The sequence below is a fragment of the Cottoperca gobio genome, chromosome 3 (genome assembly GCF_900634415.1).
Source record: "Cottoperca gobio chromosome 3, fCotGob3.1, whole genome shotgun sequence".
NCBI lineage: Eukaryota > Metazoa > Chordata > Actinopteri > Perciformes > Bovichtidae > Cottoperca > Cottoperca gobio.
Genome location: NC_041357.1, coordinates 17,012,181 through 17,140,311, shown reverse-complemented (window position 1 = coordinate 17,140,311; position 128,131 = coordinate 17,012,181). Strand labels below are relative to the sequence as shown.

Sequence of the window (128,131 nt, the reverse complement as noted above, 5' to 3'; positions counted from 1 at the left end):
GGATAAGTAAAAAGAGACACAGGCCAATACAGTCAGTCAAGTATGAGATAGCTGTAGATCTGCAGCCTCTGCTGTAGTTGGTATCGTCCTCTGCCCTGACTTTTAGTTATTAGGCGGCTTTTGTAAGCAAAACACTTTTCATCGAGGTTCTCCTAGATTCCAGCACTAAGAGCCAGGCACAGGGAGGGAGGCTAAGGACGCCGACTCGGCTTGTTGTCTACAGCTGCTGGAACAATCCACAAGCCCAAGTGTATCTGCTTCTATCAACAGATGTACATACGTGTTTCTTTGTTGGAGTGAAAGATCTGATAGTGATAGTACTGGCTTACAATCGTTAGAGCTGAAAAGATGCAAGCAAAAGTCTACTGTAGAGGTGTTTATTATAATGAATTATTTTAGGGTACAATTAAATATTTTGATTAGAAATATTATTTCAAATGGCTTTATTTTGTCTAGACAAACAAGCAAAAAATTCACAAGCATCCAATTTATAATTGTATGAAAAGAGAAAAACGACAAATCCTCCTAAGAAGCTTTCTGGTTAATTATTTTACTAAAAAATGGTGGTTGAGTAAGCAAAGCAAAATAAAAAATACAGACCAGTGTGAATGATTGAGAACGGAGTATTAAAGCATAATATAAGCCACAGAGTAAAGAAAAAAAACTCCCCAAATTACACATATTTTTACAAAACCACTGTAGGATAGCTACACAACATTAGGGAAACGGTCAAAGCAAAGCTGATTACAGGCCATATTTGTGAATGTAAAGCTGATACATCAATATATTCAAATGCTTACTAATTGCCCAATGTAAATCTTGTCCTAATAGAAAATAGCAGAGCAGGACTGTCTTGGCAGGTAATCCAAGAAAGGACTAGGACTGTATCTCCAGCTATAAATTAAATATAGGCCTGAGGCTAATAAGATTATAAATAAATAAAATTCCAATGGCTTGGTATAATATTATGGCTGCCATTAAAACACACCTGGAAGTAGGACGTTAGGAACAAACTGAATTTCTTAATACAAATGGGGCAAGCATGTATGGTAACATGGAGTCCAATCACCTACAACAGGTGTACATTTAAAGGTTCTTCAGCACAAAAACAGACAATTGCCTTTGTATTGTTTCCCTCCACCGCAGGAATTAGACATCTTTGATGCACTCTTTTTGAAATGCAAATAAGTTTGACCAAAGAACGGCTGTAAACTGTAATCTACTACAATTAGAAAGCATAGTGTGTAATAAAAAAATGTGTGCCCTTTATTATACAATAGTTGTTATATGCAGTCTGGTCTGTATCAGACTGAGACAAATGCATCCCCGTATATTATGTCGATCGTGGAAATATTTCAGGTAAGACTGCTTGTTAAAATACAGTTAAAACAATCTGTAGTAAATTGCACAGGAAATAAACATTACAGGATTTAAGCACTCAGTTTTTTTTATCAGTATGCTTCATCTCAAGGGTTCGGGGTATCAAATGTAGATGCAGGAGCATGTCAGATGTAATATACATTAATTTCTCTGTCCGACATTCTCCCCTACTCAGCTCTCTCTTATTCAGGGCAGGTTTTCCATTATGTGTAGACTCTTGAACTACTCCCCCCGGCCCTGCCCCATCATAAGACTTATGTCATGGTACCAGTAGAACCAAACAGTGTCAGCTACAGTTAGCTGATCTCGCGTCTCTCGCTCTCTCTCTCTTCCTCTCGCTGTCTTCGCTCAGCGACACAAAGGGCTTTAACAAGAGAACACACATTCACGCAGAAAGAGGAAGCAGATGCTCCACATCTGGGCATGTGCAAAAAGCTACAGTGAATATTTAGTGGGAAGACAAGATGCAAGGAATGATTTGCTTTAGAGAAGAACCAAAAACATGCATTAAATGCAGAGATGAATATGCTTGGTTGTAAAATGGTCAAATGCCCTAAGCTTATCTCAGGAGTCAGACCAGGTTGTTTTTTGCTGTATTAAATTGAAAGAAAGCCTCGACAACTTGACTTTCTAAGATCTGTCTTCATAAGGACACCCTGTTTGATGGTCTCCCTAGCAATGCCTGCTCTTGTCTCACTCCGTTCCACCCCCCACCCCTTGTGTGCTTCATCCCTCCTTCCCCTCCTCATGCCAGGTCTGATGATCAATCCTTGCAGAGGGCTGTAAATCATGCCTGCATAAACTGTACCTCTCCTCTCTCCGCCTCTCGGTGCTGCTCGTTAGTGAACAGTTGGCACACACCATGACATCATCAAGCTGCGCCCAACCAATTATTCCACGCAAACAACATGACTATACCTGTGTCAAGCTCAGGGGGACGCAAACTCAAAGACTGCATTTCAAGATGCACATACGTCTAAACAGCCAAAAGGCGTCCAATTCCAAGGTTTGCCTCTAATCTGATGAGAAAAATTTAAGATGGTTTTGCCTGAATCTCAAAGCGGACACAAACCCTGAATTCTTTGTGGCCATCAGTTTCCAAAATCTATTATGCAAGAGATTCCATTATGTAATTGTGCATAAGGTGTTCCTGGTAAAGTTGGGAAATAGTTAACGGCGTAACCACACGACTTGGCAAATAAGATTCAAAAGGAAGTGTGAAATTAGTCAGGTCTACCAGATTTTTTAAGTTAGGAATGTGTGGTGACCTTTTAAAATAGAGGCAAAGTTTACTCAACTGGTAGGCTTTCTGATTTTAACCTTGTTACTAATAGTGGACAACAGAAACAATTGCCACCAAGAGGCGGATCCAAGCTAAGTACAAAACTTCATATCATGTACATAGCGACATCACAGACAATGGGAAACTTTCCATTTAATGCACCGAAAGGTCAGGAGAGCTGAATTAACAGAGAGCATGTCACTTTTTTGAAAAACTGGTATACATTCAGAACAGATACTTTATGTTTGGGTAAGGTATGTTCCCAAGGCCTTATGGTTGAAAAGCAATTTCTTATTTATGTTAAGCCAACATTTCCCTGGTGTTCTGTGTGAGGCCTCCAGGCTCTAATTGTTGTCAGATGTGGCGGTTTTTAGGGGTCCACGTTTCAAAGACAAACAAACAGGTTAAGGACCTGGGATACATGCTGTACACAAACATTTGGTTGTTGGGCACAGTGTGGTTTGTAGGTTTTCCCGTCTTACCTTCTTCCCACCCTGCTTTTCCACCATGTCGGTGTTGAGTGGGACAGTGGCAAGCGGGGGGTTTTAGACCCACCTTTGGGCATCGTTCAGCTATCCCACCACGCCAAAGCTCATTCACGCTGCCAGTGCATCGTCATCAACCGTATGAACAAAGAGAAAGAAAAAGGTGGGGGGGTGGGTTAGCAACTGGCCACTACGTTTCATTTGAAAAACATTTACACACATGCCGAAGATGCAGCACATTACGACACATCAAGCACTCTATTTTCAACCATTACACACTGATCTGGAGGAGAGCAGTTGAGGGGAGGGGAAGGAAAGCACAGGCTGTATTTTCCAGCTGAACCCAACCCAAGAGCATAAGGTCTGATCAAAACCTTTAAAAATGGTAATACCAGCTAATTTTAAAGCTAGATAAAAAACAATCTTTCAAAACAACAGAGGCACACAATTATATGAACAGACTATAACTAAGCTGCCGGGTACTAGAATTTAGAATGACAAAAGGACAGAAAAGCCAAATATTGCATAACCCCAATGTGTGAGAAATACTGACCGCTAGGAACAGCTTGAGGAATTTATTCAGGAACATGACTGGCACGTCTCACAAAAACCCAAAACCAGCTACTTACCGACATTAGCTAGCCACCCCTTGTAATGTGGGCTCCTCTACCCGTCCTGATTCATGGATCCCTAATATAGTGAGTTTAATAAGATAATCATAGCCGAGTCACAAACAACAACTAAGAAATCTACCTGTAATGATGATTGGTTTTAATTATGAATTTACCGAACTGAGATCTGTACAGTTAATGTGTGTACTGTGTAAACTTTGTCCTTTATGCAAGTATACAACAAATCCAGGCCTTCTTTATCAAGAGAGGCCGTTTGCTCCACAGGGCAATGGATAATCATACCATTCCATCCCTCAATCTCTCCTCCATAATGGCCACTTTTTCTTCCAAGTGCGTCCAAGTATGATCATCCTTGTGACTGGGACTCTGACTGACGTGAACATGATGAGACCATGGCTGCATCATTTTTTCTCTACTTTGAGACATTGGCACTCTATATCCCTGGCGCCACTTCCATCTCCCCTCCCCCCATCCTCATTCCTTCACTATGCAGTTATCTATTCAAAGACTGCTATTTATATCCTTAGTCAAGTCAGTCAAGATCAAGACAGCCAGCCAAGCCAGGCCAACCAGCGAGGCAAAGGGCTACAGAGGATGTACTGTCTCTCTTTAACGGTGTATATGGAAAGAGAAGAACATAGCAAACACAGCAACACTACAGCCCCTTCCTCTCTCCCCTGGCTCTTAGTTTACTCCCTCCTTGCTGCTACTGCTCCACTCCCCTACCTCTGACCTATCACCACACCAAACAATAGTGACAGGAAGGTTGACTACTCTCAGAAATAAACAAACCTTGCAGACAACACATACGCACATACACAAACACACACTGGGTCAGATGGGCCTTCTAGCAAAATAATCTCTGCACTATTTTGGGAACTACTATGATGGGAGTTATAGTACAGGAGATTTTTGCTTGACATGCGGAATACAGGGAAAATTATGTTGAGCTAGCAGTCGCAAAAAAGGCACACACAAGAAGAGGAAACCCTGTCAAAACAACGTATGTCGTTTACTTTGTATTTCATCCCACATCAAAAGATGCATAACATTCTGCTAACCGTGCAAGTGTGTTTCATCAATGAAGGTTGTTGTCTATAAACAGTTGATTCTTATAATGTGTATTGTGTGTGCATGACTATGTTACAACAATTACAACCAGTATATGAAAACAAGTTTCTCTATATCAGAAGAATATCATTATTGGTCTGGATGGAAGAAGCCAAGCAGCACGCATCGATCATAAAGTTCTTAGAGGGGGCTCTTGACTGTAAACCAGCTTGTGCAGTTGTAGTAGAATAAACCAGCAGTGTGACCAAAGACAATCTGGGCTGAAAGCCGCAGGGAGCAGAGTGCACACTATGAACAAATATTAAAGAATGTTTAGCATTTCTTACATTCAGGTACACTCTTGTTACCAAGCTGCTACTAATAATACAAAATAAATTATAAAAGTTGAATGAAACATTGTTTACTGATTTTACTTTGTGCTTACAGATACTGTGCAATGAAACATGCAACTTGACAACCACTATAAAGCTATCCAGACAGACATTTATACATACATATTCAGTAATCTATGTAAAGATAAGAGGTTAGACATAGAAAATGGTGCGGAGTACAAGTGGGGCCTGATCATTATAGGCCAGCATCCTGTTCTTAAACAGCCATCATATAAAAAAACCCAAAAGACCTTAGATCTATTTTGAGGTTTTAGTGCGGACATTTTTAAACAAATACAAAATTACAGTAATAGGTAACTACAAGATATGATGTGTAGAATAAAATATCAATAACAAAACATATATTTAAATCAGAAGAACTAAATCAACTTTAGTCCCCATATTCAAACAGGGTAGTTTAGTTTAAGCTATGAGAACGTATTGACTATTTATGCCTGACATTGATCTCCTTACAACACTCATGCCCCGGCAACAGAAGAAAAACAGAGGGGCAGCACTGTTGAGTTTTAATATTTTATACATGACGTCGCCAAGTCAGACTTGGCCATATGGAGGGTGAGACTGCAGGAAAGAAGGGCTGTGAGCGTGTGAGCCAGAGAAGCAATTCTCTTCCAAATGAGGACAGACCTGGACACTACTACTATCCATCCCTTTCCTCTCGCTTGTATAAAAAACACCACCACACACAAACCACACACACACACACAACACACACACACACACACACACACACACCACACACACACACACACACACACACACACACACACACACACACACACACACACACACACACACACACACACACACACACAACAAACACAACACACAACTTTATTTTATGTCCCCGTTCATTTCTCTCCTATCCTCCTGTAGCATCCTCTCCTATCCTTGAGCCACTCCCCTCTGCCGGTCAGATGAGGCCAACACTTCGCTCTTTGCTGCATACAGTGTGCAAATCTCAAAGATGCCAGGACACACACCAAAGCACCTTACACGGGATGTTGTAGTACCAGCTTACATGATTTTTTAGAAAGCTTAACATTACGGCCCCCGACTTCAAGACGTAAATTAAAACCGTATGGTAAATCTAAATCTCCATGGCTATGTCTAACAATTTCAGAATGGTGATATGTCCACATGTTCACCCATTTCTGAGCTAGTTGCTAGATAACTAACGGTAGCCTCCAGAGTGCCTTCAATGATACCATTTAAGCCTTATCAAACTCTATTAATAGGTTGTAAATAAATGCAGGCAATTGATATGTGCATGCCGCTGTGGATGTATTATTTTTAAAGCATGGGAAGCTATATTTTGTACACTGTACCATAGTTTAAAAATCAATATTATAGTCAAAAATATTGTTTATACATATATACCAAAGAAGTCGTCTTCAAATCTTTAAAAACTGCATTAAAAACGATGTCCCAAGCTGGAGGCATGGACAAATTTCTACCATCAGATCTTGGCATTGCAAGAAATTCTGCATATAACTGCGTCTGGATTTACACTGGGAAACAAATTCAGGCAATGGGAAGACACAAGATACACACACACACACACACAGCTTTGAAAGAGGTGACGGTGCCACATGTAGAGATAACACGTAGTTGTTTGCTACAACTTCATGGCACTCTAACTCTCATTGTACCACACAGAGCACACCTAAAGTTCCACACTGAACAACACAGCAGCTGCACTGCATAACAGGATGGCGGTCTGTGCTGTGTATGTGTGTGGTGTGTGCACAAATCCCATTGACTAGACATCAGATACAAATCAGCAGCCACCCGTTGACAGTCAGTCAAGGATCTCGTGTTGGTTAACAAAGATAGGCCCAGTAACATGAAATGGTGAAGCAAATGTTAAAAGGCGGTCAAAGTGTGTCCTAACCAGAGATGTTTATGAGGACAAAATGCAAGGAAGTTTATACTTTAATCACCTGTCTGCCAACACAGTCAAAACAAATAAGGAGCCTTGCAACTGATATGAGTATCATAGCCACCACTTTCATTTTTTATTTTTTATGTGGATCTTAAAAATATATTTTCTTAAAAGCTTTACATGACTGCGATTGTTTTTTGACAAATAATGCAAGGACGCACCTGTCTCTCTTTAAGCAACTATGTGACTGTCAGAGGAAAAAACCAATTAACCGTTATCAGTGTACTACAAAGAGACTTGGAATAGAAAATCCAAATGGCACTGAACGCAGCTTTGAACTGAGTTAAGGAGCATCCAACACGTCTGAGGTGCAGCAAGATTTTCAGGGGCCAGTTTATAGCTTATGCTTAAAGCTAAAAAACACACACTGGGCTAATGCTGTTTTCAGGGGCTTTAAACGCAAATGTTGTTGAGAGTACTTGTCCACATTCTGCACACAATAACATTCTGTTTAGACTAAGTCTTGCATGTCTCTTAAAGCAAAGGTACAAACATATAGTACTAATTATGTGGAAGCCACAGATACTGGACAAGCCGTGTTGTTGTTTTGTTAATCAGCTAACTCACAGTTGCATGATATTATAGGTTTAGGGAAGCTAGTAAACATATTGTTTAGCTGCCATTATTTAACAAAATCCGGGTCATGTCTGAAGTTAAGTAAAGGCCCTGTTCAAACTGCCATTAACGTGCCTCTTTTGATCCGATCACAAGGGACAGTGTACGTCAGTTTACACTAGTCATGTGCCTCCACTAAGTCCGAGTCCGAATTGGGGTGTCTGCGCTATAGGATCTCACATGTGTCCTAAATATGTATTGCGTCTGGGTGTACAAGACTGAACAGGGCCTTTTCATGAGCTGCAAGTAAAGTCTGAAAATGTTTAAATTTATTGTAGGTGCATCAAATGTAGGGGTGCAAAATGACTAAAGCCCAACCTCTCTCACTCACAGATTTCTCACCATCACGCAATCCACATCCATATCCATCACCTTCCTAAAGGCTTACAGGTTTGTAATTAAGGGCGGAGACAAACTATATGAAATTCATATGGCATTTATCATTCATGATCACTTATTTGAAACCGTATGGAAGACTTATTTTTTTTATCGATCATGATTGTGATGCAGTATTTTTCTATTATTAAATACCGAGAATGAATTGCGCAATGGTCCCATTTGTCCCCAAGACTATGCAGTGTTCTTAGTACATTTATATATATATATATATAATATATATATAATCTATATATATTATATATATAATATATATATATATAGAGATATAGATATTTATATCAGGATATTAATTAGTATATATAATCCAGCTCTAGCTTGCCGCTTGTGTGTACCAACGCGCCTGTGGCATTCTGTGACATGCATGCAGGGAAATGGTATATAGAAGGACAGCAGCGCAGCTGCCTGTTTGGGTGCAAATAAGCCAAACGGGCTCGACTGACTGGCTCCTGGCAACCAGAGCCCAGCTTGGCTGCTCAGTCCCTGACGGCGGCCCATTCACTTCATTATAAAACCTGTGTAGAGAAAGACGAGAACGGACCGAACAGAACGCACACGCACCACACACACAACACACACAAACAAACATGGCTAACGCATACACAAGTGTGTGAGAGGAAAGATGCATTATGCTGGAACAGAACTGTGTGCTTAAAAAAGGAGCTGAGAAAAGGAGCAGATATCAGAATTACTGTGTTGAAAGAGCGTTTTATAAAGAACAGTGATTATCTTACTTCTTGGAGGGTTGGATATCCAACACTCTTGATTAGCTTTTTCAAGTTGTTTTGGAAAATATATGGGTTAAGTTTTGTATGTCTACATACTCATGTTCCTAGAAACCAGTTTTGTATTTTCAGTAACACGTTTTTTGGGTTAAATAAATAAAACTGTGTTAGATCTCAATCTGCCATTTATTTTCCTACTGAATAATTAACATAACAAATATGATTTGTGATATGACAGCAAGGGTATACACAAGGGCATCTGGAAAATTACAGAATACATTTGAAATGCTGACTCAGTGGGAGTGGTTCCTATTATCCACCAAGGCTCTAGGAGCAGAGAGAGCCAGCATGCCAAGAGAGGAGTGAGGTGTGGGGAGGACTCCATCACTTGGTTCTATCTTCTATTATGAGCACGTTCACCTCCCTACACCTCTCGGTTCCATCCAATAACAGCTCAGTGACTGCTGCCTGCCTGCCTGCCTGCAGTCTGGTAAATCATGATGTCTTTGCCAGGACCTCGCTAGTAGTGGCAGGCTTGTATATGTATGCAGCTAGGCTGCAGGAAGGGCCAAGAGGACAATCTCGTTGCTTTTTGGTTCTCTCTTCAATCCCTCAGCTCCATCAGCGCTATGACTCTTCTATTTTTCCCCCTATTCTCTCCGAGTACTTCTCTCTCATCTGCCTTTCTCTCTATCTCCACATCTTCCTCCCTCTATCATAGGCCCTGACAATGCCACAAGCAAAGTGCAAAGTGCATGCACACGCACACACATTGCATTGAAAGCCTGTTGCCTAGCAACGCAGGTGATGAGGACAGGTGCAGGGCTACAGAGAAGTAGTAAAAGAGTGTGAACGGAGAGAGGAGGGAAACCTATATTGATAGAGCAAGAGTGCTTGGCATATCAACCCCCAGAAAGAGTATTCAATCACTTTCGACCCTTTGGATCATTTCTGACCAAACGGAGATGTTTTACAATTCACAGGTCCATTGTGCTGACAGACGCCAACACAGTTACCACATAGGGGCACAGAGTTATGTTGTCACTTTGCATGAATGTTTTGTACACTGCAAAAAATTATCCGGACAATGACAGGAGACTTTTTGTTTGCAAGTAAAACTGTACTATTCCTGAAAACATTTTAAACGGTCTGTAGCGATCACAATATTAATAATAATAACAACAACAACATCAACAACCACACCAGCACTTCAAACAGCAGCTGAAGAGCTGAAGCCCACATATCTGCTCCAGTTCTCGGATAGCTTGGCTTAAGTGTACCACATGCACAACCCCCCTGACAGAATCAGCATGGTTGTTAAGAAGGGCTGATGGAAACAACAACAGTGGTTATGTGACCCATCTTCCCAGCAGGGAATGTTACCAAGGCTGTTAGGGCCACAATCACACAGAACCGAGCACAAAATGCAACAAAAATAACAAGAATTTGTCTTGAAACGAAAAAACTGTCCTACTAACCAGACTATATTCTTAAATGGGATGATTGGAGGGATGTAGTTTTGTTATTTCACTTCAAAACCATGTTTCCAGTTAGAAATTGTTGGCACAGGTATGAAACAGCTAGCTGGTAGTCATTCAGCCTGCCCTTAAGCTACACCCAAAATGAAGCAGCAACACTGAATTTAGATTCAAGGACAGAAGAAACCAGCTCTGAAACAGATACAAACTTTTTAAAAAGAAAGCTGCTACTCAAATATTGTCCGATCTCTGGAAGGTTTCTATAAACTGGCAGGCTTGCAGAGATTTTTTGGACTCCAGGCTTACCAGTTCTAAACCAGCTATTAAACAGTGGTAACACATCTACCCCAATGAGATGCAAACATCCCACGAGCTCAGGTGAAGACAAAGTACACATTTTCAAAATAGAATATCATTATCTCAAACGCTTTTTTTTTTAAAGGAAATACATTACTGACAAATAGATTTTTAAATTTAGCCATAAATGTAAAATAGATGTACGCTGAGAGGCAAGAGCCAGTTACCCCCCAAAAACAGGAACAAACAACTTCCTTGTAGCCCTCTGTGCTGGCACAGTAGTACAGTAAGTAGTGCTTACGGGCATTGCTGCCACAGAAACCACTTAGGCTAAATGTTTCAAAACAGTTCAGTGGATGGGGTGTTTGGGCCGACCGCCCCCGAAGTAGCAACGCAACCTAAGAAGTAAAAAGTAAACTAACATTGTGTTCTAACAAGCTGGACTGTTAAAACAATGAACGCATTTATTGCGTTGCCGTCATCTGGATGAGTACATAAGAAAAGTGGTAGTGGTCGCACTTCAAATTGTACTTGCCAACAGACAGAAGGACAACCTTGCATCTCGGTTTATGTAAATACAATTAATAATGAGTACAATCCAGAGGGACACCAGCAGGGGATTTGTGACAGGTTCATTTCATTGTAGCGCATCAAAATAAATGTGGCCAATTACAGATCCCACAATTAAAAACTAAACTGTTTGGCATGTCTAACGATATACAACACAATCAGTTAATGGTGAGGTGAAAACAAGGATCAAATGCCTGAATAAAGGAATACATCTATGGCAAAGGTAAGTCTTGACCTTCCTACATAAAAATAATTGAACTAACTGCGTGAAGAAATCCAATTCCAGAGAGGCGAAAACTATTTCCAATAAAGGAATGTTGGAAACGTTTCTCAGATTTCCACAGAAAGATTCCAGGAGGCAAGCAGGGGAGGTAACCATAGAAACAAAGCTATCTTGCTGCCTTCACTGCAAGACTCTGCGCCCTACCTCACTCATTTCCTATCAAGTGAAGGCAGCTTTATAAGCTCTTGTAATGTTTGTAAACACTAAGCAGGCAACTTGTATGTGCATGATAATTAGAGGCCGAGTTGATTGCAATTTATACAACAACTGCAATGGCTTCGCCCACCGTTATAGAAATGGGCAATGCAGTGAAAAACATTTAAAACAGCACAAGCTCAGGCAAGAGATGATCTTTCTGATTTATAGACACACCTCCAAATAACGAAGCTGAGAAATGTTATAAAGGGAACCAAAGAAAGCCTATGTGATGGAAACTGATGGGTTGGATTTAGGAGCTGCACGTTAGACAATCTGTCTGTGCAGTCTTCAAATAATGCATGGCAGCTCTTAAACCAAGACAATCATTTGAGACAATATCTGTTCCCCTTTTTTCTGTTATTGTGAAGCATTTTGCAAACAAAAACATTACCAATCAATTTCATACAACACTCAAGCATTCTTAAGTCTAAATTGACACAAACTTTTCAGCAGACTTAAGCATTTGAAATTATTTTCCCAGTATGTTAACTTTCAATTATCCTGATGAGTTGAGTTTTACTTAGTTGGAGTCAAGGACAAGGCTGCAGAATATTTTTGCTATTGATCGTGTGCATGTGACGTCACGCTTATTTCCCAACCCGGAAGTCAACCATGTTGGATGGTATATACAACCAAGACGGCGGCCGTTCACGTGTGAGTTGCTGCAACGCTTCGTAATTTTCTTTGTATTTAAACGTCTAAGATTGAAAGAAAATGCCAATCTTGTGCGCAGTGTATAATTGTGGTAATAACGCTACTCGTGACCCAGAGAAACGGTTCTTTAGATTTCCTACAATCATCAAAAACAACGATCCACAAAAGAGGGATGAATTGCTGTCTACCGAACGCCGTAAACTGTGGTTTAGCAACATAACTGGTAAGGATTTAACAGAAGAAAAAGCACAATTCACCCGTGTGTGTGGCGACCACTTTATATCTGGTAGGAGCTCATGCTAAAGCTATGTTTTCAATGTTTACGTTAGCGAGGATAACATCGCCGCTCTTCTCACTCACAAACCACGGTTTGAGCGGTGTATCTAGAGATCTTTGAGAGTGATTTACACGGGCATAGATGAGCACCGTTATCTTTCACTGGTTTGGTAAGAAGACTACCAACCCAGCCAGAAACAAAAGCCAGAAACAGAAACCTTCATTTGTGCGTTGGTTGCCCACGACGTTTGTAGCACAAGGTAGTTCACAATATCCGGATATTCAATCGGCGGTAATGAATCTAAATCCTCAATATAATCCGACGGCTTTAGCGTGTACGGGTCAAGGCCGCAAATTTGGACTTTTTCTCTGAATCTTGCCTTTGCAGAGGACTCCAGAGAGCCACAATACTTTGAAGAAGTCGGAGTTGTATTGTTGTTTGTTGTTCGCTTTAGACAACATTTTTGATTGGTTTCCCAACCAACATGGTGTCGCACGCATACGTCACACAGTTTTGTCACGTGTTTGCACATGAAGAATAAAAGACCATACCCCTCTTTCATCTCCATGAGCTCAAGCCACAGAGGAACGGAGAGTTGGTAGCGTGGTACGGTTAAATGGGGGGTGGGGGGTGTGAAGTGTCAGAGGTGTAAAATGTTGCAACAGGACTAGACACTGACCCAGTCGGGTCAGAACTTGAAAGGCCAAGCCACAACGTCAGACTATAAAACGTGGACACGCATTTAACAACTCGATATACAATAGAAAAGGGTATGCAGACAAAAAGGTCCTGCATAATAACACACTTCTCAAACCCTGCACTACTAGGCTAGCCATCGCTAAGATAAAACAACTTTGCCGATGTGATGCAATACATCCTCAAAGTACTGAGATGACAGACCGATGCTATGCTAGCACCTTGATTGTGTAATGACATGACCACTGGGAACTTCCAGGCTTATAGAGTTGATAAACATAGAATAATTGTTATGTTGGAGAGAGGTAGAGTTGAGAGTCAAGGGCTGAAAAACCATGTAGCCCAACCCAATAAAAGTTCAAGCTCTTAGCATGTGAATAGACTATTGTTCCTCAGGTGAGAGTTCACACCTCCCCTTACGAAGGGGGGTTGGGGTAGACCTGTTTCTAGGAGAAGCTACAAGAAACAGCAGGTAAATAATATGAAAGCCGCTAATGAGATTGAAAAAAATATATATACAACAAGCGTATATTATTCTTCAAGAAACAGTATACTAAATAGTCTTGCAACATAAATGCAATCATGAAAAATGCAAAGACACACAAGCATGATAGGAACTTAAGAGTGCCAATCAAAGCAGCAGTGAGGAACAGTTACAGCTTCTCAAAAAAAAACATTATTTGTGTATCTAGAAAAGTGCTATATAAATAAAATGTATTATTATTATTCTACTTATTCATAATTTCCTCAAGCTACACAGTAATTACACAAAACCCTGCGTGTCTATGAAATATATGTACAATCTTACTCTTTGTCATCTGTTGCAACATGCACACTTGTAGCTCTCCACTGCTTTTTCAAGTGTAATCACAGAACATAAACCAATTTAGCGACTCAGCCAGCGCTGATGATGAAGGCTGTTACCAAAGCCTCTGAGTTGGACCATTATCAACAAACTAAATCCTGAACCCTTAAAGCCCAAAGTCAAACAAGCATGAGCAGTAGTCCTTCTCTCCCTAATTAAAGAAAATACAAAGCCGGAGCCTTACCAAAAGCCAGTCCTGGTCAGGCCTGTACAATATACAAATTCCCTCTTAATTGGATCATGATTTTGTGTGGTCTTCCTCTCCTTTGAGACTGTGAATGTAGGAACAATTTCCTCGGTTCTGCCACAAACACAGCCGACTTGAAGCTCGAGCTGGGAGCCCATTCACTTCATAAAGCCCAACCCCCTGTTTACAGAGCCCGCCCAACTATTTCCTGCAAGCTTGAGAAGCTGTGATGTAATAACTCCCATTCCCTTTTGATTACCACTTCAAAGTCACATGGGGCGGAAGCAAACATAAGTAAATGCTCCGATACGCCCTTACCTGAGTCAGAATCTTTATGGTCTCCATTAGCTCCAGCAGTGAAAGGCAGCTTCCTTTTAGGGGCTTTTTCTTTTCATCTCTTTGACCCCATCACTTCGATCCAATTGGGTGTCTTGTTAGACAACACTTATCCTGTGAAAGAGACACATCAGAACATGAAGAACCCTTTAAGTGACATGGTTAGAGGTAAGGCTTAGTCAGAATAAATACATAGCACTGTTATTTAAACATCTACTTTTTTATGAACAGAACAATGGATAAGTTAAAAGAGACACAGGCCAATACAGTCAGTCAAGTATGAGCTAGCTGTAGATCCTGCAGCCTCCTGCTGTAGTTGGTATCGTCCTCTGCCCTGACTTTTAGTTATTATGGGCTTTTGTAAAGCAAACACTTTTCCATCGAGGTTCCTCCTAGATTCCAGCACTAAGAGCCAGGCACAGGGAGAGGAGGCTAAGCTGACGCCGACTCGGCTCTGTTGTCTACAGCTGCTGGAAACAATCACAAGCCCAAGTGTATCTGCTATCAACAGATGTACATACTTGTTTCTTTGTTGGATTGAGATCTGATAGTGATAGTTACTTGCTTTACAATAGTTAGAGCTGAAAAGATGCAGCAAAAGTCTAGAGGTGTTTATAATGAATTATTTTAGGGTAACAATTAAATATTTGATTAGAAATATTATTCAAATGGCTTATTTTGTCTAGACAACAATGCAAAAAATTCAAAGCATCCAATTTATAATTGTATTGAAAAGAGAAAAACGACAAATACTCACTAAGAAGCTTTCTGTTAATTATTTTTACTAAATAAATGTGTGGTTGAGTAGGCAAAGCAAAATAAAAATACAGCCAGTGAATGATAGAACGGAGTATTACAGCATAATAAGCCACAGAGTAAAGAAAAAAACTCCCCAAATACACATATTGTTTTACAAAACACTGTAGGATACTACACAACATTAGGGGAAACGGTCAAAGCAAAGCTGTATTACAGGCCATATTTGTGAATGTAAAGCTGATACATCAATATAATTCAAATGCTTTACTAATTGCAATGTAAATCTTTGTCCTACTAGAAAATAGCAGAGGCAGACTGTCTTGGCAGGTACTCCAAGAAAGGACTAGGACTGTATCTCCAGCTATAAATTAAATATAGGCCTAGGCTAATAAGATTATAAATAAATAAAATTCCATGCTTGGTATATATTATGGCTGCATTAAAAACACCTGGAAGTAGGACGTTAGGAACAACTGAATTTCTAATACAAATGGGCAAGCATGTATGGTACACATGGAGTCCAATCACCTTACAACAGGTGTACATTTAAAGGTTCTTCAGCACAAAAACAGACAATTGCTTTGTATTTTCTTCCCTCCACCTCAGGAATTAGACATATTTGATGCACTCTTTTGAAATGCAAATTAAGTTGACCAAAGAACTGCTGTAAACCTTTAATCTACTACAATTAGAAAGCTATAGTTGTGTAAAAAATATTGTTGTGCCCTTTATTACTACAATATTTGTTATATGCAGTTCTGGTCTGTATCAGACTGCAGACTAAATGCATCCCCCGTATATTATGTCGATCGTGGAATATTTCAGGTAATGACTGCTTGTAAAATACAGTTAAAACAATCTGTAGTAAATTGCACAGGAAATAAACATTACAGGATAAGCACTCAGTTTTTTTTTTTATCAGTATGCTTCATCTTCAAGGGTTTCGGGTCTCATAATGTAGATGCAGGAGCATGTCAGATGTAATATACATTTAATTTCTCTGTCCTACATTCTGTCCCCTACTCATCTCTCTCTATTTTCAGGGCAGGTTTTCCATTATGTGTAGACTCTTTGAACTCCTCCCCCTGCCCTGCCCCAGTCATAAGACTATGATGTCATGGTACAGTAGAAACAAACAGTGTCAGCTACAGTTAGCTGATCTCGCTCTCTCGCTCTCTCTCTTCCTCTCGCTGTCTCTCGCCTCAGCGACACAAAGGCTTTTAACAAGAGAACACACAATTCACGCAGAAGCAGGATGCTCACATCTGGGCATGTGCAAAAGCTACAGTGAATATTAGTGGGAAGACCAAGATGCAAGGAAGTGATTGCTTTAAGAGAAGAACAAAACATGCATTAAATGCAGAGATGAATATTGTTGGTTGTAAATGGTCAAATGCCCTAAGCTTATCTCCAGGAGTTCAGACCAGGTTGTTTTTTGCTGTATTAAATTGAAAGAAAGCCTCGACAACTCTTGACTTTCCTAAGATCTGTCTTCATAAGACACCCTGTTTGATGGTCTCCTAGCAATGCCTGCTCTTTTCGTCTCACTCCGTTTTCCACCACCCACCCCTGTGTGCTTCATCCCTCCTTCCCCTCCTCCATGCCAGAGTCTGATGCAATCCTTTGCAGAGGGCTGTAAATCCATGCCTGCATAAACTGTACCTCTCCCTCTCTCCGCCTCTCGGTGCTGCTCCTGTTAGCTGAACAGTTGGCACACACCATGACATCATCAAGCTGCGCCCAACACTTTATTCCACAGCAAACAACATGACTATACCTGTGTCAAACTCAGGGGGACGCAACCTTCAAAGCCTGCATTTCAAGACTGCATACGTCTCAACAGGCCAACAAGGCTGTCCAATTCCAAAGGTGCCTCTAAATCTGGCTGAGAAATTTAGCCTGGTTTTGCCTGAATCTCAAGGACACAAACACTGCATTCTTTGTGGCCATCAGTTTCCAAGAATCTATTATGCAAGAGTCCATTATGTAATTGTGCATTAAGGTGTTCCTGGTAAAGTTGGGAAATAGTAACGGCAGTAACCACACAGACTTTGGCAAATATAGATCAAAAGGAGTGTGAAATATATGTCAGGTCTCACACAGATTTAAGTTAGAATTTTGGTTACATTTTAAAATAGAGGCAAGTTTACTCAACTGGTAGGCTTCTCTGATTTTCCACCTTGTTACTAATAGCTGGACAACAGAAACATATTGCACCAAGAGGCGGATCCAAGCCTAAGTACAAAACTTCATATCATTTACATAGACGACATCACAGACACTGGGAAACTTTCATAATGCACCGAAAGGTCAGAGAGCTGAATTAACCAGAGAGCAATGTCACTGAAACTGGTATACATTCAGAACAGATACTTTCTGTGGTAAGGTATGTTCCCAGGCCTTCTGGTTGAAAAGCAATTTTTCTTATTTATGTTAGCCAACATTCCCTTGGTGTCTGTGAGGCCTTCCAAGCTCTAATTGTTGATCAGATGTGGCGGTTTAGGGTCACGTTTCAAAGACAAACAACAGTTAAGACTGGGATTACATGCTGTACACAAACATTTGGTTTGTTGGGCACAGTGTGTGTTTGTAGGTTTTCCAGTCTTACCTTCTTCCCACCCTGCTTTTCCACCATGTCGGTGTTGAGTGGGAAGTGGTCCAGCTGGGGGGTTTTAGAACCCCCACCTTTGGGCATCGTTCAGCTCTCCCCACGCCAAGCTTCATTCACGCTGCCATTGCATCGTCATCAACCGTCTGGAACAAAGAGAAAGAAAAATGGTGGGGGGGGTTAGCAACTGGCCACTACGTTTCTTTGAAAACACATTTACACACTGCCAGACGATGCAGCCATTAGCGGCACATCAAGCACTCTATTTTCAACCATTACACCCCTGATCTGGAGGAAGAGCAGTTGAGGGGGAGGAAAGCAGGCTGTAATTTCCAGGCTGAACCCAAAGAGCATAAGGTCTGCCCAAATACCTTTAAACATGTTAATACCAGCTAATTTTAAAGCTAGATAAACTACAATCTTTCAAAAACAACAGAGGCACACAATTTATATGAAACATACTATAACTAAAGCTGCCGGATACTAGAATTTAGGAATGACAAAAGGACAGAACATGCAAGATATTGCATAACCCCAATGTTGTGAGAATACTGACAGCTAGGAACAGCTGAGGAATGTATTCAGGAACATGACTGGCACGTCTCAACAAAAACCCAAACAGCTACTTACCGACATAGCTAGCCACCCCTTGTAATTGTGGGCTCTACCCTGTCCTGATTCATGGCATCCCTACTATAGTGAGTTAATAAGATAATCATAGCCTAGTCACAACAACAACTAGAAATCTACCTGTAATGAATGATTGGTTTTAATTATGAATTTACCGAACTGAGATCTGTACAGTTTAATGTGTGCTACTGTGTAAACTTTGTCCTTTATGCAAGTATACAACAATCCAGTGCCTTCTTTTATAAAGAGAGGCCGTTCTGCTCCACAGGGCCATGGATTAATCATACATTCCATCCCTCAATTCTCTCCTCCATAATGCACTTTTTCTTCCAAGTGCGTCCAAGTATGATCATCCTTGTGACTGACTGACTGAGTGAACAGATGAGACCATGGCTGCATCATTTTTTCTCTACTTTGAGACATTGGCACTCCTATCTTCCCTGGCGCCACTTCCATCTCCCCTCCCCCCATCCTCATTCCCTTCCCTCTGCAGTTATCCTATTCAAAGACTGCTATTTATATCCCTCTAGTCAAGTCAGTCAAGTCAAGACAGCCAGCCAGCCAGCCAACCAGCGAGGCACAGGGCTACAGAGGATGTACTGCTCTCTCTTTAACGGGTGTATGGAAAGAGAGACATGAGCAAACACAGCAAACTACAGCCCCTTCCTCTCTCCCCTGGCTCATTGTTACTCCCTCCTTGCTACTGCTCCAACCTCCCCTACCTCTGACCTCTCACCACACCAAACAAAGTGACAGGAAGGTTGACTACTCTCAGAAATAAACAAACCTTGCAGCAACACATACGCACATACACAAACACACACTGGGTCAGCTGGGCTTCTAGCAAAATAATCTCTGCACTATTTTGGGACTACTATGATGGGCAGTTATAGCTACAGAGCATTTTGCTGACATGCGGAATACAGGAAAATTATGTTTGCAAGCTAGCAGTCGCATAAAAAGGCACACACAAGAAGAGGAAACCCTGATCAAAACCACGTATGTCGTTTCCTTTGTATTTCTATCCCAATCAAAAGATGCATAACATCTGCTAACCGTGCAAGTGTGTTTCACTCAATGAAGTGTTGTTGTCTATAAACAGTTGATTCTTATATATGTGTATTTGTGTGTGCATGACTATGTACAACAATTACAACCAGTATATGAAAACAAAGTTTCTCTATATCAGAAGAATATCATATATTGTCTGGGATGAAGCCAAGCAGCACTGCATCGATCATAAGTTCTTAGAGGGGGCTTGACTGTAAACCAGCTTGTGCAGTGTAGTTAGAATAAAACAGCAGTGGTGACCAAAGACAATCTTGGGCTGAAAGCCGCAGGAGCAGAGTGCACACTATGAAAAATATCAAGAATGTTTAGCATTTCTTACATTCAGGTACACTCTTTTTACCAAGCTGTACTAATAATACAAAATAAAATTCATAAAGTTTGATTAACATTAGTCTACTGATTTTACTTTGTGCCTTTACAAGATACTGTGCAATGAAACATTGCTAACTTGACAACCACTATACAAGCTATTGCCAGACATACATTTATACATACATATTCAGTAATCTATGTAATAGATTAAGAGGTTAGACATAGTGGTGGTGAGTACAAGTGGGGGCTGATCATTATAGGCCAGCATCCTGTTTCTTAACAGCCATCATATAAAAAAACCCAAAAGACCTTAGACTCTATTTTGAGGTTTTAGTGAGGACATTTTTAACAAATACAAAATTACAGTAATATTAACTACAAGATATGATGTGTAGATATAAAATATCAATACAACATATTAAATCAGAGAACTTAAATCAACTTTAGTCCCATATTCAAACAGGGTAGTTTAGTTTAAGCTATGAGCAACGTATTGACTATTGTCTGCTGACCATTGCATCTCCTTACAACACTCATGCCCCGACAACAGAAGAAAAACAGAGGGGCAGCACTGTTGAGTTTTAATATTTTATACATGACGTCAGCCAAGTCAGACTTGGCCATGGAGGTGATGACTGCAGAAAGAAGGGGTGAGCGGTGAGCCAGAGAAGCAATCTCTTCCAAATGAAGGACAGGACCTGACACTACTACTATCCATCCCTTTCCTCTCGCTTGTATAAACACACACACACACACACACACACACACACACACACACACACACACACACACACACACACACACACACACACACACACACACACACACACACACACACACACACACACACACACACACACACACACACACACACACACACACACACACACACACCTTTCTTTTTATGTCCCCCGTTCATTTCTCTCCCTATCCTCCTGTAGCATCCTCTCTATCCTCTGAGCCACTCCCTCTGCGGTCAGATAGAGGCCAACACTTCAGCTCTTTGCTGCATACAGTGTGCAAACTCACAGATGCACGGACACACACCACAAGCACACTTACATCGGGATGTTGTAGTACCAGCTTACATGATTTAGAAAGCTTAACATTAAGGCCCGACTTCAAGACGTAAATTAAAAACCAGTATGGTAAATCTAAATCTCCCCATGGCTATGTCTAACAATTTCAGAACTGGTGAATATGTCACATGTTCACCCATTTCTGCAGCTAGTTGCTAAGATAACTAACGGTAGCCTCCAGAGTGCTTCAATGATACCATTTAAGTCCTTATAAAACTCTATTAATAGGTGTAAATGCATGCCATATTGCAATATGTGCATGCCGCTGTGGATTTATTATTTTTAAAGCATGGGAAGCTATATTTTTGTACACTGTACACATAGTTAAACATCAATATTATATTCAAAAATATTGTTATACATTATACCAAAGGAAGTCTTCTTCAAATCTTTAAAAACTGCATTAAAAACGATGTCCTCACAGCTGGAGGGCTCATGGACAAATTTCTACCATTCAGATCTTTGGCATTGCAAGAAATTCTGCTATAACATGCAGTCTGGATTATACACTGGGAAACAAAATTCAGCAATGGGAAGACACAAAGATGTAACACACACACACACACACACAGCTTTGAAAGAGGTGACGGTGCACATGTAGAGATAACACGTAGTTGTTTGCTCCAACTTCATGGCACTCCTAACTCTCATTGTACACACAGAAGCACACCTCAAATGTTCCACACTGAACAACACAGCAGCTGCATACAGGGATGGGCATGTCTGTGCTGGTGTATGTGTGTGGTGTGTGCACAAATCCCATTGACTATTGCATCAGATACAAATCAGCAGCACCCTGCTTGGCAGTCAGTCAACGGATCTCTGTGTTGGTTAACAGATAAGGCCCAGTAACATGAATGGTGAAGCAAATGTTAAAAGGGGTCAAAGTGTCCTAACCCAGAGATGTTTATGAGGCACAAAATGCAAGTTAAGTTTATACTTTAATCACCTGTCCTGCAACACAGTCAAAACAAATAAGGAGCCTGCAACTGATCTGAGATATCATAGACCACCACTTTCATTTTTATTTTTTATGTGTGATCTTAAAATATATTTTCTAAAAAGCTTTACAATGACTGCGATTGTTTTTTGACAAATAATGCAAGCGCACCTGTCTCTCTATTAAGCAACTATGTGACTGTCAGAGGAAAAACAATTAACAGTTATCAGTGTTACTACAAAGAGACTTGGAATAGAAAAATCAAAACTGGCACTGAAACGCAGCTTGAACTGAGTTAATGAGCATCCAACACGTCTGAGGTTGCAGCAAGATTTTCAGTGGCACTAGTTTATAGCTTATGCTTACAGCTAAAAACACACACTTGGCTAAATGCGTTTTCAGGGGCTTTAAAAAGCAAATGTTGTTGAGAGTCCTTTTTCCACATTCTGCACACAATAACATTCTGTTTAGACTAAGGTCTTGCATGTCTCTTAAAGCAAAGGCTACAAACATATAGTACTAATTATGTGGAAGCCACAGATACTGACACAGCTTGTTGTTGTTTTGTTAATTCAGCATCACTCACAGTTGCATGATATTATAGGTTTTAGGGAAGCTAGTAAACATATTGTTTAGCTGCCATTATTTACAAATCCGGGTCATGTCTGAAGTTAAGTAAGGCCCTGTTCAAACCTGCCATTAACGTGCATCTTTTGTGATCCGATCACAAGTGGACAGTGTACGTCAGTTTACACTAGTCATGTGCCTCCACATAAGTCTCGAGTCCGAATGGGGTCTGCGCTATAGGATCTCAATGTGTCCTCAATATGTATTGCGTCTTGGGTGTACCAAGACTGAACAGGGCCTTTTCATGAGCTGCAAGTAAAGTCTGAAAATTGTTTAAATTATTGTAGGTGCATCAAATGTAGGGGTGCAAAATGACTAAAGCCCAACCTCTCTCACTCCAAACAGATTTCTCACCATCACGCAAATCCACATCCATATCCACACCTTCCTAACAGGCTTACAGGTTTGTAATAAGGCTGGACAAAATATATATGAAATTCATATGGCATTTATCATTCATGATCAATTATTTTGAAACCGTATGGAAGGACTTATTTTTTTTTATCGATCATGATTGTGATGCAGTATTTTCTATTATTAAATACCAGAGAATGCATGCTGCAAATGTCCCATTTGTCCCCATATGACTATGCAGTGTCTTATGTAATTTTATATATATATATATATATATATATATATATATATATATATATATATATATATATATATATATATATATATATATATATATATATTTAATATCAGGATATTAATTAGTATCATATAATCCAGCTCTAGCTTGCGCATGTGTGTACCCTACAGCGCCTGTGGCAGTCTGTTGACATGCCATGCAGGAAAATGGTCTATAGAAGGACAGCAGCAGCAGCTAGCCTGTTTGGTGTGCAAATAAAGCCAACCGGGCTCGACTGCTGTATCCTGGCAACCAGAGCCCAGCTTGGCTGCTCAGTCCCTGACCTGGGCCCATTCACTTCATTATAAACCTGTGTAGAGAAAGAAGAGACCGACACATGAACGCACACGCACACACACACACACACACACACACAAACAAACATGTGCTAACGCATACACAAGTGGTGAGAGGAAAGATGCATTATGCTGGAACAGAACTGTGTGCTTAAAAAAGGAGCTGAGAAAGGAGCAGAATTACTGTGTGAAGAGCGTTTTATCAAAGAACAGTGATTATCTGTACTTCTTGAGGGTGGATATCACACTTCTTGATTAGCTTTTCAAGTTTGTTTTTGGAAAATATATGGGTTAAGTTTGTATGTCTACATACTCATGTTCCTAGAACCAGTTTTGTATTTTCAGGTAACACGTTTTTTGGGTTAAATAAAACTGTGTTAGATCTCAATCTGCCATTTATTTTCCTACTTAATAATTAACATAACAAATATGATGTGATATGAACAGCAGGTTATACACAAGGGCATCTGGAAATTACAGAATACATTTGAAATGTGACTCAGTGGGAGTGGTCCTATTATCCACAAGGCTCTAGGAGCAGAGAGAGCCAGCATGCAAGAGAGGAGTGAGATGTGGGGAGGAATCCAATCACTTGGTCTGATTTTCTATTCTGAGCACGTTCACTCTCCCTTACACCTCTCTGTTCCATCCAATAACAGCTCAGTGCTTGCTGCCTGCCTGCCTGCCTGCCAGTCTGGTAAATCATGCTGTCTTTGCCAGTGACCTCGCTAAGATAGTGGCAGGCTTGTATATGTATGCAGCTAGGCTGCAGGAAGGGCCAGAGACAATCTCGTGCTTTTTGGTTCTCTCCTCTCAATCCCTCAGCTCCATCAGCGCTCTGACTCATTCTCATTTCTTCCCCCTCTTCTCTCCGAGTACTTCTCTCTCATCTGCCTTTCTCTCTATTCTCAACATCTTTCTCCTCTCTCATAGGCCTGACATTGCCACAGCAACGTGCAAGTGCATGCACACGCACACACATTGAAAGCCTGTTGCCTAGCAACGCAGGGATGAGACAGATGCAGGCCTATCAGAGAAGCTAGTAAAAGAGCTGTGAACGGAGAGAGGGAACCTATTGATAGAAGAGTGCTTCTGCATATCAACCCCCAGCAAAGAGTATTCAATCACTTTCTGACCTTTGGATCATTTTCTGACCAAACGGAGCTGTTTTACACATTCACAGAGTCCATTGTGCTGACAGACGCCAACACAGCTACCACATAGGGGCACAGAGTTATTTGTCTAGTCACTTTGCATGAATGTTTGTACACTGCAAAAATACTCCGGACAATGACAGGAGACGTTTGCAGTAAAACTGTACTATTCCTGAAAACATTAAACCGGTCTGTAGCGATCACAATAATAATAATAATAACAACAACAACATCAACAACCACACCAGCACTTCAAACATCAGCTGAAGCCACATTATCTGCTCCAGTTCTCCGGATAGCTTGGCCTTATTTTCACATGCCCAACCCCCCTGACAGAATGGTTGTTAAGCAGGGCTGATGGAAACAACAACAGTGTTATGTAGACCCATCTTCCCATGCAGGGAATGTACCAAGGCTGATTAGGGCCACAATCACACAGAACCGAGCACAAAATGCAACAAAATAACAAGAATTTGTCTTGAAAGTGTCCTACTAACCAGACTATATTCTTAAATGGGATGATTTGAAGGGATGTTTTGTTATTTTCAATTCAAAACCAATGTTTCCAGTTAGAAATTGTTGGCACAGGCTATGAAACAGCTAGCTGGCTAGTCATTTTCAGCCTTGCCCTTAAGCTACACCCACACTGAGCAGCACACTGAATTTAGATCTCAAGACAGAAACAGCTCTGAACAGATACAAACTTTTAAAAAGAAAGCATGAGTACTAAATATTGTCCGATCTCTTAGGAAGTGTTTCTAAACTGGCAGGCTTGCAGAGCATTTGGACTCCAGGCTTACAGTTCTAAACAGCTCTTAACAGTGGTAACACATCTACCCCACTGAGATGCAAACCTCCCACTGGCTCAGTGTGAAGACAAAGTACACATCTTTCAAAATAGAATTATCATTATCTCAAACGATTTAAAGGAAATACATTACTGACAAATATGATTTTTTAAATTTAGCCATAAATGTTAAAATTATATTGTAAGCTGAGAGGCAAGAGCCAGTTTACACAGGAACCACAACTTCATTGTAGCCCTATGTGCTGGCACAGTAGTACAGTACTGTATGTGCTTACTGGCATTGCTTGCACAGAAACCATTAGGCTAAATGTTTCAAACAGTTCAGTGTGACGTTTGGGCCGAATTAGTCAAACGCAACACTAGAAGTAAAAAGTAACTAAACATTTTTGTTCTAACAAGGCTGGAATGTAAAACAATAAAGCATTTATTGCGTTGCCGTCATCTGGAGGTACATAAGAAAGTGGTAGTGGTCGCACTTCAAATGTACTTGCAACATACAGAAAGAGACAACCTTTGCATTCTCGGTTATTTAAATACAATTAATAATGATACAATCCAGAGGCACCAGCAGGTGATTTGTGACAGGTTCATTTCATTGTTAGCGCATCAAATATAAATGTGGCAATTACAGAATCCCACATTAAACAACTAAACTGTTTGGCATGTCTAACGATACATAAAACACACTCAGTTAATGGTGAGAAAACAAGGATCTAAATGCCTGAATAAAGAATACATCTATGGCAAAGAGTAAGTCTTGACCCTTCCTACATCAAAAATAATTGAACTAACTGGTGAATAAATCCCATTCCAAGAGAGGAAAACTATTTTCCAATAAAGAATGTTGGAAACGTTTCTCAGATTTCCACAGTAAGATTTCAGAAATAGATAGTTATTATGGGAACATGAAACAGTGTGTAGATACTACTTATGCCTAGAATAAAGATCAAATCAGCCTCTAGTCCTGAACATGAATAGTCAGATAAGGCTTCAGTTAAAAACAACGGAAGACAACGTAAGGGCGAAGATCAAAGTAGAATTGAAAAGTTATTAATAAACGTATGTGGCATGGAGTAAGTGTGCATGCGTTACCATTTACACTATTCACGCGGTTTTCTGATTGCGTCAAGTGAGGCGCGTATAATTACTCTCCTTTAGTTACACAATACACACACCAATAACAACCCCATAAGCATTGTATGCATTAACCTGATACGCAGAATCTGAAAAGCAGATTTGAGTCACCTGGAGGTGAGTGTTCAGGACAGATCAAACTGCTGTGTAACATACTCCAAACACATAGAAACACAATGTGCTTCACAGAGCTAAAACAACATGGATATACACTGAGAGAGACAACATAAGATACACAGATTCAAATTAAACCGGAAAAGACGAACATGCGACTCCCAATATTCATATAGAGATAACCAACATGAGTTTACCAAGTTATTCCTAAAAGTATCAGAGCCAGCAGCAGGGGTTAACTCCACAGCCTGTGAACTGCAGACCCATTTCTCACACAGCATTTGCAGCTTCTTGCATTCCGGCTCTTAACAGTCTTTAATTGACGTCACATGATCAGTTTAAGTGTTTAGTACTTATGGCGGATATGCAAGAGAAGCTCAGGTTTGAAAACATCCAGATGCCTCATGTTGGGGATGCTTTGCTTGTGCATGCTTTTGTGACGTGCAGAGGTTGGCCTATACAGTAGCATTTGACGCAGGCCAACAAAACGCTACTGGTGTGGGCCAACCACTGAAGTGCAAACGTGTCAGCACTGTTTTCATGACTCTACTGACAGCTACCACAACCTTTCCAAAACTCACTTGATATAGCTGATCTAATCTGTGATCAATGCAGAGTAAAGGTTCATTAATCCCTGTGACTCAAGGTTGGTGTATTACTGAATGACAGAGGTTAGGAAATCATACAATCTGAACTGTGAGGAACAAACTGCATCGAATGAAGCCTTAATAAAAAATAAATAAAAAACAACAACGGTGCAGTTAACATATCGGGGCAAAAACATTTAACCTACCAGAATCTAATCTTTAATGAGACAGTCTTAGTAAATATGACACCTATCTAGTACTTCCACACATTCTGAAATGTAGAAGACTTTTTCTAAATCAGTATGAATACCTTAAAAAGGCATATTTATTCAGCTTTCCTTTCAAAGTCTTTAAAATAAAAAAAAGGTCACAACCAAACAAATAGAAAAGTCTGTTTATTTATTATGGACCATTGTAACGGCTGGGAAATGAGAGATAGGACATGCGTCAGGGATCTCAGTCCAGATTTGAAGCCAGGACATGATGGTTATGTGGTATGTGCTTTAGCTCACTGAGCAACGAGGCCGCCCCATCTGCCTATTATTGTAAAGTGTGCAACGCGTTAGGATGCGTGTGTGATCTACATCATTATGCTCCTGCAAGGGACTGACAGAAGAAGATAAATGATTGAATGTGTGTGTGTGCTGTGTGCCTGCTTGAGAGAACATGAATGAGTGAGTGTGTATGTGTACAAGTAAGTGTGTATGGTAGTAGAATGTGAGGCACGGTGACTGGATCTGCATTAATTAAGGATTACGTGAGGTGGTAAAAATAAATGCAGAGCAGAGGGAGAAAGCCTGGATGGATAATGAACAGAGCGAGAGCAATGCATGGGAGGAGAGGCAGAGGGTGGATATGACCTTTCCACAGATAAGCATCATAATGTCTCACAAACACACACCAATCTAAAAACTGACATCATCTAATAAGCGTCCCATGTTTGAAGCTGTGTGCCGTGATACAATTCTGATAAAAGTTTGGGTTAAAAACCGCACCAGTTTACTACAAAGGGCCAGATATTTGGATATGTCAGTTATTTGATCTCATTACTCATTCTCTATCTCTTGCACCACGCATTGTTTGTTCTTGTACATTACGGTTAAAGAAGATCTGTTTAACGGATAGTTATATTAGGCTCTCAGCAGGTGACAGCCATTCTGTTTTGCAAGAGGACTTTTATGTTTGTTTTTTGGTCTAATAAGGACATATTCACCAAGCCTCTGCCTCTCTTGGACACATTCCTACCCAAGCCTGCTTCACTACAACCCGTGTTATTCCACTTTGTTGCGCTACTTGGTTTACTTTGGTGTCTTCTGCTTTCTAGTAATTTCAGCATTTGGCTCATTTTCTTGACACAAAGTATGGGTAAATAATCACTATATAACCATCGTATTACAGTACATTAATTTGGCAGATGTATTTGTCCAAAGTGATTTACGAACACATCTAACCTCCAAAAAGGAACCAGAGCTAGATAACAAGAGAGACAACCTAACAGTTTCAAGATTAACCACAATAAAAGTCACATGGGAAGGTGCCTTTGCTCTTATCACTAACTCTGAATACATTGCCACACCTCATTTTAATAGGCACAATCAATGATCCACATGTAAATAAAGGCAAAGTCTTACCAATAAACATCCAAAATCATGACAACGGTGATTTAAAATAGTGATGTGTGTAATGCTACTGTTCTTAAAATGATATTGTTTCAGCAAAAGCATCAGCTGAATGCAACATTATTCAGACAGACTAGCTTACATGTTAGCTTGTTCAATGTGCTTGCTTAATAGTAAACATTAGCCATTTTCCTTTACAGCCAAAGCCCCTTTCTGTCCCCGTCTGTCCTTGTGTGAAAACAAAACCAGCAGACATAAACTTGTTCACACTGGTAGAGAAAAGTGAAATGACCCAGGAAAAGGAAAAATGGTACATGACAGCTACCACCAAAAACCTTTCAGAATAATCTTCTGAAAGACATGGAGGTCTTGTATACAAAGACGAGTATTTGACACATATGATGCACGCTTACAGTATGTATTAAACTCAAGTATTTGTAATCATTTGTAGATTTGAGTGTATGGAAATGCCAAATAGCTAGACAATAATACAATGATGTTTCTTTTTGTAGAATTGGATGTTTAAAAGCGTATGAGTTTATTTCAATTTCAGAGCAGTATAAGACATTTAACTCAGTAAATGTATCCACACAATAATCTCTGTACTGATAATAAGGAATAGATATAGAAAACAATACAAGACACAAACTAAGAGTACAAATAAATACATGAAGTCTTAGTTTCTGTTGTATGTTTAGCTTCGATTGATACACAAGTAAGAGGAAAAACATGTATGTATGTATGTATGTATGTATGTATGTATGTATGTATGTATGTATGTATGTATGTATGTATGTATGTATGTATGTATGTATGAATGTATGATAGTGGTAATAGGAGTCACATGTTATGGAGAAATATGAAGTGATGTGACCCCTCTTTTCTGAACAGGTAACTGTTCACTTAAACATACTGCCGCACTGCTTTCTGTTATTATACAGGGACCAGCAGGTGGGACAGGCAGCTGAATTGCCACATATGGGGACAGAGAAGAAGGAGAACCAACAGCAGAGACCAGCAGCAGACAGACAGTCAGACAAGCAACCTGATCCCTACAATGACAGAGGAATGTGGGCAGAGCCAGCACAGACCGAACACATACAGCTACAATAACAGCCTTTCCAAATGGAGCCTCACTGGCTAGGAATCATTCCTGAGACACGCTCAACATACACACGTGGGTGCAGCGTAGCAGGGGACCAAACAGAATGTTAATGCTGTCCTGGTGCAGAGGGTGGAGAGAGGCAGGATCCCAGATGAATTATAAATCACTGGGCAGGGCCGGATGGAGGGATGGAAGGATGAAAGGCCTGCTACTGCAGAGCACATCCAGCTGAGGGCTGGGGCGGTGCCTGCTTAAAGAGGAGGCAGGGAACTGATACCAGACTGAGGCAGTAGCGAGGGCATGTGCATATCCGTAATAAGAACACACACAAAGATTTTTCTCGGTGCGTTTGTGTGTGTAGACATTTGCATGCCAGTACAGGAACTGTAAAGTGTGCGGATGCTCGGGATGCCACGATGAGGAAAATTTCCCACTGGTTAATAAACAATGATGACAATGATGGTGTTACCAATTAGACGGGACATTGTGCAAGAACAAATATTTGTCGATCAGAGTGTCTTTCCTTCCAGTCAAGCTCCGTCCTATCCACGGCTTTATACCAAACGTTTACAGATTGCCTCATTAACTTTATCAGGTTCTCTGTTAGCATTGGATAAAAATCCAAAATATTTTGACACCAAATCCTCCGCCATCGTCTTGTCAATCAACTCTCCTTACTTTCGTCCCGTGCGGAGAGAAATCTGACTGCTGCCACACTACACTTGTGATTTTAGATAGCATACCGCCATTCCGGAATCAAAAGAGGCGTGACGTTTAACACAACAGCTTTGGGGACTAGTGTGCGTGTGAGTGTAGTCCCGCCATGTCGACTATCCCTTTTCTTTTACACACACGTCGATTTGGCTCTGTGACTATCTCCGGTGTCCAGTTCCAGCTAAGTTTCTGATGCCCAGCAGAACATTTTTTTTAAAATAAGAGAATGAATCTTTCTTGTACACCACAGTGTCATCATCCAGAGCAGGAAATCACAAATTTGTGTGTGTGTGTGTGTGTGTGTGTGTGTGTGTGTGTGTGTGTGTGTGTGTGTATATATATATATATATATATATATATATATATATATATATATATATATATATATATATATATATATATATATATATATATATATATATATATATATATATATATATATATATATATATATATATATATATATATATATATATATATGTGTGTGTGTGTGTGTGTGTATATATATATATATACACACACACACATATATATACACACACACATATATATACATATACACATACATATATATGTTTTTGCTGGCAATAGGATGTTAAATCCTAAATTGCATTGCATGATTTGACATATCCGTTTTATATATATATATATATATATATATATATATATATCACGGGTAGAATTGTAGTTACTTTTCACAACAAGTCAGTATCCCTCCGCGTCTGAGAAAAAGCTACAACCGTTACAGCTGTTAAATTACGTCCGTTAAGAAACAAACTTACAAAGCTTTACTATGGAGGAGTGGATCGATCAGTGCCTATCTTCAGAGAAAAAAGCCCCTAAAAGACGACATGCAGAGCTACGTGAAGAGCAGGTAGACCAAATGGAAAAAAAACGAAACGAACAGAACACCGTGAAGCAAACACAATGGGCAGTTAAGTGCTTTGAAGACTGGTGTCAGGATAAAGCTGTGGTCATAGACTTTCAGACATCGACAAAACAGCAGCTCAGTAACATGTTGAGAGATTTTTATGCAACTGTCAGAAACGGTAAAGGCGAACTATACGGCCTGAGCAGTTATATCGGTCTACGTGCTGGACTCAACCGGCACATAAATGACCCACCACTCAGTCTGTCCTGGTCCCTCCTCAAAGACACCGAGTTCACAACTTGCAACAATGTATTCACCGGCGTTGTGAAAATGTTGAGAAAGAAGGGACTCAACACTTCAGTCCATCACTCTTCCATAACAGAAGGTGACTTCAACGCTATCAAGCAAGTACTGGATCCAAAAACTCCAGAGGGGCTAGTAAACAAAGTGTGGTTTTGTTTTGTAATATTGGTGACTGCAACGATACATTATTACAAAATATTGTGATTTCTGTAATTAGGACAGACCAGCAGAAACCGAAGGAATAATATTAGGCTACAAACTGCTCAAGTTTACGACCCCAACACACTCCTGACCAGAGATAAGGATCAGAAACACAGAGACATACCTAACTTGAAACAAAGAAACTGATGTTGAATGCAAAATAAAATGTACTGTTATTGATACGTTATGCTGAGCCAACATGTTCTATTAATGGGAAGTTTTGCTTTGACATCATGAGTTTAAATGAGAGTGGTCAGCTCTTCACACCAGTGAGACTGGACCACTGGACAGAAGTCTATAGGATTACAAGCAAGCCACAGATTACACTCTTTGTCTGCCGCATCTTCTTTTACTGCTCTTCCACGGATTCCTTTTCTTGCTTCTTGAACTGCAAATGCTGCATTCCTACGTCGCCAAATACTGAGATGCTGAATTCCCTCTACACAAAAAAGGTGCTGAAGGCCGGCATCAACATCAGAACCGGCAGGTGAAACCATACACTTTCATGTGTTTTCATGAGTTGATGTTAGTTTAATGAGTTGATGTTAGTTTAAAGATTATATGCTGGTTTCTATAACTAATGAGGAACATAGGAATTAAACAAGCATTGATTAGGTTAAGACCAAAGCAAATCTAGAAATGTATATTTAAATTGCTTCACATTCTTGCCTTGTGCTTCTTAAACCCTCAACTGGTGAACAGTGGTAATCTATTAAAATGATGTTTAATGCGTAAACCTCTAACAGTTATCAGTCACTGATTGTATCTGGTCACACGTGGTAGATTGTTCATCGTTGCATTCATTGTAATAATTTATTCAGCTCTAAACATATATTTTAGTATTAATGATCAAATCTGCTACAAGAAATTCACGCTACACCCATCACCCAGAGACGAGTTCAGGCTAGTGGATTGGATCATCGTATTCCAGCACTAACAAACAAGATCAGCTGAACAACTCACACTGCAGCTCTTCACGAAATTTCCTGCCAACTCTGGCTGGGTGAATAAAATGTCTTGTTCCACGATCTGTTTCAGTTTAATAACAACACAGCGGAGAAACATAGTTGTTGTTAAACACACAACCATTGTTGCTTTGTGCATTCATTCTATGCATATCCAAATACACTGTTGCCATGAAACAGTCTTCAGTATTTTAGCTAGCCTAAGCCAAACAAACATTAACCATTGGATTGTTCCACAGAGGGTCTGTGGCAGGCCATAGTCACTCATTATGAAACAATCCATAAACTCATCAGATTAGACAGAAAGTCTCCAATTAGTGGTTTGAGCAAGTTCTAGTCAGGAAACTCGCCGAGACTAATAAACCCTCTGCAATCTCCATAATACCAATATATGTCTTGTAAGATATTAAATATTTTTTTCTGGTAACACACAAAAAACATTTAAGCTACATTTGTGTGTGGCATACGTAAAGTTACGACACAGTTGGCTTGGAGCATCCATGGCATCATCCCAAAGCAAACTCTCCAGTCATTTCACCAGTTATGCTTTCCAGTAAAAGAGCAACATATCTTGCTTGCTGTGACCACACATCGCCTGTAAGTTTGGCCATATAAAAAGGGGTGTCTTAAACCAGTTATGGGTGTAGTGGAAGTAGAGAACTAACATGATATCTCTCGACCTGGAATATATAATGACTGGTTCTTCTGACCCCAAACCATCAAATTTATCAAGAGACTACTAGGCAACTATGGCTCCTATCTAATAGGCAACTTGACCTAATGCTTAAGCCAAGCAACACAACCAAATTGCATGCAGTTTTGAATTAGCATCCGTTTATCTCTTAGTATAAGGGTGTAGTGTATCCAAGTGTGCATGTGTGTACTGGCTCTCCAATCTTCATCCAAAATGGAAACGCCAATAACCGAAAGAGGCACTACACTGAGGGAATTGTTCTTCCGGTGTTCACAAGGCATCACTTCTTGCACACAGATGTGCAAACACACACACACACACACACACACACACACACACACGTATGCAATTTAGCCAATTAAAGCTTCAACCCATAACCCAGTGCAGCCCTACCGCATAGGTAACGCAAACTGTTTTCATATGAGAAGACAAGGGATAAAAAAGGGTTTATAATGATAAGAAAAAAGCATATAATATATTGATAGAAAACAGCAGTGGTTTTCATTGCTTGGGCCGTTTCCCTTTTCAATTCCCCATTTCACAAGGCCACTATCCACTACAAAACTTTGATAGGAATTTAAGCACCAATGCAGTATTTTAATGATAATGTCATACACGGTCAGCATCGCTTCGCAGAAAACTCGGTCGTGTCCTTTAACAAAACATATACGATGTTCCAGCTTTTAAATCAAATGTATACTATGCAATTTAGGGAACATGAACAGATTGTAACACTCTGTATCTGGGAAATGAGTTGCCATTTATGATGAGAACAATGGTCAAATTTCCATGAGGAGTGCTCAAACCAAATTATATATCACTATCGATAAAGGATGTACATGATTGATCAATAATATATTATTCAACAATGTAGGAGATGATGTGTCCAGAGTAACAATAACCAAACATTGCATGCTTTAGTTGTAGTACTAGGCAATGCAAGTAGGGGGGTGAGATGGAGCTATTCTTCAAGTGCATGTGACGTCACACTTATTTCCCAACCCGTAAGTCAGCCATGTTGGATGATATACACAACCAAGACGGCGCCCGTTCGCGTGTGAGTTGCTGCAACGCTTCGTAATTTTCTTTGTATTTAATCGTCTAAGATTGAAAGAAAATGCCAACCTTGTGCGCAGTGTATAATTGTGGTAATAACGCTACTCGTGACCCAGAGAAACGGTTCTTCAGATTTCCTAAAATCATCACAAACAACGATCCACAAAAGAGGGATGAATTGCTGTCTACCGAACGCCGTAAACTGTGGTTTAGCAACATAACTCGTGAGGATTTAACAGAAGAAAAAGCACAATTCACCAGGTGTTTTGCCATCGCTCACCTCACAACCAAGTGTTTTTTGTCTTCTTTTGGCCGAGGTAAAATCCATATCGCCGACTGGTAAATAAGGCATTTTCTTTACATGTGAATGGCAGCCATTTGCTCCTTTTCTTCTGTGCACGTTTTTGTTTTGCTTATTCTTGAGCCTACTTCGCTTGCAAAAAGCAAAGCACCAATGTGAGAACATGCTTCACTTAATCCCGCCATACAATCACAGTGTGCGAGGATAACATCGCCGCTCTTCTCACTCACAAACCACGGCTTGAGCGGTGTATCTCGAGCTCTTTGAGAGTGATTTACACGGGCATGGACGAGCACCCTGTCATCTTTCACTGGTTTGGTAAGAAGACTACCAACCCAGCCAGAATCTAAATCATCAATATAAATCAGATGGCTTTAGCGTGTACGGGTCAAGGCCGTAAATTTGGACTTTTTCCTCTGAATCTTGCCTTTGCAGAGGACTCCAGAGAGTCAAAATAGTTCGAAGAAGTCGGAGTTGTATTGTTGTTGTTGTTCGCTTTAGACGCCATTTTTGATTTGTATATCATCCAACATGGCGTTGCACGCATACGTCACACAGTTTTATCACGTGATTGCACACGAAGAATAGGTGTTTCCTGCCTTGCTCTGTACGATAACTTTAGGTTACCACTCGTTTATGAATATATTATGCAGTGCACTTGAGGCCTGGCACAGCATTGTTGAGGAGTGCTGCACAACAAAGTAATAGTAAGTAAATCCCAGCTGAGTTGCATTCTGTCCGCTCTCAAAGTTAGCTAGCTGTCCTACGCCTCATGCTAATGCCGTACTACCAGCTCTAATGTCTCACAGCAGCTCCTGGAGTGGCAAAGAAAGCAGCGCGACAGACATAACAGGCGTCGTAGCTGTACTGCTACAGCGTTAGTCTTTGGGGACAAGCAGTGTTTCAAACGGGCTATAGTCACAGTTTAAACACAAGCTAAATACATTTTAAGAGCATCCTATCTACTGGTAGAATGGAAATGTCATAGATTCCCATGGCTGGCAAAGTAACCACACCATCTGTGCATCCTGGAGCCATTGGTTCGTCCTGAGCAGCTGGTTTTACCAACTTGAGGACAAATAAATCCAGTTAAACTAAAGTGTGTTGTCAAGAGATCACTTGATCCCATTGTATGTTTCCTTTTGATAACAGGCACTTGCTCTTGGCTACAGACCTTTTCACTGATATAACACAAATATGTTTTGTTTCAAGTGTCTACCCTGCATGGTAAATCTCTTCTAATTCATGACCACTAATGAAGCCTCTAACATCCACAGAATTATTAGCTATGTTTAATCTGGCGATTTGTTGAGGCAAACCCGGGCACTAATTTTGAATGACTGCGTTGTTTTGTGTTTATTAGTTTATAAATCAAGATTAAACTATGACTGTTGTGGGTCATGCTGCAAAATCACTCATGTAAATATTTTACGTTTTTCATTGATGAAAAACGTGTATTTCGTATTATTAATGATTAACAAGCTTTGATCATTAACATGGCTCGCTATCGATTCAGTAAACTGCTTAAAATCTGCATCCCTAATAAGGAGAACAACTTTGGTTAATGAGAATGTCCGTGAACATAATATCTGGATTTTCCAAGAACTTAGAAACCTAAGAGCAGTGATGGGCAAAGCAGCCTAGTCATCTCAAGCTGAACAAAGAATGTGAGCAGAAATAACACAAGCATGTTCCGTGGAAAATGAATGGAGGCAAATACATTAAAGTATAATGGAGGGGTTATTATAGCCAAAAAAACAACCCTCGCAACCAAAGTTAAGAGGAGAGCAGAAGTTAAAATAGACAACAACACGCAAAATAAGGTTTAGGAGAGAGCTGATGCAACAGTATTGAAGATTTTTTGTTTCCCATTCAAATGTCCAGGGGGAGATCTCGTGCAGACCAAACCAGTCTGAGACCTTTGGGTGCTCTGGAAAAGCTGCCAAACAAACTCCTGATCTTCCTCACTTCTCTCTCAGCCGTCCCCTACCCCCACACTCCAAGGCTGGAATTTCCTGTTGATGGCCGAGTGCAGACGCCCACTCTCTCACTGAAAACGTACTTTGAAGATGAGCACGAGAGACTGAAGAAGGAGAAAACTACTGAATAGAAATGCATGTCATGATAGAGCCTTCTGGCAAAATCAGGAAAGTTTACACTGCTGGCACACTTTTCTATTTAGCCATGCCAGGGAGACAGACTACCACTAAACTTACACACAAACACCAGAGGAAAATACACAAATGTAACAGAAGGGAATATAAATTGTTGACTGGGCTACAACTGGGAGTTGATGGTAAAGACAGAATATTGGACAGGGAGGCAAAGTTGCGCTGCACTGGATAGGATTACGCAGAATTGAAAACTAGAAAGTGTCTTAGTCTTGGTACATTTCATGGACAGAGGTTTCTGGTCGCACAAGTAGAAGAGTGGCTGCAAGAGGGTCCAATGTGGTTAGGCAGCTCTGAGGACAAGGGGTGCATTGAGACTAGGGAAATGATGATACAGGCGTGTGAATGTACAGCCCCAAAACCCAGTCTACTCGGGTTTCCCCCACAAAGCTTCCATTTTACCATGGCACACCCAACCCCCCCCTCCTCATCTTGCACACAGATGCACATCCCTCCTCAGCTTTTCATCCTATTGTGCTTTCCTTAAATCTGCTCTCAGCATGTCCTTTTTTGTTATGGCATAATTTTGCATGTAACAGCTGACCATTATTAGGACTACTGGATACACTCTTAACTGTCGGCCCTGTGTGTGTGCGTGTGTGATGTAATATCAGAGTGATTTCAGGAAGCACTGGAGGGGGGGCAGGGTTGTAGGGCATTGTGCTTTTTCCTCCACCCCTCCTTCTGTTTTTGTTCGGTTGAGTGACTCATCAAAAAAGCCTCTGTGCACTCTTTTCTCCCCATGCAAGGTCTGGCCAATATGAAAGCAGCCCTGGAGTGAGGAGGACAAAAGGACACACATGTGACACACCAAGGCCATTTGGGATCTGGGTCAGGATGGTGAGCTGGTCCTCAAATTCTGGCATTTACTAGTAACGCCTGCGATAGACCGCAACCCTTGTCAGCTCGCCAGACCCTTTAAACTCTCTCTCTCTCTCTCACACACAATTTTGATACAGGAAACTCACTTTAATCTGCTAACTTCAAATTCAAAAAGTCAAAATAAATGTTTTGAAGTTCCAGAAAAAATTGACTTTGACAATAAGAGGCCACGGTTTTCAATGGGGGTGGGAGGGGAGTCTTCAGTGTCATAGCTGAGAAGCAGAAGGCAGCATTCATATGCAGATACTCTGCCATGTGTCGAAGGAGCATAGAAGAAAGGATTTCCCTCCACACTAGAACATGGCTAAACAATCCCTCACAATGATGAGACACATTATCTGACACAAATTGTGAGCTAAGCAGTCAACAGGTAGAAGGGTTGAGGACTATTAAAAGCAGGCACCACTAACAGATGTGCACTGGCCTGGATTTGACCCCAGCAGATTGTTAACATGGTCATGCAATGGACCTGGGCTTAAAAACAGTGAGCAAATGTAATATTAATCTAAAATAGTACATCTTGAAGGTGTAGAGATGAAGAAAGAATCTAAATTCAAAATGAAAAGATGAAAACCTGCCAATAACATATATCAGGAAAAGGAAAGTCAAGACAATGCCAAACTGACACTAACAGCTAACTTAAATCTTAGGCAATAATCTGGAAATGAGCCAAAGCACTTTTACTTCTGGCGCAATAATAAATCTGCTTGCCGCATCTGATGGATTCAGCATCTAGGTCAGAGTGAATGCAGTGTACAGAAAAGAAGAGAAGCAAGAAGAACTGGTTATCATCATACAAATGTGTAGTTTTTCCTCTAAACGCGGTATACTGCAGGGGGGAGCTATATGTCCATTACCAGAGAGACAAACAAAACATAAGAATAACCACTCAGAGCATTCATGAGAACAATTTAAGCAGAAAACCAATTTCAAACATAAAATGGTCGTCTGTAGCGCCCTTGCCTGCACACTCAAACAGTCAAACACACTTCTCTTACACAACGCTGAACGTGAGCGGGCTCAAGATAGAGCAACTGAGCAGGGATCCGGCTTTTGAAGCATAAAGGAGTGAGTCATGATGACCTACATAGGCTGTGAGGAGAGTGAGAGAGAAAGCGAAGGGGGTGGGAGAGATTCCTTCCGCATATCAAAGTGTTTACTTGGCTCTGCATGTGCCTTCTCTCTGGGAGGGAGGGAAGGGAAAAAAGGAAAGCAAGAGGGGGGTAGATAACGGTAGGATGGAAAAGAAAATGAGAGGACAGGAAAGAGGGAGTTAAATGATACAATGGCTGTTACTGTTGTTGCCTGAGCCTCCCTTGATCTCTGCACAGGACATACAAAAAGCCCAGCCAACAAATTTCCCAAAATCTACACTTAAAGCAAAATGCACAGACAAGGTTAATGCTGCGTGAGGATAACAACACCTCTATGGTCTGAACAGGAACACTGCAAACAGCAATATTCAACCAGCATCCATCTCCTGCACACTGTGATTTAAATGTATTTGGAGACAGTGCAGTGTCTCCATGATATATCAGCTAGAATTCACCCCAATACCAAGGAGACCAGCAATATTCCTGGCTGATCAATAAGCACTGCAGAGAGATCCAGTTCCCTTTGAAGCCGAGCCCTGGATCTGGTTTCCTAATCACCTCCACCACTGCACCCTGTTTCTCCTCCTCTTTTGTCCCTCCCACAGATTTTCCAATACATTGGAGCAGTTTTCACACTACATGTGGGCCTGAGCTGGGTCGGCCTGTTTGGGAGAAGAGAGGGGGAGTGGTAGCTTTAGAGAGGCACAGAGGAAAAGGAAAAGGAGAACAAGGAGAAGTGGTAACAGAGAGGGGAAGCTATAATTTCTGGAAAAGGGACAACAGAAGAGATTAGCATTCGCGCTATGTGCTACATCATTTGTAGTTGAATCAGTTTTCAGATCAAGGTGTATGGGTTAACAGTGTTCCGTGTTGAGGCCCCTCACTTTACGCTGGAATAAACCATTAGATACTTTACCTTGGTATCAGAACTGTGCAGTGTAAAGAGAAACTATATTTTGAGAAATCTTCACAGTTCCAACCTAGTTGGCTGACACTTAACCAAGGTTAGTTAAGTAGTTGACATTTGCAGATATACAAATGTAATACAATATTGCCTAAGTATCACACTATATGCGATATATCTATTCAATTCCAAAATTTCAATAATAATTTAAAAAGAGAGAAAGTGAATTAATATCGCAAATAATATTTTATAATATATGTTTGGTTGTAAAAATGTGCTTCAATGTATTGTTTGGGAAATAAATAACAGTGCAAGTTATTCATACAACTGAATGAAAAAGAGTACGAGAACAAAATGACTGAAAAACACAATATTGTAATGACGAGAGAGGCAGATACACCCCCCTCCTCCCCCCAGCACCTCCTCCTTTCTTTATCTTTCTATTTTGTGCTGCATCACCATTATATATGGCCATGGGAGCTCTGCCAAAGAGCTGTAAACTGCCAACCACAAGAGGACGGCTGCAACCAAAACAACCAACTACGTCATCTATCTGAATACATTTCAGTCCACTAGCGCACACACACACACACACACACACACACACACACACACACACACACACACACACACACACACACACACACACACACACAAAATGAGATTATCTTGGGATATGTCTCCATCATGAATAAAGTATCCATCTATCTATCCATCTATCTATATATCTATGAATCCTGAACAAAAAACCTGATAATGAAAACGACATACATTTGGAAGTGATTGTATGCGTTTCTAGACATATGCTCTGAAGCCACCAATTGTCTGTAAAGAGAGAGGGAAAGGCATGGAGATGGACGTTGGCCTGTACTGGCTGGGGTGGAGAATGGGGTAACAAGAGTATAGTGAGGGGTGAAGAGTGTGGTGTGTGTGTGTTTTCAGGTGGTGTTTTTGACACTTGCAAAGGATGAGATGAGGTTAGGGGAAAGATGGAAAGAGGCGGCGGCTGGGGGAGGGGATGTAAGGAGGAGGGCAGACGCACTAAAAGGACTGGTGAATTATTGATGAGAGCCAGCAGGCTGGCCCTCAGTACTAATGCACATACACGCATGCACATTAAAGGTGCACTGCACACATGCATTTACACAGAGTGTGGATATTGTTACACATTACATCATCCATGCCTCCTCCCCTCTCGTCCTTCTCCTCAGCCACCACCCACAACCTCAGTTTCAATTTAGTCTGTCTGTCTTTTTGTCTCTTCACCTCAACGTGTCTCCTGTCCTGTGTCCCGCAATCCCCATTACATCAGTCACCCTCCCTAGCACACAGTCTGCTACTGAATCCTGCTGGATGATAACACACTTATATTATCTCGGTCTCACTTCTGTCATGGAAACTTCCCATCACTCACCAAGCAGAAGGCTTGTAATAATTAATAAACCAAAAAAATAAACTTGTGTTGAGAGCTAAAGGTATGATATTTGGAGCAAACCGACCACAAAATCGGAGTTCATGCAGAGGCTAGGGAGCCTCTAATAACACTGTGTGCTGGCCAACCATGGCACATGGTGGTGGACACATCTATTCCACACAAACACAAAGGGGGGACTGAACCAATCCGACTGCCACCCCCACTCTGAGCTCTGTGTTTCTGTGTGAGAACAGAGAGAGAGGGAGAGCGTGTGTGTGTGTGTCGTGGGGCCTGCAGGAAATGTTGTGTTTGAGACTGGAGAGCAAGAGAAAGCACAAAGCTGAAGCCAGATGAAAAGGTAAGGAGATCTTGGGGAAGAAATAATGAGTAAGACAAATAATTGGGAAATAGTGTTTTGTCTGCTTTGTTTTAGTGTATTAAATCATAAAATGAAGGCAGCGGCTTATTTTTTGATAGCAGGATGTTGTTGGAATACTAAACTATATCCCATAAGAGCCTTAGCAATCTGCTCAGTCGTCCAAGAGACCCGTCCGCCCCAGCCAGTGAGAAATAAGACAAACACATTTATGCGTGCAATTTCCTGTTTTACTACCTTTCCCTAGACATGAACTGTTTTTCTTTTACAGCATCTCTTTGCCAAGTAAGAACAAGAGTGCGAGAGGAAGAAAAAAAGCCAATAACAAGAACATGCTTTGGAAATATCTCTTATAGATCTGTGTGTGAAAAAACATTACAACCCAAAAAACAGACATCTCTAAAACTCAAATTCTCACAATCAGAAAATCACTAGTATTTCTAGAGATCAAAACAAAATAAGCAAATTTGATATTATTCAGGTGAAGGAACATTTATTATCATTATGTTCCATAAATTGATGATTGCATATCTGAATATCACGATAAGCCACTGGAATCAAAACGTCTGGTTTCTGTGAGGGTCCAGCAAAGACAGATAGTCTTTATTATCTGTAAAGATTCACAGATGATGTTGGTGCACAGGCATATATTTTGGGTTTCCGTTTGTGCGTATGCAAGCTGAGCACTAAATGCTGAACTGAGCAGAGCGAAGCTGACCTGCATACAGAGCTGCCTAGCTCAGTCTCAACATTGTCGTTGCCTGTAGAGCTCTGGTCTGCCCTTCCCCCATTTTTCTCTCTCTCTCTCTCTCTCTCTTCTCTCTCTCTCTCCCCTCCCCCTGACTGCGGCAGGAAGGCAAGCAGGGCAGATGGTATCCTAGCAAGCAGAATGACCCTGGTGTTCCTGCCCCTTGTTTTGATCCTGCAGTCCCGATTGTCCAAGCCTAATCCTACACTAGCCAGAGCTGCTGGACCGCTGCCAGCACTCTTATTAAGCACACAAAGGCTTTTCATTACAGCTAGGTTGCTAGCTAGCTCATCAGCCTACAGAGACTACCTCTGTGTCATCACTCTGCTGCTCTCAAGCTTGCCTCTTCTATTGCTCACCAACTTTCTCTTTACACAGAATATTCAGTATCAACAACCACCTCTTCTATCCCTCTACTTTCTGCCCGACCTGCTTCAAAACAGTTCCATAGCTCCATATCTCTCTCTGCTTCTCGAGTTTGTTTTCTACTAGTTTAAGCCTGTGAGAACACCATCGAAGTGTAGACATAAGAGATTGTGGTACTGTTAGTATAGTAGTAAAATAAAAACTATGATAGAAAAAGTATTTAACCAATGGGAAAGTGGATTTGGATAGCACTAAGTATCGAATGTGGTCTGTAATGCAGAGCGTCAAGATACAAATAAAACCGGAGTAAACAATTCAGGATAATAACACGATAAGGACTGAGTGTAAACGGCATTTCTCAGCAAATTAAAACGTGTTACTGGGACCAACTCAATATGTGAGGGAGGAAGGGATTGCTACAACAGGATACTAGGGGAGGGCGATGTATGAAATCCAAGAAGTAGGCCATGTTTACGTGCAGGAGACTCGCTTTACTTTACCTCACACTTACACACCCCCCCCCAAACTGACCAACCATGCCAACCAGTTTGATCATTGTCCAGAGTTCAGTTCCCGGAGCAGGTCGATCATCGGCAGGGGGTTCAGATTCAGGAGGGCAGATGTGGAACACACTACTATCCTGGGCTAAATGTTCCACAACACGCTAAAGGTAGCAGTACCATGAATCTGTAACATGGCCTAAAACACCCCCCAGTGCACAACACTGCAGTCAAGCCAGCCTCCACTTCAAAAAAGACGGTCAAACTATCCCCCATATTGTATATACTTTGCATTACGGTACAGTAAAATAATTTACCCCTTGGTAAACGTGATAGACAATTTCACATTTATTTAATAAGTCAGTCTGTCAATAATAAATAAATAAAAATAAATATTAAATAAATAAAATGGATAATTTTTAATTTTTTTTAGCATTTTACTTCTTTTTAACAAATAATCCTACTCTTGGTCCCACACAATTAAATCAAACATTCTGCGTGATACTGAAATGTAACATAGTGTGACTCCAACATGACAGGCTGCGATACTGTTGTTTTAATAGCACGGAAATAAAAGTCAAGAAAATTATAAAAGCAATCACAGTTAGAAGACGGACGCCTATTAAGACACTGCATGTGTTTTTCTGAGGGCTTAGCCATGCACTCTGAAACATTTCCTCCACCTCCACTCGCTCCTCTCAGTCTCCGAGCTAAAAATCAAAGATTATGACATTTATGAATTTTACAGCATGTTGCCTAGCAACCTATACAAGAAAGCCACACTACATCAGCTCACATGAGGGACATGTGCATGCCCATGCATACCCACACAAAATAATATTGGGTTTGTGCTTCCCTAAGGCAAAATCCAGAATGGCTGAAAAATAGAAACACTTCATTCATAAGAGTAAAGAGTAACATAAGTATTAATTCATGTAACCTAGGTCAAGAGCATGAACAACATATTAATTCTGAACAAGTCACAACTAATTATTTCCAAACTGTATTCTTGCTATTATGAGTGACAACTGCAGTTACAAGTCTTTACAAAACTACAATGCACAACTGTTAAAGCATGTTGTTAGGTGAAGAGCAACAACTTATATAATGTTCTGGGAAAAGAAGAGAGAGAGAGAGAGAGAGAGAGAGAGAGAGAGAGAGAGAGGAGAGAGGAGAGAGAGAGAAGAGAAGAGAGCGAGAGAGAGAGGATAGAGAAAAGAAGAGGATGAGAGAGAGAGAGAGAGAGAGAAATGAGCAGAGATCAGCGCTCGAGCGAGATGATTGCGCGTGAGCTCCTCTCTCTCAGAGAGAGCTTCAATCTCTCTTCTCTCCCCGCACTTGTGAAGCAGATACTCCTCAGTTTGAAGATGGGTCATAAAAAGGGTCCAGCTTACAGCCGTCATGTTTAACTACACGAAAGGTTTGTGCATAGTCCAGTTTAACATTGCTCAGCTCAACCAGAAGTAATTTCCCCTGAGTTCCTTTCAAACTCACATGTATGGCTCGTTTAAAAATGAATCTTTTAGTTGCCAGGACTTTTTTTGGTCACATGCTGCCGGTGGACTTACTATGGGGATTCTCTGACAGCAGGCAGCTTAGCAGTGTGAGCAGGTTGAGTCAACGCAGATGATGTAAGACAGCTCCAACCAGACTAGCCAACCTTCTGTACTTAAGAATCCATCAGGCTTAGCGATCAATAGGAATAGGCCCTGGCATTGTGCTGCAGCTGCCGCATTGCAATAAAAGCCTCGTTGGGCCTGACCCGGCAAAAGCTAACAATGATAAAAAGGCTGTGCTGGATTACTGGCAAACTCTACCCTCTACTCCTTCCCCTATAACACACACCTTAAAAGTACATTTTAGTCACATGCTGGACTACGTTCGCTACTCTTCTATGTGGTAGCCGTCAGTACTGTACTGTGTTATGCTACATTACTGCTAGCAGAGAAAAAGATGTGGAGTAGAGGTTTGTATGCGTGTGCATGCACATAGATCTTGCTGCAGTGCAAAGAGCTGTCCTTCACATTTCCTCTTAGTGCAACCCATCAAAGATGCATTCGCATATCCACAGTTATCTCTTGCTAGAGACCTGAGGGTATTACACATTAGTACACAACAAAAAGGTAGCCTCCCTGATATGCAGGGTACGGTGGGTGGGTGTGTGAAACTATGTGAAATGCCATATCTTATGTCTTTGCAAGTCAACAAACTAGGACTGTACAATATGCACATCATTTCACAATTTCTGTTTCTATAAAGATAAATCGGCACTTAAACGATGAGTCAGTATTACATCTAGGATGCCTACTGTGAGTGAAAAGTCAACATGATTATATTGTACACAGAATTATTTTTCCGTAGACATCAAGGAAAACACAAGGTACCCATTATCACTAAACATTTTACACTTAATAAGGATTATTGGTATCACCAGTTTAGTCCTAACTATTGCAGTTCTACAACATAACAGATCACGCAACTACTCAAACCTAAATGCAATTAGAAAGCTAATGAAAGCATTTGAAAAAGGAAATGTTTTAAATTCTTGGTCATGCATAAGCTGCATAATAAGGCAAACTGCTACATTTTCTGTTGTTTCAGTAATAACTAAAACACAGCACTTTGTGAATGGCTTAAGGTGAAAAAGTGAGAGAGCCAGGACATGACTAACTACTGACCAGTAAAAGTGACTACTGTCTCTGATCCTTGCATTTTTTCTTTTTGCACTGTTTTCCTCTCTTTTCCTTCTCTGGCCTGTGACATCATCAGCGCTCCAAAGAGACACTCTATATTTAGCTGCTCACACCCCTGCTGGGTCTCACTACTCTATCAATGCCTCGGCCGAGCTCAATCTTCCTCCCTCCCTACCTTAGATGGCTCATTTCTCCCTGTTAGCTGGGGAGGTTGGATGCATTATAAAAAAGGGAATGAGGGGAAATGAACAGCGCTGAAGAGAAAAGACTAGAAAGGGACTGAAAGGAGATAAAGAGGAAGATACTCATTGAGAAAGACAGAGGGGAGGGTTCAGAGGAACAAGCAGGATGTTGTGAATAGCTGTGCTGTAAATCAGCCTCTCCGTAAAGTCTCCCTGTGAGAACAGCTCACATGTTACGCCACACTGTTACAGTGTGTGCCGGCATGCTCACACACTTCAAAAAAACACAAAAAGAATAAGCCCTGCAGAGCTCTGCAATACTACACTGCACTCTTCCACTGCTGCTCAATGGTACATTATAAAAGACTGTGTGTGTGTGTGTGGGAGAGCGAGAGGATGGGGGAGGGTGCAGTGTGTCTGTGACTGGCATTTCAAACATCCTCCCTGCACAAAATAACATCCTGGGAAGATAATCTATGAGCGTGTGACAATTTATTCAGGCTCACGTTTCTGCAGAGTGTGAAAGCCACCGAGCGGTAGAGGGGAAGTGCAGGAGACCAAAGATTGTGGGCTGGTTACTTCTGCCTAGAGACACCCAGCTAACAGCTTCAGCAGGAAAGAAAAGGACACACTGCTTCATCTCATTTGCTCCTTGCCATTCACCACATCACTCAATAGTGAGCGCTTCTTATTTTTTCTACCCAATGCTTTTTTTGTTATCCACATCACTGCCCACTCTTCAATCTACCCATCCCCCTTGCTGCTGTTGGGGCTGCTCAGTAAAGCTCAAGGGAGGCTGATACTGTCGTAGAATTAGCTACAGTGTGATGCAGAAGAGGAGGATGTATGGCGTTTTGGACGAGTGAGCAGGAATGTACCATTTGAGGGCCCTATTTCTACAGGTTTTATCTGCCTTCTATAGTTTGTCTGCGGGTGACTGGATGGTGGAGACGAGTCATCGGGGTCAGCATCAACCCTGCTCACCTGGCCTGACTAGCTGCTAAGCTATAAGCTGGTGTTAGCGAGTCTCTCATTCAGTTTCACAATACAGCGTCCACGCATCAGACAGCACTGATTCAGAGCAGCCTATAATCCTAAACTGTTTTGGTCTAGGTCGGGTTTGCCAACAAAAAAACAACATTTTAAATTTCAACTCATTTACAGTATCCTCTTCTATGCCCTTACTATGACAACCAGCTCAGGTACATAACAGTTCTCCTCAACATAACAAAAACATGGAGGGAAAGCAGCTGGTCAGCAACCATAGTCCACATTTAACAGCTGCCGGCCATCCTCACCAGCTACCATGATGATTCATTTATACAACTCAGCTGCTTGTGTTTAAAACCATACCACTAGGATAAAGATCTAGACCTGCTTGTTATTGATCAGTGTTGTTCATAAGTGTCGGCCGGATAATAAAACATTCCTAGCCGACTACTACCGTTTTCTTTTTGCATAACGCCCTGCTGAGGTTAAGTACCTTGCATCCAGTTGAGCGAAGTAGCTGTATTGGAAGTACTGTATAGCCAAGAGGTTTGGGTGGTCTAGCTATCGGCGTACACAGCGCTATAGCAAAGCCCATGAAGGCTCTTAGGCCTGGGGTTGAGTTATGAACAAGGAGCTCCTGTGTTCCTAACATAGACCTGGACGTTAGCTTATGGCAAAAGCAATAAATGTATGGCACATGCTTGAGAACACAACCTAAAATCTGCAAATCTATAAGGTTTAATCAGCAAGGCACACACGCACACACAAGTCAACAGTTTCAACAGTCTCAACAGTGAACTAGCTTTACAGTCCTAGAGCCACTCATCCACATACTATTACCCCCCCTCAGTAATGTGGTAGTGATTGAAGTGGGAACTAGAGGCTGTACTAACAGGTGGGCACACATGCTGCTAGGGAGATTCATCAGATTATCCCGCCAGCACTCAGAGCAAGCTTGCCTTGATACACTGTGTGTGTGTGTGTGTGTGGTGTGTGTGTGTGTGTGTGTGTGTGTGTGTGTGTGTGTGTGTGTGTGTGTGTGTGTGTGTGTGGTGTGTGTGTGTGTGTGTGTGTGTGTGTTACCCCTCTCTACAGGACAGGTGAGGAGCAGATCTGCCTCATCTCATTCCTGATCACGTACAGATCCAGCTCCATTAGAACACGCCACCCCCAGCTCCCCGAACCACCCACTCACTTACGCACACACACACACGCGCACACGCACCCCTCCCCTTCTCAAACTATGAAAGTGGGCTGAACAAAAGCAGTTGCTATCCACCTTATGTTTCCCAGCAACAAGGAAGCGCTCCACTGCGATGTTTTAATTTTTAACTTCCTGTCTACGCTAGAAGTGGGAACATATCTTGCTGACTTGCTGGCTGTGACCACATTACACCTGCATTTTGAGAAACATCTTACGTTCGTTTACAATGTAACATTACATTGTAGCCACTGTTATATTGTTCTAGATAAAAGGTTATGTAACATATAAAACAATATACAAAATCATACAGGTACGAGCATCCAAGATAACGTGTTCACGGTATTTCTTCATCTTTAAAAAACACAAAAAGTGCACAATAGTAGGTTACAACAACCTGAGACAGATGGTAAGGAGTACTATACTTAAAATGTTAGCAGTTCCTGATAAGAAAGAACCAAATTACAGATGAGCTTCGGGTAGGTCAAAGCTGCCATCGTTATTTAAATGTTATCCAGGCCTTGAACGGGATTGTCCGATCGTCTTGTTGCAGCCAAATGTAATGAAGCAACTCTGTTTTTAAATGTATGCTGTGCACTTTCTAATCCTTCCTTGAATCTGATCTGTTACGTCTTTGAAGCAACTACAATTGTGCATGTATTGAGTATTGATTATTAATATAGGATAGCAGCTAATTCTGTATTTAGGATCTGATGTTTTGGTGGTCAGTTTGAAACAATGCAAGTACAGGTCCAACAAAGCACAGGAGCAGGATGGAGCAGGATGGAGCAGGATGGAGCAGGAGCATCTGGCTTTATAAATCTCATCTGTTCGGATTCTGAAACCCTAATTATTTGTGGATTATGGCAATTTATACCAAAATAATGATAAAAACCTGATAAACTGTGCAGTCCTACTGGCCAAGTAAAGGTATATATATATATATATATATATATATATATATATATATATATATATATATATATAGATATATATATATATATATATATATATATATATATACACACACACATATCATACATACATACACACACACACACACACACACATATACATTATATATACATATATATAAATAGAGAGAGAGCATTGCTGGTATAGCTCTGACCACTGTGACAGGTGCTGTGCTTTTTTCCACAGCTATGCAGGGCCTCAATTCTCTGCACCTCACCCCAGTTGGCTATGTGAGGCATAGCACTGGGAAGTTGGAGAGTACATTGCCAACTGGGGCACAGGTGAAGTGAGCATGAAGTCACCATCAACATTTCTTCAGGGAAAAACATGTGCAACTCAATGATGAAACTGGATCTTAATTGGTCTGAAAGAAAAACAATGAGCGGGTGTAAATGTCTGATACCTACACTTTGACTGAACTCAATAACCTGTTTGTGTGGGAGGAAACACAAACACACATACAGGTTTTAAGAAACTGACGAGCAGCTTTGCCATTTGAAACTATCATCGTGGGGTGGCAACCATTTGCTGATGCCAAAGTGTCCACTCTGCTCTGGGCTAAACATGGGACTATGAAACTCTGGGGAGAGTGACAGAAGATATTAGACCTACTATTGTTTATTTCATCTTATTCAGAGTCTACTGCTCTACATCACAACAATGCTAGAGGGAAAGCCAGAACAAGCAAAGCCAAGGGTGAAAAAAACCCAGCCGGAGCCAATGTGAGACAATTTCTTTCCATTATAAGAACAAGGTGCAAATGTAGTGCTTCAAATAAATTCTACCTTTATCATACTTGGATGGAGTACAGATTTATCCATTTCCATGTGTGTCACGTCACTTGTTCATTTATGTGAGAGCATAAATTTGTTTCCGTGCTTTTTACTGTGTGCGGCAGGCTTAAGGAGGATTATTTACTGGTCTAATTCTGGCATTCAACCACATCAGTGCCAGTTTTAGCTGCATCCACAGAAACATCTACAGGATTCTGTTTTCACAGAAAAGTAGATTTCAGAATGCAATTTCCATATCACAGTAGAAATGCATGAAATTACAACTTGGAATTGTAGGTCACATTACAATAGCATATGAAAAACGGGAAAATCTTAGATCACATTTCTCATGATAACAACCCTGATGATTTGACTGAATATCAGCAGAGAAAATCTCTTAAGACTCCTTCTCCTCCTTTTTATTTGCTGAATTTGCACCCACATTTAGGCAGGCCTGCATTTTATTTTTGAGTTTACAATGAGTTAAAAAATTTAACGCATGCAATAATGTGTGCAAGCTGTGTATGTATTAAAGACAAGTTATCCCCAAGTCTATATATATATATATATATATATATATATTATATATATATATATATATATATATATATATATATCTATATATATATATATATATATTATATATATATATATATATATATATATATATAATATATATATATATATATATATATATAATATATATATATATAATATATATATATATATATATATATAAAGAAGACTATACTTTGTTTTGTCCAAGGAAGAGTCGGAAACCCAAAAGCATTAAGATATTTAATGATATAAAACCGACACACAGACAATTCCGACATGCAAGGACAAGGAAGTAGCAAATCTTGCTTGATAGAACACTTGTACAATTCTTTTACAATCGAATAATATATTTACCACTATAGGTAGTGTGCAAACACGTGACAAAACTGTGTGGCGTATGCATGCGACGCCATGTTGGATGATATACAAATCAACAATGGCGTCTAAAGCGAACAACAACAACAAACAATACAACTCCGACTTCTTCAAAGTATTGTGACTCTCTGGAGTCCTCTGCAAAGGCAAGATTCAGAGGAAAAAGTCCAAATTTGCGGCCTTGAACCGTACACGCTAAAGCCGTCGGATTATATTGAGGATTTGGATTCATTACCGCCGATTGAATATCCGGATATTGTGAACTACCTTGTGCTACAAACGTCGTGGGCAACCAACGCACAAATGAAGGCATACAAGAGCTTAGATGCTTATAATTTCTTTGTTTCTGGCTGGGTTGGTAGTCTTCTTACCAAACCACTGAAAGATGACAGGGTGCTCGTCCATGCCCGTGTAAATCACTCGCAAAGAGCTCGAGATACACCGCTCAAGCCGTGGTTTGTGAGTGAGAAGAGCGGCGATGTTATCCTCGCACACTGTGATTGTATGGCTGGATTAAGCGAAGCATGTTCTCACATTGGTGCTTTGCTTTTCGCAAGTGAAGTAGTCTCAAGAATAAGCCAAATACAAAATTACGAAGCGTTGCAGAAACTCCCACGCGAACGTGCGCCGTCTTGGTTGTGTATATCATCCAACATGGCTGATTTACGGGTTGGGACGTAAGCGTGACGTCACATGCACACGATCTATAGGCATAAAAAGGGAATGTCCATTCACCAACAAGAGTGTTGCTGCCATTTCACAACATTGCCTGGCTGATGCATTTGGTAACTTCAGTATCCGTGCAAATACCAATCCAGTGTATAGAATGAGTGCATCACTACATTTTCACAAGAGTTTACTGTAAACACAAAAACTCCTTCTGGCAGCTTTTACAAAAATATTCTATATTGTTTACTAAATGCCCTGAGTCTTGAGAGGAAAATGACTAAGGAGTGAGAAGGGTACACTATAGGTGAGCTGGTGGGGGGTAGTTCTAGCAAGCACAGGGTATTCACCTCACTAGAGCATATGGCAGACACTCAGGACAGTGAGGTGAAATGTCACAAGCTTTGCCTAGACAGATAGCCACAAACAGCTTAGTCAGCACTTGTAACCAGCAAACTACAGTGATATAAATGATTGAAGAACTGTTAAAGCAGGTAAACATTGCTACCCTGCTGCTAGGAAAACTAATTGACCTATTTAAATTACTTGCCAATGTGAAATTATTCAAATGAGTTGGAAAGAACTAAAACCAAACAAAACAAAAGACTTCTGATTTGAAGTGATTTGAATGCAATACAAAAAGGTAGCTATGAGAGAAAAACTAAATGAACAAATTGACTAAATGAACAAATGCCGAATCAGTTTAGTTCGTAAGCATTAAATGTGGTCTTCCAATTGAGATTTGAATGTTTTCTTTGTTTAATATCAATTCCATCAGATGCAAATGTGTCAACATTTCAAAAAGCAACAAAGGGCAGCTTCAAATGTACCATATATCTGAATCAACACATCTGAGACTCAGTCTAAACAAAAACTTTGCAATGCTGACACATTTGTATGGCATATGGCAGTGTACGACTGCCATATGACATGGTTGAACTATATTTGAGTCAAAAAATTGAGGACTACTTTTGTTCAATAAATTCAGCTATATAAATTATGCCATTTTCAATGTGTTGTTCTAGTTTACTTATCTGAGTGTTCTTGTGTAATTTAGGTTACTTTGTTGTCTTTTCTGACAAAAAGAAAAGATACGACACAACCTAACGTGTTTAGTGGGTGAGTTTCAAGCTTTGTGGTCTGTCCAGGAGCAGCAGATAAGATGCAGGACAGAAAACAGACAGACACCACACCTCTGATGTCTTATCTGAACACATCGCTGTCGCACAAACAAGCCTCTCGTTCCTCACAAGCACACACACTCTCTGAATGTGAAGGCGGATGAGAGTGAGTCACTCTCCCTTCTGGCCATGAAAAAGAAAAACTGCAATCTGTGGCAGAGAGCCTCAACAACTTTGATTTAAATACGTAGTAACTGAATTTATTTCAAATTTTTGTTCACCCATTGATTAATTGATTGATAAGGAGTGATTCAAATGTATTAAAATAATGTTTGGTTATGAGGGTCAAACAAAGCAGGTAAAACACCAACACATTTCAAACTTACTGTAATAATAATACTGATAATAGTGAGCCGTAGTAGTTCTCATTACATCTATCCAGGCAAGTACTGCGATCAATGACAATCAGGACGTCCTGCTGGACATAAAAACTATCATTCATACAGCTCAGTCTAAACCCAACTCCTCCATGTTATCAACGAGTAAGGGCAGAGGGACACGACCAAAAAACAGATTCAGAAAAAGACACGCAGAGCGCGAGACCAGCTCTAAATCTGGCTAATGCAATCTAATGGAACATCACACTATGAGGGGCTGAGGCCTAGGACTGCCAGTTCAGGCCATGTCCACACTAAGCATGCTAAATTAGAAATCTTTTCATCCAAGTTCTGGCCTTCCATCTGCACTAAGACAAGGGTTTTACACCCATCACAGTACTTTTGGAAAGTAATATCCAGAGTGGATGGATCTCAAAATTCCAGTCTTGCATGGTATATAGATATAGTATATATATAATATATATTATATATATATATATATAGATATATATATCATATATATAAATATATATTTATATTACTGACTAATATATATATATATAATTATATTATACGATATCATATATATATATACTAGATCTATATATATATATATATATCATATATATATATATATATATATCTCTCTCTACTATCTCTCCTCTCTCTATCTCTCTCTCTCCCTACTAGATCTCATCTATAACACCACCTCTCTATACCCCCCTAATCTACACCACACCTCTATAGATAGAGAGATATATATAGACACACATATAGATACACCACACATTAATACACAATCAGAGATATGGTATATAGAATAGGAGAGATATACATATCGATCTATATATATCACATATATATATACTGATATATATCTATATCTCTATCTCCCATCTATATCCCGATCCTCTCTCTCTATCTATCTAAGTCGCTTGTTGGTGTTTGTCCCTGTCTCCTTCTATCTCTCTATCTCTATATCTCTCTCTCTCTCTCTGTGTGTGTGTGTGTGTTCGTCCTGTCTCCTCTCTCTCTCTCTCGTGTGATGTGGTCCTTTCTCTCTCTCTCGTGTGTGTGTTGTGTTCTCTCTCTCTACTCTCTGTTGTGTGTGTCTGTCGCTCTCTCTGTGTCTTCTCTCTCTCTGGTTGGTCTCTCTCTCTCTCTCTCTACTCTCTTCTCTCGCTCTCTCGCTCCTGCTCTCCCCTCTCTCTCTCTCGCCTCCCCCCCCCCCCCTCTCCATCCTCTTCTCTCCATCTCCGTCTCGTCTCTCTCCTCTCTCTCCCCCCTCTCTCTCTCTGCTCTCTCTCTCCTCTACTCTCTCTCTAGATATCGTAGCTCTCCTCTCTCTCTCTCCCCCTCTCTCTCTATCTATTATCCAATACTACATCTCTACATAGATATACTCTATATTACATATATATATATCGATATATACTATATATCAATATATATTAATATATATATATAATATATATATTAGATATATATATAATAATACAATACAATACATAGCATACATACATACGATAACATATATATTACATATAATATACCAGATATATAATAGAGATATATATATAGAGCATATCGATAGATCGATATAGATATATAATATATATAGATATATATATATAACATACATATACATATACATATACACACACAGTAAGAGTGTGGCTGAAACCTTGAGAATGGACTTAGACTTGGGATGTCACTCTGCATCCATGTTGTAATAACCGCAAAACACAACGCCCCAACGAGGCAAAGATAGAAAGATGGTAATACACTGGAAGTAGGGAATGAGAAAGACAGTTCTGCTTTCAGTGTTAGCATGGCGAGAATCAGGTGCACAACCGCAAATAAATACTGCAATAGGTAGTGTGCAAACACGTGACAAAACTGTGTGACTATGCGTGCGACGCCCTTTTGGATGAAAAACAAATCAACAATAAAGCGAACAACAATCCTCTGCAAAGGCAAAATTCAGAGAAAAAGTCCAAATTTGCGGCCTTGACCCGTACACGCTAAAGCCGTCGGATTATATTGAGGATTTAGATTCATTACCGCCGATTGAATATCCGGATATTGTGAACTACCTTGTGCTACAAACGTCGTGGGCAACCAACGCACAAATGAAGGCATACAAGAGCTTAGATGCTTATAATTTCTTTGTTTCTGGCTGGGTTGGTAGTCTTCTTACCAAATCAGTGAAAGATGACAGGGTGCTCGTCCATGCCCGTGTAAATCACTCTCAAAGAGCTCGAGATACACCGCTCAAGCCGTGGTTTGTGAGTGAGAAGAGCGCCAATGTTATCCTCGCACACTGTGATTGTATGGCTGGATTAAGCGAAGCATGTTCTCACATTGGTGCTTTGCTTTTCGCAAGTGAAGTAGTCTCAAGAATAAGCAAAACAAAAACATGCACAGAAGAAAAGAGCAATGGCTGCCATCACATGTAAAGAAAGTGCCTTATTTACCAGTCAGCGATATGGATTTTACCTCGGCCAAAAAAAGATCGCTTCTCCTGGTGACGAAAAGTAAGGTCTGACAGTGTTCTGGTATATCATAAGCACAAATGTTTAACGTAAACATTGAAAATATAGCTTTAGCATGAGCTCTTACCAGATATAAAGTGGGCGCCACACACACACGGGTGAATTGTGCTTTTCTTCTGTTAAATCCTCACGAGTTATGTTGCTAAACCACAGTTTACGGCGTTCGGTAGACAGCAATTCATCCCTCTTTTGTGGATCGTTGTTTTTGATGATTGTAGGAAATCTAAAGAACCGTTTCTCTGGGTCACGAGTAGCGTTATTACCACAATTATACACTGCGCACACGATTGGCATTTTCTTTCAATCTTAGACGTTTAAATACAAAGAAAATTACGAAGCGTTACAGCAACTCACACGTGAATGGGCGCCGTCTTGGTTGTGTATATCATCCAACATGGTTGACTTACGGGTTGGGAAATAAGCGTGACGTCACATGTACACGATCTATAAGTGAAACATTTGACATGTAAAACACTGAAGCTGCGCTGAACTTGTCACTTCAAGGAAGTGAATAGTCTCCTATTTTAATAGACAAATAAATTGGTTGTTTTAATAAACACTGAAGGTGTAGGTGGAGATGGCAGTCAGACCAAGAGAGTGAAGAAGAGAGAAAAATAGACAACAAGGAGATATTTAAGGATGAGGAGGATGACAGTGAAAGTGACATTAACAGTGATTAAGACTGAGGCTTATTGTTTTTTGTGTCTTGAGATAATCTGCAATACATTCAAAATCAGAGGAATAGGACACTGAAACGCTTTGGTATACATTGTGTGTTGGTTTCCCCAACAACACTTCTAAATATAACCCCTTTACAACTGGAGCAAATGTTGAATAATGAAGCGCGGGAGGTTCTGGAGAAATAAAACAGGCTGATTTAGCCAACAAATTTAAACAATCCACATTTCTTTCTACAACGTTCACGGCCAGAAACATGGGAGAATTAAATGTGCAATGATACCTCACAATTTTCATGTGTACCCCTTGTTAATTCATCTTTACATTTTTAAAATGGTTCTCTAAACGACATTCAGAACAATAATATAGCAGCAAACTACGAATGGAGTAACACTCCCACTGTGTGTGTTGCAATCAGAGCTTCTCTGTTCTTTGTTTTGGAAGCCGGGCCACCTGTGCGTGCATGCGAGTCAATGTGTGTGTGTGTGTGTGTGTGTGTGTGTGTGTGTGTGTGTGTGTGTGTGTGTGTGTGTGTGTGTGTGTGTGTGTCCCACTGGCTAGCTGATTGCCGCCACTCTGCACTGCACCGCTGATAGCGTCGTTGTCTCGTAAGCATAGCGCTTAACAGTGCTAGCTCTGTCAGCACTGTTGCCGTTGTTAGCGTTGTTAGCACTGTTTGCGCTGTTAGTCGCCGGCTCAGCCATCTCTGTGCCATGCGCAGGCAATCTGGCCCGAGATATTATAGATATGCTCTGAATGTTGTAGCCAAAATATTTGATAAAAGTCTTTCCATCAAATATCAGATGGAAGAGAACAAGTCTATAATATCCAGAATTTAATAAAATAGCAACAAGCATGTCAGAGATAAAATGTTTGACATTTATGATCAAGATCAATATGACTGGGTCCTCTGGGTCTCTAGAAATACTGGTACAAAAACATACACCACTCAGTTACACCAACCGAGCAAATGGGCACAGAGGGTTTCTTAAAAAGAAAATGCAATTTTTGCATTCTGCCTTTTCTGAGACAAGTCAAACAGGAGAGGTGGTGTCAGAGCTGTCAAATACTGTACAACACAAACGCTGTGGGAGCCTGGCAGGCATCAGTGTAGCGGAAACAAACTAACTTAATCTCAAAATCCTGCCACACCACCACACAAGCAAACCCCTGATTCTTCACAAGGCTACTGAAAGGTTATCTACTGGCCTCTGATGTGCAATGTGGATAAACCCGTGTTTGCTCAGCAACCACACAACTGCAATAGCTAAACTGCCTGATGTTTGACAAATCATCTGTTTTGATTAAAATTCCCTTATTCAGAAGAAACACAAAAACATTTGTGAAAAAGAGAAAATATTTAATGAAGAGCACAGTTTCTTAAGGGGGTTCCAATGCCAGTTGAAATTATGTATTATTGAACATGAGGCAAATATGCCAAAAAGTTGAAACTGCATAGATTTTTCTCATCTCCCCGTTGCACAGAGTCTAATTTTTTCGGCAGCATCTTCGTACGATATTAATCACACCTACGTATCGCTGCAGTGGTCTTGATGTCCCGCGAGCAATTTTGTCTCAAACCTACAAATCTAGAGTTATGCCTAATTTAATATTGTTGTGCCATTGATGATTTTTTTTTGGTCCTTTCCCTCACAAGGGAGAAGGAGAAGTAAGTTATCAATTAAAACTTTTTGATACCAATGGAAAGTTTTGGTACCTCATAAAATGACAACACTTTTTGTTAGCTTACGTTTAACTACCTTTTCCTCTTTAAAAACTAAGAAAATGGCCAATTTGGTCAGTACTTCAATGGGATTGTGGTTCAATACTCAGCTCAAGTGAAATGATGGAAAGGGTGTGACGCTTGTGAGGGTGTCAAAGCAGGGCCATTAAGTTTTGGCCAAAGGTTACAAAATAGGCCAACTCTGTCCTGAAAGCAAAGAGGGGTGAAATAGGAAGCGTGAGCAGAACACAGTTCTGATGATCACTATGTAAGAACAGAAGAACCCTGCCCTTCCTGGGGTGTCAGTTGGTGTCCGTATAAGAAGATGATCAGAGGTGGAAACCAGAGGACAGTAAATTTAACCAGCTGACTTACAAAAATCCAACAACATTATGTCTTTTAAATCAGAGTTCAGCTCCATAAAAACCTTGTCTTCCCATCCCATCCCCCACCCAATACCTCATAAAACACCCACACTAAAGACCTGACACTTTTTTTTTTTTATACAAAGGCTGCCCGTCAATGCTCCTCCTCTTTGCCCCTTTCTCTAGTTGACTGTGGTTCTCCTGCTCTCCTTCTGTTATGGTTATCTACATCTCTGAGAACAATAAGGCCGAGGCAGTGGAGCCCAGAGAGGGGTGGAGAGGGCCACAGATGTTTGTCCCACCACCCATCCCCCCTGCCACATTCAGCTCTCACTTCTGTTGGTGGACAGCAAAGGGGAGGCAGAGTGCAGTGGGTGGGTATTGGTCGTGGTGGTGGTGGTAATGGAGGTGTGTCAGGAAGGATTGGAAAGGAAAGAAAAGGGGAACTAAAGCTATTGTTACCATATAGAAATAGATGACATCATTTCACCGGCCTCAGCTGCTTTCTCTTGCAAAGTGAAGAAGAGGAGAACAGCTAGAAATATACTGACCTCTCCATAAGATACTGCCAGTCTCAAAAAGTTTAAGGATAGCTTAGTAGACAAAAAGACAAAAGTAGAACAACTTGCCCAGCCACTCTAATGTGGGAAATAAGATGGGGAAATTTCTGGATACCATACAAGGACATCTACACTATAAAACATGCTGTGCATCTCTACTACATTCATTTACACAATGAGCTTCCCTCTTCATCCACAGGCAGAGTTGGTATTGATCTTTCCTCAGGGTTTTCTATTTACAGTCTGCTGGTTAGCAGGGAGAGCAGGGAGGGTGTCTTCCAGAAACTTTACTCGGCAACCATTGATATGCAATTAACCGGGACCCTGCATTCTCCCACAAACTCTGTGACTCGCAAATGCCCCAAAGAGCATACATATCCTATGTTCATGTGATATTATGGCCTAAACATCACTGAGTGGCAAAACCAAATTTAAGTAAGGATGGACAATGAACCATAGTCCAATAATCTAAATAGCTAGATAGAAAACCCAATTTCCGGCAACATTTAGTCCACAAATCACTGAATGACACACATAGGCATATATTAAACACTCATAAAGTCATGTAACACTGAACAAAGCATACAGATGTCTTGTACTAAGAAAGATTGTCAGGCTAATTCAAATGATGATTACATTTTAAAAACTGTGGGCAAGCTTAGGTATAGTTCATATCAACCACTCTTAGAAATATCGCTTTGTTTGTGAATTTCAATGGACACCATTTTGGTAAATGTTACATGTTTGTAACTCAGGGGAGAGCGACTGTAGCGAAATCTGTAAAGGGTAACATCCCTTTCAAACCATTTATGAAGCACACTTGTCACAAATTGACCAGGCCATGCAATTGTCTGAGCAACATGGTCACAGTCAAACCACCTCTGAGTGCATGAGTACTACTGCATACTAATGTTTAAAAAAAGTTATTTAAGTGTACTGTATATAGTGATGGGAATCTGTCTGTGACAAAAAGGTTTCACCACGGAACCAAAATGACCATGTACGCAGGTGAATCCGCAAACACGGAAAATAAGACAGAGCAAGGAAGCAGACGGATGAGTCGGCAGACAGCCAGTGTATCTCACAGGGTGTGGTGACTCTGTATACCAGAAAAGGGCAAAACTTTCCCTGGACAAACATTCAAAGTTCTGGTTTGGTCGAGAGAGCAGACAGCAGCGTGTACAAGAGAGAGAAAGAGAGCTAAAGAGAGACAGCAGAGGAACAGAGCAGACCAGAAGTTCCAACATTGAGACAGTAGCCACATGTCAGCACAGTTCAACACACAAGGGCTCTGTGGAGGAAAAGTCTGCAAAGGCAAAGTTTATCTTGCTCTCTCTGGTTTCTGTCCGTATTCCTGCTTTCTCTGCGTGGTACTAGTAGCAATACATCTACAGCCCATCCCCCCCACAAAACACACACTCCCTCTCTGCTCCCCTGTTTTTACTCAGCAGAGAGATGTGCAAGTCGGAAGAGGAGGGCCAGGAGGATGAAGTGGCGTGGGAAGGGTTAAGTCCAAACAGATCCATCTGCTTCCTCGTCTGTCCTGCTGGCTGGCTGCTGGCTCCAGACCAGCTTTTACACAGCCTGCAGCCTGACGCAAAGCATAAACACATACACACAACTGAACCGCACACATCAAAAAACACAATGCTGACAGGTTTGAGTATTTTCGCAAAGCTCTTTTTATATAAATAAAGAGGAAAAGTATTTCCAGATGGCCTTCAACAAGATACTTATGCCCTAGGCCAAAGACCTGGCCAATAAATTTAAGTGAACATGAGAATGTCTTAAGCATTTCAGCATTCAGACTGAACAAACTATCAGCAAAAGCACCTATTTTCCTCCATTGAAATACTTTTTGGCAATTTCAAGAGGATATGTATCAAAACATAAATCATATAATTTAAGTTTACATGCACAATTAGGGCTGTCAAGCGATTACATTTTTTTTTTATCTAATTAAGATTAAGATTTGGAGGGAAGAAACCCTCTTTTTAATGGTCACACATGCAGAGCACACATCACACACAGTGAAATTTATTCTGTGCTTTTAACCCATCCTAGTACCAGGAGTCTAGTACTAGGAGCAGTGGGTAGCTCATAGGACAGCGCCCGGGGAGCAATGGGAGTGAGAGGGGAAGGGGGATGTCCGGTGCCTTGTTCAAGGGCACTGGGACCTCTCCAAGTAGCAGTCACACTCCATTTTTTAGGTATGGTCGGTGACTTGAACCAGCAACCCTACGGCTCACAGTCCAAGCCCCTACTGACATTAATTAATTAAATACAAGCTTTGTGATTAATTAATCGCATATATCAATATTTGCTGTGAGCGCTCCGTGCGATGGGGGGGGGGATGCTGTCGGAGCAAATCAGGGGCATCTAGGAGCGCGATTAATCTGCGTTAATATTTTTAACGCTTTATTTTTTCTGTGGTTAATTAATCGAAATTAGCGCGTTAATTCGACAGCCCTATGCACAATATCTTTTTTTGCAAGAGTTTACACAAGTGAATGCTTGTATAAACCTCCACAAAGAAGTATGGTAGCCTATAGGACAGGACATATTCTTTATGACATTATACATAAGTGTATGTACTTGTTCAAGCATAAGTATCTAGAAGGGAGAAAGTTATAATTTGAAGTATTTGGTCTATTGAATGTGCATTGGTATGAGGAACACTGACCACATACTGTAAACTACAGCACACATTTTCGTCTCCTTATCGACGAGCATGAACACATATCTTGCGTTTCACCTTGGCTTTCTGAACCAGCTAGAAGGCAAAACGCCCTCCAGTTAGAGCACATCCTCATATCATCTTGCATTTTGTACAGCTTACCTGCAAATGTTCATCTAAGATGTGAAATTTGTTTTAGTCCTCTTTTGATATCTGTCCTTGGCTGGTAAGCTACAGTTATCAAGTTTGTTTATATTGCGTCTCTGTGCCGCTGCAGGCTCAGCTGAACCACCTACTCAGAAGGAGTATTTATGATATATTTCCAATAGCAGTTTTCCTTCCTTTCAATGATTAAAAAGAGTACATTAAGGCCTTTACGGAGGTGGGTGTTGATGTGTCGGTTTTGGTACAAGTATGGGAAAATTCAAATGCTGAGCATCACAGCCCCCTTATTCAGATATGCTTACATGGATAATGACCTAACATAATATACAACAACCTGTTTGTGGTGTTTACATAACAGTTGCAATAATTGCATGATTTGTTGTCTCCGATTATAAATCACATTGAGAGTGCATGTAAACACTAAACGTTATACCCTTCTAATTTGCTTTCCCTACTTCCGCATGCAACAATACCATAGATAGAAGAAAACTAAACCATCCACTACACTGCTGTGACAATATTTGTACCTACTAATTTGATCTTCAACTGTGGCACCAAGAGATTCAAAAAATAAAAAGAGAAGGCTAAAATATGCAAAATAAGCTGTGAGTGAAATAGTGAGCGGAGATTGTTTTTCAGTTATGGGCCTTCAAGGAAATGGATATACATGCCTGGACCCATCCATGCAGTGTGCACAGCCGGACAGGTGCAGGGAATCAAAAGGCAAGAGCATAAAGGGAGGGGACAACAGTACACTGCTGCACACACCCTTATAATAAAGTATGTTGTCACTGAGAGGAGAAGTTGTCTGATGAAGGAACACCTGTATAGGAGAGGCCCAAACCTGCCAAACCCTCACAGTTATGCAGCCTTTGTTTTTAAACCACACGACAAAGAGACCTACTTCTATACAGTATATTGTACTGGATTTTCAATGGTGAAGTTAACACAGAAGAACTTGTTTAGGCTGCTGATGTTGAGCTGTGTGCGTAAGTGAATGAGAGCGAGAGACAGAGAGGGGCGTGCAGACTTACAGTATTGTCAGACAACAAGGTCAGCCCATCCCGGGAGAGGTGTTGGTTTTCTAACAGAGTACAGCTACTTGAAACCAAGGTCACTGCTCTGTGGCTGTGAGAGGGACAGGGTAGTCGGGCCAGACTGGGAGAGCTTTGCCACACGGCCTATGTATGGGTTTGATGTGTTGTACAAGCTGAATGAGTGCGTAACAGTTTGTCTGTGTGCGCGCCTTCAAATTGACGGGATTCAGAACACTGTCAGAAAATAAATGAATGAATGAATGAATGAATAACATGTCCATGCCATTCAGAGCAGAACTTCCTGAAACCAGATACCTTTCTGACAAACAAATCAGTCCATTATCGCTTCCATTATGGCTAGAAACTGTAGAGTGGGGATCTTAGCTGCCATCTGCATGGTTTTGACTGCCTTCCTAGAAAAAGGTCTATTGACTAAGATTGCATTCTCATTCTGCAAAAGATTAGAACAGACGAAACAAATATGGTACATATGGTTTTAAGTAAGAAAGTTGATCAATTCAAACTAGCTGCTAATCCAGGCTGAGCTCTTACACACATGTTGAGACATATATGACTATATGGGACTATATAAGGCTGTACATGTCACTTGTGTTTTTTTGCTGTCTTTTGTTTTGATTATGGAAGGATAAGAGCATTAGCGAGGCAAAGAACGAGCGATGAGACGGTCAGCTACACAGTCACATGTTTAGTCATATACTTTGCATGACATTATAAATACCAATGGTACGAATATCAATCTATTCTAGAAAACAATATCGACAGATCAGTGACAGTGAGTGTCCTCCTCTGTGCGATCAATCCCGTGCAATTTGTATTTGCACACACATAAACAACACCCAACGCACGTATTAGCGCACAACATCCAAAAGGGGCTGGACAAGTGCTGTTGGGTGCAGCTGGATAAGAGTTGTTGGATGAACAAACAAAACTTAACTGTGAAAGGAGGCACGGCTACTTCAATGTTATCTTATCCTCCCCCACCTTGGACAAGGGCCTAGCAGCTCTAAAATTAGCAGTCGCATCTAAACTAAGTCTTTGGTGTAGCAGCTACACTTTGATGGGAACTTGGCTCATGGCTGACGCACTGAAAGCACACTCAAGCCCATCTCAAAATACAGACATGAAGCCAAGATATACTACAAATGCAAACTAGAGACACAGTCCTCGACTAGCATTTTGATGAATTGACATTGAAGTCGCTCATTACAACAGTAGAATAAACTTTATATTAGAGATGATCACTATTATGTGTAGGGTTGGGAAATATTCTAATTTTTAAATAAATGTTAGAACAATACTATCATAATATCAAATTGTGTGAATGTTTCTTATCAATATGAAATGAGTTATTCCACGCAAACATAATTGAAAAAAGTTATTCAAGACGTAAGACGTATACCAGATAACCAACAATAATAAATATTTATCATCAATACAATCCATATCATTTTCTAAGTGATTTGCAAGTTGATTACATATTATGATACTTTATATTCAATCCATACTTACTAGACTACGACTTGCAAGCAACCATGAAAGTGCCATGAAAACACCTTGTGAAGATAAATTAAATCATATATGCGAGCCAGACTGCAAAAGAAAGAAAAAAAGCTGCTGTACATATATAGAAGTGATGCTTAAAATGAACAAGAATTACACGAAAAGAAAATAACAGATATGACTCAACAGGGAGACTGACATGAAACAAAAAAATACATGGCAATTCATAGACCACCAACATTATAAAGCAGCAGTGAGTCTAAATCAGTCTAACCATCAGGTACAGATCCTGTTTGAGCGTGTGTGTATTAACATGTACTTAAGCTTGTGGAAAACAGTGACTGGGAAGCAGCCATGACCTCCCAGCAAGAGCAGGAAGAAGAAAAAAAAAAACTGCCAACATCCTGTGCTCATGGTTGTTCAGAGATATTACTTTATTCATCTATATTTGCTTAACCACATTATTTTTTATTTAGATAGCAGGAGGGTGAATACAATGTATGCATATTTGTTGGCTATTCTTTTTCTTTGTGAACATTGCCAAAAGGTTTTGCCGTAATAGATGTTTTTTATGACCCAACCTAATTTGTACAAATTCGGTATAACTACATTACATACTCGCAGACAACAGACAGCCATGTTACTTTTCTTTTGTATCATCTCTACTCAAGAAGTTCAATGTCATTTCTCACGAGCAACATTCCAAATTTCTTAGAGAAAACAATGCAAAAATAAATAACAAGCCTTAGACTCAATGCTGCAAGATGGTTATCTTTTTCACTCTCACACCTACAAGTTACTTCTACTAACTCAGAGTGCTAACTGGTCTGAACCTCCATTACACCCACCCTACTAACAGTGGCAGACTGCCAGGTGGGGGGAAAAGAGAGAGAGAGAGAGAGAGAGAGAGAGCGAGAGAGAGAGAGAGAGAGTGTAACACACACACACAAATTAAAAACACGAATTAGGAAATACTCACAAGCTATCTCACAACCTGCCAACCTTGAGAAATGTAACGCATAGCTCTGACACTCTTCAAATTAACCCTAACCTGTTATGTCACCACTGGCCATGCTGATGTGATGTGGAGTCACTGACAAGTAAAGCATAGTACTGCATTTCCTTGCTTCCCATCTCCTTGAAACTGTACGACCTATGGCAGACCCCAAATTCCTCTGCCTAAGAGGTGAGCTCCCTGCCATTCAGCTAGCTATTAGCGTATTTCTCCGCACTCCATGCCACAGTGCCTTGCCTGTTCCCTGTAAACAGACTCCTTCTATACGGCATCAGTGTGCAGCCTGCCTGAGGGGGAGGAGGAGGAGCAGCAGAGGGGAGGAAGAAGAGAAGGCTGGGAAAACAAAGCCTCTATAGTCGTCTCTCCAGCCGGGCCAGGCCGAGCCGCACTAGCGGGGGCGAGTTATGTAATGTGACTGGCAGGACCCACTTCCCTCTTCAGAGCTGCTGCACACACTAATCCCCACTGAGGAACAAGCCCTGCTTTAGAGGAAGAGGAGGAGATAGAGGGGGAGCTGTGAGGGAGCCAGTGGAAAAGGTGTGATTACAAGAATTTCAGCCTTTCATCTGCACCAAATCGAACGCACCGACACCTCCCCTCTCAGGTCCGCTGCTGAAAGATAACGGTCAGGATGATATCAGCAGTGCTGACTACTGGCTACAGCATAGAGAGAAGACACCACTCACACAGAAAGCTTGTGTACGACATGCAATAATGGCAAACTTCAACGCATCTGGCTACTCATACCAAACTATTTGCAACAGGTAAATAAAAAGGCAGTTAATTTAAGTTCTGAGTAGGTTTGGGAATCACACCGTTGTGCGAATCGCATGCCTCTGTGACTATCGATTCTTTTTATCGATGCTTTCCACATAGTTGCGCATGTGCAATGACGATCACATGCAGTGTATACCGTTTTAGTTTTTGCACAATTGCGGAGAGAAAAAATACTCCAAACGTGGCACTAATAAACCTGTATATACTCTTTTACCACCCAACAACTTATCATGAATGGATAAATAATCAGATCTATAGGGAGGAATCAATAATGGAATCGATATTGTTGATAATTTGTGGCGTTTATTTTAAATTGGGGATTCTATAAAGCTGCCGGTGCAGACTAGTCTAGTGTGGTAATACCTCTTTATCCAGTCACGTTATAAAAACGTAACGCTTATTATGCAACAGCTTCTGCTCTACAATCTTGTTCAAGCGTCTCTGCAATAGAAGATAGAGCAATGTACGTGTGAAAGGGCTACTAGTTTCCACTAATGTATACTACGTTTGTACATTGTAGTGGCTCTATATTCACCCTAACCCACACGTACCTACATACCCTAACCTACATGGGAAGCAGGTAGACAGATAAGAGGCATAAACTTAATGAAGAAGAAGTGGCATCAATAGTCACATAGTAAAAGAGAAACTGAGAGAGAAGAAAAGGACAAATGATTACCAGGCATCTCAGTCAGTTCTGCTAACCATGGAGACCAGGTGGAGGATTTAAAGCAGTTAAAAATAAAAGTCTGATTCTGATTTACTTAGCTGCTTGCCTGGAAACCATGTGACTGGCATCACATGAGGAGAGGGTTTACACGTGTGTGTGTGTGTGTGTGTGTGTGTGTGTGTGTGTGTGTGTGTGTGTGTGTGTGTGTGTGTGTGTGTGTGTGTGTGTGTGTGTGTGTGTGTGTGTGTGTGTGTGTGTGTGTGTGTGTGTGTGTGTGTGTGTGTGTGTGTGTCCAGCCACCATAGGCCCACAGGCACACAACATGTACTCCACTCCTGGCACCATTATAAGCTTTGTGATCAGTTTCCTTGGTTTCCACCAACAGTAAGCAGATATAGGCGGTTCGGAGAGGTAAACAGTAGCAGCTCTTTCTGGTGCAATGCCACAGGCACACAGACACAAGAGAGGTGGGTGGGAGGAGGGTAAGAGAGTCAAAGACAGAGGGAGATAGATTAAATGTTGCCGAAGAGGGAGGGAGATGAGCCAGTGCTGCAGGTGTTGGTTAGGGCTCAATATAAATAAATAAATTGATTATCCATTAACTCATATTTTATTTGGACGAGATTCTTAAAATCCCAAGATCAATTTGTGTCTTTTCTTAGTAAACATGTGTACATTTATGCTAAATGTTATGTGTAACTAGGGTTTACTTGCTGTAAGTGGTTCAGTTACGACTGCTTTTTTGTTCTAACAATGTGCACAAAAATATTATTTATGCTAAAACAGACCAGCAGCGTTGCTCGTTTAATTCCGTTTATATCAATTTAAAATATAAATCATAATAGCTAGAGCATTCATTCATTTTGCAGCAAAACACTAAGACTTCTGTCAATGCCTTCAAGACCGATGCACCTTTGCAGTGAATGCAAAGCATGATTGCAACCTTCATGTAAAAGCAAGGCAGTGTGTTTGTTGACAGAAATTTGAACAACTATGTCCTATGACATCAAGGTGTGGCTTGTATACAATGCCAGCAGGTCGATTGGTGTCGAACGGTGACATTAAGATGTCACTCATTCTTTAGAATCTGACATAATCAGGACTTTCAGGAACAGACACATTAACCAACATGAAGATGTATTTGTACGTGTGCAATGTATGTGTGAGTGAGAGAGAGAGGGTAATGGAGGGCTTTTGTTTGACACAGGCTAGTTCTGCACTACAGAAGCTGTGACCTACTTTCACAGTCTCACACACACACACACACACACTAGGCATGCACTAAGCCCCATTCTTAATACATGCATTCCAGTGGATAGAGCTCAATGCTGCTGCGCTTTCAGCCTGCCTGTTGGTACAAGCAACTCCTGCACACAGCCTCCTGCATGACTGACAATAAAGGGTAGTGCCTGATGCACATATGTATACAAGAACACTCAAGCACAGTCTTTTCTTTACACTGGTTAATTATTATTATTTATTTTTTTTAAACAAACACACACACACACACACACACACACACACACACACACACACACACACACACACACACACACACACACACACACACACACACACACACACACACACACACACACACACACACACACACACACACACACACACACACACACACACACACACACACACACACACACACACACACACACACTGTGTGGTTATACAAGAGGTACCTGAGGTTTCGCAACTGAAATGGTATCATTTACTAAGCAAAAGAAACTACAAAACATCCGAGACAAACTACATGTCTTCACTTGTCACATGGCTGACACCAACATAAACTCCATTAAACAAAGCATTACGACTCAAGAGGACCCAATATTCTTTATATGGTGAAATGATGTATTACCAAAATGTAAAACAGATGAAGGATGATAAAAAGATGCCATTGTGGCGTTACAATCATGTGTTCACAAGAGTACCCCGGACACAAACACACACCATAATGTACTGCATATGCATTATGATGCAAGTGAAAAACCGAAAAGCCAAAAAACACATTTTTAAGAAACAATTGCTTAACTTATAGTGTTAAAATGAAAGCTCCCTAAAAACAGCTTAACATCAGACTGATGGTTAGAATTTAAAATCTGTCAACATACCGATTCCATGGCTGTGGGAGAATGTCAGTGGGCTAAAATCCCACACTAGAAAAACACCTGCCGTCTGAGTCCTGAAAAACAAGATGAAAACAAGACAAAGCATTAATTACTGGCACAGCACAAGTTTCAAATTCCTTACGATGAACAGGTATTAGGGTGGACGCAGAGGGTCAGGTTTCTCCTCCCAGGATCAGTTTATCCACAGTTCTCTGGCAAGCTGAGAAAGGCCTATGGAAGAACAGGATACAGGGGCACTGACATGCATCTGGTCCCCTTTTAGTTTCTTCGGCCCAACATTAAGCACTCCAACACTGGGTTTATTCCAAAATGACCTAGCTCTGCACTGTCCCTGTGCTCTATGTGGTCATGAAGTATCACAAACCTGTATTTGTCCTGAACCGTATGTACCGTTTCCCAAACTCCCCTGCCCAAAGTATAGACAGATTATCAGTTTATCATGTATATGGGCTGATTCTTGGCTGAAAATGTACCCGCCGATAACCCCCTATAGCAATGTAGACAATCCAAAACAGTGTTTTGTTGTGACAGAGCATGAAAGAACATGACAAATGGTGCCAGTTGCACTTTCCGTATACAAACGTACAAAAAAAGATTAAACAACATTTGATGAAACCCTAATAAACAGTCTTTATTTTGTGGTGCGTTACAAACACATGGAAACACATTAATGTAGCGAAGCCAAGAAGCTGATTGAACAACTGCTCAAAGCTACAGATATGACAGTAAAACACATCTATTGGTCGATTTGTGTAGGCAATTTAACTGTAAAAAGAAAATAATTCTCAGTTCACTTGGAAAATGTCCATAACTTTTACAAAATGCACCAACACAGTAGTCACCAAGTCACCCTACTTTTAAATCTATTGATCTAAGAAAAGAATAATCTCAAATCTGGAAACGTTTGCAGTTTAAGGCAACAATTCACAACTTTCTTTGGTACCACAGCTCTGAACCAGAAAGTAAAAGATAGAAAACTAATTAAATAGCATGATGACATTTCTGGTACGTGACAGCATGGCCATAAGTGTAATAACACATTCAATAAGAAGTTCACAAGTTTGAGTTTCCTATAGCTATAATGCAAGTTACTGTTCCAATCAGATTATTCCCATTACAATACTGAGTCCAATACCCAAATGTAGGATACCTACTTACTACTGAATTTATAACATTTCTCTTTTTATCCCTCTCAAATTTAATATCTGTAAACCCATGTGATAAACATATAGTATTATATGTGAAAAGTAATGTAAGGCTGTATGCAATTATAATGATGCTATCTAGAAGGTTTATGTAATGATATTGCCATTGCATCAACCTCATAACAGACAATCATCCCTTGTCATAATATTTAATTATAATGATAATATTTATCTGTGTCATCATGTTTAATTGACTGTAAAAGTAGCACATATTGTATACTGAAGACTGCTAAAGTCAGAGAGCTGACTCAGGTTACAAAGCAAAGGTTACTCAATATTATGCAACATTGGGCAGTAGTTGTATCCAAATAAGAAAGAATGCAGCAGCAAACCCCTAACCCATAAGTAGCCAAATGAAAAACAAGACAATCAAACTTAACCAGCGAAAGCCCAGTGTCCAGTCCCACTCATGTTCCTAACCTCCCTGGCTGGCTGCCCTTCCCCCCCCCCAGTCCACTTCCATACCATGAGGACAAGGGTTTATCGGGATTTAGGAGGCAGGACATGAGGGGGTATTTAACAGAGGCCCAGTGCTGGGCTAAACTGGTGACATTCCATTTAATGTCCCCCCCCCCCCATTTGAAGGCATATTTGTTCCGTCAATCTGGTTTTAAAGCATGACAAGGGGCTGAGGACCAACATTCAGTAGCAACTAGTGGTCAACATTAACCCAATTTAAAAATGCAATACTTGCATGGGAAATGCATTTTACCCCAAAATCTACATTTAGATAAACGTGTAAGTTCTGGTGTATTATTTGAAAGTGTTCATGTACATCTCTGCTACAGGATAATATCAAATAGGACCTCTGTAGAGGGTTTTACAGGATAGAGTACAAAGGATGATCGTACAGACAGGGTGGCAGGTGGGTATGCGGGACAGGATTAAGGCCAGGCCTCACTGGGATGGCCTAAGTGGTAAAGAGGATGATGGTTAGATGCGTATTTGTCTTTGCACTTGAGTGGAACCTGTGGGGCTTTCCCAGCGGGAAGCACAGGATTGACGGATTGTAATAATCCATCCAGGAAGCAGAACACTTCCCTCCCAACAGAGTATTGGATACAGAATACAGACAATCCCCCTTGATGATCACCTACAAAAACTGCCAAGAGACACAATTTTAACCAAGAATAATATAATATAAAAAGCACTACTACACAAACAAGCATAACAGTGGAAATAAATCTAGAAACCTTTGGTAAGTCTCTAAATTAGGCCTATACCGTTCACTAACAAAGACAAATTAGAAAGCAAGTCACAGGTGTGCCAAGCCTCTGAAGTTAAACTTCAATATTTTGACATTAGAGAGGATGATTTTTTTTTACATTACAAAACCTTACAGGGCACCATACAACACTTCAGAAAACACTCCCAAGAAGGGAACAAGAAGACAACATACAGGACACATTCCTCTGCCCACAAGATCTGAGACGCTATGGATAACATTACTGATAACCTAGCTATACAAATACACATCCGGAGACGGTTGCACCAGGTTAAATTTAGCCTAGGTTAAATGCAAGTGTTACCGATTTGCCTGTGTTGGTATTTGGAGGCTTTGTCAGACCATTTCTGCAACTTTATGGAACCGACAATACAACACTTGCACCAACCGCAAAGGTGAGAAAGGAACAAAGGTTTTTCCCTTGAACGCTCCCTTTTCATCCTTTACACAACTACTTCTGTCATATTTCCTGTGTTTTTTGGTCCAACACTATGATTGCCTTCCAGGAGAAACTATCCGAAACTGTGCAGCGTTATCCTAGTATTTTAAAACTATATTGCATCTCCCCATCCCTATGAAGGCCGGCTTTTCACTTTGCATTAGAGTGTGGCCATTCAGAACAGCCATTCAGAACAGCCACACACACACACAGCCACACACACAGCCACACACACAAAATTATTTTCCCATGTAAGTTGTCCAATTTATTCAAATGGTGAAAGATCTCATTGTCAAACATTCAGGTAGAAATAATAAGTTTCTACAAAATATATTTGCATACACACATACTATACTAAAAAACTAACATGCCATCAGTGTTAACGGTAGAAAACCAAACTGAAGAAATTTCCAACTAACACAATATGTTTACAGGGCTAGAGTTGTTGTGCACTGGGTGGCATTGAAAGGCTCCTTAGTAACGGTTGCTTCCTAGCTAATTATCTTTGACTAAGCTACACCAGGAGAGAATGAGAGGGCAACACATGTGTGGCACACACACAAAAACTGCTGAGAGGGCAAATTTACACAAAACATCAATTACATCCTCAATTAGATCGGCCACTAGAAAGCAAAAAAAAAAAAGCCATGGACAGGTGTGCACAAACGGACACATATTTTTTCAATATAATAAGCTATGTATTATTTGTGCACAAGACAGTGGAGGTGATTAAAAGATCAGAGGTGAACGTTCAAACTCCTACCTAAAGTTTACCTAAGGCTTTATTTATCCTAGCGTAGTCAAAAGCGCTGCCTCCACACTATGTGGACCTGAGGCCAAACATTCAGCATTATCATGCATAATTACAGCACATTTCTAGTTCTGCATCACCATGACAACATGCCTGCATATCTAATTCTTCTGCATGTTCACTGGACATACCCTCGTTACTTAACAGCTGAAATATCAGCAGTGCGTTTTAGAGTGCATAACTAAGCTTAAATCAATAGACCGGAGAGACTGCTGGTTCCATGTGCATGACCAGTGGTGACACATGTGTTGGTGTGTGTGTGTGTGTGTGTGTGTGTGTGTGTGTGTGTGTGTGTGTGTGCGTGTGTAGGAGGGAGACCTCCACTGGGTACTGTGGGATTAAGGAGGAGTCAGGGGCTCTAATGCTGGCTCCAGGACACAGGCATCTTTTGTCCTGCATCTCTGTCATTTGGAATCTGATTACAAGAAGAGCTTCCATTTCAACAAACTGGTATCACGGCTGCTTCTATATTGGAAATATGGACTATACAACACAAAACACACCAGTGTGCCCCCGCAGGGCCACAGCGCACCTCTCCAGTCAGTTCTGTGTCTGGCTGTCCTATCAGAGAACAGATCAGAGCCAGCTGAAAGGCGACCTGGAACAACAGCGCTGACCTCTGTCTGATTTCATAAAGCTTGTCACAGGCCTCATACACATCATGCAGGGAGATTCATTCACACTCCTACTGCAGTCTTTGCAGCACAGTAGATCCTCTCTAACAAAATTCACAGGCTGGCTGAATGTTGTGGAGTTCATATGCGGGACACAGTAAGCACGGGATTAGAAATGTTGGCACAGAATCTGAGCAAGACAAAACTAACATGTAGTGCCGTTTCAGCTTGATGAAATAAAGCATGTTTATTTGGCTGGACTTCAGTAAAATTACATAAACTTAAAGTTGCGTCGTTTGCTGTCCAATCAATAGCAATGTGGTATAGAAAGCAATGTCACATCGATAGACATTAATCTACGGTTGTGTTTGCATCTACTTGAGCCGGGTGAAAAGAAATGCAGCCCCCTTATTGATTTGAATGAGGCCACTCTGTGGACGTATTGGAGGTGCCAATGCAGAGGACTCCAGTAGAAAAAGGCATGGCCGTCCTGCATGAAAGGGTAAAATGGCTCAACTTTTGTTGAAACAGTACGAGACATCATCCGGTAAGGTTCTGCGCTGCGCTGGTCATTCAAATATGTGCAAGTGCAGATTACTTTGTAACATGAACTCTTTATTTCACCGTTCACCTTGCAATCGTCGTGACATTATATCAAATAATTGCTGCAGTAAATATTCCAGAGCAGTAAAATCGTTCCTCACAATATTCTTATTTCTGCAGTGTAAACTGGATCTGGATCTTAATAGCTCCTTAAAAAAAAAAACACCCTCCCATCAACGTAGGCCCCTTACATTATTTCAACACAGGACTGTTTTCAGGCTGAACTAGGTGCTTACAAAGCCCAGCGATTACTGAAATGCTATGTTGTATTTTATTGAATAAAAGGTGAAGTGGACACATGCCTTCACTGTCCATATTTTCCTTATCTCAAAGTTAATAACAGAATAACAAAAGTGTTTTTGATTTATTGAAATTTTTCAAATGATCTAAGGTTACTAAGGTTTAAAAACAATACTTTTGAGACTCAGTAACCAATAGCCTAATAGAGAAAGCTAAATATATCATGATTTTTTTAGAAATGTTTTCAAACTAGTTTCATTGGGACAAACCTCCCACTGTAAAATGCTGTTATACTATGTGTTAGCTTGATGGAGGGTACAGTGCCTATAGCATCTGGGGGGTTGGTTGTCACTGGAGAGCTCTGCGATAGTTAGTGCTGTGATGTCGATGATGAACCCCCTGCCTATGTTAAGTCTGAGCACTAAACCAAATAGACAAAAGGAGGCAACAGCAGTTCAATATAACCGCCTGGGTTCGACCTGCTGTATGTCAAAGCATCAGGTATCGGAGCTTATTGTAATATCTTCACTAATTAGATTCAGTCATCTGCCCTTCTATGCTGAAACACTGGAGAGGAAATCTGACACTGAAGGGTGTGGGGAGACAGCTGGGGGGGAGGGGGAGATGGGCCAGGGGGAGGAGAGAGAAAAAGAGATGCACACCACACCTCTTCAGAAACATCTACATTATTGATAAAAGCCTGGCTTCTGCAGGGAGGGACCACAGCACACTGATCCTCCATATCTCCAACATGAGCAACCAACACAGACCGCTCGATCCAAATCAGTTGATCTAAAGACCAAACACACTAGTGCGAAGTTAAGCATCAGCAGCACAGAGGGCGACGGCAATGAGACGTAATAAAAAGCAAATGTGGAAAGGAGAATATGAAGGGGTGAAAGAGGGAGCGGGGAGTTAGGAAAAAACTGTCTATATAACAAAGATAAAAAAAGGTGAGTCTGTCAGATGGCTGGGATGGGTGGAAACTAGCAGAACAACAAACCAGCTAAATGAAAGCCTGATATTAAATGAAGGCAGAGAAGTGAGGGGAGGAGGAGGAGGGAGAGGATAATGAGAAGGCAGCAGTACTCGTGACACAGTTAGCGACAGCGCTTGTTTGTTCGGCACAGCCATGCCGCGGCAAACTCAGCTCACTTGCTCAGTTCCTCTCACTACAAATCTTCTGCTGTTGTCAAGGTAACAAGCTCTCTGGACTGGGGGAAATAAAATAATAACAAAACAATCACATTCAAAAAGATGTCTTTTCAAATGCTGGCCTCAACCTGAAACTTGCATGTGTTCTCAATATACAACCTGTGTCATTTAAACATTCCCAGCACATAACACAGAGTGATTTCTCTGATGTAGCTGGACTGAAAATGAAGGATAGCAATAACAACATAGTGGTTGGAACATTCATAGTAATGTTGTCCGGACCGGCTTCATCAATTTTCAATTAAATTAATCCAAGGCCTCATCAACAAGACAAAAGCTCAACCAAAAAGCCTCTGGCATGCTAAATACGATCCTATCTGGCAGGGTGAAACATTCATGGGATTGCACTCAGTTTATCCTCACAGGGACTCGTATAGGTAGTGTGCAAACACGTGACAAAATTGTGTGACAAAATTGTGTGACGTATGCGTGCGACGCCATGTTGGTTGGAAAACAAATCAACAATGGCGTCTAAAGCGAACAACTACAACAATACAACTCCGACTTCTTCAAAGTATTGTGACTCTCTGGAGTCCTCTGCAAAGGCAAGATTCAGAGGAAAAGTCCAAATTTGCGGCCTTGACCCGTACACGCTAAAGCCGTCTGAATATATTGAGGATTTAGATTCATTACCGCCGATTGAATATCCTGATATTGTGAACTACCTTGTGCTACAAACGTTGTGAGCAACCAACGCACAAATGAAGGCATACAAGAGCTTAGATGCTTATAATTTCTTTGTTTCTGGCTGGGTTGGTAGTCTTCTTACCAAACCAGTGAAAGATGACAGGGTGCTCGTCCATGCCCGTGTAAATCACTCTCAAAGAGCTCGAGATACACCGCTCAAGCCGTGGTTTGTGAGTGAGAAGAGCAGCGATGTTATCCTCGCACACTGTGATTGTATGGCTGGATTAAGCGAAGCATGTTCTCACATTGGTGCTTTGCTTTTCAGAAGTGAAGTAGTCTCAAGAATAAGCAAAACAAAAACATGCACAGAAGAAAAGAGCAAATGGCTGCTATCATAAAGCTTTGCCGCTTCTCCTAGTGACGAGAAGTAAGGTCTTACAGTGTTCGGGTATATCATAAGCACAAATGTTTAACGTAAACATTGAAAACATAGCTTTAGCATGAGCTCTTACCAGAGATAAAGTGGACGCCACACACACGGGTGAATTGTGCTTTTTCTTCTGTTAAATCCTCACGAGTTATGTTGCTAAACCACAGTTTACGGCGTTCGGTAGACAGCAATTCATCCCTCTTTTGTGGATCGTTGTTTTTGATGATTTTAGGAAATCTAAAGAACCGTTTCTCTGGGTCACGAGTAGCGTTATGACCACAATTATACACTGCGCACAAGGTTGGCATTTTCTTTTTATCTTAGACGTTTAAATACAAAGAAAATTATGAAGCGTTGCAACTCACAAGTGATCGGCCGCAGTCCTGGTTGTGTATATACAATTCCGGGTTGGGAAATAAGCGTGACGTCACATGCACACGATCTATACATAATATATTATATTATGACTAAAATGGGGGCTGAGAGAGAAATAGTGCAATTTAGCTAGATTTGGTGCATATTAAGGGCCAAGTCTGTTACATTCTAACAAAATCCAAATGAAAGATTATACACTGATATATTTCCACTCTTAGAATGAGTATGCAACATTATTAAAGCTGAACAAATAATACAAAGATGCTCTACTATTAGACTTAAGTTTCGTACGAACATTCTATGTCCAAAATGCAGTGCTAAATCCATATTAGCATGCAGCTTTAACACACAGTACACATAATATTATACTCTACACTATATCATTCTATACTTGAAACAACCATAGCCAGAAATTCAGTGAAAACTATATTATCACATTAAATTAATCTAATACACATGGTAAACACAATTGATGGAGAAAACTTTACTTTGGTAAAATCAATAATGCTATAATGGTTCCTATTGTACAGATTCAAACATAATGTGTCGCTTTCAGCAAATATAGTGTGCAGTCTTCTTACAGATTTAGCTTATAGGATCACTGATCATAGTTATTTGATTTAACCCTCTATTGCTGAGGAACAACATTTGATGCTTATTTGAATGACAGCTTCTTTTCTGCTCTTTTAAATGTATGATCATATACATTGTGCGTAAACAAGTAGCACTTGCAGCAGTGTTATTATAGCAGCAAGGGTCAGAACTGCTGCATAGACAAAACATGAGAATGCAGAGGGGGCCAAGAAGGGAGCGTGGCTTTGTATGTATTATGTAATTAATGTTGACGACTGAACAAAAACTCTTGATTTTGCCAAGTCACATCAGCAGCCAATTAAAAAGCCATCAGTTCCACCTATTACAACAACTAACAATTTTTATTTATCAGTTTGTTTAATACTTGAGAGTACATATACATCTTCTGACAACAGACTACTCACACCAATCATTTTCCTGAGCTGCTCCAGGGAGACTGTCCCTGTACTTAGTTCAATGTAAGTCGCTCTGGATAAGAGCGTCTGCTAAATGGCCTGTAATGTAATGTATACTCTATATCAGGGATGGGCAACTTTGAGGATAGTGAGGGCCACAAAAAATGTGCTGTCCGCTGTTCATGCAACGGGGGGGGGGGGGGGGGTTCCGCTGTCTGCTGCGTAGTTGACTGCGCCAGGCTTGCGGAGCTCCGACAGATTGATTTCTGATTTCCGGGCTGCACAAAGTGAGGGCGAGGGCTGGGCCGCCAGTTGCCCACCCCTGCTCTATATACTATACAATACTATACAATACTATACAATACTATACTATACTATACTATCGAAAAGATAAAAGGATGGCTATCAAACAGTTGTTCTTAGCTAGCAGTGTTAATGTCACATATGCCCATTTCACACGCTGAACCTGCAACACTGCTGGCTTCAAATATACTGTAATTGTTAAGTCCAAAACACACTCGCCTGTACGATGCACGTCAAAACAGCTTGTCCTATTATTCTTGTATAAACCTGTCAACAAGGTGTGGGTTGGACTTGCTGCCCTTCAACATAATATGCCACCTTCCAATTGTAAAGCATAGACAGTGGTTGATACTACAGAAAAACAGCACTTCTTTTCGGACTTGCTCTTTCCTTTGGTACATTTCAGCTACTCTACGGCAATTTCTTCTCTTGTGAGGTGTTACGGAAAATAATATACCTGGGAAGAGAGCATTCTCATACACAGGTTCCCTAAATGATGGATCTAAAACCCTTGAGTTGTCAAAGCACTCTTTTTGCATAGCTTTGGTGCATGACTATTAAATATATTCAGGTAAGCCGACATCATTGGGCTTTTAGTCTTTTTTTCTCCACATCTTTCCATAACACATACACAGAGCAGAACACAATCACATCATCTGGTCTTGCTATAGCAAAGTAACAATACCTGGATAAGATACAAGATCCTTTATCGTGCGTTTTCTGAAATGGACTTGTTTCTCGATAATAAATGGCTTTCATCACTTGTACAGCTGTTGTGGGCTAGTTTCACTTAGCTAGTTGACAGCAACCAATATGTTCTGCTTGTCTTCTGCCATTACAGCTGTGTGCATTAAATTAAAAAGAAAAACAAGAAAACAGCACTTCTTACTAATGCGGATACCGGCTCTGCCTTGTCTAGTGGACAAGTCAACTGAATATGCTCTGGTTTGGTCAAAATAAACCCTTAATTGACTGCGTTAGATGGGAAAATGTGCAGACTCTACAGCTGCTTTCCTGAGCAGTATGTCTATGTTACTGTCCACAACTGAACAGCAACTCTAACTCACTCTTTCGTTAAGGCAGACCATTAAATTAGCAAAATAAAATAACAAAAATTGCCCCGAAGAAACAACAACAAAGTGTTGGCAAAAAGCCAAAACAATGTATTGTATAGTAGATTCAACATTCAATCATCTTGCAACTAAATGTTCAATGTTTTTAACAATGGCATTAGTAAGTGAAGGCCAGCCAGCCTATTCCCTCGCACTGTGATTTTATTTTCTATCAAGAAAGCATGCACAGTTATTCAGCCTCAAACACAACTTGATTATTTCCACAGTTCTGCCATTTGTCATTTTCCTTTGCCATGGTTGCAGTAAAAGACAGAGCTCTTTGAATATTGGAAATGGAGGAGTAGCAGCACATGGTACATTATCGACAAACACCCGCACATGCTCGAACACCACAGAGCACGACGACTGTGTTGATTCTGAATGCCTGCGGCCATCCGTTCACCCACACAATTCTGAGCCAGTAAAAAAGTTGCCATTTGCTAAATATCTCCAGTTGACACACATTGTCTCTCCACGCATATACTAAATCATGTATTCAGCCACAAGGCCAGCTCTCCAGTTCCACATCGGGATGTGAAACTCAAGTTTTCTATCAATGCAAATTCTGTGTTCTCCAAAATACAACATGCCTCTTTACAATATGGAGCTAACACAACCAAAAAGATGATCACACAGGTGCAAGTGTATGCACATCATGCATGATGCCACTGTCACCTTGACACGGAGCCATTTCAGACCTTCGTCTGCCAAGCTCGACTGTCAGTGTCCCTCTTCTCACTTTTGACAGGCTTTGAGTGTGGCTCTCAGAGAAGGTTCCTCTCTGAGATTTCTCATTTCAGCATCATTGGAAAGCTGTCCTAACACAGAGCAGGGCGTGCATGAATAAAAGCAGTGTGAAACTACTGCAAAGCACACAGAGTGGGGAAATCGCTACGGCAGTCTGTGGTTATGCAAGTATATGTTAAGACAGAGCCGTCTAAAGAGTTGTCACTGACAATACAAATGCTACATAACACTATCTGAGGCAGCATACCACGAACATACCCATATACACCCACGCACTATTAGTGTTGTGTATGTTGTTGTTTTTTGCTCACTCCGAGGAGGGGAAAGAACAATCAAACAATGGTCTGCTGCAGGGCTTTAATCTCACAGATGAAATGTAAGGGACAACTCTCTTCAATCTGTTCTGTGGAGGTATGACTGCAGCCATATGCACACTAGGACAGAAAAATACAGAACTCTAGACAGTGGCCAGTCGATACAAATGCCTAGTATATATTTCAAATCCAAAATATGCAAGTTACTCAAGGATACCAGAACAGCAGTGGTAGTATTATGACATAACATGCAGATGGCTTGTGAGTCTGTTCAGAAATCATGTATGTTTTGGTTCTGCAGAATCATACTTATTCCCTGACAAGACACAACAATTGTTCTACCCTTTGCTTCCTAGGTGATCTAGGAACATTTTGTTAGAAGGACATGGACACAGTAAATAAGTCTATCTCCCTCTCAGCATAAAATAAACAAGCTGGATACGGACTGATGTTTAGCACAATTGTAGAAATAGAATCACATCTACTCATGAGACAGACAACTTACTGACATCTAAAATGTGCCAGACACACAAGTATCGGTTGTATGAGTTGACCTTTATAGTTATAATACTCTTGCCGCCTTACACATAGAAGGGATGTAGAGAGGATTAGGAATGTTATGTATACAGATTCTAATTTGAAACATTAAATATATCACATCTGTTCTCCATTTGGGCCAACACCTTAAGATTGGGAGTTAGAATCTACCGACAGAGAAAAACTGCTTGCTTACATATGCATAATTAGATCTAGGACAACAGAAAAGGCATGGAAGTAAATTATCCTCCATTACTATACAAAAGAAATGCACCAAACTAATGGAGAAAGAACACCCAGGCTGTCGGTGTGCGTTTGCAAAGTTTACTATGATTCCTCAAAGGAGGAAGCGGGGCAAACAGCTCAGTCCAACGCCCTTAGCTTCCTGCAAGCAGTGTTTCCTGAGGAACCAGAGATACTGCATAGAGGTGGAGATGGGGGAGGAGACTGTCAGAAAGTGAGGAGAGGGGAGACAAGCATGTGAGGATGCAGCATGCAAGCGTAATGCTGGTCTCCGAGATGTAAAGATGGGAAGGAAAATGAGAGAACGTGGAAGCTGAAGTGGACACAGAGCAGAGATGTTGGGGGTGAAAAGAGAAGACAAGGGGAGAGTCGAGCCAAGTGTGTGAGGGAGCAGCATAACAGTGCACCACAGGGCCCAGTTCAGCAGACGATCTTATTTGTCCAAGAATCACAGAGAGTGATATGATTACGTCAAACAGATATGTTTCACATGAGTACAATGAACGTGTTTGTGCAAAACAGCCATGTGGAGAAAGTGTATATGTGTGAAGGTACGCCATAACTGCATTTGCTTAAATTAACGTAGACATGCAGGAAAAGTATGCAGGGCTGGTGGGCCAAAGGAAAAGTGCAACGGACAATATGTTGATGGACCCAAAACCCCATTGCTCAAGCCAACCAACTACTCCAAATTTAGTCATTATTACTAAATGATTAAATAGGAAAAACATTCATAATAGAACAGCTGCAGCTTTAAATAGATTTGAATTCTGAACCCTTCTGCAAAGGAACGCTTGTTTCTAAAATGTTCAACGGTGGTGTCACATGGCCCACAAACACATGTTACTTTAGGCTGATCAAAACCTTGAGACACTTAATGAGGTATGAACCAAAACAAAGCCACTGACAAATTCAATGTGAAATTAAATGCTTATGGAATATTATTTTATTATTTAGTCATTAATGGTTGGGCTCTAATATCCAAGACTTGAAAACTGGCTACAAAAAGGAGGCCATTTTAATGCAGAAAAACATCCAATTCCCAACACGATTATATTCTGCAATGTTGCCACCTGCCTTCCAGGTATGGTTTTCTGACACCATAGAGCATGAATTTAAGGCAACATCCACACTAAACTTTAGCTAGCGTCCACATTGTATTTTATAATGCTACTACTGCCTACATGCGCAGGAGGAAAGCTATTATTCGAGAGATTTAAGAGTGTGTGTGTGGGAAAGATAGAGGCAGGTTTGAAGTATCAAACAAGACCTTTTAATATATGAAGTACAATAATACTCCTTTGTATTTTCTTTAACTAAGCAACCAACTGCTGAGTAGACAATCTGCTTCCTATTTACACCAGCATGCACATGCCCTGCGTAAGGGAATGGTTATGTGATATGCATTTTCAGGTGTTTTAGAACAGACAGAGATCATTTCTGAAACGGTGCTAAAACGCCAGTGTGAAGGGATATCGTTTTCATTTTAAAACGCTGTCTTAGTGTGGCTATAGCCTAATTCCTATCCGGCAGTTGGGCATACACCTCTTACAATACTTGATCCGCAATGAAAGCTCGAACTGGAGAGGCCAGACACAGCCATCCAATGTTAAAGATTGAAGTAAGTGATCTACAATATCTTTTATTGTAAAATGTACAGTGTAAATAGGTCACACGTTTATTAACCAGTGGGACATTTTCCTCACCATGGCATCCCTGAATGGCAGCTGACCCTCAAGTCTCAGATGTCAAAGTTTCCACCCAGCACAAGTGTACACCAATATGGAAGGCCTTTAAAAAAATCTGAGCTCTAAACTGTATTACCACAAAAATTATAATGTAAAGCCATTTTCAAGACTCTACAATTAAGAAATGGTACATCAAAGCTAGGAAAATTGTATTCACAATTAAAAAAAACAGTTATACTTCTGGGAAAGGACTCGCAATAACAAAAAGGATACACAATGTGGAGCACATGTACTAAAACATGCAAAAACATTGCTATGATGTTTTATCGGCAAACCTTTTTCTAAGAAAACTGTACATTCAAAACAGACTGTGCAGTGATTGTGGGTGAGAACTGGCTTTGCATAAGTAATGAGAAGGAATAAAAGACTGTCCTACATCCACGCCAGAGATTACACTGCTGGCTGCTGTTTCTATAAAAAGATTCACTGCAGGGAGTATGACTGACACAGGCACACAGGCACACACGCAACCACACACAAATACATACCCACATAAAAACACAGATGGGCACAAAAACAAGGCAGTGTATTTATAGGGAAGATGGTTCTAGTATCAAAAAGGACTTTAAAGATCAGTGTCTGGTTAACTCTAGTCAACCAGTCACAGATCTGTGACTATTCCCAGCCTTGGCAGACAAACACAGTGAAATGCTGGAAAGATTATTGGTAGCTCTAGGCCAACCTAAAATGTCTTCTATATTTCCTGTTCTCCTATTTTTCACTTCTCGTTTAGGACTGCTTCCTTTCTAGACAAAACAAATAACTAGGTGAAGTGGTTTCACATTCTGTGACACAGGCATACAACGTGGATGTACAAGCTTCGATACAAAAGGCCAAACACATACTGGCCTGTAGCTTTAAGAAAAGCCACATATTCAGGAGGGAAAGTCCCTGTGCAGGCTGATTTAGGCTGATGTGATTTTCCACTCCCTGCTGACTATTCTGCTTAAACACACTGGCTAATTCCTACCCCTGCACCAAGAAAAGAAAATACATTTTTATTTTCACCTTAGTTAGAATATTGTAGATATTAGGTTAAAAACTATTTAGGGCTGCATCTGATAATCTATTTAATATTGTTTGTTTTTACTTATGTTTATTCTGTTGACTGTTCATTAGATTAATTGACTAATTGTTTATATCAGAAAATGAAAAATGGCAAACTAAGAAAAATGGCCAGTTCCCCAAGTGACAGGATACAGCAATGTGAAAAATAATAAAAGTGAGTGAGCTATAACTGGCAACACCGTATGTCTTGCCATTTTGCTTCTTATGTCATTCCTTCAGATTATTTATTCGCTTTCAGCTTTTCAAAGATCAAGTAAAGTGATGATTACATGAGTACAGATGCGTTTTTGTTGCCAAATCTTAATGTTTACGATGTCGGAAGTGTGAAATAGTGATTCTATTGTAGGTGTCAATACAGCAGCCCAGAAATTATTATCAGCGCTGGTTGACAGGTAGCACACGTGCAATCAAAACATTTATTTTAAATCATTTTCTTTTTAAAAATAAATGATATTCATTGTGAGCTGGGCCTAAGCATCGGGGAAAGAAAGAAAAAAAAGGATTTTAAAGATGTTTTTAAACTTAAGTGTGTAGTCCTTTATTGAATAACTCTCTGCGTAGGTTGTGTGTGTAACGCTATCGAGTGCGGTTGAGAGACGGTGAGTAGGTGACGCCGAGTATGAAGTCAGCAGTAACGTTATAGCTGTGAACGTAGCAGTGCAGTGTGTGTACAGTTTATTTGTTAGTGAATACGCTGCATCTCCTCAAGACCCAAACAAAGTTCCTGTGTCTTGCTTGCAGCCTGCTGATTAAAGTGAAGGGGGTTGGCCCCGAAGCCAGAGACAACAATGGGCCAGGATTACTTAAGGTGGGCTGACTTTTAAGGTGGACCAGCTATTCTCATTGTAGTGACAAGCCGGCAAGTTTTTGCTCAACACCCCCACCTCCCCCCTACCAGTGAACGACTTGGGCACCAAGCATAACAGCTTTTCTGGCAGAAGCCCGGCAAGCTGATATATGCCATCATAAAAACAAAGATATGAACATACTAGCACTGAAACAGAAAATATGCAATATCATAGACACAAATGTTAATTGTTGATTTTAAACCACTATAAAACTGAAGTAAGCAATTTAATAATTGTTCTACTATGTTTCAGTGTGGATATACTCTGTTTTAATTACACTTCTAAGCTCAGACCTCCCTTAGGCCAAGGAGACAATGTGATACTTATTATTTTACCATCCCATAAGTGTGTTCAGAATCAAAGTGATGGCAGAATCATTGGCTACCCTCCTCAAAGAAACATTTCTGTTCAAAGGGCTGGCATGCCCTATATAGCGGTCCTCCCATACTCCTGACCTCTTCTAGGTCGTCTCAGTTGTTATCTAATGCTTGATATTTTAACAGGCAGTCTTGTAGTGCGAGTACTTGAACAAAGTGTCACTCCGGCCAACATCAAAACAAAAGTTGGCTGAATATGATATGTCCTCCAATGAAACAACCTCTAGTTGGTGCCTTGCCTAACATTAGTTTGGTGCTTAGGTCAGCAGGCAAAATACAAGGGGATTCTTTGGTGTGGGATTTTTGCTACAGGAATCAGTGAAAAGACAAAAAATTAGCCAGTAATTCCAGTTAAAGTGATGGACCCAATAGTTTAACAATGTATGAAGAGCCAAAATACTGCACAGCAGTGCATAATAATATGAAAATATAATAATTCTGCAAAGTTCTCACAGCAACATCCATCCTTCATCTCAATGATCAACCATAGATCTACCTTATTTATTTCACAAAGTGTTCTACCTGAATGTAGCTTGAACATATTTGACTGGCAAGAGTATTTTTGATAGATGATGTTGTTTTGTGGAAAAAAGTACAGCCAAATTCAAGAGTTTGGTCTGCTGCAGCTGGGATGCCAACGCAGTGGTCTCATTGAAATTAATGAGAAGGCTGTGTTTTTTGATGCAGTGCTACTGCCGGTTTGAAAATGGCTTTAACACATTCCCCAAAATGCCTCTCAATCACTGTCGCATGCACACCTGAGGACATCCAAGTTATCCTGGAATGCTTGATGAACATAGAAAAATGACACACTGGCCTCATTTGTCTGAACTACAGTTTATATCTAAAGACTTTAATGAGTTGCACAACAGGCTTCTTCTACCAGCAAATACCACAAGATGACCTCCATTACAGTGAGCCAGGAACAAAAACTTGAAACTCCAGATCCCATACAGGCATTATAAATACACCATGATAAAAAAAAAACAACACCACAAGTATCAACAACTATCTGGAGGCTATTACCCACAAAATATGAAGAATGCAAAGTATGAAAAGCAGCATTAACAATAGGTGTAACAGTGCTGTTAAAACAGACAGTGGGATGAATCACAACCTCTTTATAGCCACCAGCCTGGCTGTAAAGACAGAAAAGAGCTGAGTAGGGAAAATGCATGTACTGGTCAAAAAGGGTGCTTAGATCCTTTGTGTCGAGTATACTGCCCCACAGAATGCTGGGGGGGGGGTAACAAAGTATGGCTGCATGTATTGGTGAGCAGGGGCATGGGCCCCGACTGACAGACCTCATCTCTTTGGTATTTAGGTACGCCTTTGCTTTTCATCCACATCCCACCCGCACAGGCGCAGAGGCCCATCTCCCCACAACCCTCCCCTCCCCCCTTCCTGTTGTTGCATTTCAATGTAAATGGCTGGATGAATGGCTGCAGCTGGCCCATCAAAAGGCCAGCCCTGCTGAAGGACCTTGGTGATTGAGATTCAGCCAGGCCACACCACCTCTACCATCTCCCACCCAACACTTTGTCCTAACACCCTCATCCCCCGTCTCATCTTATAGTTTATGCCCAACATGAAGAAGTCGGCTGGGCACAAAAGGGCATAAAGAAAACTGATAAAAGTGGTTTGCCTCTGAGCATAACAGTAGTCAGGCATGATAAATCCAAGACATTTTATTTATCTGAGGGTGATAAACGTTAGTTGGAAAGGACACAGGAACTTTTTTCCATCTTTACAGTGATTGGGAAAGGAAAACAACCAATGTATGTCACATATATCGCATTTACCATCAATTTGACAATGTAGGGTTCGGATAGGGAGCAAAAACTTCAACATAACTAGTTCACCTTGTAAAACTAATGTGACAAACAATGGTTACAGTATCCCAACATAGATTCAAACCAGCTTCTTACCTCAATAATAACCAACTAACCTAAAATAGGATCATGTCAGCAAGAATTGCAATGAGCACTTCGTAATAAAGGCCATACACAATTATGGCTAGAACAGTGAAAACCAGGTTCAATGGAGGGATGAGCTAGCAGAAAAATGGCATCAAAAAAGATCCAACACTATGTTATATTTTATAACACAGCTTATTAAAATGTTTTTTAAAAACATGTTTGGGCCACCTTAGCTTTACATAGGCTTTAAGATTGAGGAGGAAAAACGGAGAAGCTAAGTGAGTCCAGGCAAGCAAGCCTGTCTTGTCTTTTTCCCTGTATGTCAGCAACAGTCTGAACCGACCAAAACAGCCGAGCCCAGAGGGACACATCACACAGATTTTCTCTGCCATCGGCTCCAAGACCTGGCCGACTAACCTCAGAATATTTCCAATGCCACGTATGGATAATACATCATCCCACGCAGCCTCCTGCTCAGCAGCACATCCAAACAAAACACCAACTTAAAGCTTTTGCTACATTTACGCCTTGAGTCCACACTACTCGGGTGTTTTCGAAACCCTAAAATGACGACTTTTAAAAACCCTGCTGACAGTATTAATTTGAAAACTGTGTTTTAGTCTTGACTGGCGTAAACAGAGACTTTTGAAAACAATGACGTAGATACCCATGTTCGCTTCCTGATTGGGTCTTATCAGTCATGAGGTGTCGTTCCCTGATTTGTCACGACCCTATTATGTGACCCTTTTCCGGAAGAAAACAAAGCCTTGACTACAAGTGGTTGATTAGTATTAGTGTGGATGTAGCATTAGAGTGTAATGTAGCGGTTCCCTATAGGCCTACACAGCTACTTTAATCAGATAACAAACTCAGACCAAGCTCTACAGATCCAAACTGCCCACCAAACCGCCTTTAACATAAATCCATTACGTACTAAGTACTGTTTTAAGTCGTCATTTTTATAATCTTCCAATAAGCATACATTCAATCACCCAGCTGATAGAAACATTATTATAGAATTTTGAATACTTTAAATCAATATGGTAAACTAGCTAAGTTGCTGTTCAGTCAATGGTATAATATATTTATGCCAAAATGGCAAACTTATCAAACTCTCGGAGCGTTGTTATGTTTTGAAATGTTCTGCATACCTGAAATTCTTATTAAGCATATCAGTAAGTTTCCCTTAAAAACAAGAGCACAAAATATTCTTTTTCCAAGCTTCGTTCAGAGAGATCTAAAAGCCAAGTCTGTAAAAAACACATTTCTAGAGAAGCAGCAGCATGCCAGAAAATAGATCCTTTCCCTTTGATGTGCAAGAGACTCAGGGAAGAGAAAATATTATCAAGAGCGGTGCAGCGGAGGGCTAGGAAGTAAGCACAACCTATCACGAATTAAAGATGCCATCAACCACCAGGACCTCCTAAACCCCAACATGAGGCTCCACAGTCCCTTAGGGGAACCGCAGGATTGGGGCCCGCCATTTTGTTCTATTTCGCTTTGAGGGTAGAGGAGGGGGCAAAGGACTAGGCTGAATTTCAAAGGGCTTCAGATGCCATTTGAGTATCCACAGAGATTGTGCTGGTAGAATAGCAGCTATAAAAGATTTACACAACTCAAACAGGGAGGATGAGAGGGGAGGGAGAGGGAGACAGAGAGAAAAGGAAAGGCAGAGACAGACAAAGAGAGGCAAGAAACAGGAGTAGCCATGCTTGTTTACCTAAAAGGACCACACTCAAGACAAGAGGGGGAGGGGATAGCCTGCATGGACAGGGGGCAGGCAGAGTGGGTGCTGGAGTTGTAGCTAAAGGCTTCTTTCCATTTTACAACTAGCCGTTTTATTCTTTGAAATGGATCTCAAGAAGAGGGTTTCTCGGTCATATTCAAGGCAGAAATTGCTAAATGAACTGCATACTATGTCAGCATCATATTATTATATCTTATAAGAGGGCATGAGAGCAGAAAAAGGGGCCACCATGTTTTCCCATAATGACTACCGATATATACTGCAAGTTTTGTGGCACTGTAATATTTGCATCTTTTCTGATCACACTTTTCCCACTTCATAGCATGGCACGGCACAGCTCTACTAAACTCGATTTGCTATTCTTTGGTTTGGTACAACCTTAGCCGAGCAAATACTAAAAGGTGGCGTTAACCTATGTACGAAGGCTGATTTCTTAGCAGAGGCCCGGGTTCCAATCCGAACCGCGGCCCTTTGCTGCACATTGTCCCCTCTCCTCTCTATCTTTGGCTGTACTATAATGAAAAGGCAGAACATTTTAAAATTGAAATGGAAACTCGCAGAACTACGTTGTACACAACGTCGTACAATTGATAAAGTGCAGACGTTCCTCTGTTTTGGTTAACAATGAAAAGGACCTGCTACCAAAAGTAATTAGAGTATAGTCGACCTAAACCATGAAGTGGAAATGAGGCTTTAGAAACTAACACAACCAACATTATTTACTTAAAATATTACACCAGATAAGGGAACACAAATAAGTGTACCTTTTAAGCATATTCACAACTATGTACAAATATACAAGACTCACAGAAAAGTCCAATCGTGACATTGGATGGAGAAATGTTATTCACTGGAGGAAACACGGTGGTAACACTGGACAAAATATGCTATTTATACATGACATATAATCTTGGCTAGTAATTTCCAAGAAGAATGTTATGGAGATACAATCATAGACTGAGATGGAATTTTGTCAATGAATGGATTGCTGCTATATATATATATATATATATATATATATATTAAATTAAATACGTGCTGTTGAATCAAATAACAAGGACACAAGTACAGCTGGCAAATTTAACCGTCAGAAATAATAATTAATGCCAATGACTCATCTCTGTATTAGAGACCAAACTGATCAAATGGGCTATTTTGTCCGACAGTTTTGTCAAGTCCGAAGGTATACAATGTACGATATGAGAACGATGAATGTTCAAAACAAAGACAAAACACAACTGACAGTGAAATTTAGTGAAATACAATTGGTAGGAACATGACCTGCAAGTCACTCTGTAGTTTGACTGCTGTGGTCATTTATGGGGAAATAGTAAACCTTGCTGCTGAAAAGTTAATATGCAGAGTCATATTCTGAAGAATGAGCTCTGTTGTGCAACTACTGCAGTGTTCTCCGTATTCAATTATTGTCTTCGTTTCTGCCCTCTCCTGTTTATCATCTCTGATGTGCTTTTTATGTTTTGGTGCCATTTGAACTTTAATTTGGCTCCAACGGTCTCAATATCAATACTAGTGCACAGTGGGTTATTCAGTGATTCTGACAGGTTATCATTGGACTTTGGCATAATGACCGTCTGGTTGTCCTGACTGTGAAATGTTACTGTCGAGACACCCAATCACAACAATCAAGAGCGCCTTGTGCTCTAGCTTTCACTCTTGTTGTGTTTTTGTCACGATGCATGGGCTCAGTTGCGTTCATCTTCAACTAAGCCTTTTAGTCAGTCACAAAAATATGTGGTGAACTACGTAAGAATGAGATAGCCTGGTTAACTGGTTAGCAAATGTTCTGCACCTAGGCAAAACGGCCATTAACAGAGTCTGGAGAGTTGCGAGACACACGGGGCACTGTTAGGCAGTAGAAGATGAGAAACACAGAAATGTTGCCAGCTTTTCTATTAGGTCCGCACAAAACGTGTAACCCCAAGCTACAATCACAGCTCCTGATCTTTCTGACCCCAGCAGAACGCCATTTCCTGTTGCAAGCAGATGGCATGGTTTAATTCTCTCGCACTACTAATAGAAACAGGGGCAAAATCTAGCATTCACTAATGGGAACCTGATGGGACGCACAGTTCAGGAGTGCCAAGTAGCGTGGCAATTATCCTCATTTATGACAAGATATATTTGGACTTTTACCTGTTTATTATTGTTGGTAGATATAAAAACAGTGCTGCAGTAACTGTAAACAAGTGCCCACTACATAACAGACCTGTGAAAAATGTGTGTAAATCATATAATGTTGTATTGACAGACCCAGTGACATAACGATTACACATCATGTGTTAAAGAGAAACTTCAGTTTCAATGAGAATGTCATTCTGTGTGTGGGCTATCTTACATCCACAATGTAAACACATTGGTGATGTATACGGTAATGTATTAGAGATCAAATTGGCCAATAACTCTCCAAAAACGTCTTGTTTATATTTAAATCCCACACGTCCTAATCTTCATGTACAACAGAATAGTGCATGCGATACCATTTGAGGCTTTAACTATAGCACAGAGAAATAAGACCTACGCAAGCTCAAGGGAGACAGAGATATGCATCACTGCCTCTGCAGTGTAGTCAACATGAACGCCCCAACAAGCTAAAACACTCTCAGTATCTTGGTGGAAAACACCACCAGCGGCACTGCAGTGTTTTCCTCAGCATTGGTACTGCACCAAAGTGGAGAGCTTCTCCTCCATATTCCATTTCCTCTACAGCTCATCTCAAATCCTACCATGATGTGCCCCTCCTTTAAATGTTATATTTAACACAGAAAACACAGGCACTACGCTGAACTAACTTTGCTAATTGTGACAGGTATCCATCCACACAGCACACTGTTGTTAGGCCACTAACTTTATACAGACACTTCCTAATAAATCCAAATAGCATGTGGGAATTTCAAAACACTGTTCTTTAAATAGTCCTACGAAGCATTCTTCGATGGTTTTAGTTCTGACAACCTAATTTATTGCTTTTCTTACTGACAAGCTAGTAACACATCCATTGTGCTTTAGTGCTGGAACAGACCAGCAAATGGACAAGACCTAGTGCTTCATGACTGGAATTTATGACGCTGTGCACACTTAACTTGAAAAGCAGGTAGGCTAGTATTGCACTAGATCAATTGCCAAATAACTAGTGCCATTGTGGGAAGCATTGCAAACATACTGATGTTATTATCGTACTCCCTTGAGAAATGCACTGATAAATATTGTCTGGGACATTACAAGTCTCCCATAGTGCTAAATCTGAGTATGCAACACATGTAAGCATAACATTACTCTAAAACTTACTGAGGATGGACAGTGTAAGTTAATACATTTTTGCTTCCAAGATACGCCTTCCAAAATCCAATGCACAAGGCTGTTATCTTCACCTCTTAGTTTACGCATACATACATTGTATGCAACACTAGTTACTTACTCAAAACATTTAAATGTAATGTTAAAACAACAACACACCGCCAGTGCCAGTCCTATCACTCATGGGAAATTATTTGACACAGCTGAATTAAATTGGCTAAAACCAATTTATGAACGTACGTTATTACGTAAAATAATGTTGTTGTTGTTTTTTTAAAGATCATCAACATAACAGAGCTACGCACAACCATAGAAAGGTTGCATTCAAGAAGCAAATATATATTGTTTATTTCCAGTCCAAACAAAGTCAATTACATAACTATGTAACCATGAAGCACATACAAAATGCCTAAAAATCCTAACTAAACAAAGATTTTGCACGTTGACCTTTGTCGCAACACACATCAACTAGAGTTAACCACGGGGGCAGCAAGTCAGTTTGTTGTTAACGCGTTAGCTATACAGTACAAGCAAAAATGCGACTTACCTCTGTCTGAATTTCCACAAATTCAAATAGATTTTTGAATCTTTAAAGTTTGGTCTACGCCGCGATGTTTACGGCCGATGCTGGATGGTCCCATTTGTTGCCGTCGGTTTAGTATAGACTGGTCCGGAGACATCCGCATAAACTCGCGACGACCATCTCAGCTCGAAGCAGCTCACTAGAATCGAAGCTAGTGCTAGCTTGTTAAAACCATGTAGACCAACAAACAGACGTCCAAAGAAAAAAAACACTAAAATATCCACGAAAACTCGTTTACAGCGTAGCTATTTCATCGTCACCGCATACTACGAACCTTTAACACTCCATTTGTGCAACGGTAGGCTTGCTTGGGTGAACGTAAACCATCAAAAGATCATATTTTGTTTCGGTTTAATCCTCTCCGCCAACCCATTCGAGCGGTTTTCGAGCGGCCTTTGACTTCACTGTGTGGACGCTAGGGACGGAAACGCTGTGTGAATGAAACGAGCGTCCTGATTGGCCATGTTGCTGTAGGCGGATCCCGTTACCGCACAAGATGAAACAGACGCCATTTTGGATCTACTCAGCATCCTGTACTCGCTTCAAAACAACACAAGCAGGGCTCTAACGAGGCTGACAACGGCTCACAGTTTCAAACGCAAAAGACCACACTCGTTTTCCACATTTCTAGATATCCTATGATTTGTTTATTCCGACTTGTTGTATGTGTATATGAAGAGTTTTCACAGGCTATTTAAAATGCAAAAGTTGGTAGGCTACTGTGAAAGGTACACAGAATATGTGTAAGCATTTTAAGGCTGAAAACTGAGGCATTCACACAAACGATACGATGTACATTTCATGTATCATAGGTATCAGTATCTATACATTTTAGCGCATAATGAAATCAGTGGTGGAGAGCAACTAAGTACAATAACTCAAGTACTGTACTTAATTACACATTTGTATTATTGTCCTTTACTTGATTATTTCCATTTTATGCTAATCTTATTTATTTTTCACGTATAGTTACTTTTACATACAAAAGAACATATTATGTTTATGGTGCAGTGCTATACTACTAATCTATCCAGTAATATGTAAAGTATAGAAAATTGGCCATTAGCTCCACATTGACGAACTTCAACATTAAAATAATCTAACATTTTGAATCTAGGATTTATACTTGTAATGGAGTATTTTAATACTGTTTTTTTTTTGTTTTTTTAATTGTTTTATTAATTGTTTTACTTAAGTAGAGTATCTGAGTATTTATTTCAACACTGAATGAAATAAGTGTTGTTTTCGATGGCTATGGGTCAGACCTCAAACACAGGTTAGAGCAGAGGAGAGTTTGCGAGAAAGCGGGGAGTGCTGGTGAACAAACTGACGCACCCATGGTCGAAATGAAACGCGAGTGAATGAAACGAAGGCTCCCATTGGCTCAAGGAGAAGTTCTATAATCTTATTGGTTTATGTAACATGTCATTTAGACTGACCTGTACACGTCGCTTTTCACGACATCACTGCCCTGATACTACAGCGACAAGGGATATGAGTGGTGGCTATCGACACGTTTTCACTCCAATTATTAAAGACTCCACCAGCTGATTTCACTGACTAAAGAGAGGAGGAAGTCATTCTTAAAATTGCTTTCTTGGGCGATTTTCTGCATTGAAAACCAGCAGACCCTGCATGACACATAGTTACATGATATCAAACCATGTGATAAGCTTGTACAAGTTGGATCTTATAACTGACAACAACATGTGTTCATATGTATGATTCTTTTTTTTGCTAAACCTGACTGGACCTACTGAATCCAGAGCTCTACTCAATGAACTAATGGCGCACTCTGCTGGAGTACTGCTAGAGTGTCAACACACTTGAGGAAAATACTTTTAGTACTAGATATCTTTATTCAGAGGTTTCAGATAATATGTTGAACTATTTTGAACACACTATCATAATATTGTGTTCACTATTTGCATTACTGTTAATATCTTGAGATATAATCAAAGGAAGTGTTTCTATTTTGTTTGTTATTGTATTTATTTTTTTCTAATTTTGTTTTAGTCTGATTTAAATAGACATTTGGTATAATTATATAATGCATGTAAATTATGTTCTTGTAGTTTTGTGTTTTATTGTATGATCTACCGAAGTAAACATTGCAAATGTAGAATCTGAAAAGTTGTATGCGGTTTTTTTTAAATACTGAATAACACTAAGACACGAACACCATTATCCCATAAAAATGTCACTCAGCACAAGACAAATCCTGGATCCAAAGAGGCTCGATTTTAAGGGCAACTGTATAAACAAACAATATTTATGTCTTGTTGATTGTGAGTGTAATAGCCTAGAAATGCAGATTTTACTTAGCTGCATTTGCTGCACCTTCATTGTTAACGGGGGGGGGGGGGGGGGGGGGGGAGTGGACAGAATCTAGAAGCAATTAAAATGTAGTTACAGTTTACTGCACATCTGATAATGAAATATTATGTGAGTCCAAAGATTGTCGCACTTATATTGCATGGCATAAACCCTGCGTAAACGTCTGCGCAGCAAGTAGGTCCTTGAAGATCAACAAAAAAGGTTAAAGTTCAAGTTTAGTCAATGATGTTTTGAACCCAATCATAGATGCTTATAAATAAAAAGTCGAAATGCACGCTCTGTAATCAACCAGAAACGGTTGAACATGTACTGCTCCATTGTAGGAATTACAATATCTGGAAAGATCGCCCTGGGCTGTCAATGGGGAAGACGAAACGTCATGGGTTTTTATTATTTGTTCTCTTGGGGATAAACAGCAGACAAGACATACTGTGATGTTAACACGTTTTTAAAAGAAAACTGATTTAGCTAAAATAATCTGATCTTTTCTTTAAATTATTATTTTCTCTACTTTCCTGCACAAATCTCTCGTTAACACTCCAGTCCAAGTAGTGGCGGTAATGCACCTTTAAGCTGGTTTGCCAACCTCTAATAAAAACCAAAGAAGAAGAAGAAAGATGTTTTGTAAGGCAACGAGATGTGTAAAACTGTACTATTCAATTTTCGGCACACATCAAACACAGTTCTTTACAATAATGAAAATTAGACAATAGCAATAGAATCACATTTATAGTAAATCGGTGTTGTTTTTTGCTTTCTTTTCCCGTGTGCAGGAAGTCCTGGAGTGGATAGTGGTAGTGTTGATTTCGAGCTGACATCTTTGCTCAACTGCACTCTTGAATAACATAGCAAGCTAGCTCTTAGCGGATTTGGGGGTAAACAAACGTGTTAACTCTCAATTTCAGCTTCATAGAAAACAGATAGCTATGGCATGGTAATCGTTCACTTAATATACAGCATTCAGGGATAAAAGACACTATGTCGGCGTTGTTGTTGCTGCATCGTACAGGTCTTTGTCGAAAATACAGTACAGGTTTGCTGTGGACACTGTCAAGGCGAAACTCCCATATATTACCAAACAAGCCGACATCCAGCGGTAGTGTTAGAAATGTGCTATTCAGATGCGCTAATGTCAGAAAGATGCTTCTTTCAAAATCAAAGCGGACACCTACGAGTGAACCACAGAAACTCATTCAGGTAAGTCAAAATGCATCATAAACATGATAGTTGGTTGAGGGCTTTAAAACATACAGTCCCATATCGTGGGTTGTATTCATAGTTGGTAGTGGTGCGAGTAAAATGTGGAGAGACATAGAGACATAGACGCATAACACTCAGTCTGTGAAGGGTGATCTGTGTAGCAGCAGCCTCTCATCGAGACGCTTAACCTTGAAATATAAACAATGAATTCTGCATTTCTTTAGCAGAATTTTATGACTTTTTCATTCGTAAAATCTATTCATAAATATAGTGCTCTGTCTCCCTGAGTACCAGGTGATTTTCTTGACAGTGACAATGATTGACTCGCAGTGGGCTACAACAGACTTAAGGTCCCCTGCATTAAACATTATTGTACTGTGCAAGTCCTTCAACTTGAAATTAAATCATTGTTTTCTTCTTCTACTCTGTTATGAAAGCATTGCTATTGTGATGAGGTTGTAATGCATGTGCAGACTCCACTACAGCAATTGTTTTTACTTCCTCTCTGTCATGATATTTCTGATATTTTGTCTCATCAAAATATCTTGTCCCAATGTTCCCGTTTTAGTGTCTCCTCCACAGACCCTTGGGTCCTGGCATGATGGGAATTAGCAAAGAGTTAATCAGGAACAACCTGTTGAGGAACCCTGTTGGTTTGGTAAATCTGTTAGGTAAACACTGAGTTTGATGATTACTCACTTACTTACCTACGCTATGATTGTATTACACTCACCTACTTATATCTACTGATGATGGAAAACATTTTGATTTCAGGGTCAATAAACTTCTTCAAAACATCGCAATCCAAACAAGAGAAAAATAAACGTAATGGAGCAAAGGGAAAGACTCCAGAGGAAGAAGAAGGTAAGTAATACATTGCTTTAGCTGATTGGCACATGGCTGTTCAATAACCGCACCATATCTGGCTGTAATGTAAAAACAATTCTCTGATCCTTTTTATTCTCTTCCTCCACAATCTGCCTCATCTAGAGGAGAAGAAGCGTCGCGAGCAGATAATTAAGATGTACCAAGACCGCCTGCGGATGGTCTTCATCCTCGCGCTCATCTTCAAAGTGTTTTATACCTATAACCCCAGTGGTGGTAACGTCTCTTGGAATGACTTTGTGCATGAGATGTTGGCCAAGGGAGAGGTGTCACATGTGCAGGTCGTTCCTGAGAGTGACATTGTAGAAATCCACCTTCATCCTGGAGCAGTTATATTTGGAAAGCCTGTATGTTGTGCAAGATTAAATGCAAACACACAATTGGCATCTGAATTTGTACAGCAGATGTGCATGCTAAACTCTCATTTCCTGCCATGTTTCTTGATTTGCAGAGGCTGGCACTCATGTACAAAATGCAGGTTGCCAACATTGACAAATTTGAGGAGAAGCTGAGAGCTGCTGAAGAAGAGCTGAGTATCGACGCTAAGGATAGGGTACAGGTGTCTTACAAACGCATTGGATTCTTTGGGAAGTAAGAACATGACCTTTCTCAGTGCAGACTTTAAAATAAATCAATTTAATGAGCAATCTGAAGGAATGTTATCTCCATACACAGGAAAAACATATCAATGTGATGGAAAATGTTTTCTCATTTCTCATTTCATAAAGAGCCAATAGGGCATATCATTATGTGTTGTTACCATAATACCCTAATAGCGTGTTAAAACTATGTGAATACGTTTGTGACTAGTTTACCTATTGAAACAGTTAGACTGCTCAAATTGGCAAAAATACTTCAACTGTGTTTTTAATGTCTTGAGCTCTGATTTTTCTCCTGCGTTAATTCTTAACACTCAATTCAATGTTTTTTATCGGTTCACTTTGCAGCGTAATCTCGACTCTGGTGATCGCTGGTTTTAGCCTGGCTGTTGCCTTTTATGTCATCCGACTATTAGGCATGGGTGGCAGAGAAGGCGGCTTCAGTGCTTTTGTGAGTGAAACCACATAAGCAAATTGGCATGTGTACATTTAGGGTTCTTAATGTGCTCCACTGAACTAGTGTATTAATTGTATATTACAATGGATTTAACAGAATCAACTGAAGATGGCCAAGTTCACCGTTGTGGACGGCAAGTCGGGTAAAGGTGTGAGTTTCAAAGATGTGGCCGGCATGCATGAGGCTAAGATGGAAGTAAAGGAATTTGTCGACTACCTCAAGGTAAGACACGAGACTCAAAGTAATATATGTTGGTCTTGCATATTACTTTCACCATGTTCATTTTAATGTAAAGCAGGGAAGCACACATCAATCTTAATTAGGTCATCTAAGGGCCTTTGCTACAATATGTACTGGATCTGCTATCTACCATCTGAATAACACATGAGTACAACTTTAATTTCCCCATTGCAGTCTATCACTTACCACGTTGATGTTATGTATTGTCAGAGTCCAGAACGATACCTCCTGCTGGGAGCCAAGGTTCCCAAGGGTGCATTGCTGCTTGGGCCTCCAGGCTGTGGGAAGACCCTGCTGGCTAAGGCTGTAGCAACAGAGGCCCAAGTGCCTTTTCTGGCCATGGCTGGCTCTGAGTTTGTAGAGGTCATTGGAGGTATGTAAAGACAGCATCAGCAATTAATATGGCATAAGGTCTGTCAACATGCATCAAAATAATGTTGATGTTCAATGTGAGAGTAAATATCATTGGTTTGATAATATTGTGATACAGATTAAATGTCTGTTCCTGTGTTACAATGCCGCGATAATCTGTCATTTATTGAAGAAATCAGACTTTTCTGGATGTATAAGAGGAATGCCCTTACATGCTTGGTCATGTTATACACGTTACTGATGATTGTTCTCAAAATGTTGTTTTTGGAAATATCACCTCTAAAATTCTGTCACACCAGAGATATCCAATTATTATATTGTGTGTGCGTGTGCGTGTGTGTAGGCCTGGGTGCTGCTAGGGTAAGGAGTCTATTCAAGGAGGCTCGAGGCCGAGCACCCTGCATTGTCTACATCGACGAAATTGATGCAGTTGGAAAGAAGCGCTCCACCAACATGTCTGGTTTCTCCAATACTGAAGAGGAGCAGACCCTCAACCAGCTGCTCGTAGAAATGGATGGTGAGTAAAAAACATGTGGGATTTCAGAGCAGTTTGTTTTCGTCAGAGACGGATCTTTCTGGCAGAATAATAAAACATTTCTTCTTCTTTTGCAGGAATGGGAACAACAGACCACGTCATTGTCCTTGCTTCCACTAACAGAGCAGACATCTTGGACAATGCTCTCATGAGACCCGGCAGACTGGACAGGCACATCTTTATAGATCTGCCCACTCTGCAGGTAGTCTTGAGAATCAACTTAATTTGAGTTTTTAAATCATAAACATGTGCCTTACAAATTAATTATAAAGCAAACAGCCTCTATTTTTGTTGTTTTGAAAAAATACGTTTTTTGCGAGGCTTTGCACAATTTGCAGCTGCTTTTTGGTACCTGTTAAGCCATCGCACATTCTCAAGCAAACAAAAATAATATTTGGACAGCTAAACCATGTTAATTGTGTTGGAGGGTTAGACAGACTTTGTTAGTTAAATGTAGTTTGTCTCATTTTTATTGTCGCCCCTCAGGAGAGAAAGGAGATCTTTGAGCAACATCTGAAGATCTTGAAGCTGACCCAACCACCTGAAGTCTACTCTCTGCGTCTGGCTGAGCTCACCCCGGGCTTCAGTGGTATATACATATTTACCGTTATGTCCTTGTGTAAATCTATGAACATCTGTGGCCATAACAAAGTAATGGCTTTCCGCTATGAATAAACATAAGCCTGTGATCAACAAACATGAAACATCTTTTGGACGTCACAACACAACACAGTTGATGTTTACTGAAATGTCATTCCCACATGGTGATCATATTGTTGTCGCCCCCTCACTTTGTCTCGGCAGGCGCCGACATTGCTAACATTTGTAACGAAGCCGCCCTGCATGCTGCCAGAGAAGGGCACAAGTCCATCGATACCTTTAACTTTGAGTATGCAGTGGAGAGAGTAATAGCAGGTAAAATGATGCAAATGTGCCAAAACTATGCATTTATATGTGTTACTTGCCACTCTGAAACTGACGTGTGTGTGTGTGCGTGTGTTTGTGCGTGTGTGTGTGTGTGTGTGTGTTCAGGGAGTGTAAAGAAGAATAAGATCCTGTCTAAAGAGGAACAGAGGGTGGTTGCCTTCCATGAGTCTGGACATGCCTTAGTGGGATGGCTTCTTGAGCACACAGACGCAGTCATGAAGGTAATGCACTACTTGATGTAGTGTAGGCTTTTTTGACACCTTTCAAAGTGTGGCCTAATTGATGCTTGTATTTTATCATTTTATTTGAGATTCAAAATTCCATGAACATTTAGTCAGATGCCATATTTAAAGAAACCTTTTAAGAGAACCAGTTTTCTACCAAGGCTGCGCCCAAATATCTTGCAAGTCATCTGTCATTGCTCCACTTTATTAACATGAGTGGTTCTGGCAAATTATGTAGATGGAGGAACTGTGTATTAACTCAAGGTTGAGCAAATGACCCGGGGTCTCTTTCTGTGCGGGTCTTCCTCGTTTAGCATTTGCTGCATTGGACTTGCACACATCTGATGTTCTGGTCGAGGACATCAAACTATTTGTTAAATGTGGAGCACTCAATTCACAATGTAGATTGATGGACCACCAACAACTCCAGTTTCAGTACATTTATGAATGAGTACAAACTGCCAGCTGTCTTTAGAGTTGATCAAATGACAGACTTGAATAGACAATAGACAATTAAAGGGCAACATTGATGGACATATACAATAATAACTTTAAAACAAGTCATTTTCAGAAAAGACAACGTTTCACCTCCATTATGTTTAATGGACCTTTTAACAACTCTTTGTTGAAATCACTGCTCTTGTGGTGTTTTCCAGGTGTCCATTGCCCCGCGGACTAATGCAGCCCTGGGATTTGCGCAGATCTTACCTCGTGACCAGTACCTGTTCTCCAAGGAGCAGCTGTTTGAGCGGATGTGTATGGCTCTTGGAGGAAGAGTTTCTGAGGCGATCACATTTAACAAGATTACAACAGGTACTCCCATCTATTGTATTTCCCCTGTGATCGCAGCCTGCCATTCACGTCACCTTAAATCCTTCACAGATTTTTAAAGCTCAGATTCCTAGCCCTTCTCAATCTTACCAAATTATTATTATTTTTAGTATTATTCCTGATATAGAGTGAGTTTGTATTTTCTTCCTCTTAATAATAATAATAATTAGTCTTGAAGGCTGATTGTACTACTACAAAATCAAACATGAACTCTGAAATAACTCTCCTATAATGTGAACTATAACTTGGCATGCAAAAAGTGATTGAAGTATCCTCCCTCTGTGTCCCCAGGAGCTCAGGATGACTTGCGTAAGGTAACACGTGTGGCGTACTCTATGGTGAAGCAGTACGGCATGTGTGACAGTGTCGGCCAGGTCTCATTCCCAGAAACAGAGCAAGGGGCCGTTGGACGCCGTCCTTTCAGCCAGGGCCTGCAGCAGCAGATGGACCATGTGAGTTCCAACGTTGGATTAGTTCTGTTCTGTTCGCCCACGTTAGCACCTTCTTAAAAGTATTAATGTTGAGCTTTTGCCATTATTTCAGTGGGCCATAATGTTATCAGGTGTTCTGAATTAAGACTACTTCTCATCTCCCTGATCACCTTACCAAGGATACGGTGAATGTTGTTTCATGTCATCATTAAATGTAGATTTGACGCCACTTGTTATTCTTTCAGGAGGCTCGGAATTTGATAGCCCGTGCTTACAGGCACACAGAGAAGATCCTGCTGGACAATGGCGACAAGCTGACACTGGTCAGTTGTTCCCTTCTTTGATCATAAAGAGTGTTTTAGACCAGTGGTCCCCAACCACCGGTCCGTGGGTCATTTGGTACCGGGCCGCACAGAAAGTTTATTTTGAAAGAGGTTTTATTTTTGAAAAATCACCGGATACATCTGTCTGTGCGTCTGTGTCTCTTGACACATGTCAAGACGCTCGTCTCAGTCACGTGATACTTTACTTCAATGAGTGGAAAACAAACGTCTTTAAAGAGCTTTTATGGAAAAGGGAAAAGACCCAATGAGGAGACATTTAAAAGACAACATCAGGAGTCACTTAAAATACGTGTTTATCGCTACAGGTGATTCTCATGCGCCGCTCTGCATAATGTACAGGCTCGCAAATGAGGCAACGAAGCCTTCATAACGGCTTCGCCGGCACCCGGCATTAAAAGACAAGCCCTTGGAGCATTTTGAAAGAAAAAAACACTTTGGAAGGACATAAACAATTACTGATGGCCACCACATCAACACATGCGAGTGCACTGAGAGCGTCATACTTAGTGACTAACCGTGTTGCTAAGAGAAGAAACCTTTTACTTTTGGTGAAGAATTGATACCCCTATATTGGACCGGCTCGTTGCAGAGACACAAGCTCAGGGCTCCCACTAATTCAGCGTAATTTTTTTATGCACTTCATATTTGTTTTGCTGGCCTGTATCATTTTAATCCGTCATATTTACCCCCCCCCCACACACACCTTGAAGTCTGTGAAGATATTTTCTTACATGAAACTGGTCCGTGCCAGCAATAAAAGGTTGGGGACTGCTGTTTTAGATGGTAGCTCTTTTTTTGCCATCATTGTGCACAGCACTTCTGTATTACCTTTTGGTTTTGTGTTAAGTTATAATGAGTCACAACTTGTCTTTCCAGTTGGCCAATGCGCTGTTGGAGCGAGAAGTGGTGAACTACGAGGACATAGAGGTCTTGCTGGGTCCACCACCTCACGGGCCCAAAAAGCTGATCCTCCCACAGAGCTGGTTGGAGGCCGAGAGGGACAAACAAGACACGGGAGAAGAAGAACCTCAACCACCTCCCCGTAAAGACAGAGACGAGGATTTGAATTCACAGCTGGTCTGATTTTAAAATGAATGTCTTTAAAACTCTTCAACTGCTGCATTTTGTGGGGGTCACCAGGCGCTGAGCGTATTGTAAAATACATGGAATTGATTCCTTACTTTGGAGCTTCTTATGCCGGAAAGTGAAATCAAAGTTTCCATGCAGATATTTTGTTTCAAATGCAGTTGTTTGCCAGCTGACACATTTAGATGATCAAAAACAGGCCTAGTCAAGCCAGTTAAACGGATTATTTTGGGACGAATTCCATCATGTTTCTGTGTTTGCTCAACAGCCATATTATTATTATTATTATTATTATTATTATTATTATTATTATTATTATTATTATTATTATTATGCCATGGAAGCACTCAAAACAGGTCTATTTAAAAACAGCATCTCTCCAACTAGCCTTAAGTGTAGATAGACTAGAAAAGCCCTCTAATCAACATGTACTGTTTGCGCAAACAATTATATTCTCTATCCTAGAATTCCCAAACACTGTGTGCTAATACCTGAAACTGACGTGGGATCATTTTTAATGCAAACATTCTGTAGCATACAAGTATTGCTTTCGAGAACGTGTTATTTCACATCTGCAAATGACATAGCAAAGCAAGTGCTAGTCATTTGTAGCTTGTCAATCTATACTGGCAAAAAAAGAATGTGACTTTCGGGGGAGATATATTTGCATTCATTCAGGTTACTCATCTACACAAACGCATTAAAGTATGCTGCATTGTTGTGTTTGGTATTCAAGTGAGCTGCAGTAAATGATTTTAACAGGTTGCTATGGACATTTATAGCTTTAGAGTTTGTACTGGAGTATTTTTTTTTTTGACTGGGCTAAAGCAGAAGTGATATGAGGAAACTACAGTCTAAAATATCAAAGTGTCCGTCATGTTGATTAAGTGGCAGCTTTTACGCCTCACCTCTATCCTTCTCTGGTTATGCAGAGTGAATAGGTAGAAGGTGGCATTTTCTTTGAAAATAAGTCTTTGTATTAGTTTTATTGCTACAAGGGAGTAAAAAGTCCCAAAGGATGGCGTTGCAAAATATTAAAATAAAGTTTTATTTAAATATTGTGTGTTGATCTTTATGGAGTATATAATGTTAGTCATAACAGAGTGCATTCAGACCTTTACTTTAACATGTTGTTATGTTGCAGCTCTAAGCTAAACAATTCCTAATAATCTACACTCAATACCCCCATAGTGACAACAAAAAACTGAATTTTACAATGTTTTGGTAATTAGTTAGAAAAGTAACCCTGAAATATCATTTTGGACAGAAGTATTCAGAGCTCAGTACTTTGGCAGAAATTACATCCTTGAGTCTTCTAGGGATGACGTGACCAGTCTTCTCTGCAGATCCTTTCAATCTTTGTCTTGGTTATATTCTTAGGGGTCATCGTGAACCTTCGACCCAGTCTGGAGGTCCTGACCACTGCAGGTTTTCATTTAGGATATTTCTGTACAGACAGGGAGGTCTACAGACACATTTGCAAAAACTTCAAAAATCCTGTTTTCGCTTTGTCATTATGGGGTATTGAGTCTAGATTGATAAAGGTAAAATAAGTTTAAACATTTATTGCAAAACCCACAACATAACGGGTAAATCAATTTTTGTGTATGTATGTGAGATGGTTATTATTTCATTATGAAAAATACACACACTATATAAAAGATTTGCATTTATTCTGTAAAACCTAAATTCATTGAACATATAAATAAATAAAAAAGCATAATTCAAAGTCTTCACCTCCAAACACTTTGACTACATAATATAGTGTGCTACAGTTAGTTTTGTTGAGATATATTTTTTCCCAAAAGATGATCAGATGCTGGAATGGAGGATTTGTGATCAAAAAAGAAAAACAAACAAAATGAATATCAAAGCAAATAGTTTTTTATAAAATAATCACTTATATAAAAAAAGAAATACATAAAGATTTTATTTAAATATCTCAGCCTTGTTGTATGCATCATTACTGAGCAATCCAAGTCTGAGGATAAACAAGACATGGACAATCATTGCAACACAAATTCAGTTACCTTGTAGCATGCTCAGCCCCTTTCATCGATGCGGATAATGTCAATTCACAACTTCAGTCTCACTTACTTTTCCTAAGCTTAACTACACAACTTTGTAATGAGCCACTTTGTCAGCTGTGTCCAAATGACCACAATAAAACCTAAGGCACATCAGATTAAAGGCCCATGGTATTGCATAGCATTTATTTTTTGCTTTGGCACACTTGTCCTGGACTAAAATATTTTTAAATGTGTCCAGAAAAAACACCTGCGGCATTATCCGTGTCCCTAACTGGTGGTGAAGCACACAGGTCTTTCTGTGGGGAGCTGTCCCCGTTAACGTGGGTCATACATGTTGGCCAGTTTCTGAAAGCGTGGTCCCCAGTCGTTGAGGTAGTCGTAGTCCTGGTCTCCATCAGAGCTGCCTGAAGCAATGGAGCTGAGGCTGCCTGCCAGTGAGCCCTCTCCCTCAAAGTCATAGATCAGGGCTGTGTCGTATGGAGGCACGTTAGGATCGTTGTCTGCAGCCTCCAGGCCCTGAGGAAATAATTAAAAAAATATAGTTTTACATGTCCCAAAAAGGAGTATGAAGAAGTATATACTTATATGATGCTCCTTCTTCATAACACAAACAATTAACTGAATAATTATCATATATATACACACACAACTCACAAACAACTACCCTAATGCATCATAAATTCTACTAGATCCAGATTTTAATGGGCATGTTTATCAACATCACAAACCTTTAACAGCATCAGAAAATGTGCGAAACCTAGATTTAGTTGTTCAGTGTTAGTCTGTATATCAGAAGGTCTGTTGTTACCTATGGTAGTGAGAGTAAATTCATGTTTTCTATTTTGAATTTTAGTGGTGGGAATACTCTTTAAATGAACTTTAGATTATGATCTGGGTCTTTTAGAATACATTTTGATTATGAAACTTGGGTAAAACAGGGTCATGGTGGAAGCCTCTCACATCATTGATGTAGTCCTCAATGTCAGTGGGATCCGCTGGAGGCCTCCGTGGATAGATAGGTGAGGGCAGGTTATGAGGGGCGTCCTTCCTGAGGGGCTGCTTGCCTCGAGGAACACCAGACCCTGGGTAGTAGGACCCCGGGGTCGAAGGCGCATCATGGGGATTCCACAGCAGGTCGATGTTAAAGGCATTCTGCAAGTTGAGAGAAAGAAGCTACAGATTGACTCTGCATGTGCTTGATAATATGCATAAACCACAGGTTTGTTCAGACTTCTCTTAACTTGTGACCTGCGCAGCCTTACCTCGTCCTCCTCACCCCCGCCTTGCTCATCATAGTTGAAGACATTGTCACGGATGTCGTCTTCTGATTCCCCGACAAGTAGACCTGTTCCTTTCTTGATATGGTGACGTCTCCCACAGGTGGTCACCGCCACAGCCAGCAGGAGCAGCACTGCAATCGAACGGAAGCCATGAAGTGTTAATTAATTAGTGTTTATCCGGTTATAGGGCTGCAACTAACAATTTTATTTTTCCGTTATCGATTAATCTGCCGACTATTTAGTCTATAAAATTTCCTAAAATTGTGAAAAATGTCCATCCCTGTCTCTAGCAGTCCAAAAATATTTTTTTGTCCGGCCAACACTTAATAACCCCAAAAAATTCTAAATAAATAAAACAAAAATCCATATCCAAAATGTCCTCATTTTGCTTTTACAAATTACTTAAACTATTAATTGTTTATCAAAATAGATGCAGATTATTTTTTTCGGTCAAGTGCATGACATGATCTAGGTTTTTGAGTTCCTAAACCACTTGTGTAACAGATTTCTATCAAGCCCCACTACATGTTTTGTCTATCAGAGATGTGGACTCGAGTCACCGTTTTGAGCACATCTTCATAAATAATTTATTTCAACAAAAAAATATGTTTTCTTTATTCTTGATGCAAAAAAAACCCCAAGATTTTTAAGACTGGGTGATTCATACGTACACAGTAGGAGTGCAATACTGGCCATGATGATGATCAGAGCGATGAAGTTGATTCCCACACTGGAGCCGAGGATCGCCCTGGCCTCAGACTTACAGTCTCCGAAGGAGTCACAGAGACACACGGTGACATTGACCTGAGCATAAGCGCTCAGAACTGGGCTGCCAGAGTCGGACACAAACACTGTGACCACATACTCTCCTGCCTCCAGCTCTACGACGGGCTGAAGCACAGCATGAGTGTCTGAAGAGGGAAGGAGAAAGAAAGAATGTTGTGAGGTTTGAAGATTCACGGGAACACCTCTCACTCCATCTTCACCCCCGATCTACTTACTGTTGACTTGAATAACAGTCCAGTTGATTGACAGCTCATCAGGCATCTCAAAGGTGAAGGGTGCAGCGTGCGGAGGAAAGTCTTCATCCACAGCAGTCACAACCAGAACTGAACTCCTGTGGCCCTCATCCCTACACACAGTGCCGCTCAGAGGGAAGAGCTGAGGCGGGAAGTCATTGGTCTCCTTCAGTGTTATGGCCACTGTGGCAGTGGTCGACAAACCACCAGCATCTACACAGGAGAACATAAATACACAGCAATGTCACATTAAGCAAACAGCTTATTCAAATGTGTTTCTCACAACACTTGTCTGTGTTTACACAAGTCAATTATATTTTTTATTAAGTAGATTAAGTTTTTGCATGCACTGAGTTTGGGCTATTTTGCTGCCATGACTTTCAGACTGGTGTAAAGAAAATATCCAAAATATAAATTTCGGTGTTTATTTTACTAACTTTATCTGTTTGCGTCTTTAGTTTTCTCCTACAATTCACCAAAACTCATTAGATAATGCTTCATTTGCGTATTTAAACTTGTAATACAAAAGATAATAGTCCTAATGTTAGTAATCCACTGGGGAAGTTTCATGATCCCACCTGTAGTGTCAATACAATACATATCTTTAAAGGCCACTTTCTCAAAATGAGAATACTTCAGTAGCACTTAGCTCACATACACCACATTTCCAGTAAAAAAAAAATGAATGGCTGTTGACCATCATTTCTGATTTATGGAGTGATACAAAGCAATATCCAAAATTCCCTCTGTAGAAACATTTTACTCTAATATGGCAATAAAATGATGTTTAGATTTCTGTTCCGGAAATGTATTCAAAGTAGCACACATTTAATAAGAGTACGCTTACTTTGCATATTTAAAGTTATACTTTCAGAAAACTTGCTTTACAAAATGATTTGAACAGTCAGTGTCTCCCCTTAAGTAGATAAACTGACCTGTAACCTTGACAACAGCATTGTAGATATTGTTTTTAACATTTAGAGATCGCATGTTGAAGGTTCTCCTGGCAGAAATGTCTCCTGTCTCTCTGTTGATGTTCAGCCACCTCTCAGGATCTCTGCTAATCTCATACCTGCCACAGAGAGCAGAGGATAGTTACAGAAACACAAACTATCCAATTAATTCACTCGCATTCTTATAAACACACACATGCTCCTCTTGTGTTGCGGCTGCGGCATACCTCAGGTCAGAATTATCAGGGTCAAAGGCGATATTGCTTTTCAGCAAAGTCCCAGGAACCACAGACTCAGGGACAACAATCTGTATGGGGTCTTCCCTGAAGTGTGGAGCTTCATTCTCGTTCAAGACGGTCACCGCAACTGTAGCGCTGCTCGCTGGGAGGTTGGGAGCCTTGGTGCTCAGAAAATTGTCATTTTCCACCGTCAGAATTAGGATGTACTCATGCTGTGCTTCATAATCCAGACCCTGCATGACAAAAGAAGAGAGAAGAGGCTGTTTGTGGAAGGAAAACTTTGCGCTGCATTGTGGTTGGATAAAGAAGAATGAATGATAAATCTATATGTATAACAAACTGTCAAGTTTCAGTCATTTTCTGTCTGCATAACTACAGGAAAAGCCACATAAGCATTTATTTTAAACTCAGCCACTAGAGAGTGTTGTTGAGTTGTGTCTGAGGGCCTCAAAGCACATTTGCACTTTAAAGGGCAATGCCACCCACTTTGAAAATTCTAATTATACCTGTTCCCCAGAACAGAGCAGTCAACATTTGTGAACACAAACTGTTTGATAGAATATCGAAAATTAAAAAAAAATCACTAGGATGTAAAAGAAAGGCATATCTGATTTTGTATAAATGCATTTCTCTTTCAAACAATGACTGAACAGTCCTGGAGCCCGGAAAAGCTTGTTCTTGTTGTCTCCTAAAAACCTTATTACACCAGCTTTGGTAATGGTCATAATTAAGATCCACATGTTCTCATTTGTGGGTTTGATAACATTCTACAATCACAGCGACGGGTAACATCATGGATCTCTAAATTCCTAATCATTTTCTAATAAATCTCAAAAAAAAAAATCAACATATATGGAGAAAAAACGTTTCCAATATAAAATGATGATGAAGCTATTTCATGGAAATTCCTTATAAACTCAGCTAATTTAAATCTGACTAAACAGCTGTATTTTTACCTTTTTCATTATTGACGCTGTTTTTCGCATATAATAATATTCTTCAACGCAATAAAATAGGTAATCATAAAGCCAGTGTGAGGAACAAAGCTAGTACAATCATTTGTTTCCTTATTCACCTACATTTGTCAGTGTGACTTTGGATGCTTGGCAAAATGTGTGATGGATGCTCAACAATCATCACAACCACTCCCTCACACTCTTTCAGTTAACAGCAGATCAGGAGACTGTACCTTCACCACTGTCAGAATGCCCTCGTTGGTGGCAGGATCCGTACTGATGGCAAAGTTGCCTTCAGGGTCGTTGGCAATAAAGTACTTTGCCTCCCAGTTTCCAGTTCCACGATCATCTCCGTCTGTCACATTCACCCGGCCGATCTCATAGTCCATATTCTCGATCCGGCCTAGATTCTCCACCGCTGTCATACTGTACTACATGGACCACACACAAAACACAGATCAAAAGATTCAATATTAAATAATTTAACTCAAGTGTTTTTCAATACCAACTGAAAATATCCACCATATGTTGTTGACTGAGACTCACCGAGGCCGGGCTGAACTGTGGGGCGTGGTTGTTGATGTCAGAGACATGTATGAACGCCACAGCTTCACTCGTTAATCCCATGCCTCCCATATCGCCAACCTGCAGTTTTAATCGGAAACTTTTCACCACCTAGAAAGGAATACGCCACATATTAGGGAAATGAACCATGCTATAATGATCTGCAAACAAAATCTGCATCTTAACCTGCATTTTACCTCTCGGTCCAGGCCTACGTCTCTTGTGTAGATGGTTCCTGTCTCGTTGTTGATACCAAACATAGTCTTGGTGACAGCGTTGGCAGGAATGCTCTCCTGGCCAATGATAGAGTAGCTCAGATAAGCGTTTTCTGTCATCGGGTCATCTGCATCAGTAGCTGACACTGACATTACTGAGGTGCCTGTCAAAAATAATCGAAAGCTTCGATCAGTTGGAAAATCAGATCAGTCGCTATGAATCACATGTGACAAATGTGCTGGAGGCACATCACTCTGCTCCCACTGATAAATGCCATCTAGGATTTGAATATTTTGCTTAAACCTTTAGTAATTGAGTGTTCGGTCACTGGGAGGCAGTGAAAACAAGCTGTAAACCCGACATTGACACATACCGTAGTTAATGTAAGTGGATTTTGCGAACTTACAAGCAAACAGCTGCTTACTTACTCATGTAAGGCCAACATTCACTCTCCTTTTACATTTAGCTCTGGTCTGAGCGCTGATGGAAGTATCCGGCTCATTAGATACTACATGCTTGACTATGTTCACCAGCTAGTGGCTTACTTAGTCTGTCTGCTGTTTGGTGCTGAGCAGGTAGCGTACAGTCAGATTTTAGGGTGCTCCAGCTGAAAACAGCTGCCTGCTGCATCTGAAAATGATGCTAATTAGAGTAGCAAAACCAAAACAGTGAGCTGAAAGTATCTAAAACACTGTGCAGAGCTGAGGAGAACTGCAAAATCAGGTGATTATCTGTCCATTGTTAAAAGAAATAGTCATTATAGGGCTTTAAACTGTTAAACAGACAATATGGGAAAAGTGTTATACTTCAGTTAAATCTATTTTATAAATTAAGAAAATTCAAGAAAAAGAAACAGGTGGGTTAACATTTCGCAGCCCTGATTCATGGTGATTGGACAGAAATGACCACAAGTTGTTCCAGGTAACAAGTCACAGCATTAATCATGTGTACAGTTTTACCTTGAAACAAATGGCAAGTTTAACATAAAAGGGAGGATGAGTTTCAGCATTATAATATGGTAAATCACCAATTTTGACTTCCAAGAATTTTCATGCATTTTCATGGTATTACGCTATCATTAGCCAATAATATTGTGAAAACATCAACCTATATAACCCCATTATTATTAGGTTATTACCCCATTAAGGTCACCTTATTACCATTTTTATTGTTATACCTTTTAATCATTTATATAAGCTGTTACCAAAATATTACTATACTATTACTAAATAGTGTTGCCTCGTTGCTATCTTTATTATTATTTTTTCTAATATTACCCAGATATAAACATTGTTAATACCAAGCTATTACAGGGTAATAACTTTGTTAGTTACATGGTTTTACTTAATTATTAAGTGCTACCCAGCATGTAATACATGGATGTACCTGGGACTGAGAACTCAGGGACACTGCCAGTAAACTGTTTCTGGGTGAAGGCGGGTCTGTTGTCGTTCTGATCCAGCACCACTATCTCTATGGTGGAAGGATTCTCTAGTCTCTCTCCACTGGGGGACAGGGCAAAGGCTTTCAGCTGCACAAACACACACAGATACAACAGACAAATGTTTATATTAGTTATTGTTTCTTACTATTAATTACCACACATCTCATAAGTCCATTTAGGAAAACATCCAACACTCATGGTGACTGTGGGTATTTGTGGTATTTGTACACAACACATGCTGGAAATGGCAAAAAGAAATGTGCAGGATGTTTGGCTCAAAATCACATTCATCTGGTCTGAAACACTCTGAAGTCCCTCCCAAGATGCCCATAAAGGCCCTTGGAAACTGACCTTTGGCTGTTTATACTAGTGTGAGAGACACTGATATATGCTTTAAGACAAAAACATGGACCAAAGATCAGAAACAAAATTGCCTATGGTCTTGTTGAATGCACCGTGGCTTGTGTGTTTCAAACATCTGTTTGATTGTTTTTTTTAAACACATTTCTGGGTGATATAAAACGTTCCTTCCATAAATGCTCTCTCACCGTGAAGCTGTTGTATCTCTCTCGGTCCAGCGGGTGCTTGCTCCTGATTACTCCTGTTATATCATCAATCTCAAACAGATTCTTGGGCTCCTGGTCCACCCCCGCTCCCTCTAACTTGTAGATCACTTCCCCTGTAAAGATTTTGTCCGATTTGATCTAGACAGAGAGAGAAGATGAAGTTGGTGATCATCACAACCTCGTGGGAAGGTGGGGGGAGGATTGTAAACCATATGTCGTAACACCAGATGTGAGTATTTTGACAGTTAGGGACCTTGAGACAAGAGTTTTTAAACTCACAAAGTCCTGACTTATGGCAGGAAATGATATTCTGAACTAATAATAGCATGGAATTCTATATTTTATGCATTCAGTTTTCACTTTCTTTCACATATGGTCTCTATTGCATTTTCCTCACCACGTAAAAGAGGCTCTATATCTCTCCTTGTACGGTAGGATTTATACACTTACTCTTCGTCTGTGACAGCCTTAACACAACATTTACATGTCCTTTAAACACTTGTTCTGTGCTGTGTGGGGTCAAATGGGATGAATAATTACCATCAGCAGAGCCAGGCTGCTGCATAGTGCTGTGTTTAACTGGATTCAGTAGTAAAGCTCTAGACGGCCTAAGAGTAATACACGGTCAGCCATCAGCTCATTAAAGCATTTCCATGATGAGGATTCAATCTTCAGAGGAAAAGCACAAGACCCTTCTTTTATAGCGATGTCATTTTCATCATAGTCTATGTATTACTATTATATTTACTTATTTAGCTGAGCACCTGCCGTTATTACTTAAATCCCCATGTTGCTTACCCATTGCTTGTAACAATAGAGTTCTGCAGAAATTAGTCCTAAAACCAGGAAATTAGTCAGAATCTTTGCCCCCTTTCAGTTCCGTCGTCTCAAAGTCAATGGGTTTTTGGTTGGATGCCTGAAATAAAGTCTGTGGTTAACACAAGCTTTGAAGCATTTATGTGTCTTAAAAAAAGGCAGTAGCTAACAAGTGGCTAAATGAGAACCCTTAACTCCATCACGCCGAACACAAGTCCGCTTTTAGCTTAGTGGTAGTCAGGAAAAGTCATGTGACTATAGTTCGATTATAGCCTAATGACTCCTGGGCGATTGCATTTACGCTTAAAAAAATCATTAAAATAGCGTTTATTTGTGAAGATTATCTTGCTGAACAAAAAGTGTAAATATTATAAACTTTTTGGCAAAGAGCTTATTTTCTGCAATAATCCAAAATCCTACAAAAGAATCCCATTGGCTTTTTAACTCGGGAACCAGGACGATTTTATCTTACGGGTTGGCCTACAAAAGTACGTCGTCCCTGCAGCACTCTATAGACCATTAGCTAAACCCCTTCCCCACAAAGTGATTGTCCAATCATAGCTCAGCAACGGTAACTATGCACGGCAGAGAAGCAGCACGTTTGGGGCTGTGGTAAAATGAAACTAAAAGTTTATTAAGAGTTTGGATTGTGGTGTTTTTTTCTAACCTTTCCAAAACAGCGTATTTGTCTGTTCTAATGTAAGCTGCAAACATTAGCATGTTTAGCTAACTTTTAATGACCAGTGTGAACAGGAGAAATGATTACAAGAAGCAAATGATGTTTCAATGTACATATGAGCACTTGATTATTGTTTTTAGACAAACTTGAACATTTGTTATCCTATACGTTAAATACCATTCATACCAGAAAAGACACAGCAATTATCCGCTGATGAAATTCTGCCGTGAAAAGCTCAAATGTTTACCTGGACAAGGTCTTCAGGGACCTGCTTGCTGTTTTCCAGTACTCTGATTGGAGGGATGATCCAGTCCCTCTTAACCCTGAACATTCCCGTGCCTTTATTTCTCCATGGGTAAAGGGCCTCTGCCTCTTTGCGATGAGGTTCTGCAGAGCTCCACACCTGAAGGAAACAAGTACAAAATAAATTCACATTCAGGGACATTCAGACACGGAAATACTGTACAATGTATGTATGAGCATGAGTGTATGTATGTAAGTCAGATCACATGAAGTATATTTTTTGATTCCAGTCATTCTTTTTCATGGAAGACAAATTATGTCATTATAGAATTTTGCAGCTGTTTAAAACCATGTAAAGAGTCTCCCTCAGTGCTATAACATTCCCAATGGTCTGATGGAATGGCTGTATGTGAGCTGTAGCGCTGAGGCTGTCTGTAATGTGGAATCCATGGGATTGTGCGGGGCAAAAGGGACCCAGGGCCACAGCTTCAGGTTTCACTCACTAATACACGTCTTTGTCAGCTTCCTTTGATCTATGTCCAAATTCATCTCAGGATGAGGAAACACAAACACTCATGCTCATTTCACGAGCCCTCATTCACGGTCCTGACCACGTTCATACACACAACACACATGTGAGAAAGACACACACACACACACACACACACACGCACACACACACAACAGCTGTCGACTATGGATTTAGATCCTGTGCTTTCCCACCCGCATTCCCACTCCAACTCACAAATTCCCCCTTATGCTCAGCTTTGCACCTGACTGGGAGTTTGGGGTCACCTTACGGATTTGCTCCGCTGTAGAAATTTCTCAGACACACTCATATACACGCTTTCCCACACACACAGATGCTGATATACAAGCATGTGCGTCAACAAAACACCCACCCACGCATAAGCATATACATTTCCGTAAGTTGCTTCCTTCTTTTCTGTGGGAATTCACCGGATTCAGCATTACTTCCCATATGTTGAACAGCTCAAAGGCCTATTATGTAGAATCAGAAATATATGAGGATTTTATTAACGTTCCAAAAAGCTTTGTCTCATATATTTGTATTTATATATATATTTTTATTAAATATGACTGAATATTATGAATGAACTGTTTCAGCAGATTTTTAAGTAATCCATAAACCCATAAGGCAATTACTGGATAGTGAATAAATATGTGAATACTTTGTGAATGGCCTAGGATCCCTGCCTTGTCTCTGGGGCGGGGGATCTGATATACTGATCCTTTGGCATGCTGCTGGACAGTGCAGGGAGGAATGGCAACCACGGCTGGTATCTGCCGGCCAAGTCAGAGGGCAGGCTAATCTTAGATCATTCTATATTCCCGACCCCTACCTATTTTTCTTTTTGTAGCCATCGTCATCTCCACTCTCGCAGAGATGTTTATACTCACATTCCACACAAATTCATCCTTATAGTTATCTACTTCAATACTTGAGATTTCTGCATAAATGAGCTCTCAAAACCTCCACTGGCATTGCACACATTCTGCATTGTCACTTAACCTCAACATCTATGACAGCTGCATCACAGTTGCATTTCCAAGAATAGCACTTACTAAGTTTGCCTGATTTGTGGACACTTTGGATAGCATGAGCACCGAGAACACAGACCAGTGTGAGCTTCAATGCAAGTTTCTTAAAACCTAAAAACACATTGCACAACTCTTCTTCAGTGCACCATGTTTTAGCCACCAAACAAACAATAGGACGTTTAGGATGATAGACTTGAGTATACTGTGTAAAAACACATTTTACAAAATGATGTTGAAAGTTAAGAGTGTACTGCTTTGTATTCAAACAAGAGTCATCAGACATTGTAGTGGGTCTGTTAGGCTGAACTAACTTCACATACATCTTATTTCAGTGTGCTAGTATGCTAACATTTGCTAGTTAGCATCAAACATGAATTACAGCTGAGGATGATGGGAATATCATTAGTTTTGCAGGTATTTGGTCATAAACCAAAGTATTGGACAAAGAAAAGTTTCACCTGATGATGGAACTAGAGGTTGAGGGATCAACAAAGTTATTACAATTCATCCTGAGGGGGACATGAATGTGTGTACCTAATTTCATGACAATCCATCCAATACCTTTTACTCAAAACTACAAACGTAAACTTCGAGGTGGCTGGAGGAAAATTCAGAGGATCACCAAGGTCGTTATGTTACATCATCTTGGGACCATGAGTGTCTGTGCAAAACTATTTCCCAGGGTTAGTGAAACTTTGACCTGCTGGATCACCAAAGTCATAGGTCACATCAACCATTTTACTCATTGAATGATATTAGTGTTTTGTATATTTACCAATGGTAAACTATACATCCCACAACTGATCAATGGACTTTATACAGTATAAGGACACTAAAACAACCTAGAGGTAAAGGTTTGCCACGTGTTTCTAAGTTTGATGGACTAACAGTTGCCGTTATACTTCACATCAACTATTCGGTGGTACTGCTGAAGGAAACCACAACAACAGCATGGTTATAAAACATTAAGAGATAGTCAGAAAACAAATATTTCTTATTTTGCACACTTCCTTCAATCTGAGTTTAACTCGACTGTGTTTTGAGAAGTGGCCCCACTAAGTATCTGCCACTGTTCTAATGTTTTTACCAGACCGAGAAGCGGTAACACTAAAGTGTCATGTTACCAATTAGACCAATGAGTGCCTCTTTTGACTCTGCTGAGCGATGAAACTACAAACAGAATAACTGTTTTTGAAACTTTTTACCAGATACTTTTACAGCTTGGCCTTTCACCTTGGGCCCTCACAGAAGTAAGGACAGCTTGTTGGGAATGATATGCCCTCACAGAAGAACCACTAAGCACTATTTTGGAGTGTTTACGGAGTTCGAGGAATCTCGATTCTACTTCTCTCTTTGGAGAACAAAAGTATTTTGTCACTTTGCAGATACTATTCGGTTTCATTAAATCAAGAGATGTGCCCTTAATGAACTACAACATCAAAGTCAGTGTACTTAGATTTTAAATTTGCCCTATTTATAGGAGAAAATTGGTAATGATGAGTCTGAAATAAATACATTTCATAATCAAATTAAATTAACTCTAATTTTGAAAATAAAAATCATAACTTGAAATATGTACATATATCAACATGTGAAAATATGAATACAATTATAAACGCATTGTTCAAAGACAGTCCAGATATACAGGAATAAATATCAATAGGAAGCCACACTGCCATTAGTAGTGAACACGATTGGTTACATTTGGTAAAAATACCAGACTGGATATAATTAAAGATGACCCTGTAAACATTTCAAAGTTGTATTAACAAAAAGTTAAGAAAACATAAAGCATTAGGCACTCTGATAAGTAGCAACGTAACATTTGCAACGAAATTTGTCAGAAAAAGGTGACGTGTGTAGGAGGGTCAGATATCAGCTTTACTCAAACACAGTGTAAGACTGCAGTAAACAAACACGCTAACATTCACCATGTGTTGATGACTGTAAAAGGACTTTCCAAGTTTTGCCACTGCTGCGAATGCTTGGACACGCATTCACAAGCCATTACAGTTTTCCTTCCTGGCAGGCCTTTAAACTGCCTTAGTGTTATTGCATTGGAATACGGCAGAGCAAAAGCCTGTCACTAACTATTAACATTAATTTATATTTTGGTTTTTGGTATAAGTTCAAAGTAATGATACGGTTATTAGTATTGACAATAATTGTAATATTAAAAACATTAAATATGGATATCATGTTCATAATACACATATGATAATATTGTGAAAATAATCCAGCAAATAATAAGAATATATATATATATATATATATATATATATGTATCTATATATAGGTATAGAGGTAATATTAATATTCTAATATTATTTAAAATGTAAATAATTCTTAAATCAGGCTTTTGTACAGTTATGGTTACAGTCTCTCTCTCCAGTGTAATTAATTTGCCAAAAAAGAGATAAAACGCACAATAAACAAAGTTAAAGATGAATTAGTTATTTTTATATTTTTATATAGATATCACGATAATATCGTTTGCGTGAAGTCTTTTGGCCACGGTAATCGTGTGGTGAACATTTTTTATTGTCACAGCCCCAGTATAGGGTGTCTAGGATGTTTAAACAACGCTACAAATGTGGAGAAATGTAACTGTGACAAATTATACCACTTTGCCATTCTTGCCATGACATTTTACAAAAATGCTATCTGCCATTTTGTAACATTTGAATTTATTGGTAAAAGCACCCCCCTAGGAGTTGTGTAGAGGAGTAGGCATCACTTTTTTGTCTCTATTGGCCTGAGCGTCTCCTCTCCATAAATGTGTGAGTGTGATAACTCAAGAACTCTTGTCCTGCCGAGAAGTAATGCCTACAGCCTGCCTGACAGTCCCTGTAGCCACAGGGGTAGAGGTCGCACAGGTGTCCCTCTGGTCACTTCTGTTCCTGGACATTCAACCAGTCAGTAACCACAGTGCTGGTCCCACACCACTACTCTTTGTGTAAGAGTAGTCATGACTGCCTGGCATGGGCATGGACACCCTATTTACGGTGCATTACAAGTGTAACTACCCCTCGGAGCAGATGTCTTGAGCTTTAAGAAATGCTGAGCAAGGTTATAACATTAAACTAGGACTAAAAGTAGGACTCAATAAACAACAGATACAAAAGATATAAAAACAATGTTATATGACAACTAAAGAGGTGGATTCAATTAACAAGAAAAACAATCATTATTTAACAGAGCATGTGAAAGAGTCTTCTTGATGTGAAAAAGGCTCATTTACTATCAATACAGTGATGATCTGATCCTTTCCTCTATTTTTCCAGTATAGAAACCCGATACATTTTTAGGCAAAGAAATGTTATTAGACACATTCTGTTAGTTGTAATATGCCAGAACAAAAACAAAAACATTAACCTCTTAATGCATCTTTGCAAACCCATGCTGATGGGAGTAACACTATTAAAACCCACAGTACTTTAAAGCTAGGGTGGGTTGTTTATCATAGAATGTGTTTTGTTATATTTGAGGAAATGCTCTTTAAATTCTGACATCAATATAGAAAATATATTTTCTATTCAAAAATAGGAAAACATCCTGTATCTGTGGCTGTCGCAGCACTGTAATAAGTCCTGCCTGCCTACCTGCACACACTATGCCTATGCGTCACCGGAGTCTTTCACATCTGCTAACTTGATAGCTGTGAGTACTAACAATAGCCTTTAGTTTACTTTCATTAGGATCATTTTGGGTGAGTGGCCTTGGAGGGAGGACTGAAGGGACATGCTGTCAGTTTTGCCAATTTGGAGACTTTCTCGCTAGATTTAGTGACTTTTGGAGCAAGTGCTGTTAGCTACTTTCATTGGAAAAGAATTAGCAACATTGGGCTGGGTTTTTCGGTCGGATAATTTTTAAATCAAGTCTTGCTGTTCTTCTCCAATGTTACCTACCCAAGCTTAACATTTGAGTAAAGATGCCAAGGTTTCCAGAGATACCAACTACATCCAACAGAATTTGTATAAATACAAATATCTTAAAAATGATGAAGTCTTGGGTTTGAATATTTCACTCAATGTAGGTATAATAATATGAACATACAGTATATACATTTAAAAGAAATAAAGAAAGTAAAGAATTTAAAGGGAACTTTCAAGGGCAAATGAGGTTTACAAAAACTCTTTACCAATTTAAAAGAAATGCTTTGACTGTCTTTCTGTTGAAACCAAAGACTGTTAAACATCTCTACATGGGTTAATTAACTCATTCATTGGGGATACAAAAACACAAGTGGCAACCCATTGTAACATTGCTGCTAGCTTATTCTTGTGCATGACCTCTAAAACAACAACTGTCACCACTTGGTCTTCCATGTCTCAGTCAATAAAAATAATGAGGTAAAAAAAAGAAAAGAGGAAAGGACTTCACTGTTCAGTCGACTAGTTTTAACAATCTGGAAGTTGTCTCTCTACCCTTTGCTCCTACCGAAACCCTAGTCAGTGTAAAACCCTCTAAATCTTCTGACTGATTGTTTCCGATGAGTGAGACTTCAGCGCCAGCTGGACGCTGCAACAGACTCTTGATTTGTACCCGATTTCATGGTTCAGAAACGGCCCACTTCTCATTCCGCGAAGGGGATTACAGAGCGAGACAAATGGCATCACGTATGCATCTGGGAACAGCTGTGGCTGCTGCTCACTCTTCAACACAACATACACCCAGCAGGCCCCGAACACTGCCCAGTTCATACCAACACCAGCTCACTGAAAATGAAAAGAGAGCAACTTAAAGCTATCAGGTGACACGGATCAAAGTCTTTGGATTAGATTGACAGCTGTTGACGGTTAAATGAATTAAAATAACATATGTTTTCTTTTACTTATGAAGCATGTATTAGTAGAAGTCATGTCCAAAATGTGTGTGTTTTTGTCCAACATGGCCACTGCAACCTAAAAAGACAACATGTGCATTTTTCGTTTTTGAAGCGATACAGGCGGTAAAACACTGGAAAAGCAGAATATATCTGGTCTATGGTTTGTTTCCAGAAATAAGATAACACCAATTTTATTTTGTTTGTGTATTTCTCACATGTGCGCTTTTAGCAACTGTTGTTTAGCACGTAGCAATTGCTCCTCTTTCAACATGGAGACAAAATAGGGACTTAAAGTTCTGTAAAAGGCCACTAATAATGAGTCATCCACTAAAGCAATACTTCACTAACAAGTATCTTTTTAGTTTTCAGCCACTGCAGTCGTGAAAGGTGGTTTTGAGAAGTTTCTTAGTGGAGGCCTTACTGCAGTTTCAATGGATTCCAATGGCTTTTCTGGACGTAGTATATTTAATGATTTATTGGTAAAGTGGTTGCAATGGTTTTAGATGTTTTGATGCATTTTGTTTTTGGCAGTGACATTGGGATGTCATTGGAGTCTATTACCGCTGCTGTTCCATGTATCAGCTATAAAGCCACCCTTTCAAGTCTCCACTATATCATACTATAAAAGAGGTCAGATAATAATGACAAAACAGTAAACAAACTGAGAGAGCCACTTTTAAATTTGGGTATCTTGGGCTTGTAACACCTCTGGCATTTGAAGGTGCAATTTAACCCCATATCTGCCCGACCACACAGAGCTTAAGTAGAGCTCTGATATCTGCATCCTGCACCTTAACGGTCATGCTTCAGGGTTTACAGGTATTTCAAGTCATTCACAGGGTTATTTATTATAAAGGGCTTTATTATTATGAAAGGTGATAAATACAATTATTACTGAGGTCCTGAGGATTTGACCAAGATATATTTTGTGTAATGTCATTAAGCTTAAGCCTCACTGCTACAAACTGTTCGCCCCTGTGGTTTACCCAATGTTCGAAAGAGATAACATATATTTCCAGTGATTATCTTCACAATCAATACGCCATGGAATATGAACATGAAGCACAAAAGCAGCATCATTAAGGACTTTCTATAACACATAAACTGGAAATTTGCAGCCACTTTTGAAGGGCAGGGACACTTCACTGATTGAGAATATCTGAATTATTAATTTCTACAATTACATAGCATCTGCAACATTTACAATGAATTATAGAGCACATCATAGCAAGACTTCCCTCAAGAACCACTGAAGGCCAACTCACTCACACTCCCAACTTGGGCTCCATTACTTCTTCAAACAGAGAGAAAGACTGATGGTGGTTGGAAGTGCTGTTGGTAATATGTCAGTTTACATTGTCATCCATTTTAGATCTCATAATGGCGCCTGCTGACAGCGACTGCTAATGATGCCCTGAGCCCTGTGTACACATCTGGACTCTCGTCCACCTCAAAACACTTCATCATCCTCTTTCCAACCAGGATGAAATGTTTAGATCAGCCGCAAACCTCTGATTGCAGTGCCAGTTTAGGGCCTCTATTGATGAAAATCAGTTGATGTTTGGTTGAACACATCACTCAGGTAAAAACATAAACTGTATATTTGAAGAGTGGGGCAGCTAGAGGTTACTCTCTAACCAAGATGACACTCTGAAGGGGCAGGAAGTGTTGGGCGAATATTTTGAGGTAGGCTGAATCCATACAGCAGAGTGGGGAGAGGGGGGCAGATTCACAGCTCAAATGCAAGTGGAGTACCTTTACAGCAGCCTACCCAATCCATAGGTTCAATTACTTGTTATCGTGGTCATTTTATAGCAATCAGAAAATGGAGAGGGACACCACTACACTAGCTCTATTGCTCACGCACCTGTGCTATAAGTCTTTTATAGAGTCAAAAGTTAAACTAAATTAACAACTGAAGATATTATTGTCCACAAAACACAGAAAACAAAACACAAAAGTGCTTTAACGCTCACATGAATCTACATATTTTGTTCATTTTAGTCGGCAGCAGCTATGAAGAGACAATGTTTTTTCTTACCTGACAAAGCAGAGCACCTAGCACACATATCATCAACATCCGTAACGCCATCCTCAGTACCTGCACTCAGAGACTCAGTATGAACAGACCCCTGATGACTGAACGATCTGAGGCTCCTCCACTAACAACTGGGCTCCTGAGTGGCTCTACTGGCTGGAAAGGCCAAACCCTTAAACTTTCCTTCCCTTCTCTTTCCTTCTCTCGAACCTCCGGCTCTTGCTGTCTCTCTGTCTCTCACACCCTCTTTCCCTCTCCCAGCGTTTGTCTCTCAAAGCTCCTCCCTGCCCATAACTGGAGTATGTCTCACAGTCGTTGGGTAAGGGGTTAGAATTTCAGCAGCGGCCCTCCCATGTACCCCAGCACATGTGCTGTCACTCACAGACCGATGAGAGAAAGAGAGAGAGAGAGGGAGAGAGGGAGGGAGATGAAGAGAGAAGCAAGGCAGCTGTTGGTGGTGTAGACAGAAACACTGGCTTCACCAGTTGAAGTAAACTTTAACACTTTTCAAAACAGTAGTGGTTTACAGAGAGACAAAAAGAAAGAAGGAAGGAAAGAAAGACAATGTGTAAAATCTGGATACATACAAAGTCGGATATATGAAATTACCAACAGTCCAAAACCCCAAAGGTTTTAAGTTTGCAATGATGTCAAACAGAAAAGCAGAAACAGAAACAATCAGAAGCTGAAACCAGATTTGAAGCAATAACTAAATTATTAAACAATTAATCGATTAACACAACAGTTGCCGATTATTTTCGACTAATCAATCGATGAGTCGACTACTCAGTTCAGCTCTATAAAGAATTATTCTACAACTCGCAAATACGTCTAACGCTCTATCACTTTAGATTGACATTGAATTGCTTTATTTTGACAATGAAATTATACTATAAAATCAGGGTTTGGTAACATTGGAAAAGCAAGCAAGAGGTAAGGTTTAAAATGATCCAACCGAAAAACCGCGCAATGAGTGCACGAGAAGAGTGCGCGCAGGTAGAGCATTCTGTCGGGATGTAAAGAGTATTTCAACAAATATAACAAACAATGTTTCTAAAATACATTACCCACCCTAGCTTTAAAGCTCCATTATCCCTTGCTAAAAAAGTTATAATTATTGACTATCAATCCTGGACGACTCTACATTGATCTGTTCATAAGTGTCTTGACATGTCAAGACACTTATGAACAGATCTTGCGGAATATAGAATATAGACCGCACAAAATATTCTTGTGTTCAAAGATTTAAGTAGCTTAGCACTCGTTTTCTTCCTAAATCCATCTTGTCCGGATCAACCTTCATGTCGTGAGGCCGCATACGTAACCTCGCTGTCTGGTGCGGTCTGTGTCGGGCCCTCACACATTCAAACAATTCAACCAGAACTCTTTGAACTCCTGCTATTTTGAACACTCCTGTCAAAGCAGAGGATGAAGATATATGGCGCTCAATGGGTGATGCCAAAGCAAAGATTACTATGTCTGCAATGCTTAAAATTTGACAAAAAACACTACCATGAGCAATGAAGCACAGGTGTTTTAGGCAACCACATCTGCTGCAAGAAGAGGTGGTTGTTGTCCAGAAACAGACTGAGAGAGTTAGTTTACTTTGTTGGGTCTATGTTCTTAGGGGAAACACAACCAGCAGGAAATATATGTTTGGTATTATGGGACAGTTAGACCTCCTAAGCACTACTTTCAACACCCTATCAGCAAGTCTGCTCAGGGGTCAAAGGTCGATATGGTTCTTTAGAAAGTAAACAACTTAGGACCAAATTGGCCTACCGCAGTGATTCTCCTTTACTTGTGGGACAGACGCCTTTTCCTGTTAAAAACCAGTGAAGACTGACATTAAGTAGCACAGTTATAAACAAGGAATCAACGTGTTATGAATGTACAGTGACACAGGAGATAGAGATACTGTTGGTAGCACAGTCTAGAAACCTTTATGTTAGAAAGTAGAGCAGTGAAATAATTGAGTGTGTTGGCAGGCGGACTGTGCCATGCTGAGTGGGTGTCGGCATGTTTCCATGTGTCATTGTGTTCACAAGTATGTATGTGTGTGTGAGAGATCTGGTAGCACCTGTCTCTGTCATTTCAGGCAGAGGCAGTTGGCAGGAGGCGCCCTGATGTTTCTCTTCCTTCACACACACACACACTTCCCTAACAACAGGCTCCCATAACAGAACGCATGCAGACATGTCATGCGGTGCTGGAAGGATGTAGGGTGCCCATTGCAGTGTTTGTCTGTATCAGGGGTTCATGTGTGGGTCATAAATAAAACCAGATCCAAAGGTGATGCTGAAGTTTAAAAGATGAACCAATTACCAAAAACCGTGTCTACAGATTCAAAGACAGTGCTCTGCTGCCCACTGGCGGCAGAAAGACCAGCAGTATGAATACAAAGGGACAAGTTGCCTTTTAAAACTAAGAGTGTACCCATGATGGAAACTAACATTTAATACACCTGAGTTGCATTATTGAATGCACTGCATACATCCCCTACTTTGTCTTGTGATTAAAATAATCCTCTTATTATTTAGAGGAGAATTCATTGGTTATTTGGTCACTTGGGGGCAACCAGAACAAGTTGTATTGACATAAAGTCAGCGGTGCAATCTAATTTATGTACTATACTTACGAACAATTTTGAGTTACTTGTACTTTACAGTATTTCTATCTTGTGCTACTTTATTCTTCTATTGCTCTAAATATTGTATTTTCTACTCCACTAGATATATTTTGCCAGCTTTAGTTACTAGTTCATTTTCAGATAACATTTTTACAGGCAAAACATATGAGGGGCTTATATAATGTGACACAGTGCTTTATTTTCAAACAAACAAGTAGTGTATAAAGTACCTAAAATGTGCTACACATTGACTAACATTAAATAATAAGATACAATAATACAATGTATTTCAATCAAAACTCTGAAAGGAGTCCATCCATCCATCCATCGTCTACCGCTTATCCGGGATCGGGTCGCGGGGGCAGCAGCTCCAGTTCTGAAAGGAGTGTTTCTGCATAATGAATATATTTACTTTTGATACTTAAAGTGCATTTTGCTGATAATACCTTTGTACTCTGACTTAAGTTTAACAGTTTACATGAAGGACTTTTACTTGACTTATCTTTTTTCTTGTATAATACCTTCAAAATAAATTAGATTTGATATTTGACCGGGACTGGTATACTGCAATGCCGTGAGCTATCTAGATCGCTGTTCTTACTTGCTAGTTATGCAGCTAGTTCAACTATCCAAACTAGTCATCCAGAAAGAAAGGAAGACGAAATACGAAATATCGGCAATAGGTTGATATAAATGAAGGGTAAGTTGTGATCGTTTGAAGGACGCAGACCATACGCTAAACACGGCAGACATACACAGTTCCGTATGGCAGAAACATGCCGGCATATATGAAAATTAGCTCAAACTTTGTCAGAGTCCAAATACGTCCAACGTTTCCACAGCGGTGTTGTAGCTGACGTATACATAACTAATGATTATACGTATGTCAAACATTGATAGCGTATCACTTACTTATTTAAAACGTATCAGAGCGTCTGGCCAACGGAGCTGGAAAAGTGCCATCTGGTTCACGTCATGCTGATGCTGGAGAACGGCTAACATGCTGAACGCTAGCTGTACTGTAGAAACACGTTTAATAAGTTACTCCGTCGTCAGGCATCATCTTAACATAGGGTAGGAATAGGTTATCCACTCGTTATCAATACATTGGCTGTAGGATTCACCGTCAGCCGACGTAGCCTATATCTAACGTTCCTCTAATGTAGTCATGTAGGTATTCACGAAGGTAAGTATTCACATAGGTATTCACGTAGGTATTTACGTACTATATTTACGTATGTAAGTATTCACGTATTGTATTTACGTAGGTAAGTATTTCCCCTCTACTACTCGGTCAATACAATCTCAATTTACAGTTATTAAAAAAAAGCCTAGTGTGATATTCTATGTTTATATTTCATATTTTAGTTGCAGTAGTTTGGCATATGTAATATATTCTAAGTTTTAGTGAATTCTAATTAATTCTTTATATTGTTTATTGAATTCTACAGAGATATATATATATATATATTTCAGTGTTGATATATTTACTTTGCATTTTTTACTCCTGTAAGATGAATAAATGTCTGTCTGCCTGTCTGTAAGCTGCTGCAACTTTGAGAGCAGGTCAAAATAACACTGCTATCTAATAATCTTCACATGGAGCTTAGCCTTCTGTGTGTTTGCTGTGGCACTGGGGGCTGTACGGTCCGTGTAACTTTACGTTTTGATAGTTTGTTTATTGGCTTGGTTCCGAGGTGGCAGAGACGTTTCCATTAAACCAAAAACTACCAGGAGGCTGCAACGTTTAGCGGCTGTGGTGGCAGCACCTGGAGTCACAACGTGCTGGGGGAGCGCTTATATAAGACAGAAAAGGGGGAGAGAGAATGGACGACATGCAGCAAAGGCCCGCAGGTCAGATTCTAAAGATCCGATGTTAAGGACTCGTAGAACAGGTGAGCTACTGGGACGCTCCTGATAAAAAAAAACATTACCTAGTTATTACTTTAACTTTGTACTAGGGTTATTTAGGAATAGCCTCCTCAACAGGAAGTCAATTCCAATGCCAACAAAGTATTACAGCCTCTAAGTAAGCGGCTAATTAGGCCAAAGCTCTAACTCCCTCTGAAGTGCGTTGCAAAGCACTATTATAATTCCTGCATGTATAATATAAATCATCAGTGTGAGTCAACGATCGGCTGTCAAAACATTTGCCAAAGTTGCAGTTTTGCAAAACGTTGCAAATTTGTTGAAAAACTACTTTTCTACAACGAGTATCACGCGCTGAAATTCACCAATCACATCTCATCTTTATATTAAGTAAATGTTGGATGATTACTATTTATGTGGAACATTACAAACCAAACCAATGAAAAATAATAATAATAAAATAATAAGACGTTTTACACTTGATATACTGCACCCCCCCCCCCC

General features: G+C 40.3%; 2 protein-coding genes and 1 long non-coding RNA gene across 5 annotated transcripts; 1 reads left to right on the top strand and 2 right to left on the bottom strand.

Moving 5' to 3' along the window:
* Nucleotides 1-18,133: 18,133 nt before the first annotated feature.
* On the bottom strand, nucleotides 18,134-93,621 carry LOC115004341 (uncharacterized). Its single transcript, XR_003831835.1, has 3 exons — nucleotides 93,192-93,621; nucleotides 69,576-69,646; nucleotides 18,134-18,277 (listed from the first exon to the last, which is right to left on the bottom strand). It is a non-coding gene; the product is annotated as an uncharacterized LOC115004341 (long non-coding RNA).
* Nucleotides 93,622-96,137: 2,516 nt separating this feature from the next.
* spg7 (SPG7 matrix AAA peptidase subunit, paraplegin) lies at nucleotides 96,138-104,751 on the top strand. 2 transcript variants are annotated; one of them, XM_029461074.1, is made up of 18 exons: nucleotides 96,138-96,188; nucleotides 96,338-96,761; nucleotides 97,333-97,435; nucleotides 97,539-97,628; nucleotides 97,755-97,996; nucleotides 98,101-98,240; nucleotides 98,597-98,699; nucleotides 98,802-98,927; nucleotides 99,156-99,318; nucleotides 99,661-99,834; nucleotides 99,930-100,054; nucleotides 100,339-100,441; nucleotides 100,657-100,767; nucleotides 100,885-101,000; nucleotides 101,660-101,816; nucleotides 102,126-102,286; nucleotides 102,511-102,588; nucleotides 103,486-104,751. In XM_029461074.1, exons 2-18 carry the CDS (start codon nucleotides 96,543-96,545, stop codon nucleotides 103,690-103,692), a joined length of 2,418 nt encoding a protein of 805 aa, XP_029316934.1. In that variant the 5' UTR covers nucleotides 96,138-96,188; nucleotides 96,338-96,542; the 3' UTR covers nucleotides 103,693-104,751. The 2 variants fall into 2 exon arrangements, with proteins under 2 accessions (XP_029316934.1, XP_029316925.1); XM_029461065.1 differs by having other exon boundaries at nucleotides 96,159-96,761.
* An 806-nt stretch (nucleotides 104,752-105,557) lies between these two features.
* cdh15 (cadherin 15, type 1, M-cadherin (myotubule)) lies at nucleotides 105,558-123,390 on the bottom strand. 2 transcript variants are annotated; one of them, XM_029461082.1, is made up of 14 exons: nucleotides 123,133-123,390; nucleotides 114,705-114,860; nucleotides 112,945-113,100; nucleotides 112,339-112,483; nucleotides 110,934-111,115; nucleotides 110,719-110,847; nucleotides 110,406-110,603; nucleotides 109,205-109,449; nucleotides 108,960-109,096; nucleotides 108,007-108,237; nucleotides 107,677-107,916; nucleotides 106,988-107,136; nucleotides 106,686-106,877; nucleotides 105,558-106,241 (listed from the first exon to the last, which is right to left on the bottom strand). In XM_029461082.1, the coding sequence occupies exons 1-14, from the start codon at nucleotides 123,181-123,183 to the stop codon at nucleotides 106,041-106,043; spliced, it is 2,412 nt and encodes an 803-aa protein (XP_029316942.1). In that variant the 5' UTR covers nucleotides 123,184-123,390; the 3' UTR covers nucleotides 105,558-106,040. The 2 variants fall into 2 exon arrangements, with proteins under 2 accessions (XP_029316942.1, XP_029316952.1); XM_029461092.1 differs by lacking the exons at nucleotides 112,339-112,483; nucleotides 112,945-113,100; nucleotides 114,705-114,860; nucleotides 123,133-123,390 and adding an exon at nucleotides 111,498-112,285.
* Between the last annotated feature and the right edge of the window lie 4,741 nt (nucleotides 123,391-128,131).

Bases quoted from the DNA above. Each gene is read 5' to 3' on its own strand.
- spg7 (XM_029461074.1), top strand. From the start codon at position 96,543: ATGTCGGCGTTGTTGTTGCTGCATCGTACAGGTCTTTGTCGAAAATAC. The intron at 97,436-97,538 runs GTAAACACTGAG...TTTTGATTTCAG, and splicing joins TGGTTTGGTAAATCTGTTAG to GGTCAATAAACTTCTTCAAA. The intron at 101,817-102,125 runs GTACTCCCATCT...CTGTGTCCCCAG, and splicing joins ATTTAACAAGATTACAACAG to GAGCTCAGGATGACTTGCGT.
- cdh15 (XM_029461082.1), bottom strand. From the start codon at position 123,183: ATGGCGTTACGGATGTTGATGATATGTGTGCTAGGTGCTCTGCTTTGT. The intron at 110,848-110,933 runs GTAAAATGCAGG...ATTCCTTTCTAG, and splicing joins ACGTAGGCCTGGACCGAGAG to GTGGTGAAAAGTTTCCGATT. The intron at 109,450-110,405 runs GTACAGTCTCCT...TTTGTCATGCAG, and splicing joins GCATTCTGACAGTGGTGAAG to GGTCTGGATTATGAAGCACA.